General features: G+C 42.9%; 3 protein-coding genes across 3 annotated transcripts; all 3 read left to right on the top strand.

The window, feature by feature from the left end:
* The first annotated feature begins 31,867 nt into the window (after window positions 1-31,867).
* LOC311120551 (uncharacterized protein) lies at window positions 31,868-38,849 on the top strand. The gene is made up of 4 exons (XM_084195137.1): window positions 31,868-32,541; window positions 32,995-33,092; window positions 33,228-33,405; window positions 37,096-38,849. The coding sequence occupies exons 1-4, from the start codon at window positions 32,133-32,135 to the stop codon at window positions 37,917-37,919; spliced, it is 1,509 nt and encodes a 502-aa protein (XP_084051263.1). The 5' UTR covers window positions 31,868-32,132; the 3' UTR covers window positions 37,920-38,849.
* Window positions 38,850-67,068: 28,219 nt separating this feature from the next.
* Window positions 67,069-127,329, top strand: LOC311120525 (uncharacterized protein; the record flags this gene model as incomplete). Its single annotated transcript, XM_084195109.1, has 7 exons — window positions 67,069-67,474; window positions 67,881-68,011; window positions 68,142-68,319; window positions 94,937-95,034; window positions 95,170-95,347; window positions 105,331-105,564; window positions 127,055-127,329. The coding sequence occupies 7 exons, from the start codon at window positions 67,069-67,071 to the stop codon at window positions 127,327-127,329; spliced, it is 1,500 nt and encodes a 499-aa protein (XP_084051235.1).
* Window positions 127,330-129,743: 2,414 nt separating this feature from the next.
* Window positions 129,744-139,842, top strand: LOC311120523 (uncharacterized protein; the record flags this gene model as incomplete). The annotated part of the gene is made up of 7 exons (XM_084195108.1): window positions 129,744-129,753; window positions 130,528-130,764; window positions 131,168-131,265; window positions 131,396-131,573; window positions 139,146-139,378; window positions 139,547-139,650; window positions 139,824-139,842. The coding sequence occupies 7 exons, from the start codon at window positions 129,744-129,746 to the stop codon at window positions 139,840-139,842; spliced, it is 879 nt and encodes a 292-aa protein (XP_084051234.1).
* Window positions 139,843-144,179: the final 4,337 nt, after the last annotated feature.

Raw genomic sequence — 144,179 nt, 5'->3', positions numbered from 1 at the left:
CTGTGTCCCCTCTATATGGTTACCAGGACAACACTAGCCCTTCCTCCCTCCCAGAGTCCCCGTGTCGTACCTCTCCCAGTAGCACCTTACTGCTGGGTCTGAAGAGGTTGTCTGTGCGGCTGGTGGACTGCAGGAAAACAACGGGGCTGAGTGGAACTGTGAGAGGAGGAGAAGAGAAGAAAGGAGCAGATTTGACTCATCAAAGTAAGTGCTGTAGTTTAGTTTGAACAAATAAAATAGATCTGCCCACTGGTATCTGTTACCAGGACAACCAGCAGAGTTCTGTTAGTTGACATGAAGATAGACTGGTATATTTCCACCACAGTAGACAGTTCTGTTAGTTGACATGAAGATAGACTGGTATATTTCCACCACAGTATGGTGCATGTTTTACAAAAACCTTTTCTAAAAACATTATGGACATGTAGGTAGATGTAAAGTGAATATGCATGGATAATAAACAGAGAGTAGCAGCAGCGTAAAAATGGGGGTGGGGTGGGAACAATGCAAATAGTCCGGGTAGCTTTTTGATTAACTGTTCAGGCGTCTTATGGCTTGGGGGTAGAAGCTGTTAAGACACCTTTCTTACCTTGACTTGGTGCTCCGGTACCGCTTGCCATGTGGTAGGAGAGAGAACAGTGTATGACTAGGGTGGCTGGAGTGCTGTGCAATTTTTGGGCCTTCCTCTGACACCGCCTGGTATAGAGGTCCTGGATGGCAGGAAGCTTGGCCCCAGTGATGTACTGGGCCGTACGCACTACTCTCTGTAGTGCCTTGTGGTCGGAGGCCGAGCAGTTGCCATACCAGGCGGTGATGCAACCAGTCAAGATGCTCTCTATGGTGCAGCTGTATAGCTTTTTGAGGATCTGAGGACCCATGCCAAATCTTTTCAGTCTCCTGAGGGGGAGTAGGAGTTGTCATGCCCTCTTCACGACTGTCTTGGTGTGTTTGGACCACGATAGTTTGTTGCTGCTCCACTACAGCCCTGTCGACGAGAAGGGGGGCGTGCTCGGTCCTCCTTTTTCTGTAGTCCACAATCATCTCCTTTGTCTTGGTCACGTTGAGGGAGAGGTTGTTATCCTGGCACCACTCTGGCAGGTCTCTGACCTCCTCCCTATAGGCTGTCTCATCGTTGTCAGTGATCAGGCCTACCACTGTTGTGTCGTCAGCAAACTTAATGATTGTGTTGAAGTCGTGCTTGGCCATGCAGTCATGGATGAAAAGGGAGTACAGGAGGGGAATGAGCACGCACCCCTGAGGGGCCCCCGTGTTGAGGATCAGTGTGGCAGATGTGTTGTTACCTACCCTTACCACCTGGGGGCGGCCCATCAGGAAGTCTAGGATCCAGTTGCAGAGGGAGGTGTTTAGTCCCAGGTTCCTTAGCTTAGTGATGAGCTTTGAGGGCACTATGGTGTTGAACGCTGAGCTGTAGTCAATGAATAGCATTCTCACGTAGGGTGTTCCTTTTGTCCAGGTGGGAAAGGACAGTGTGGAGTGCAATAGAGATTGCACCATCTGTGGATCTTTTGGGGCGGTATGCAAATTGGAGTGGGTCTAGGGTTTCTGGGATAATGGTGTTGTGAGCCATGATAAGCCTTTCAAAACACTTTATTTCTACAGACGTGAGTGCTACGGGTCGGTAGTCATTTAGGCAGGTTACCTTGGCGTTCTTGGGCACAGGGACTATGGTGATCTGCTTGAAACATGTTGGTATTATGGACTCGGTAAGGGACAGGTTGAAAATGTCAGCGAAGACACTTGCCAGTTGGTCAGCGCATGCTCAGAGTATACGTCCTGGTAATCCATCTGGCCCTGCGGTCTTGTGAATGTTGACCTGTTTAAAGGTCTTACTCACATCGGCTGCGGGGAGCGTGATCACACAATCATCCGGAACAGCTGATGCTCTCATGCATGCTTCATTTTTGCTTGCCTCGAAGCAAGCTTATAAGTCATTTAGCTCGTCTGGTAGGCTCGTGTCACTGGGCAGCTCGCGGCTGTGCTTCCCTTTGTAGTCCGTAATAGTTTGCAAGCCCTGCCACATCCGACGAGCATCGGAGCCGGTGTAGTATGATTCAATCTTAGTCCTGTATTGACACTTTGCCTGTTTGATGGTTCGTCAGAGGGCATCGCGGGATTTCTTATAAACGTCCAGGTTAGAGTCCTGCTCCTTGAAAACGGCAGCTCTACCCTTTAGCTCAGTGCGGATGTTGCCTGTAATCCATTGCTTCTGGTTGGGGTGCGTATGGTCTCTGTGGGGACGACGTCATCGATGCACTTATTGATGAAGCCAGTGACTGATGTGGTGTACTCCTCAATGCTATCGGAAGAATCCCCAAACATATTCCAGCCTGTGCTAGCAAAACAGTCCTGTAGCTTAGCATCTGTGTCCTCTGACCACTTCCTTATTGAGCGAGTCACTGGTACTTCCTGCTTTAGTTTTTGCTTGTAAGCAGGAATCAGGAGGATGGAGTTATGGTGAGATTTGCCAAATGGAGGGCGAGCGAGAGCTTTGTACGCGTCTCTGTGTGTGGAGTAAAGGTGGTCTAGAGTTTTATTTCCCTCTGGTTGCACATGTGACATGCTTGTAGAAATGACATAAAACGTATGTAAGTTTCCCTGCATAAAAACTATACAGGTGGTTCAGTGCCGTCTTAGTGCCAGCATCGGTTTGTGGTGGTAAACAGACATCTACGAAAAATATAGATGAAAACACTCTTGATAAATAGTGTGGTCTACAGGCGAACAAAACTCAAGACAGTTCAATTTTGAGTCTTAAATGAGGACTGTAGCGTCTAATGATGAAACATTATGGAGTCTTAAAGGAGGACTGTAGCATCTAATGATGAAACATTATGGAGTCTTAAAGGAGGACTGTAGCGTCTAATGATGAAACATTATGGAGTCTTAAAGGAGGACTGTAGCGTCTAATGATGAAACATTATGGAGTCTTAAAGGAGGACTGTAGCGTCTAATGATGAAACATTATGGAGTCTTAGAGGAGGACTGTAGCATCTACATTTACATTAACGTCATTTAGCAGACGCTCTTATCCAGAGCGACTTACAGTTAGTACATACATTATTATTTTTATACTGGCCCCCCGTGGGAATCGAACCCACAACCTTGGCGTTGCTAAATGACTAAAATAAAAATAAAAATATCTAGTCAGTCACAGCTGAATACATTCACCCTAAATGTGTCTTCCTCATTGAACCCAACCCCTCTGAATCAGAGAGGTGCGGGGGCTGCCTTAATCGACGTTCCACGTCATCAGCGTCCGGGGAGCAGTTGTTGTTGGGGGATAACTGCTTTGCTCAAGTGCAGAACGGCCGACCTTTCCACCTTGGGGACGTGGGGATTTGAACCAGCGACCTTTCGGTTACTGGCCCAACACTCTTAACTGCTAGTCTACAAATGTTCCAACTTCAATTAATTATTTCTCAATGATGCTTTAAAGGAGAAGTTTACCCAAAATCCAGAAACTCTGAAGTGATTCCATACTATGAAACCAGTCCAGTGGAGTTTGCCCTCTCTCCCTGTAGTGCTGTACTGAAACAGCTTCAAACACGTGTCACGTGACGTTGCTGAATGCGGGCCAAGCTCAGCTACTTTGCCAGTTAATTTGTTATTTTATTAAAGCTATGGCCTTTGGCATTCACCTGGAATTGTTTATTTATGTCTGTGAAAAAAACTTTTTTCAATCAATAAAACATATACAAATATGATGATATCATAGTTAATTCATGACATCTGAATGAACAAATCTTTTCATACTTCAGACCCCTTGACCTTTTCCATATTTTGTTATGTTACAGCCTGATTCTAAAATGAATTAAAAAATAAAATTTCCCTCATCAGTCTACACACAATACTCCTTAATGACAAAAACAAAACAGGTTTTTATAAATTTTTGTAAATGTATTAAAAATAAAAAACAGATACCTTATTTAAATAAGTATTCAGAAACTTTTCAATGAGACTCAAATTGAGCTGGGATGCATCATGTTTCCATTGATCCTTGAGATGTTTCTAGAACTTACCTGTGGTAAATTCAATTGATTTGACATGATTTGGAAAGGCACACACCTGTCTATAAAAGGTCCCACAGTTGACAGACGCATGTCAGAGCAAAAACCAAACCATGAGTTTGAAGGAATGATCCTTACAGCTCCAAGACAGGATTGTGTCACTGCAAAACATTTCTGCAGCAGTGAAGGTCCCCAAGAACACAGTGGCCAACATCCTTCTTAAAAGGAAGACCTTTGGAACCACCAAGACTCTTCGTAGTGCTGGCCGCCCGGTCAAACTGAGCAATCGGGGGAGAAGGGCCTTGGTCAGGGAGGTGAACAAGAACCCGATGGTCACTCTGACAGAACTCCAGAGTTCCTCTGTGGAGATGAGAGAACCTTCCAGAAGGACAACCATCTCTGTAGCACTCCGTCAATCAGGCCTTTATGGTAGAGTGGCCAGACGGAATCCACTCCTCAGTAAAGCACATGATAGCCCACTTGGAGTTTGCCAAAAGGCACCTAAAGGATTCTCAGACCATGAGAAACAAGATTCTCTGGTCTGATGAAACCAAGATTGAACTCTTTGCCTGAATGCCAAGTGTCACGTCTGGAGGAAACCTGTCATCATCTCTACGGTGAAGCATGGGGGTGGCAGCATCAAGCTGTGGGGATGTATTTCAGCGGCAGGGACTTGGAGACTAGTCAGGATCGAGGGAAAGATGAACAGAGAAAAGTACAGAGAGATCCTTGATCCAGAGAACTCAACACCTCACTGGGGCAAAGGTTCCCCTTCCAACAGGACAACGAACAAAAGCACATAGCCAAGATAATGCAGGAGTGGCTTCTGGACATTACATTCAGAGCCCGGACTTGAACCCGATCGATCATCTCTGGAGAGACCTGAAAATAGCTGTGAAACAACACTCCCCATCCAACCTGACAGAGCTTGAGAGGACAAGTGTGCCCAGCTTGTAGCGTCATACCCAAGAAAACTCTAGGGTGTAATCGCTGCTAAAGGTGCTTCAACAAAGTACTGAGTAAAGGTCTCAATATTTACATGAATGTGACATTTTAAGGTTTTCTTTTTGAAAAAAATTTAACAAATTCATACAAACCTGTTTTTGCTTTGACATTATGGGGTATTGTGTATAGATTGATGAGGGGGAAATAAAAAATAAAACAATTTTAGAATAAGGCCGTAACGTAACAAAATGTGTAAAAAGTCAAGGGGTCTGAATACTTTCCGAATGCACTGTATGTACAGTACTACTCAAACGTTTGGACACACCACCTCATTCAAGGTTTTTTCTTTATTTTTTACTGTTTTCTACATTGTAGAATAATAGTGAAGACATCAAAACTATGAAATAACACATGGAATCATGTAGTATCCTACAAAGTGTTAAACAAGTCAAATATATTTTATATGGGTTTCTTCAAAGTAGTCACCCTTTGCCTTGATGACAACTTTGCACACTCTTGGCATTCTCTCAACCAGCTTCATGAGGTAGTCACCTGGAATGCTTTTCCAACAGTCTTGAAGGAGTTCCCACAAATGCTGAGCACTTGTTGACTGCTTTTCCTTCACTCTGCGGTCCAACTCCATCCCAAACCATCTCAATTTGGTTGAGGTCGGGGGATTGTGGAGGCCAGGTCATCTGATGCAGCACTCCATCACTCTCCTTCTTGGTAAAATAGCCCTTACACAGCCTGGAGGTGTGTTGGGTCATTGTCCTGTTGAAAAACAAATGATAGTCCCATTAAGCCCAAACCAGATGGGATGGCGAATTGCTGCAGAATGCTATGGTAGCCATGCTGGTTAAGTGTGCCTTGAATTCTAAATAAATCACAGACAGTGTCACCAGCAAAGCACCCCCGCACCATAACACATCCTCCATGCTTTACGGTGGGAAATACACATGCGGAGATCATCCGTTCACCCACACCGCGTCTCACAAAGACACGGCGGTTGGAACCAGGAATCTCCAATTTGGACTCCAGACCAAAGGACACATTTCCACAGGTCTAATGTCCATTGCTCGTGTTTCTTTGCCCAAGCAAGTCTCTTCTTCTTATTGGTGTCCTTTAGTAGTGGTTTCTTTGCAGCAATTCGACCATGACGGTGTGACTCAAACAGTCTCCTCTGAACAGTTGCTGTTGAGATGTGTCTGTTACTTGAACTCTGTGAAGCATTTTATTTGGGCTGCAATTTTTGAGGCTGGTAACTCTAATGAACTTATCCTCTGCAGCAGAGGTAACACTGGGTCTTCCATTCCTGTGGCGGGTCTCATGAGAGCCAGTTTCATCATAGCACTTGATGGTTTTTGTGACTGCACTTGAAGAAACTTTCAAAGTTATTGAAATGTTCCATATAGACTGACCTTCATGTCTTAAAGTAATGATGGACTGTTGTTTCTCTTTGCTTATTTGAGCTGTTCTTGCCGTAATATGGACTTGGTCTTTTACAAAATAGGGCTGTCTTCTGTATACCCCCCCTACCTTGTCACAACACAACTGATTTGCTCAAACGTATTAAGAAGGAAATAAATTGCACAAATTAACTTTTAAGAAGGCATACCTGTTAATTTAAATGCATTTCAGGTGACTACCTCATGAAGCTGGTTGAGAGAATGCCAATAGTGTGCAAAGCTGTCATCAAGGCAAAGGGTGGCTATTTGAAGAATCTCAAATACAGTGGGGAGAACAAGTATTTGATACACTGCTGATTTTGCAGGTTTTCTTACTTACAAAGCATGTAGAGGTATGTCATTGTTATCATAGGTACACTTCAACTGTGGGAGATGGAATCTAAAACAAATATCCAGAAAATCACATTGTATGATTTTTAAGTAATTAATTTGCATTTTATTGCATGACATAAGTATTTGATCACCTACCAACCAGTAAGAATTCCGGCTCTCACAGACCTGTTAGTTTTTCTTTAAGAAGCCCTCCTGTTCTCCACTCATTACCTGTTAACTGCACCTGTTTGAACTCGTTACCTGTATAAAAGACACCTGTCCACACACTCAATCAAACAGACTCCAACCTCTCCACAATGGCCAAGACCAGAGAGCTGTGTAAGGACATCAGGGATAAAATTGTAGACCTGCACAAGGCTGTGATGGGCTACAGGACAATAGGCAAGCAGCTTGGTGAGAAGGCAACAACTGTTGGCGCAATTATTAGAAAATGGAAGAAGTTCAAGATGACGGTCAATCACCCTCGGTCTGGGGCTCCATGCAAGATCTCACCTTGTGGGGCATCAATGATCATGAGGAAGGTGAGAGATCAGCCTAGAACTACACGGCAGGACCTGGTCAATGACCTGAAGAGAGCTGGGACCACAGTCTCAAAGAAAACCATTAGTAACACACTACGCCGTCATGGATTAAAATCCTGCAGCGCACGCAAGGTCCCCCTGCTCAAGCCAGCGCATGTCCAAGCCATCTGAAGTTTGCCAATGACCATCTGGATGATCCAGAGGAGGAATGGGAGAAGGTCATGTGGTCTGATGAGACAGAAATAGAGCTTTTTGGTCTAAACTCCACTCGCCGTGTTTGGAGGAAGAAGAAGGATGAGTACAACCCCAAGAACCCCATCCCAACCGTGAAGCATGGAGGTGGAAACATCATTCTTTGGGGATGCTTTTCTGCAAAGGGGACAGGACGACTGCACCGTATTGAGGGGAGGATGGATGGGGCCATGTATCGCGAGCTCTTGGCCAACAACAACCTTCCCTCAGTAAGAGCATTGAAGATGGGTCGTGGCTGGGTCTTCCAGCATGACAACGACCCGAAACACACAGCCAGGGCAACTAAGGAGTGGCTCCGTAAGAAGCATCTCAAGGTCCTGGAGTGGCCTAGCCAGTCTCCAGACCTGAACCCAATAGTACATCTTTGGAGGGAGCTGAAAGTCTGTATTGCCCAGCGACAGCCCCGAAACCTGAAGGATCTGGAGAAGGTCTGTATGGAGGAGTGGGCCAAAATCCCTGCTGCAGTGTGTGCAAACCTGGTCAAGACCTACAGGAAACGTATGATCTCTGTAATTGCAAACAAAGGTTTCTGTACCAAATATTAAGTTCTGCTTTTCTGATGTATTAAATACTTATGTCATGCAATAATATGCAAATTAATTACTTAAAAATCATACAATGTGATTTTCTGGATTTTTGTTTTAGATTCCGTCTCTCACAGTTGAAGTGTACCTATGATAGAAATTACAGACCTCTACATGCTTTGTAAGTAGGAAAACCTGCAAAATCGGCAGTGTATCAAATACTTGTTCTCCCCACTGTATATAATATATTTGTTTAACACTTTTTTGGTTACTACATGATTCCATATGTATTATTTCATAGTTTTGATGTCTTCACTATTATTCTACAATGTAGGAAATAGTCAAAATAAAGAAAGACCCTTGAATGAGTAGGTGTTCTAAAACCTAAACAAAAATATAAATGCAACAATTTCAACGATTTACAGTTCATATAAGCCAGGGCTGCCCAACCCTCTTCCTGTAGGTTTTCAGTCCAACTCTAATTTAGCATATCTGATTCAGCTTGTTAAGGTCTTGTTGAGCAGCTAATAAGTAGAATCAGGTGTGTTAAATTAGAGCTGGACTGATAACCCACAGGACGGTACATCTCCAGGAAGAGGGGGGTTGGGCAGCCTTGATATAAGCAAATCAGTCAATGTAAATAAATTAATTAGGCACTAATCTATGGACTTAACATGACTGGGGAGGAGCGCAGCCATTGGTGGGCCTGGGAGGGCATAAGCCCACCCACTTGGGAGCCAGGCCCAGCCAATCAGAATTTATTTTTCCCTACAAAAGAGCTTTATTACAGAGAGAAATTATCCTCAGTTTCATCAGCTGTCGGGATGGCTGGTCTCAGACGATATGGAGGTCCTGGGCTGGCGTTGTTATACGTGGTCTGCGGTTGTGAGGCCGGTTGGATGCACTGCCAAATTCTCTAAAAAGACGGAGTAACATCTCCAGTGGATATTCCTGCAGTCAGCATGCCAATTGCACACTCCCTCAAAACTTGAGACATCTGTGGCATTGTGTGACACAACTGCATATTTTAATGGACTTTTATTGTCCCCAGCACAAGATGCACCCTTGTAATGATCATGCTGTTTAATCAGCTTCTTGATATGCCACACCTGTCAGGTGGATGGATTATCTTGGCAAAGGAGAAATGTTCACTAACAAGGATGTAAACAAATGTGTGCACAAGATTTGAGAGAAATAAGCTTTAGTGCTCTTGGATTTCTGGGATCTTTTATTTCAGCTCATGAAACATGGGACCAACACTTTACATGTTGCGTTTATGTTTTTAGGAACAAAATATTTCACATTCTTTTTGACTTTATCCAAAATATCATGACATTAGTGATAGTCTAAATCAGAAGAATTTCCATTTAAACAGCAGTGTCGGACTCTTTCCACAATGGGGAGATGTTACTGATGTGCTTTGTGTCTGTCTCCAATGTAAAAAAAAAATTACAGTTTGGGACTTCCACACAAAATTACTTATTTTAGGTTTAAGGAAATGTGTAGGTCGCATTCTGTATCATACAGCTCTTAAGGTTATACATTTACAACCACCTGCACAATATGAATCCAGAGATGTCTGTTTCTTGAGTGTCCTAGAACTGTCTCGTTTTTTGTGTTCTGACTTATAAAACAGAATGAATAAAAATGTATCAGTAATTACCAGGAAGCTCTACAACCTCATTTGTTTTGAAATCACACCAAGATTGTTTTAATTGGTGAAATGTTTCAAAACTGTCCTAAGGTTATTGAGGGATCTGATTTGGATTAAATGTCATAGCAAGGTGGTTTTATCAAGTGGAGGTTTCATTCAGGTCTCTCTTTAAATAAACACTGTCTTTGGCAGGAGAAAAACCAAAGTCGGAGGAATCAGAGACGTCCAAACCAGCAAGACGACACCTCTGCTCCCAGTGTGGAACTAGGTTTGTCAAGTTAGGAAGCCTGAAAAGACATGAGAAGGCACACACAGGAGTGAAGCCACACCATTGCGCCCAGTGTGGAAAGAGTTTTAACAACTTAGGAAACATGAAAGCTCATGAGAAAATACACAAAGGAGAGAAGCCATACCATTGCGCTCAGTGTGGAAAGAGTTTTAAACGGTTAGACTACCTGAAATCTCATGAGCAAATACACACAGGGGAGAAGCCTTACCACTGCTCCCATTGTGGAAAGGGTTTTATCCGTTTACAGACCCTGAAAATACATGAGAAGGCACACACAGGAGCGAAGCCACACCATTGCGCCCAGTGTGGAAAGCGTTTTAACCACTTAGGAAACATGAAAGCTCATGAGCAAATACACAAAGAGGAGAAGCCTTTCCATTGCTCCCAGTGTGGAAAGTGTTTTAAACGGTTAGACTACCTGAAATCTCATCAGAAAGGACACACAGCGGAGAAGCCTTACCACTGCTCCCAGTGTGGAAAGAGTTTTAGCTGGTTGGACACCCTGAAAAGACATGAGAGGATACACACAATGGAGAAGCCTTACCACTGCTCCCATTGTGGAAAGAGTTTTAACCAGTTAGGAAACATGAAAGCTCATGAGCGGACACACACAGGAGAGAATAATTACTTATCCTAGTGTGTAAGTTGATTTTTCACATCACATTGACTTAAAGTTCATCAGAGGACATACACATTGCTCCCATTGTCTTTATATTGTTGACTGAGATTGTGTTTACTTGTTTGTGGGGAGCTCAGTTGTGGGGATGGAGGGATGGAGCTCAGTTGATAGAGCATGGCGTTTGCAATGCCAGGGTTGTGGGTTTGATTCCCACGGGGGGCCAGTATAAAAAAAAATAATATTCACTAACTAAGTCGCTCTGGATAAGAGCGTCTGCTAAATGACTAAAATGTAAATGTATACAAAGTATACTTAAACATTTATTTGTACGTTTTTATTAGAAAACATGAATTGAACATAGAGCTTGTCAGTTTGAATATAAAGTAGATCAGATTCCATGTGTTTAAATGGTCCTTTTTTAAACTCTGACTATGTGTGTGTTTATCTGGGTGTGTCATTCCTCCAGCTCTACAGATAATCAAATTATATTTGGATATGATGCATTTGCTTCATTGTTTACATTGTTGGCCCACTGATGATTTAATGAAATACAGTGGGGGGAAAAAAGTATTTAGTCAGCCACCAATTGTGCAACTTCTCCCACTTAAAAAGAGAGGCCTGTAATTTTCATCATAGGTACACGTACACTATGCCAGACAAATTGAGAGAGAAAAAATCCAGAAAATCACATTGTAGGATTTTTAATGAATTTATTTGCAAATTATGGTGGAAAATAAGTATTTAGTCACCTACAAACAAGCAAGATTTCTGGCTCTCACAGACCTGTAACTTCTTCTTTAAGAGGCTCTTCTGTCCTCCACTCGTTACCTGTATTAATGGCACCTGTTTGAACTTGTTATCAGTATAAAAGACACCTGTCCACAACCTCAAACAGACACACTCCAAACTCCAATATGGCCAAGACCAAAGAGCTGTCAAAGGACACCAGAAACAAAATTTTAGACCTGCACAAGGCTGGGAAGACTGATTCTGCAATAGGTAAGCAGCTTGGTTTGAAGAAATCAACTGTGGGAGCAATTATTAGGAAATGGAAGACATACAAGACCACTGATAATCTCCCTCGATCTGGGGCTCCACGCAAGATCTCACCCCGTGGGGTCAAAATGATCACAAGAACGGTGAGCAAAAATCCCAGAACCACACGGGGGGACCTAGTGAATGACCTGCAGAGAGCTGGAACCAAAGTAACAAAGCCTACCATCAGTAACACACTACGCCGCCAGGGACTCAAATCCTGCAGTGCCAGACGTGTACCCCTGCTTAAGCCAGTACATGTCCAGGCCCGTCTGAAGTTTGCTAGAGTGCATTTGGATGATCCAGAAGAGGATTGGGAGAATGTCATATGGTCAGATGAAACCAAAATATAACCTTTTGGTAAAAATTCAAGCATGGGGGTGGAAACCTCATGCTTTGGGGCTGTTTTTCTGCAAAGGGACCAGGACGACTGATCTGTGTAAAGGTAAGAATGAATGGGGCCATGTATCGTGAGATTTTGAGAGAAAACCTCCTTCCATCAGCAAGGGCATTGAAGATGAAACGTGGCTGGGTCTTTCAGCATGACAATGATCCCAAACACACCGCCCGGGCAACGAAGGAGTGGCTTCGTAAGAAGCATTTCAAGGTCCTGGAGTGGCCTAGCCAGTCTCCAGATCTCAACCCCATAGAAAATCTTTGGAGGGAGTTGAAAGTCCGTGTTGCCCAGCGACAGCCCCAAAACATCACTGCTCTAGAGAAGATCTGCATCGAGGAATGGGCCAAAATACCAGCAACAGTGTGTGAAAACCTTGTGAAGACTTACAGAAAACGTTTGACCTGTGTCATTGCCAACAAAGGGTATATAACAAAGTATTGAGAAACTTTTGTTATTGACCAAATACTTATTTTCCACCATAATCTGCAAATAAATTCATAAAAAATCCTACAATGTGATTTTTCTCATTTTGTCTGTCATAGTTCACGAGTACCTATGATGAAAATTACAGGCCTCTCATCTTTTTAAGTGGGAGAACTTGCACAATTGGTGGCTGACTAAATACTTTTTTTCCCCACTGTAAATGTTATCTGACTCTGTAATGGAACAATTTAATTGTATGTGTCCACATAACTGAGAATGTGACTAACCTTGAGAAAACTGTACTATTATAATCTCCTGTTCTTGGGAGTATCATCCTGTGTTGCGAACCAGCTTGCACCTGCGTCCTTGTATAAATAAAGTCTGGCCCAGGAACAGGAAACTATAAAGATATGTGCTCATCACCCAATGCTTTGGAATTCATACTGTCTACACTGCACTGTGTAACTCTGTTATTCTCTCTGAGCTCAGAAATAAAGAATCTTGGTTTGACTTAGACTCCAGCAGATCCTTATTTTATAATATCCACCACAACTCGTCCACAGATTGCTGTTTCATCATTGTCTCAATGAAGAGTTCCTCGTTCGACTTTCCTGGGGGCATTTACAAGCCTCCCACTGGTTGAATAAACGTTGTTTCCACGTCATTTCAACAAAAAAAATCCATGTGATGATGTTAGATCAATGTGGAAAACTGATTGGATTTGCAAAAAGCCATCAACATATTTATTTTTTACTGACCTGGCAATCTAAATCCAATGACGGGTGACATTTGCATTTTAATGAGGGAAATAAGTATTTGACCCCTCTGCAAAACATGACTTAGTACTTGGTGGCAAAACCCTTATTGGCAATCACAGAGGTCAGACGTTTCTTGTAGTTGGCCACCATGTTTGCACACATCTCAGGAGGGATTTTGTTCCACTCCTCTTTGCAGATCTTCTCCAAGTCATTAAGGTTTCGAGGCTGACGTTTGGCAACTCAAACCTTCAGCTCCCTCCACAGATTTTCTATGGGATTAAGGTCTGGAGACTGGCTAGGCCACTCCAGGACCTTCATGTGCTTCTTCTTGAGCCACTCCTTTGTTGCCTTGGCCGTGTGTTTTGGGTCATTGTCATGCTGGAATGCCCATCCACGACCCATTTTCAATGCTCTGGCTGAGGGAAGGTTGTTCTCATCCAAGATTTGATGGTACATGGCCCCGTCCATCGTCCCTTTGATGCGGTGAAGTTGTCCTATACCCTTAGCAGAAAAACACCCCCTAAGCATAATGTTTCCACCTCCATGTTTGACGTGGGGATGGTGTTCTTGGGGTCATAGGCAGCATTCCTCCTCCTCCAAACACGGCGAGTTGAGTTGATGCCAAAGAGCTCGATTTTGGTCTCATCTGACCACAACACTTTCACCCAGTTCTCCTCTGAATCATTCAGATGTTCATTGGCAAACTTCAGACGGCCCTGTATATGTGCTTTCTTGAGCAGGGGGACCTTGCGGGCGCTGCAGGATTTCAGTCCTTCACGGCGTATTGTGTTACCAATTGTTTTCTTGGTGACTATGGTCCCAGCTGCCTTGAGATCATTGACAAGATCCTCCCATGTAGTTCTGGCCTGATTCCTCACCGTTCTCATGATCATTGCAACTTCACGAGGTGAGATCTTGCATGGAGCCCCAGGCAGAGGGAGATTGACAGTTATTTTGTGTTTCTTCCATTTGCGAATAATCGCACCAACTGTTGTCACCTTCTCACCAAGCTGCTTGGCGATGGTCTTGTAGCCCATTCCAGCCTTGTGTAGGTCTACAATCTTGTCCCTGACATCCTTGGAGAGCTCTTTGGTCTTGGCCATGGTGGAGAGTTTGGAATCTGATTGATTGACTGCTTCTGTGGACAGGTGTCTTTTATACAGGTAACAAGCTGAGATTAGGAGGTTTGAGTTGCCAAACGTCAGCCTCAACTTTAATGGCTTGGAGAAGATCTGCAAAGAGGAGTGGGACAAAATCCCTCCTGAGATGTGTGCAAACCTGATGGCCAACTACAAGAAACGTCTGACCTCAGTGATTGCCAACAAGGGTTTTGCCACCAAGTACTAAGTCATGTTTTGCAGAGGGGTCAAATACTTATTTCCCTCATTAAAATGCAAATCAATGCGTAACATTTTTTACATGCATTTTTCTGGATTTTTTTGTTGTTATTCTGTCTCTCACTGTTCAAATAAACCTACCATTAAAATTATAGACTGATCGTGTCTTTGTCAGTGGGCAAACGTACAAAATCAGGCAGGGGATCAAATACTTTTTTCCCTCACTGTATATATACACACACACTACCAGTGAAAAGTTTGGACACCTACTCATTCAAGGGTTTTTCTTCATTTTTACTATTTTTTACATTTTTGAATAATAGTGAAGACATCAAAAATATGAAATAACACATATGGAATCATGTAGTGACCCAAAATCTTTTAAACAAATCTAAATATATTTTATATTTGAGATTCTTCAAATAGCCACCCTTTGCATTGATGACAGCTTTGCACACTCTTGGCATTCTCTCAACCAGCTTCGTAAGGAGTGATTGAATGCAGTTCATTTAACAGGTGTGCCTTGTTAAAAGTTAATTTGTGGAATTTGTTTCCTTCTTAATGCTTTTGAGCCAATCAGTTGTGTTGTGACAAGGTAGGGGTGGTATACAGAAGATAGCCCTATTTGGTAAAAGACCAAGTCCATATTATGGCAAGAACAGCTCAAATAAGCAAAGAGAAACGACAGTTCATCATTACTTTAAAGACATGAAGGTCAGTCAATCACAAAAAACATCAAGAGCTATGATGAAGCTGGCTCTAATGAGGCCCACCACAGGAAATAAATAGGTACCTCTGCTGCAGAGGATCATTTCATTAGAGTTACCAGCCTCAGAAACTGCAGCCCAAATAAATGCTTTAGAGAGTTCAAGTAACACACACATTTCAACATCAACTGTTCAGAGGAGGCTGTGTGAATCAGGCCTTCATGGTCGAATTGCTGCAAAGAAACCACTACTAAAGGACACCAATAAGAAGAAGAGATTTGCTTGGGCCAAGAAACACGAGCAATGGACATTAGACCGGTGGAAATCTGTCCTTTGGTCTGATGAGTCCAAATGTGAGATTTTTATTTCCAACCGCTGTGTCTCTGTGAAACAGAGTAGGAGAACGGATGATCTCTGCATGGGTGGTTCCCACCTTGAAGCATGGAGGAGGTGGTGTGAATGTGCTTTGCTGGTGAAACTGTCTGTGATTTATTTAGAATTCAAGGCACACTTAACCAGCATGGCTACCATCGCATTCTGCAGCGATACGCCATCCCATTTGGTTTGGGCTTAGTGGGACTATAATTAGTTTTTCAACAGCACAATGACCCAACACACCTCCAGTCTGTGTGGGCTATTTGACCAAGAAGGAAAGTGATGGAGTGCTGCATCAGTCACTCCATCACTTTCCACAATCACTCCACCTCAACCCAATTGAGATGGTTTGGGATGATTTGACCACAGAGTGAAGGAAAAGCAGCCAACAAGTGCTCAGCATATGTGGGAACTCCTTCAAGACTGTTGGAAAAGCATTCCAGGTGAAGCTGGTTGAGAGAATGCCAAGAGTGTGCAAAGCTGTTATCAAGGAAAAGGGTGGCTAAAATATATTTTGATTTTGTTTAACACTTTTTTGGTTATTACATGATTCCATATGTGTTATTTCATAGTTTTGATGTCTTCACTATTATTATACAATGTAGAAAATAGTAACAATAAAGAAAAACCCTTGAATGAGTTGGTGTGTCCAAACTTTTGACTGGTACTGCAAAAGTGGGGAGAACAAGTATTTGATACACTGCCGATTTTGCAGGTTTTCCTACTTACAAAGCATGTAGAGTTCTGACATTTCTAAACTAGCAACAATAACTATTGTCTATTGTTATTCTCAATGACCTTCCTGGCCATATGAAAGCTAAATACAATGTTGGCGCCAGTTTTCATGTCTTTGGTTATTAGCTTATATTTCTCATTAAGAATAATGTTGTTTTAATTCTATATGAGTCACGACTTGCTTTGGTCATGTGTTCTCTTATGGGTCAATTATTTTAATTAGATTATAGCAATTATGCTCTCTCCTCAATCACTAACAGTGCCTTCTGAAAGTATTCAGACCCCTTGACTTTTTCCACATTTTGTTACCTTACAGCCTTATTCTAAAATAGATTAAATAGAACAATTTCCTCAGCAATCTACACACAATCTACACACAATACCCCATAATGACAAAGCTAAAACAGGCTTTTAGAAATTTTTGCAAATTCATTAAAAATAAAAACCAGAAATACCTTATTTACATAAGTATTCAGACCCTTTGCTATGAGACTCGAAATTGAGCTCAGGTGCATCCTGCTTCCATTGATCATCCTTGAGATGTTTCTACAACTTGATTGGAGTCCACCTGTGGTAAGTTCAATTGATTGGACATCATTTGGAAAGGCACACATCTGTCTATATAAGGTCCCACAGTTGACAGTTCATGTCAGAGCAGAAACCAAGCCCTGAGGTCAAAATAATTGTCCTTAAAGCTCCAAGACAGGATTGTGTCGAGGCACAGATCTGGGGAAGGGTACCAAAACATTTCTGCAGCATTGAAGGTCCCCAAGAACACAGTGGCCATCAGTGCCTTCAGAAAGTATTCAGAACCCTTTACTATTTCCACATTTTTGGTTACATCCTTATTCTATTATAAAAGTTTTTTTTTTTTAGTTTTTTTTTATCCTCATCAATCCCCATTATGACAAAGCAAAAACTGGTTTTTAGAAATTGTAGCTAATTTATTAAAAATAAAAAACCTAATTATCATATTTACATAAGTATTCAGACCCTTTACTCAGTACTTTGTTGAAGCACAACTGGCAGCGATTACAGCCTCAAGTCTTCTTGGGTATGATACTACAAGCTTGTCACACCTGTATTTGGGGAGTTTCTCCCATTCTTCTCTGCAGATCCTCTCAGGTTGGATGGGAAGCTTTGCTGCAGAGCTATTTTCAGGTCTCTCCAGAGATGTTAGATCGGGTTCAAGTCCGGGCTCTGGCTGGTCCACTCAAGGACATTCAGAGACTTGTCCTGAAGCCACTACTGCGTTTTCTTTGCTGTGTGCTTAGGGTTGTTGTCCTGTTGGAAGGGGAACCTTCGCCCCAGTCTGAAGTCCTGAGTGCTGTTGAGCAGGTTTTCATCAAGGATCACTCTGTACTTTGCTCCGTTCATCTTTGCCTCAATCCTGACTAGTCTCCAAGTCCCTGCCGCTGAAAAACATCCCCACAGCATGATGCTGCCACCACCATGCTTCACCGTAGGGATGGTGCCAGGTTTACTCCTGACGTGACGCTTGGAATTCAGGCCAAAGAGTTCAATCTTGGTTTCATCAGACCTGAGAATCTTGTTTCTCATGGTCTGAGAGTCTTTAGGTGCCTTTTGGCAAACTCCAAGTTGGCTGTCATGTGCCTTTTACTGAGGAGTGGCTTCAGTCTGGCCACTCCACCATAAAGGCCTGATTGGTGGAGTGCTGCAGAGATGGTTGTCCTTCTGGAAGTTTCTCCCCTAGAGGAAGTCTATATCTCTTTCAGAATGACCATCGGGTTCTTGGTCACCTCCCTGACCAAGGCCCTTCTCCCCCGATTGCTCAGTTTGGCCACGCAGCCAGCTCTAGGAAGAGCCTTGGTTGTTCCAAACTTCTTCCATTTAAGGATGACGTTCTTGGGGACCTTCAATGCTGCAGAAATGTTTTGGTACCCTTCCCCAGATCTGTAACTCGACACAATCCTGTCTCAGCGCTCTATGGACAATTCCTTCAACCTCATGGCTTGGGTTTTGCTCTGACATGCACTGTTAACTGTGGGACCTTATATAGACAGGTGTGTGCCTTTCCAAATCATGTCCAATCAATTGAACTTACCACAGGTGGACTCCAATCAAGTTGTAGAAACATCTCAAGGATGATCAATGGAAGCAGGATGCACCTGAGCTCAATCTCGAGTACTTACACTACCGTTCAAAAGTTTGGGGTCACTTACAAATATCCTTGTTTTTTAAAGAAAAGCAAAATGTTTGTCCATTAAAATAACGTCAAATTGATCAGAAATACAGTGTAGACATTGTTAATATTGTAAATGGCTATTGTAGCTGGAAACGGCTGATTTTTAATGTTTGCTAATACAAGTTCATCATTTAAAAGGCTAATTGATCATTAGAAAACCCTTTTGCAATTATGTTAGCACAGCTGAAAACTGTTGTGCTGACTTGAGACCAGTTGAGTATCTGGAGCATCAGCAATTGTGGGTTCGATTACAGGCTCAAAATGGCCAGAAACAATTAACTTTCTTCTGAAACTCGTCAGTTTATTCTTGTTCTGAGAAATGAAGGCTATTCCATGCGAGTAAATGCCAAGAAACTGAAGATCTCGTACAACGCTGTGTACTACTCCCTTCACAGAACAGCGGAAACAGTCAAAATAGAATATTGTATGAAATACTATAGCTTACCATGACTATATCCAACCCTACTCCATGTGTTGCCACTATCATGTATCCTACCATGACTATATCCAACCCTACTCCATGTGTTGCCACTATCATGTATCCTACCATGACTATATCCAACCCAACTCCATGTGTTGCCACTATCATGTATCCTACCATGACTATATCCAACCCAACTCCATGTGTTGCCACTATCATGTATCCTACCATGACTATATCCAACCCAGCTCCATGTGTTGCCACTATCATGTATCCTACCATGACTATATCCAACCCTACTCCATTTGTTGCCACTATCATGTATCCTACCTGGCTGAAGCTTTGATCCAGTGGAAGAAGTATTGAGGGGCAGGGAGGTTAAAGGTCACTGCAGGGATACAGCTGTTACTCTACACTATCCCTAGATAATCCAGTAATGAGAGAAAATGTATAGAATATTTATGGCCGTATCAAATCTGTAAAATGTTTTAACTAATTACATTTGTTTTTTTTTGACGTTTTCTTCGTGTAGTTTTTCCAGGTTTCTGATTTGTCCCTGTTTTTCTGTTTTTCGCACTCAAAATCACACTGTTAATAGAAAAACAACAAAATTCTGAGTCCACAACAATACTTAAACCACATCAGGAGACCACTTTTGACATTTTCATTTTTGGGTGTAGATACCATTTAATTCAAGAGGCACCAGCAAGAGCCTTGCTTGGTTAGTGGTGTCTCTGTAGCACACGTGATTGCAGAGTTTGCTGAACAAATCACAACTGGATTGATGCAAATAATCATGATATCATTCTGCCAGCACAGACTACTTTGTAGTAAACAAGGTTTTTGGGAAACCCTTTCCATCAATCAGAGGATGGTTGTCATTAGCATCATCGCTAACGGCTACACATAGCGGTAGATAAACGCTCACACTCAGACAGGGGTATTTCAGCGCTGTTTCCTCTTCAGGAAGTTGAAGGGAAATACAAATCCATTAGGCAGATTTAACGTCGACTTGATGTAGATTGTACCACCCAAAAGGGCACTTTAGAGACTGGAAGGGCAAAGGGGCATGCGGTCTACACAGGTAGAGCCCTGTCTGTCCACGTTGCCTTTGGCAAAGGGGGCACTGCTTCATGTGGCGGCTCAGTTAAAAGGGTGAGAAACGTTTTATTGTTTTTGGGCAGGATTATGTGAGGTGTTATACAAAAAAATGTGCAATGCATCTTGGTCGATTTAGCTCGGAATATGCCACCATCTGCAATCTGTCACCTAATCCTGCCTAATGGGCAGGTCAGCCCTGGAGGAAAGTGTTGTCTGTAAGAAGAGAGAACATACATTTTACATTTTAGTCATTTAGCAGACGTTCTTATCCAGAGCGACTTACAGTTAGTGATTGCATACATTTTCATACTGGCCCCCCGTGGGAAACGAACCCACAACCCTAGCGTTGCAAGCACCATGCTCTACCAACTGAGCTACAGGGGTGTACCTTTCAGAGGATATTCCTCCTATTCGTCTCTCAGCCTATGCATAGCATCTGAATGTTTTTAAATGACTTCTTATGACATTATTTGCCAGAATAAACGATTTAATAGAGATTTTTCCAATCTGTGTTACCTACTCCAGTCAGCAGATGGCGATGTGAGTCTTTCAGGTGATGCTTCTTACGTGACGTATAATCTAGTGGACGGGAGTCTTCTTCAACAGCGACAAAATACTACTGATTTAACCACATCGGTAGCTTGCTAGCGAACATAAAACCTTTAGACCAATGTTGTGTATATTAATGTCAGTGATTTTAAACATAATTCTGTTTACGTATTTACTAGTTAACAAAACTTAATTTGCTTGTTAATTGAAGTTGGCTAATTTGTTAAATTGATAACGTTACTGCACTAGGCTAATCGCTAATGCTAACTAACTAGCTAGCTAACATCCACGACCATGAGCTCACTAAGCTATACGGAGAAAGAAGTTATGGGGCTGAACATCATCGTAAAAGAAGAAGAAGAAGAGGAGGATATTACATTTAAAGGAGAGGAAGAATATTTTGGAGTAAAAGAGGAAGAGGAGGCTATTACAATAAAAGAGAAGGAGGAAGACGTTCTGGGAGTGAAAGAGGAAGGAATGGAGGAGGAGAATGAAGGTCCTGTTAACACCAGTGATTATTGTCTGAAAAGCATTTGCACAAACTATGCAGTTGTTGAGCTAGGCTAATGTGTGGTTTTAAAGGGGCATTCTACTTTAGTTCTACACTTTAATATGTTCTTCAGTACTGTATAAGTTGTTTAAGGGGCAATCCACCATTGGTTCATGCATTTTTGGGACTTTTAAATGTATGGATTTAATGAATTCTCCATGTGGTCTATATTAAAGTGCACCTCATCTAATATAACAGGCTTTTAAAATTCAATATTGGTGCATAATTTCTACTTAAAATATCAAAGGGACGCAAAAGGCACCCATTTAGTGGAACGACCCTTTTACATTTGCATCACAAACAATATTTTATAAAATCATGATGAACGTGGCCATTTTAGGCCCTGCTTAGATATATTAATGCCTCTTTTAAGACCCTGTGATTGTAATAGACGGTCATAAGTTTACCATCTGTTTGATGTTCTCGTTCACACAGGAGAGAGACATGACTATCATGGATCCTCTGGGGAGCCTCAACAACATCCTGATACTGACGAGGCAGAGAAGAGTCTCTCCAGATCAGAACACCAGATGGTACAGCTTGGTCTGGTCTAGCATACAGCTTGCTCTATCGGGGTCTGCGTTTCTGTAAAGCACTTTATGACAACAGTGACATCAGCATCCATAATGATATGTGTCTGTGTCCCCTCTATATGGTTACCAGGACAATGCTAGCCCTTCCGCCCTCCCAGAGTCCCCGTGTCGTACCTCTCCCAGTAGCACCTTACTGCTGGGTCTGAAGAGGTTGTCTGTGCGGCTGGTGGACTGCAGGAAAACAACGGGGCTGAGTGGAACTGTGAGAGGAGGAGAAGAGAAGAAAGGAGCAGATTTGATTCATCAAAGTAAGTGCTGTAGTTTAGTTTGAACAAATAAAATAGATATGCCCGCTGGTATCTGTTACCAGGACAACCAGCAGAGTTCTGTTAGTTGACATGAAGATAGACTGGTATCTGTTACCAGGACAACCAGCAGAGTTCTGTTAGTTGACATGAAGATAGACTGGTATCTGTTACCAGGACAACCAGCAGAGTTCTGTTAGTTGACATGAAGATAGACTGGTATATTTCCACCACAGTAGACAGTTCTGTTAGTTGACATGAAGATAGACTGGTATATTTCCACTACAGTAAACAGTTCTGTTAGTTGACAGGAAGATAGACTGGTGGATATGGATGTTATGAATATCATAACACTGAAAAAAGATTCTGCCAATGAAAAGAGAGAAACCAATAGACTATATAAAACCTTGATGAAAGTTAGCTTTAGAGAGAAAATTTCAAGATGATCCAATATAAGGTGCATGTTTTACAAAAACATTTCCTAAAAATATTTTGAATGTTACATTGCCTGTCCCAGTCACCCCCCACTAACTTTACAATACTGTAGAACAGGCAAAACCAAACTCAAGACACTTCAATATGGTCTGTATTGCTTCATTAACATCTGATCCACAGAATTGGTTAAAAATTGTAAATATATATATTTTTTAAACAAGCTCCGTAAGCCTTTTCTAAAAGCCATGAAATATGATTGAATGAAAAGCATTTTCTGTGACACTTGGTCTCTGTAATGGACAAAATTCATGCAATTTCCTACTTTAACAGGTCAAATAAAACCTGAACTCCAACATATAGACCTTAAAGAACGTGGTTTAGTTTGGAAATGCCTAACTTTATTTGTTCATGTGTGACTGATGTCAGTGTGGTGCTAACAGTTTAGTTTCCTCCTCTGTCCCTGTCCCCATACCGGGCTCAAACCAGTGATCCTCTGCTTCTCAACACACGTGACCGCTCTCCTTGACAATGAACCAATTGAGCTATACAAAAGGTACCTGTTGGATAGCTCCATGTGTGACGTTTCAAGCTAAAGGTACCAGTTGGATAGCTCCATGTGTGACGTTTCAAGCTAAAGGTACCAGTTGGATAGCTCCATGTGTGACGTTTCAAGCTAGCTGTGGAGCGAGTTTACGGCACGTTCTTTTCACCGTTACACATGTTCAGGTTGACCTTTCCTGTGTCCCCCACCATCACACAATTACTGTTGTTGTTTATTACAAACCTAGGTCTGGATCAAGTGGGCATCATTTGGAAAGCTTATTCTATTGCCAACATGACTAGCTAATGTCTAAAATGAGATGTGTTGTGGCCAGTGAGAGGATGAATATTAATGTGATCTACTGCTGAAAGTTGTGCTACTAGTCAGAGTGCTAGAGCCAGACACTCACTATACCACAATAAGTGGTGTGTATTTAACAGATGGTGATCAGAAACAAATCAGTCCCATTGTTTGCTCTGTTTGACCTACTCTGCTTTCTGACATGGAAAAGCCTTTTCAACTATAAAGGTGTATTTGGCTGCCATTTAGGCTGTTATTTGATGAAGGACATGCGTCACCTACGCCCAGTACACTCATAGACATGCGTCACCTACGCCCAGTACTCTCATAGACATGCGTCACCTACGCCCAGTACTTGAGGCCATTTCCACTGTTGGATCCGCTGGAAAGTGTAGAAATTAGATTTCTCTAGTTTAAAACTGCTTTACTTTTAGCCATTACATTCGTATACTGAGTTACATCCCCCCCCCCCATAATGTCATGAGGTTCTATAGTAGCAAGGGTCTGACACCTCCGGAGGGCTTGATGGCTCAATCCACCAGAGGTGTGGCTACATCCTAGGCATTTTTCAAAGGCATCTCTGTTCAAGAGATCTGTAATGGAGCATGTTGTGGTGATGTACCTTCATGAGGTTCTACTGACTGGACATCACTGCACATACGGTGAGTTAGTGTCGGGATCTCTGAGGGATGATCCTGTCTAGACTTGGCATCGGAGAGTATATGAGTGCTATATCCCCAAAGTGAGAGACCGAAAGAGTCATTGGAATAGAACTTAAGGTTACCTAACATAACCCTGATTCTATGATGTTCACCACATCACCTTTCACACATGGAAGACAAACATGTACTTAGAAGGGAAGACAGGAGCGACTATTGGCCCCTTAAATGGGAAGTGGAGTGTACACAGGAAGCGGTGCAGGTCCTGGTCCAGGCACTTGTCATCTCCCGTCTGGACTACTGCAACTCGCTGTTGGCTGGCCTCCCTGCCTGTGCCATTAAACCCCTACAACTCATCCAGAATGCCGCAGCCCGTCTGGTGTTCAACCTTCCCAAGTTCTCTCACGTCACCCCCCTCCTCCGCACACTCCACTGGCTTCCAGTTGAAGCTCGCATCCGCTACAAGACCATGGTGCTTGCCTATGGAGCAGTGAGGGGAACGGCACCTCTGTACCTTCAGGCTCTGATCAGTCCCTACACCCAAACGAGGGCATTGCGTTCATCCACCTCTGGCCTGCTGGCTCCCCTTCCTCTGCGGAAGCATAGCTCCCGCTCAGCCCAGTCAAAACTGTTCGCTGCTCTGGCACCCCAATGGTGGAACAAGCTCCCTCACGACGCCAGGACAGCGGAGTCACTCACCACCTTCCGGAGACATTTGAAACCCCACCTCTTTAAGGAATACCTGGGATAGGATAAAGTATTCCTTCTAACCCCCCCCCCCCCCCCCCAAATTGTAAAGTGGTTATCCCACTGGCTATAGGGTGAACGCACCAATTTGTGAGTCGCTCTGGCTAAGAGCGTCTGCTAAATGACGTTAATGTGCCCTTGAGCAAGGCACTTAACCCTAATTGCTCCTGTAAGTCGCTCTGGATAAGAGCGTCTGCTAAATGACTAAAATGTAATGTAAATGTAATGTAAATGTTCTGCTTTATATCCTGGAGTATCTAATGATGAAACATTATGGAGTCTTAAAGGAGGACTGGAGCATCTAATGATGAAACATTATGGAGTCTTAAAGGAGGACTGGAGCATCTAATGATGAAACATTATGGAGTCTTAAAGGAGGACTGGAGCATCTAATGATGAAACATTATGGAGTCTTAAAGGAGGACTGGAGCATCTAATGATGAAACATTATGGAGTCTTAAAGGAGGACTGGAGCATCTAATGATGAAACATTATGGAGTCTTAAAGGAGGACTGGAGCATCTAATGATGAAACATTATGGAGTCTTAAAGGAGGACTGGAGCATCTAATGATGAAACATTATGGAATCTTAAAGGAGGACTGGAGCATCTAATGATGAAACATTATGGAGTCTTAAAGGAGCACTGTAGCATCTAATGATGAAACATTATGGAGTCTTAAAGGAGGACTGTAGCATCTAATGACGAAACATTATGGAGTCTTAAAGGAGGCTTCACCTACAGATGACACATTATGGAGTCTTAAAGGAGCACTGTAGCATCTAATGATGAAACATTATGGAGTATTAAAGGAGGACTGTAGCATCTAATGATGAAACATCATGGAGTCTTAAAGGAGGCCTGTATTATCTAAAGATGAAACATTATGGAGTCTTAAAGGAGGACTGTAGCATCTAATGATGAAACATTATGGAGTCTTAAAGGAGGACTGTAGCATCTAATGATGAAACATTATGGAGTCTTAAAGGAGGACGGGGATATCTAGTCAGTCACAGCTGAATGCATTCACCCTAAATGTGTCTTCCTCATTGAACCCAACCCCTCTGAATCAGAGAGGTGTGGGGGCTGCCTTAATCAATGTTCCACGTCATCAGCACCGGGGAGCAGTTGTTGTTGGGGGATAACTGCTTTGCTCAAGTGCAGAACGGCAGACCTTTCCACCTTGCGGGCGTGGGGATTCGAACCAGTGACCTTTCGGTTACTGGCCCAACACTCTTAACCGCTAGTCTACAAATGTTCCAATTTCAATTAATTATTTCTCAATGATGCTTTAAAGGAGAAGTTTACCCAAAATCCAGAAACTCTGAAGTGATTCCATACTGTGAAACCAGTCCAGTGGAGTTTGCCCTCTCTCCCTGTAGTGCTGTACTGAAACAGCTTCAAACACGTATCACGTGACGTTGCTGAATGCAGGCCAAGCTCTGCTGCTTTGCCAGTTAATTTGTTATTTTATTAAAGCTATGGCCTTTGGCTTACACCTGGAATTGTTTATTTATGTCTGAGAAAAAAACGTTTTTCAATCAATAAAACAAATACAAATATGATGATATCATAGTGAATTCATGACATCTGAATGAACAAGTATTCAGACCCCTTGACCTTTTCCATATTTTGTTATGTTACAGCCTGATTCTAAAATAATTAATTTTAAAAAATTATTTCATCAGTCTACTACACACAATACTCCTTAATGACAAAAAACAAAACAGGTTTAAATTTTTTTTTGCAAATGTATTAAAAATAAAAAACAGATACCTTATTTAAATAAGTATTCAGACGCTTTGCTATGAGACTCAAATTGAGCTGAGATGCATCATGTGTCCATTGATCCTTGAGATGTTTCTAGAACTTACCTGTGGTAAATTCAATTGATTGGACATGATTTGGAAAGGCACACACCTGTCTATAATAGAGCTGGACTGCAATTGGTGGGCCTGGGAGGGCATAAGCCCACCCACTTGGGAGCCAGGCCCAGCCAATCAGAATTAATTTTTCCCTACAAAAGAGCTTTATTACAGAGAGAAATACTCCTCAGTTTCATCAGCTGTCGGGATGTCTGGTCTCAGACTATGTGGAAGTACTGGGCTGGCGTTGTTATACGTGATCTGCGGTTGTGAGGCCGGTTGGATGCACTGCCAAATTCTCAAAAAATACGAAGTTGGCTTATGGTAGAGAAATTAACATTAAATTCTATGGTAACATCTCCAGTGGATATTCCTGCAGTCAGCATGCCAATTGCACACTCCCTCAAAACTTGAGACATCTGTGGCATTGTGTTGTGTGACAAAACTGCATATTTTATTGGCCTTTTATTGTCCCCAGCACAAGGTGCACCCTTGTAATGATCATGCTGTTTAATCAGCTTCTTGATATGCCACACCTGTCAGGTGGATGGATTATCTTGGCAAAGGTGAAATGTTCACTAACAAGGATGTAAAAAAAATTGTGCCAGGAACGCTCTACAACATCATTTGTTTTGAAATCACACCAAGATTGTTGTAATTGATGAAATGTTGCAAAACTGTCCTCAGGTTATTGAGGGATCTGCTTTGGATTAAATGTCATAGCAAGGTGGTTTTATCAAGTGGAGGTTTCATTCAGGTCTCTATTTAAATAAACACTGTCTTTGGCAGGAGAAAATCCAAAGTCGGAGGAACCAGAGACGTCCAAACCAGCAAGACGACACCTCTGCTCCCAGTGTGGAACTAGGTTTGCCAAGTTAGGAAGCCTGAAAAGACATGAGAAGACACACACAGTAGAGAAGCCATACCATTTCTCCCAGTGTGGAAAGACTTTAAACCGGTTAGACAACCTGAAATTACATCAGCAAATACACACAGTGGAGAAGCCGTACCACTGCTCCCATTGTGGAAAGAGTTTTAACAGGTTAGACACCCTGAAAAGACATGAGAGGGCACACACGGGAGTGAAGCCACACCATTGCGCCCAGTGTGGAAAGAGTTTTAACCGGTTAGACTACCTGAAAGCTCATGAGCGAATACATACAGGGGAGAAGCTTTTCCATTGCTCCCAGTGTGGAAAGAGTTTTAACCGGTTAAACTACCTGAAAGCTCATAAGCGAATACACACAGGGGAGAAGCCTTTCCATTGCTCCCATTGTGGAGAGAGTTTTAACTGGTTAGCATCCCTGAAAATACATGAGAGGGCACACACAGGAGCGAAGCCACACCATTGCGCCCAGTGTGGAAAGAGTTTTAACCGCTTAGGAAACATGAAAGCTCATGAGCGAATACACACAGGGGAGAAACCTTTCCATTGCTCCCATTGTGGAAAGAGTTTTAATCAGTTAGACAACTTGAAAAGACATGAGAGGACACACACAGGAGCGAATCCATACCATTGCGCCCAGTGTGGAAAGAGTTTTAACCGCTTAGGAAACATGAAAGCTCATCTGAGAATCCACACAGGAGAGAATAATTACTTATCCTAGTGTATAAATTGATATTTCACATCACTTTTACTTAAAGTTCATCAGAGGACATACACAGTGCTCCTATTGTCTTTATATTGTTGACTGAGATTGTGTTTACTTGTTTATACCATATGAAATGTGTTTATACAAAGTATACTTAAACATTTATTTGTATGTTTTTATTAGAAAACATGAATTGAACATGGAGTTTATCAGTTTGAATATAGAGTAGATCAGATTCCATGTGTTTAAATGGTCCTTTTTTAAACTCTGACTATGTGTGTGTTTATCTGGGTGTGTCATTCCTCCAGCTCTACAGATAATCAAATTATATTTGGATGTGATGGATTTGCTACATTGTTTACATTTGCATTGTTGGCCCACTGATGATTAATTAAATAAATGTTCTCTGATTCTGTAATGGAACATTTTAATTGTATGTGTCCACATAACTGGGTATGTGACTAACCTTGTGAAACTGTCCTATTATAATCTCCTGTTCTTGGGAGTATCATTCTGTGTTGCAAACCAGCTTCAACCTGCGTCCTTGTATAAATAAAGTCCCGCCCAGGAACAGGAAACTATAAAGATATGTGCTCATCACCCAATGCTTTGGAATTCATACTGTCTACACTGCACTGTGTAACTCTGTTATTCTCTCTGAGCTCAGAAATAAAGAATCTTGGTTCGACTTAGACTCCAGCAGATCCTTATTTTATAATATCCACCACAGCTCATCAACGGATTGCTGTTTCATCATTGTCTCAATGAAGAGTTCTTCGTTCGACTTTCCTGGGGGCATTTACAAGCCTGCCACTGGTTGAATAAACTTTGTTTCCATGTCATTTCAACAAAACAAATCCATGTGATGATGTTAGATCAATGTGGAAAACTGATTGGATTTGCAAAAAGCCATCAATATATTAATTTTTTACTAATCTGGCAATCTAAATCCAATGACAGGTGACATTTTGGATCAATATCCACCTTAGTAGCTAAGTTTCCATGCAATTTGTGACATATTTTCATGTGAATATTCTCAAATCTGCATGAAACAATATACACATTTTCCCACCAGAACCTTTTCCATCTAACAGACTGTTGCGGATCAAAGGCTTTGCGTGACGACGTAGTGCACAAAAAATACTCATGTTTGCAACAGTTGGGCTAATGATTACAGACTATATCAGCTAGATACAGGCAACAGTGGGGAAGGTGGTATTGAATGTGTCACTGTCTGTCACCTCAAATGTTTCTCTCCACCTGTGTGCACCTACATTCTAAACTTTCATTCATAGGCTAGGTTGTAGCAACCTCATGATGGGTATAGGGAAAAGTATCATGTAGTAGCATAAACCTATTGCTGTTGCATTTGTCACGAACCGTCTCAAGTTCGTAACAAAAGGGAGACACGTGGAGACAAGGAATACCCAAAATATATATTTATTAGCTAAAGTAAACTAAATCAAATAACAATGGTGTGTGTAATCAGTAATCAGTAGTGTAAGTGAGTGTTTGCATGCATCAATGTAATAATGCAAGGTGTTGAAAGGTGCCAAAGCAAACAACCAAAAAGCCACAACAATACCACAACCAAAATCAGTCAAAGTATCTGCCTGGAGAGAGTCTCCTCAATGAATGTGGAAGAGGTCCATTTATGCTGGGACACACCCGACCCAGGTGTTTCCCATGTAGCTGACGACCCTCCCAACTCCGCCCACCGGCATCCTAATAAGGAAACAAGAGCAAAGAGAGAGAATACGGCAGACAGAGTGGGAGGGGCGTCACACATTGAACAGGGTGAATGGAATATGAATGACATCAATAAGGGATCATAGCTTTCAACTGGATTCACCTAGTCAGTCTATGTCATGGAAGGAGAAGGTATTCTTAATGTTTTGTATACTCAGTGTATATCACTAAAGATAATCAAGTGCCATTTGCATGTGATGCATTTGCTCTATTGTTTACAGGATGATTTGTATCTTATAGAGTGTGGCTTTAAGGGAATAGTATGGTCAATTTTAGCACACACCACCACTTCCCCCACTGCTTCACACTCCTTTGTCTCATGTCCTTCTGAACACTTACATTTTAGTCATTTAGCAGACGCTCTTATCCAGAGCGACTTACAGTTAGTGCATATATTATTATTTATTTTTTTCATACCCCCCGTGGGAATCGAACCCACTACCCTGGCGTTGCAAACGCCATGCTCTACCAACTGAGCTACATCCCTGCCGGCCATTCCCTCCCCTACCCCGGACGACACTGGGCCAATTGTGCGCCGCCCCATGGATCTCCCAGTCGCGGCCGGCTACGACTGGATTCGAACCAGGATCACTAGTGGCACAGCTAGCACTGCAATGCAGTGCCTTAGACCACTGTGACACACCTTGGAACCTCCCTCCTACACACTGCTGCCACATGCCCATAAGTTTGACACCTGTAACATCTTAAGGTATTCGGCACATATGCTCTCACTGGATAACTTATATATCCTAACCTCACTTTCTCAGGCAAAGACTCAACTTTAAAACTCAAAAGAACAGACAATGACTCTTCTGTTTCCCCACTCTCGCCACCCTGTTTACGTTGCACCAAACGACGAGCATCACACACACCGGGAATCATCTCCTTCAATTGGTCAACTTTTACATTCACTACTACTCCAGTAATCACTCCTCTCAATGGCACACTTTTCTTAAGAGCGAAACAATTCACAATTCTTTCCCCCATTTTTTAAAACTCTGAGCGCCTTCTCCCTCTGCCCAACAGAAACTCAAACAATTATCACTAGACCACTTCTGGTTACCCTCACCGATTCTACTATACCCAACGCTCTTTTCACCCATCTTGAAACCACAATTGGATCAGCCAAAAGGCAAGGATCCATTTTCCCCACAAACTTCATTCCTACTGTCACAGACACATCTTTATGCTGACCCGCTGTGTAATCCTCGGGCTCCGAGTACTTCATCACACCTTCCACCTCCGATACATCACCCTCATTCACTTCCATTTCTCCTCCTGTCTTCAGCTCACTTTGCTTACATTTCCTACCACTCTTCTTTAACAAACCTTCTCCCTTTTTCCCGCCATTTTCAACTGACTCAAACTCAGTCTTCCTCCATCTCTCTCTTAGACCTCCTCTGCCTCTCTTTTTCCCTCCATTCCTCCTCATTCATCCAAGTATACGTCTCCTTATGATAATAATGCATTTCTCCAAACCTATATCTGTTTCTTGCCTTCTCTAAGGACTCCATTTTCCCCCTCCTCTCCCTTCCGGCGTCTATTCTATTCTATCCTCGGCCTTGACCTCTTCATTGCTCTCCTCTTCTGATCCGCTGTCCTCCTCTCCTGAATTACCATCGTCTTCCGATCCCTCATCGGAGCTGTTATCCTCACTATCATCGGGACTTACTCCCTTTCCAACTGCTTGTCTTTTCGCTGAAGACGCTCCCCAACTCAAACTGGCTAGCTACCAAACCAGAGATACACCAGGCTGTCTGAACAATCGTTGCTAGGCCCATCCACCTCGACATTCTTTGCCAATACCAAGAATGTAGTTAATATTGTTTCCAAACTGCGTTACCCACTCCAGTCAGCAGATGGCGATGTGCGTCTTTCAGGTGATGATTCTTGCGTGACGTGTAATGGACTGGACGGGACTCTTCTTCAACAACAACCACACGGCTACTCTTTCAACCACCTCGGTAGCTTGCTAGCCAACATAAAACCGAAAGATTGAGGCTTTAGACCATGTTTATGTACATTAGCTAATCTCAGTGTTTTAAACACATGTCTGTTGACGTAACATTATCTACTGGGTAACTTTAACCTAATTTGCAAACTTGTTAAAGTTGATACTGAGCCTAGCACTAGGCTAGTCGCTAATGCTAACTAACTAGCTAACTAGCTAACATCCCCGACCATGAGCTCACTAAACTACTCCTCCCCTGCTAAAGAAGAGGAGGTCTGCTGGATGGAGAAAGAAGCTCCGGGGCTGAAAGAAGAAGTCGTGAAAGAAGAAGATGAGAATATTACAGTTAAAGGAGAGGAAGAAGCTTTCAAAACGATAAAGGAGGAAGAGGAATATATTACATTGAAAGAAGAGGAGGAGGATGTTACAGTGAAAGAAGAGAAAGATCCGTTTGGAGTGAAAGAGGAAGAGGGGATAGAGGCTGTCACAGTGGAAGAGGAGGAGGTAGAAGCTTTCAGAATGAAAAAGGAGGAAGAGGATATCACATTGAAAGAAGAAGAGGATGCTATCTCAATGAAGGTGAAGGAGGAAGACGTTTTAGGGGTGAAAGAAGAGGAGACAGAATATCAGATTAACACCAGTGAGTATTGTCTTAAAAACAGGGGCACAAACTATGCAGTTCTTGAACTAATGTGGGGTTTTAAAGGGGCATTCTACTGAAGTTATATACTTGAATATGTTGTTCAGTACTGTATAAGTCGTCTGCCATTGGTACAGATACTTTTTCGACTTTTAAATTAGATTTTTTGAATTATTTAATGTTCTACATTAAAGTGCACTTAATCTAATATAACAGGCTTTTGAAATTCAATATTGGTGCTTAATTTCTGCTTAAAATATCAAAGGGACGCAAAAGGCACCCAATTCGTGGAACTACCTTTTGACATTTGCATCACAAACAATATTTTATAAAGTCATGATGAACGTGGCCATTTTAGGAACTGCTTAGATATATTAATGCCTCTTGTAAGACCCTATGATCGTAATAGACGGTCATAAGTTTACCATCTGTTTGATGTTCTCGTTCACACAGGAGAGAGACATGACTATCATGGATCCTCTGGGGAGCCTCAACAACATCCTGATGCTGACGAGGCAGAGAAGAGTCTCTCCAGATCAGAACACCAGATGGTACAGCTTGGTCTGGTCTAGCATACAGCTTGCTCTATCGGGGTCTGGGCTGGGTTTCTGTAAAGTACTTTATGACAACAGTGACATCAGCATCCATAATGATATGTGTCTGTGTCCCCTCTATATGGTTACCAGGACAACGCTAGCCCTTCCTCCCTCCCAGAGTCCCTGTGTCGTACCTCTCCCAGTAGCACCTTACTGCTGGGTCTGAAGAGGTTGTCTGTGCGGCTGGTGGACTGCAGGAAAACAACGGGGCTGAGTGGAACTGTGAGAGGAGGAGAAGAGAAGAAAGGAGCAGATTTGACTCATCAAAGTAAGCGCTGTAGTTTAGTTTTAACAAATAAAATAGATCTGCCCACTGGTAACTGTTACCAGGACAACCAGCAGAGTTATGTTAGTTGACATGAAGATAGACTGGTATCTGTTACCAGGACAACCAGCAGAGTTATGTTAGTTGACATGAAGATACACTGGTATCTGTTACCAGGACAACCAGCAGAGTTCTGTTAGTTGACATGAAGATAGACTGGTATATTTCCACCACAGTAGACAGTTCTGTTAGTTGACAGGAAGATAGACTGGTATATTTCCACCACAGTAGAGAGTTCTGTTAGTTGACATGAAGATAGACTGGTGGATATGGATGTTATGAATATTATAACACTGAAAAAGGATTCTGCCAATGAAAAGAGAGAAACCAATAGACTATATAAAACCTTGATGAAAGTTAGATTTAGTATGATCTGATGTATGGTGCATGTTTTACAAAAACTTTTCCTAAAAACATTATGGATGTTACATTGCCTGTCCCAGTCAACCCCCTATCTTTACAATACTCTAGAACAAATCAAAATGTATTTGTCACGTGCGCCGAATACAACAGGTGTAGACCTTACAGTGAAATGCTTACTTACAAGCCCTTAACCAACAATTCAGTGTTAAGAAAGAAAAAAGAAATATAGCAAATAATGAAGGAGCAACAATTCAATAACAGTAGCGAGGCAGTATACAGGAGGTTCCTGTACAGAGTCAATGTGCGGGGGCACCGGTTAGTCGAGGTAATGGAGGTAATATGTAGAGGTAAAGTGACTATGCATGGATAATAAACAGAGTAGCAGCAGCGTAAAAATGGGGGAGCCATTTGATTAACTGTTCAAGAGTCTTATGGCTTGGGGGTAGAAGCTGTTAAGAAGCCTTTTTGACCTAGACTTGGCGCTCCGGTACCGCTTGCCGTGCGGTAGCAGAGAGAACAGTCTGACTAGGGTTGCTGGAGTCCCTGGCATTGTTTTGGGCCTTCCTCTGACACCTCCTGGTATAGAAGTCCTGGATGGCAGGAAGCTTGGCCTCTGTCAGACCTTTGCTGTTAGAGGACACAAGTACATCCTGGTTGTTGTAGATTACGCTACCAAGTTCCTGAAGGCCGTACCCCTTCGCAACGTGTCGTCAAAGGGAATCGCCAAGGAATTGTTCATGCTGTTTTCCCGGGTGGGCCTTCCGAAGACGATACTGATCGACCATAATACCATTTCGAGGGATCCTCGACTTAGCCAAGGAGACCTGGGAGGCCCAATACTTCCCGTTCCGGTCGACGACAGAACATGTCACCCTGATGCGGGACCGACTGTCGGCAATCTGGCCCATAGTAAAGGAGCATATGGAGAAGACGCAACAGACTCAAGTCCGAGCGTACGATGACACCCAGGGAGTTCGCCATCGGAGAGAAAGGGATGGTACTCGTGCCCACAGCCGAACACCGCTTGCTGGCGTAGTGGAGGGGGGGCCCTACGAGGGAACGGAGAGGGTCTTACCGGTCAATTACCGCATCAAGCAACCCGACAGGAGGAAGAAGGACCAACTCTATCATGTCAACCTGCTGAAGAAGTACCATGAAAGAGAGTAGAGTGTGGCTTTGATGGCAGTGGAGCAGTCGAGACAGCTAGACAAGCTGATTATGCAAGTCGGCAGGTTATTCTCCTCCTCCCCTGGACAAATAGAGGTCCTGTTTCAGCATATCCACACTGAGCCAGGCAAAAAGGTGCATATCCGGCCATACCGGATACCCGAGGTCCGCCGAGCCATCGCTAAGAACGAGGTAAGTGAGATGCTGAGGGTGATCGAGCCGTCTACGAGCGAGTGGTCTAGTCCCACAGTCCTGGTCCCCAAACCCGACGGTAGTGTGAGGCTCTGCACCGACTTTAGGGGCTTAAACGCCATCTCTAGGTTCGTCGCGTATCCGCGTGGATGAACTCTTGGAGCGCTTGGGAAAGGCCAAGTTCATCACCACCCTGGATCTGACGAAGGGATATTGGCAAGTGCCGGTGGTTCCAGACGAAGAGGGATGTCCGCGCCTTCTTGGGAATAACGGGATATTATCGTAGTTTCATCCCTAGATATGCCACCATTGCCAACCCCCTCACAAATCTCATCAAGAAAAACCTGCCAAACCGTGTAGCGTGGAAGGAGGAGACGGAAAACGCCTTCCAGTTGCTAAAAGATAGCCTGTGCTCTGATCCCGTCCTGCAGAGAGCCTGTGCTCTGATCCCGTCCTGCAGGCTCCCATCTTCTCTCAAGAGTTCATTGTACAGGTAGACGCCTCGGATACGGGGCTCAGGGCCGTCCTGGCTCAGGGTGAAGGCGAAGCAGAGAGGCCTATTATCTTCAGTAGGAATAGGCCTCTCTGTAGCAAGCAGGAAGCTCAGTGACCGGGATCAGAGATATGCTACCGTAGAGAAAGAGGCCCTAGCCATTAAGTGGGCCCTCGATTATCTCCGGTACTACCTACTCGGGCGTAGGTTGGCCCTCGTTACCACGCTCCCTTCACTTGGATGGCCAGTAAGAGAAACAATAACAACAGAATAGCCAGGTGGTTTCTTGCATTACCACCATTCTCTTTCCGTGTCATCCACAGGGCCGGATCGAGGAACGGGAATGCGGACGTGCTGTCCCGACGCGACCAAGACAGTGCGTCTGGCGCCCGGCCCTCCAGTCCGGTCCTGAGGTGGGAGGTATGTGCCCACTGCTAGTAGTAGCCTATTCGTGGGTCTGTTAACATGACTGTGCAGGGGCACAGCCATTGGTGGGCCTGGGAGGGCATAAACCCACCCACTTGGGAGCCAGGCCCATCCACTGGAAAGCCCATCCAATCAGAATTAGTTTTTCCCCACAAAAGGGCTTTATTACAGAGAGAAATACTCCTCAGTTTCATCAGCAGTCCGGATGGCTGGTCTCAGACGATGTGGAGATCCTGGGCTGGTGTTGTTATACGTGGTCTGCGGTTGTGAGACCGGTTGGATGTACTGCCAAATTTTCTAAAATGATGTTGGAGGCGGCTTATGGTAGAGAAGTTAACATTAAATTCTCTGGTAACGGCTCCAGTGGATATTCCTGCAGTCAGTATGCCAATTGCACCCTCCCTCAAAACTTGAGACTTCCATGTTGCGTTTTTTAAAATTTTTAGGAAAAAAATATTTCACATTCTTTTTTACTTTACCCAAAAATATCATGACATTAGTGATAGTCAAAATGTTTAAAATGTGTGAATGTCTAAATCAGAAAAATTGCCATTTAATCAGCAGTGTTGGACCCTTTTGACAACGGTGAGATGTTACTGATGTACTTTGTGTCTGTCTCCAATGTAAAGAAAAAAGTTTGGGACTTCCACACAAAATTACTTCTTTACTTATTTTAGGTTGAAGGAAATGTGTAGGTCTCATTCTGTATCATACAGCTATTAAGGTTATACATTTACAACCACCTGCACGATAGGAATCCAGAGATGTCTGTGTCTTGAGTGTCCTAGAACTGTCTAGTTTTTTGTGTTCTGACTTATAAAACAGAATGTTTTAAAACTGTCCTCAGGTCATTGAGGCTTATAAAACAGAATGAAATGTTTGAAAACTGTCCTCAGGTCATTGAGGGATCTGATAAAATGTCATAGCAAGGCGGTTTTATCAAGTGGAGGTTTCATTCAGGTCTCTCTTTGAATCAACACTTTCTTTGGCAGGAGAAAAACCAAAGTCGGAGGAACCAGAGACGTCCAAACCAGCAAGACGACACCTCTGCTCCCAGATTGGAAAGAGTTTTACCAAGTTAGGAAGACTGAAAAGACATGAGAGGGGACACACGGGAGAGAAGCCATACCATTGCTCCCAGTGTGGAAAGAGTTTTAACCGGTTAGGAAACATGAAATCTCATGTGCGAGTACACACAGGGGAGAAGCCTTACCACTGCTCATTGTGTGGAACTAGGTTTGCCAAGTTAGGAGCCCTGAAATCTCATCAGCAAATACACACAGGGGAGAAGCATTACCACTGCTCCCATTGTGGAAAGCGTCTTAACAGGTTAGACACCCTGAAAAGACATGAGAAGGCACACACAGGAGCGAAGCCACACCATTGCGCCCAGTGTGGAAAGAGTTTTAACCGGTTAGGAAACATGAAATCTCATGTGCGAGTACACACAGGGGAGAAGCCTTACCACTGCTCATTGTGTGGAACTAGGTTTGCCAAGTTAGGAGCCCTGAAATCTCATGAGCGAATACACACAGGGGAGAAGCCTTTCCATTGCTCCCACTGTGGAAAGAATTTTAAACGGTTAGACACCCTGAAAAGTCATGAGATAATCCACACAGGGGAGAAGCCTTACCACTGCTCCCAGTGTGGAAAGAGTTTTAGCCATTTAGGAAACCTGACAGCTCATGTGCGAATCCACACGGGGGAGAAGCCTTACCACTGCTCCCAGTGTGGAAAGCATTTTAGCCAGTTAAGAAAGCTGAAACAACACATGAGACTGCACACAGGGGAGAAGCCTCACAAACTCTCAGTCTGAGGGAAGACATATTACTCATCACAGTCACTTAAAAGTAATGCGAGAATCCACATAGGAGAGAATAATTACTTCTAGTGTGTAAATTGATATTTCACATCACAAAGTTCATGAGAACATACACAGTGCTCCCATTGTGTTATATTGTTGACATGAGAATGTATTTACTTGTTTATTCCATATGACATTTAATTATACTAAGTATACTTAAAAATATATTTGTATGATTTTATTAGAAAACATGAATTGAATATGGAGTGTGTCAGTTTGAATACACAGTAGATCAGATTCCATGTGTTTAAATTGTCCTTTTTTAAACTCTGACTGTGTGTTTATCTGGGTGTGTCATTCCTCCAGCATTACAGATAATCAAGTGATATTTGGATGTGATGCATTTGCTCCATGGCATTGTTGGCCCACTGATGATTTAATGAAATAAATGTTCCCTGACTCTGTAATGGAACATTTTCATTGTATGTGTCCACATATCTGAGTTACATATGGAGTATATCTTGCTACATTTGCACAAACTGTATATATATTTTCTGTTGTATTTTTGACTTTATGTTTTGTTTTACCCCATATGTAACTCTGTGTTGTTGTTTTTATCGCACTGCTTTGCTTTATCTTGGCCAGGTCGCAGTTGTAAATGAGAACTTGTTCTCAACTGGCTTACCTGGTTAAATAAAGGTAAAATAAAAATGTTTGACTAACCTTGTGAAACTGTCCTATTATAATATCCTGTTCTTGGGAGTATCATCCTGTGTTGCAAACCAGCATGCCCCCAAGTCCTTGTATAAATAAAGTCCGGCCCAGGAACAGGAAACTTTAAAGAAATGTGCTCATCACCCAATGCTTTGGAATTCATACTGTCTACACTGCACTGTGTAACTCAGTTATTCTCTCTGAGCTCAGAAATAAAGAATCTTGGTTTGACTTAGACTCCAGCAGATCCTTATTTTATAATATCCACCACAACTCACCCACGGATTGCTGTTTCATAATTGTCTCAATGAAGAGTTCCTCGTTGGACTTTGCCACTGGTTGAATAATTATTGTTTCCATGTCATTTCAACAAAACAAATCCATGTGATGATGTTAGATCAATGTGGAAAATGGATTGGATTTGTAAAAAGCCATCAACATAAGGTATTTTTATTTATTTTTCACTGACCTAAATCCAATGACAGTTGACATTTTGTGTTGATTTCATGTTGAATTCACTTTAGTTGACTCAATTAAATGTAAATAGAAACTAGATGTTGAACTGACGTCTGTGCCCAGTGGGCTGGTTTGAATAAGCGGCAGGTGTTGGATCAATATCCACGCAATTTGCCACAGATTTTCATGTGAATATTCTAAAATCTACATAAAACAACAAACACATTTTCCCAACAGAAATGTTTCCATCAAACAGACTTATTGCGGATAAAAGGCTTTGCGTGACGTAATGCACAAAAAAATTACTTTTGCTGTTAAATTGTCATGTACCGTGGTGTATGGGTGGTCCTCTGTAGCTCAGCTGGTAGAGCACGGCGCTTGTAACGCCAAGGTAGTGGGTTCGATCCCCGGGACCACCCATACACAAAAATGTATGCACGCATGACTGTAAGTCGCTTTGGATAAAAGCGTCTGCTAAATGGCATATTATTATTATTATTATTACCGAATGAAAAATACAAGTTAAATGGGTTAAATAAGTCCAATAAGGACCACACAACATATCATCGCGTGACTCCAAGTTAACTTCGATTTGATGGTTATTATATCAATATTGGCGAATAAAGGAGTTTCCACCGCCATTTCTCGCTTATACATTTTTACAGACACATAAAGACCCCACCATGTAAAACGACCGAACAAATTGTCTGTCGGCATTTATACAATTGTACCCGCATATCCTGTTTCCATCAGCCCGGTCATTACTTTTGAAATGGTTGGATCAACATCCACCTTCATGATATGGATGAAGCCTGATTTGGAATGTCTCAGTAGTTCTATCTGGCTTCGTAGTATACCCCTCTGATAATCAAGTGATATTTACATGTGATGCATTTGCTCCATTGTTTACATTTAAGTTGGTGGACCCACTCTGATGATTTATATCTTACAGAGCGGGGCTTTAAAGGAACAGTATGGTGACATCTTAGTGTGGCTTGAAATAAATAGGATTATTAATCAAAAACTCCTATACCAACAATACACTGAGGCTTTGACGTCAAGAAGAGAACTGGCTGATGGGTGGTGGTGCTACTCTATAGGTAAGGCTGTCCAGTCCAATATGAATGTTCAATACACACAATAGGTTGATCGGTAGCCAGTTAACTAGCTGTACAGGCCAATATGAATGTTCAATACACACAATAGGTTGACTGTGGAGGTGATTTCCCACAGTCAAATTCCTGCAATGAGAGCTAAGACTAATATTTGTGTAAACTATACATCTGTGGTTGTCACTGAGTTGGTTGATATCCCATTTCATGGGGTCACACTCTATAGTTAAGGCTGTCCCTATAGAAAGTCTACACCCCTTTGAACTTTTTTTTCACATTTCGCTGCCTTACAATTAAATCTAAAAGGGATTAAATTAGATTTTATAGAACAATTATAATTGGATAAGTCCGTCCCCCACCCGAGTTAATACTAGGTGGACGCCATTACAGTTGTGAATAATTTTCATTAAGATTCTACCAACTTTGCGCAAAATACTTCCAGTTGATGTCAAAATTGCTCATTGGATGGACAGCGATATTTAAACCTGAGTTTCTCTGATCTTTTCAGCAGATTTAAGTCAGGACTGAGAACAGACCACTTAGGAACACTCAACAAGTCTTTGAAAGCCATTCTGGTGTGTCTTTTGCATAAACATTTGTGTAATTGCAAGAAAAATAAAACCCTATCCCAGGGTTTTCAGAAGACTGAGGTGGGTTTTCTTCTGCCGGTGACAAGCATACCCATAACATGATGCTTCCACCACAATACTTATTGTGTGGTTAATGTGTGGTCTATCTCAGGTCATCAGACTGTTGAATAGTCACCACTAGCCGTCCTCTGCCCTGAACTTTAGTCACTGTTACTAGCTGTCTACCACCCAGTACTCAACCCTGTATTCTAGTCAAGGCTCATCCTATATAAAAACTGCTGTACACACCTTTTTCTATTCATATACGGTCCATAATGTCTATGCACACCATCATATACATTGTAAACAAACTGTATATATTTAAATACCAGACTCTGACATTGCTCATTCTATTATTTCTATATTTCTTCATCCTTAAAATAAATTGTGGGGATTTGCGTGTATTGTTAGATATTCCTGCACTGTTTCAGTACACCTGAACATCTGAAATATGCGTATGGCTGTGGGAATGAAGATCAGACAGTGAAGAGACTCCAGGGATGGTGATGAAGGCTGTAGGAATGAAGATCAGACAATGAAGATACTCCAGGGACGGAGATAAAGGCTGTGGGAATGAAAATCAGACAGTGAAGAGACTCCAGGGACGGAGATCAGACAGCAGTGCTGGTCATGTGGGGGAGTGGTCGAGCCATCCAATGATTGGGAGGAAGCATGTGAGGAACAGGCTCCTTTCTACTGCCAATCTGGTGTCTGGATACATGCCAACAAAGACTACAACTGCTTCACACAATGGGAGTGGCTACCATTGACCGCTACACTTCCTTTCATCACCAGGAAGCCCATGTTGAGCCAGCAGTGTTCTCACTATGGAAGAGGGAGCAGGCAGCCGTCATCCAGTCTCTCAGAAGCCCATGTCGAGCCAGCAGTGTTCTCACTATGGAAGAGGGAGTAGGCAGCCGTCATCCAGTCTCTCAGAAGCCCATGTCGAGCCAGCAGTGTTCTCACTATGGAAGAGGGAGCAGGCAGCCGTCATCCAGTCTCTCAGAAGCCCATGTCGAGCCAGCAGTGTTCTCACTATGGAAGAGGGAGCAGGCAGCCGTCATCCAGTCTCTCAGAAGCCCATGTCGAGCCAGCAGTGTTCTCACTATGGAAGAGGGAGTAGGCAGCCGTCATCCAGTCTCTCAGAAGCCCATGTCGAGCCAGCAGTGTTCTCACTATGGAAGAGGGAGCAGGCAGTCGTCATCCAGTCTCTCAAGGACAAAGGTGGAGCGCTGGTGTTGGAACCTAACGGCAGGAGTGACAGCGCTAGACACACAGCAAAGTTTGACACAGTCAAATGTTGAGCAGGGAATCAACCAGATTATCCATGTCCAAGTTATTCAGGTGCATAATACATTTTATTTGTTTAATTCTGTTTTATTCAAATAGAAAATGTACTCTAAATGAGAACAAGCACATCTGTGAACATATGCATTATAACATCGATTGACTAAACGATGATGCTGACAGCTTTGTAGAAAAACCAGGGTTGAGTTCCAGTCAATTCAGAAAGTAAACCAAATTCCAATTCCGCATTTTCCTCATTGAAAACCATAAAGATAATTGGAAATTCAGTTTACTTCCTGAATTTACTGGATTTTTAATGGAATTGACCCCAACCCTGACTAAAACTGAATATTAGTTCTGCCTGTCTCCAATAACTAAACGGTTTGTATTCGACCATATTCCCAGTCACCTTGCCATGGTTAAATGCAGTGGTTCGCACTTTCAGTTTTGTGGCGAATGCTATCCACGGTTTCTGGTTTAGGTAGGTTTTAATAGTCACCGTGGGCACAACATCCCCTATACACTTCCTGATGAACTCAATCACCGTGTCCGTGTGTATGTCTATGTTATTCTCAGAGGCTACCCGGAACATATCCCAGTCCGCGTGATCAAAACAATCTTGAAGCATGAGGCCGATTAGTCAGACCAGTGTTTAATAGACCTCAGCACGGGTACTTCCTGTTCGAGTTTCTGCCTATAGGAAGGGAGGAGAAAAATGGAGTCGTGATCTGATTTGCCGAAGGGAGGGCGGGGGAAGGGCTTGTAGGCATTCCGGAAGGGGGAGTAGCCATGATCGAGTGTTTTAGCAGCGCGAGAACTACAGTAATAATAATAATAATAATAATATGCCATTTAGCAGATGCTTTTATCCAAAGCGACTTACAGTCATGCGTGCATACATTTTTGTGTATGGGTGGTCCCGGGGATCGAACCCACTACCCTGGCGTTATAAGCGCTGTGCTCTACCAGCTGAGCTACAGAGGACTACAGTCAATGTGTTGATAGAACTTCGGTTGCATTTTCCTCAAATTTGCTTTGTTAAAATCCCCAGCTACAATAAATGCAGCCTCAGTTCCTGTACGTTATCACAATCACACCATGAGTAGTTAATTATGAAACATACACCACCGCCTTTCTTCTTCCCAGAAAGTTCTTTATTCCTGTCTGCGCGATGTACTGAGAACCTGATAAAGAAATGTGTGAGTAAGATATGACTAAAATGTCACACCCTCAGTTAAACTAATAAGATATGACTATTAGAAGACTAGAGCTTAGAGAGTTAATCATATGTGCTTATATAAGATGCATATTTGCCCAGCAACAGAGTATTTGTGTCTTGTGAAACCAGTAAAGGAAGTCTGTGTATGTGTGACCTGATAATCAAGAAAACAGAAGATAACCACATGAGCTAAACCCAGGTGTGAAACAGCTACAAGAGGAAACAAAAGGCTGTTGTGTGAGCTTGCAAGAAGAATATGATAAAGACTGATATGTGTACAGTGGAAAAATACAGCCCGCCTAAAGCGGGGTGGGATTTTTCATCTGATGTGTGAGTATAAAAAGACTGTGCGCCCATTTTGGGGCAGAGCGCTCTCTGAATAAAGATCAGATAATTGTACGCTGGGAGACTCTGTCTGTTTATTAGAGATGTACAACCTCTGGGAAACAGATTGAGCAATATAAGTGTTCCGTTTGAAACATTGAGATAGAAATTCTCGTGACAGAATCCAGCTGGCTGTATGGACAGGGACAGTATATCCGGAGAAAGCCAAGATTCTGTGAAACAGAGTATGTTACAGTCCCTGATGTCACCCTGAGCTCGTCTACTTTATTGTCCAGAGACAGAACATTAGCGAGTAATATACTCAGAAGCGGTGGATGGTGTGCATGTCTTCTGAGTCGGACTAGAAGTCCACTCAGAATACCTCTTCTCTGTCGGCGGCATCTTGGAGCAGCCTCTGGGATATGTTCAATTGCCCTAGGGGGTACGAACAAAGGATCCATTTCGGGAAAGTGGTATTCCTAGTCATAATGCTGGTATCCAAAAGTTATTTCCGGCTGTATGTAATAACACAAAAAACGTTCAGGGCTAATAATGTAAGAAATAACAAACACAACAAAAAAAAACACTGCAAAGTTGCTTAGGAGCTAGAAGCAGAATTTAGAATATGTCTCTTGGGAGTATTGAAAGTGCATTCGTAAAGTATTCAGACCCCTTGACTTTTTCCACATTTTGTTAACTTACAGCCTTATTCTAAAATGGATTAAATTGTTTTCCCCCCTCATCAATCTACACAAAATACCCCATAATGACAAAGCGAAAACAGGTTAGCAGAAATTTTTGCAAATTTAGAAAAAAATTAATGAACTGAAATACCTTATTTACATAAGTATTCAGACCCTTTGCTATGAGACTCGAAATTTCAGCGGCATTGACATGATTGGTTGACGGTAGGTGGGGGCAGTACATCCTGTATAAACACAAACCCACATCCTCCACAACAGCTCCGGATGCCCTGACTTCTGCAGAGGCCGTTTCACCGTAAATGATGCATGGTAAATGCAGACGTCGGATTGTCCATGCAGCGTCCAGATGGATACACAACGCCCTTCTCTCTCCAGAATGCACTCTCTCCCGCCAATTTGTGCACATTCATTGTTTCATAACTTAATTGTGTGAATTGTTTGCGTTTGATTGCTAGTGTCTATCAATTCCCCAAAGTATGAATGGATGCCTTCTGCAGAGGCCGTATCATCGGATGCCCTGACTATTTTTACATAGTTGGCAATGGAAGTTACTTTTTAGGTTTGTATCATTTTCCATTAGATTTGGATAGAATTTTGATCAACCACATGACAACGATTTAGAGATATGAACACGTTATTATAAATGAAATGAAAATGTTCCACGAAAATGTGCATATGAAAACCATAACTGGCACGCAGATCTGTAGAAATGGTAAGATAAATATGCATTCCACATGAGAAAGGTTGCAGACTCCTCGTTTAGCCTATTACCGGGCAACTTCAGGAGAGCAACGGCATAATCTGTGAAAGCCAGCAGGACAGGGAGGAGAATGGTTGGGTCAGGTTAAAACATCTTCTGGGTAGGACCCTTCATCTCAATTTCCGCCTAAAATGACCCAAATCTAACTGCCTGTAACTCAGGACCTAAAGCAAGGATATGCATATTCTTGATACTATTTTAAAGGAAACACTTTTAAAGTTTGTGGAGATGTGAAATTCATGTAGGAGAATATAACACATCTGGTAAAAGAAAAAAAACAAAAAAAAAACATGCATTTTCTATTTTTATTGCGTAATCTTTCAAATGCAAAAGAAAGGCCATACATTGAGACAGGAAGCTGGGGGTCATTTAGATGTTGTCCACAACAGGGCAACTGTGTGTGCAAAGATTCAGACAGATTCATTCATGAATGAGAGAGCTACATGATATTTAGCATGGAGAGCTACATGATATTTAGCATGGAGAGGTACATGATATTTAGCATGGAGAGCTACATGATATTTAGCATGGAGAGCTACATGATATTTAGCATGGACAGCTACATGATATTTAGCAAATGTACCCAAGTGGCCGAATTGGTCAATTTTCAAGTACATAACTATAGAGAACATAACAAAAATGCTATGGTAATAAAACATTTAAAAAGTTCACACACTCCCAGGAATGTCATACATGATGCATCATTAGCTTCCCTACGTAAAAGGAACTAACAGGAGACGAGAACCCCTGATCCAAAGCCTCCCAACACAGAAGGGAACTATTTAAGATAAGGGCCAAGTTAGCAGCACAACACTGAACACAACACAAACCACACACACAGTGGAGAGAAAGAAAAAAAAACTATTTACACACTATTTACAATTTAGAGTACGAAGAACTACCCACAGTCCTCTACACAAGACTGAGCTCCTGATGCCAAGTCCCATAGCAGTCTCTTTCCGCTGTGAAGCAGAGGGTAACGGCACAAGTTGTGCAGGTGATGGGAGATTTCCTGTGGCACAGAATACAACGACGCCTCCCCGCTGTGCTCTTTTGGCCCTGAGGCACATTCAGGTCTGCACTTCTGTATTTCGGCAGGTGAACACCACCGGTGGCAGGAGCAGAGGGGACAGAAGGTGCCGCCGCGGTGGACTTTGTGCCGTAGTCAGCAAGCTCCTGGACGAGCAGCTCTCTGAAGGCCAGCTGTGTTATGGGGGTCTGTCCGCAGCTCTTAGCCATTTCCTTCTGGAGGATGAATGCATTCACCACAGCAATGTCGATGAAGTGATAGAACAATGTCTTGTACCATTTCATTTTCTTGTGTAGAACGTTGTTGTAGCCTATCAGCGTGTCTGACAGGTCCACACCTCCCATGCTCTTGTTGTAATCCTTTACAGCAGCTGGAACGGGGACATTTTTCTTGATCCATGCCCCATTAGCGTCCTTCACGCGCCTGCTGACGTGATCGCCACTGTACGATTTGTGGATACTGGAGCACATGACCACCTCTCTGGTATCCATCCACTTTACAAAGAGCAGGTCATCTTTACGAATCCATCGCATGGCACCCCTACCAGCCCTCTTAGGCATGTCGTTTACTTTTGTTTTGGGAAAACCCACTCTGTTGGGACCAATGGCGCCACAAGACCATACATTCAGTTTCCTCAGGTCTGTAAACAGGGTAGGGCTTGTGTAAAAGTTGTCCACAAACAGTTTGTAGCCTGTCCCCAGCAGTGGAAAATCCAATAATTCCATAACGGAATCATAACTAAGTCCCTTACCGGTGGCCGAGACGGATTTCCCCTCGTAAACAAAACAATTCCAAGTGTAGGCACACACAGAATCGGCCAAAACAAACAGTTTGTAAGCACATTTTGTTGGCTTGTTTCGCATATGTTGTTTGAGGTTAATTATATCCTTTGAGGCTACCATCCTCTCATCTATGGACAGGTTCTGGGCGGGGTGAAAATGGGTCTTGCAGGCCTCAACAATGCTGGAGTAAAGAGGTTTGATTTTGCAGAGCCTGTCAAAGCTCGCTGTGCCCCTCTTCTTCTCATTGTCGTCGTCAGCTTGTGGGTCACTGATATGAAGCGCCCGCCAGATAGTCAGAAACCTGGTACAAGACATGACAGAGGTGGGGAAAGGCAGTTGGTGGAGTCTTGAGCTTCTCCAGTAGTCCTTCACGTTTTTCAACTTCACAAGCCCCATGTAAATGACCAGTGAGATGTAACAGTAGAGGTCTTGGATGGAAATGGGCTTCCATGCCTCTTTCTTCCCTGCTTGCTTCTTAGCCCCATACGTGTTGGTGTTAGACACCAGCGAATCAAGAACGGACAAGGAGAAAAACATCTGGAAAAGATGAAGGGGGCTGTACTTCCCAGTCATGTCCAGCTGAGGTCCTGGCTGCCTTTTAGGTCGAAATGTTGGTGGAAGTGGCTCCACGTCATCCTCTAGCACAGTGTGCCAACGTTCCTCTCCCTCTGTGGTAGTTGCAGCTGGTGCACTGGCCCTCATCTGCTTCTGGGCTGGCCTTTTCACACCTGTAGATGGCCGGGCGGTGGTGGGTGTGGAGCCAGAGACAGCAGCAGGGGTCAGACTGGAGGATTCAGTTCCTACGTTTGAATGAGTGGGGGATGGAGGACTTGAAAGTGGTCTCTTTGGAGTTGGCTCCCAGAGGTCATCTGAGTCAGAGTCTCTCCAACTATTGAGGATTAAAAAAAAATTCAGTTAGATTTCAAGTTTACAATTACTTATTTTATTTAACCTTTATTTTAGTAGGGGGTGAGCTCTGTATTAATACTTTTACGGATGAGCCCTGCATCAATACATCAAATACACAACACATATCTATAAACATATATCATATAGAAGATGGGTAACACAATCAATTTAACAAAATATGTGGACCAATAGGCAATAAGACGCTCAAAAACCACAGAATGTCATAGCCAACAGAAGATACACATAGGCTATGCTAATACATTGTATGCCTCAGGTCTATATACACATATATATATACACACACACACACACACACACACATATATACACAGTTGAAGTCGGAAGTTTACATACACCTTAGCCAAATACATTTAAACTCAGTTTTTCACAATTCCTGACATTTAATCCTAGTAAAAATGCCCTGTCTTAGGTCAGTTAGGATCACCACTTATTTTAAGAATGTGAAATGTCCGAAAAGTAGTAGAGAGAATTATTTATTTCAGCTTTTATTTCTTTCATCACATTCCCAGTGGGTCAGAAGTTTACATACACTCAATTAGTATTTGGTAGCATTGCCTTTAAATTGTTTAACTTGGGTCAAACGTTTCAGGTAGCCTTCCACAAGCTTCCCACAATAAATTGGGTGAATTTTGGCCCATTCCTCCTGACAGAGCTGGAGTAACTGAGTCAGGTTTGTAGGCCTCCTTGCTCGCACACGCCTTTTCAGTTCTGCCCACATATTTTCTATAGGATTGAGGTCAGGGCTTTGTGATGGCCAATCCAATACCTTGACTTTGTTGTCCTTAAGCCATAACTTTGGAAGTATGCTTGGGGTCATTGTCCATTTGGAAGATCAATTTGCGACCAAGCTTTAACTTCCTGACTGATGTCTTGAGATGTTGCTTCAATATATCCACACAATTTTCCTTCCTCATGGTGCCATCTATTTTGTGAAGTGCACCAGTCCCTCCTGCAGCAAAGCACCCCCACAGCATGATGCTGCCACCCCCGTGCTTCACGGTTGGGATGGTGTTCTTCGGTTTGCAAGCTATCCCCTTTTTCCTCCAAACATAACAATGGTCATTATGGCCAAACAGTTCTATTTTTGTTTCATCAGACCAGAGGACATTTCTCCAAAAAGTACGACCTTTGTCCCCATGTGCAGTTGCAAACCGTAGTCTGGCATTTTTATGGCGGTTTTGGAGCAGTGGCTTCTTCCTTGCTGAGCGGCCTTTCAGGTTATGTCGATATAGGACTTGTTTTACTGTGGATATAGATACTTTTGTACTTGTTTCCTCCAGCATCTTCACAAGGTCCTTTGCTGTTGTTCTGGGATTGAGTTGCACTTTTCGCATCAATGTACGTTCGTCTCTAGGAGACAGAACGCGTCTCCTTCCTGAGCAGTATGACGGCTGCGTGATCCCATGGTGTTTATATTTGCGTACTATTGTTTGTGCAGATGAACGTGGTACCTTCAGGCATTTGGAAATTGCTCCCAAGGATGAACCAGACTTGTGGAGGTCTACCATTTTTTTTCTGATGTCTTGGCTGATTTCTTTTGATTTCCCATGATGTCAAGCAAAGAGGCACTGAGTTTGAAGGTAGGCCTTGAAATATATCCACAGGTACACCTCCAATTGGCTCAAATGATGTCAATTAGCCTATCAGAAGCTTCTAAAGCCATGACATCGTTTTCTGTAATTTTCCAAGCTGTTTAAAAGGCACAGTTAACTTAGTGTATGTAAACTTCTGACCCACTGGAATTGTGACACAGTGAATTATAAGTGAAATAATCTGTTTGTAAACAATTGTTGGAAAAATTACTTGTGTCAGGCACAAAGTAGATGTCCTAACCGACTTGCCAAAACTATAGTTTGTTAATAAGAAATTTGTGGAGTGGTTGAAAAATAATTTAATGACTCCAACCTAAGTGTATGTAAACTTCCGACTTCAACTGTGTGTGTGTGTGTGTGTAATATATATATATATATATATACACACACACATACACATACATAAATATATACACATAAATATATACATATATAAACATACATACGTATACACATACATACGTATCCGTATACATATGTATACACATACATACATACATATGTATACATACATACACACACATACATACATACATACATACACATACTTATACATATATCTAAATCTAATACATGATAGTTTGCAAGCCCTGCCACATCCGATGAGCATCAGAGCGTAGTAGGATTCGATCTTAGTACTGTATTAAATGTATGCACTCACTAAATGTAAGTCGCTCTGGATAAGAGCGTCTGCTAAATGACTAAAATCTAAATAAATATATATATATATATTTATATATATATATACACACATATACACACACATATACACACACACACACACATATATACACATACATATATACACACACACAATACCAGTCAAAAGTTTGGACACCTACTCATTCAAGGCTTTTTCTTCATTTTTACATTTTAGAATAATAGCGAAGACATCAAAACTATGAAATAACACATGGAATCATGTAGTGACCCAAAAACTTTTAAACAGATTCTTCAAATAGCCACCATTTGCATTGATGACAGCTTTGCACACTCTTGGCATTCTCTCAACCAGCTTCGTAAGGTAGTCACCTGGAATGCATTTCAATTAACAGGTGTGCCTTGTTAAAAGTTAATTTGTGGAATTTCTTTCCTTCTTAATGCGTTTGAGCCAATCAGTTGTGTGGTGACAAGGTAGGGGGGTATACAGAAGATAGCCCTATTTGGTAAAAGACCAAGTCCATATTATGGCAAGAACAGCTCAAATAAGCAAAGAGAAACGACAGTCCATTATTACTTTAAAGACATGAAGGTCAGTCAATCGCAAAAAACATCAAGAGCTATGATGAAGCTGGCTCTAATGAGGCCCACCACAGGAAATAAATAGTTACCTCTGCTGCAGAGGATAATTTCATTAGAGTCACCAGCCTCAGAAATTGCAGCCCAAATAAATGCTTCACAGAGTTCAAGTAACACACACATCTCAACATCAACTGTTCAGAGGAGGCTGTGTGAATCAGGCCTTCATGGTCGAATTGCTGCAAAGAAACCACTACTAAAGGACACCAATAAGCAGAAGAGACCCCCCCCCACCCCATCTTTTTACGCTGCTGCTACTCTGTTAATTATTTATGCAGTCACTTTAACTCTACCCACATGTACATATTACTTCAACTAGCCGGTGCCCCCGCACATTGACTCTGCACCGGTACCCCCCTGTATATATAGCCTCCCTACTGTTATTTTATTTTACTTCTGCTCTTTTTTTCTCAACACTTTTTTTGTTGTTGTTTTACTTTACTTTTTTTATTAAAAATAAATGCACTGTTGGTTAAGGGCTGTAAGTAAGCATTTCACTGTAATGTCTGCACCTGTTGTATTCGGCGCATGTGGCCAATAAAATTTGATTTGATTTGGACTTGCTTGGGCCAAGAAACACGAGCAATGGACATTAGACCGGTGGAAATCTGTCCTTTGGTCTGATGAGTCCAAATGTGAGATTTTTAGTTCCAACCGCTGTGTCTTTGTGAAACAGAGTAGGAGAACGGATGATCGCTGCATGGGTGGTTCCCACCTTGAAGCATGGAGGAGGTGGTGTGAATGTGCTTTGCTGGTGAAACTGTCTGTGATTTATTTAGAATTCAAGGCACACTTAACAAGCATGGCTACCATCGCATTCTGCAGCGATACGCCATCTCATTTGGTTTGGAATTAGTGGGACAAAAATTTGTTTTTCAACAGGACAATGACCCAACACACCTCCAGTCTGTGTGGGCTATTTGACCAATAAGGAAAGTGATGGAGTGCTGCATCAGTCACGCCATCACTTTCCACAATCACTCCACCTCAACCCAATTGAGATGGTTTGGGATAATTTGACCACAGAGTGAAGGAAAAGCAGCCAACAAGTGCTCAACATATGTGGGAACTCCTTCAAGACTGTTGGAAAAGCATTCCAGGTGAAGCTGGTTGAGAGAATGCCAAGAGTGTGCAAAGCTGTCATCAAGGCAAAGGGTGGCTAAAATATATTTTGATTTGTTTAACACTTTTTTGGTTATTACATGATTCCATGTGTTATTTCATAGTTTTGATGTCTTCACTATTATTATACAATGTAGAAAATAGTAAAAATAAAGAAAAACCCTTGAATGAGTTGGTGTGTCCAAATTTTTGACTGGTACTGCATATACAGTGAGGGAAAAAAGTATTTGATCCCCTGCTGATTTTGTATGTTTGCCCACTGACAAAGACATGATCAGTGTATAATTTTAATGGTAGGTTTATTTGAACAGTGAGAGACAGAATAACAACAACAAAAATCCAGAAAAACGCATGTCAAAAATGTTATAAATTTATTTGCATTTTAATGAGGGAAAAAAGTATTTGACCCCTCTGCAAAACATGACTTAGTACTTGGTGGCAAAACCCTTGTTGGCAATCGCAGAGGTCAGACGTTTCTTGTAGTTGGCCACCAGGTTTGCACACATCTCAGGAGGGATTTTGTCCCACTCCTCTTTGCAGATCTTCTCCAAGTCATTAAGGTTTCGAGGCTGACATTTGGCAACTCGAACCTTCAGCTCCCTCCACAGATTTTCTATGGGATTAAGGTCTGGAGACTGGCTAGGCCACTCCAGGACCTTAATGTGCTTCTTCTTGAGCCACTCCTTTGTTGCCTTGGCCGTGTGTTTTGGGTCATTGTCATGCTGGAATACCCATCCACGACCCATTTTAAATGCCCTGGCTGAGGGAAGGAAGTTCTCACCCAAGATTTGACGGTACATGGCCCTGTCCATTGTCCCTTTGATGCAGTGAAGTTGTCCTGTCCCCTTAGCAGAAAAACACCCCCAAAGCATAATGTTTCCACCTCCATGTTTGACGGTGGGGATGGTGTTCTTGGGGTCATAGGCAGCATTCCTCCTCCTCCAAACACGGCGAGTTGAGTTGATGCCAAAGAGCTCGATTTTGGTCTCATCTGACCACAACACTTTCACCCAGTTCTCTTCTGAATCATTCAGATGTTCATTGGCAAACTTCAGACGGGCCTGTATATGTGCTTTCTTGAGCAGGAGGACCTTGCGGGCGCTGCAGGATTTCAGTCCTTCACGGCGTAGTGTGTTAACAATTGTTTTCTTGGTGACTATGGTCCCAGCTGCCTTGAGATCATTGACAAGATCCTCCCGTGTAGTTCTGGGCTGATTCCTCACCGTTCTCATGATCATTGCAACTCCACGAGGTGAGATCTTGCATGGAGCCCCAGGCCGAGGGAGATTGACAGTTATTTTGTGTTTCTTCCATTTGCGAATAATCGCACCAACTTGTGTAGGTCTACAATCTCCCTTTAAGAGTGTGCTCCTAATCTCAGCTCGTTACCTGTATAAAAGACACCTGGGAGCCAGAAATCTATCTGATTGAGAGGGGGTCAAATACTTATTTCCCTTATTAAAATGCAAATCAATTTATAACATTTTTGACAAGCGCTTTTCTGTATTTTTTTGTTGTTATTCTGTCTCTCACTGTTCAAATAAACTTACCATTAAAATTATAGACTGATCATGTCTTGGTCAGTGGGCAAACGTACAAAATCAGCACGGGATCAAATACTTTTCCCCCCCCACTGTGTGTGTGTATATATATACAGGTAAAAGTCAGTAAATTAGAATATTTTGAAAAACTTGATTTATTTCAGTAATTGCATTCAAAAGGTGTAACTTGTACATTATATTTATTCATTGCACACAGACTGATGCATTCAAATGTTTATTTCATTTAATTTTGATGATTTGAAGTGGCAACAAATGAAAATCCAAAATTCCGTGTGTCACAAAATTAGAATATTGTGTAAGGGTTACATTTTGAAGACACCTGGTGCCACAAAATAATCAGCTGATTAACTCAAAACACCTGCAAAGGGCTTTAAATGGTCTCTCAGTCCAGTTCTGAAGCCTACACAAACATGGGGAAGACTTCAGATTTGACAGCTGTCCAAAAGGCGACCATCGACACATTGCACAAGGAGGGAAAGACACAAAAGGTTATTGCAGAAGAGGCTGGCTGTTCTCAGAGCTCTGTGTCCAAACACATTAATAGAGAGGCAAAGGGAAGGAAAAACTGTGGTCAGAAAAAGTGTACAAGCGATAGGGATCACCGCGCCCTAGTCAAGATTGTGAAAAAAAAACCATTCAAAAATGTGGGGGAGATTCACAAGGAGTGGACAGCTGCTGGAGTCAGGGCTTCAAGATCCACCACCAAGAGACGCTTGAAAGACATGGGTTTCAACTGCCGCATACCTCGTGTCAAGCCACTGTTGACCAAGAAACAGCGCGAAAAGCGTCTCACCTGGGCTAAGGAAAAAAAGAGCTGGACTGCTGCTGAGTGGTCTAAAGTCATGTTTTCTGACGAAAGCAAATTTTGCATTTCCTTTGGAAATCGAGGTCCCAGAGTCTGGAGGAAGACAGGAGAGGCACAGGATCCACGTTGCCTGAAGTCTAGTGTAAAGTTTCCACCATCAGTGATGGTTTGGGGTGCCATGTCATCTGCTGGTGTCGGTCCACTCTGTTTCCTGAGATCAAGGGTCAACGCAGCCGTCTACCAGCAAGTTTTAGAGCACTTCATGCTTCCTGCTGCTGACCTGCTCTATGGAGATGGAGATTTCAGGTTCCAACAGGACTTGGCGCCTGCACACAGCGCAAAATCTACCCGTGCCTGGTTTACGGACCATGGTATTTCTGTTCTAAATTGGCCAGCTAACTCCCCTGACCTTAGCCCCATAGAAAATCTGTGGGGTATTGTGAAAAGGAAGATGCAGAATGCCAGACCCAACAACGCAGAAGAGTTGAAGGCCACTATCAGAGCAACCTGGGCTCTCATAACACCTGAGCAGTGCCAGAAACTCATCGACTCCATGCCACGCCGCATTAATGCAGTAATTGAGGCAAAAGGAGCTCCAACCAAGTATTGAGTATTGTACATGCTCATATTTTTCATTTTCATACTTTTCAGTTGGCCAACATTTCTAAAAAATCCCTTTTTTGTATTAGCCTTAAGTAATATTCTAATTTTGTGACACACGGAATTTTGGATTTTCATTTGTTGCCACTTCAAATCATCAAAATTAAATGAAATAAACATTTGAATGCATCAGTCTGTGTGCAATGAATAAATATAATGTACAAGTTACACCTTTTGAATGCAATTACTGAAATAAATCAAGTTTTTCAAAATATTCTAATTTACTGACTTTTACCTGTATATATGTAAAAATCTAATAAAAATATCTCAAATGAATATGCAACCATTTAAACAACTGCATTAGCATGAGAAGCAAAAACGTATTTTACTTACTGATCTAAACGTGGATCTTTTCCTTCCAAAAACGTTTCTTCTGCGCTGGAATCAAAACTGTGCTCACTTACAGAGTCCTCATCTATTTGTTCTGTGTCACTCTCCCAGTCAAAACTGTGCTCACTCAACGAGTCCTCATCCATTCGTTCTGTGTCACTCTCCCGCTGGAATCTAAACTGTGCTCCCTCAGAGTCCTCATCCATTCGTTCTGTGTCACTCTCCCAGTCAATTTCTGCAAACAAAATTCGTCAACATTTGTATACTTGGACTTCGATTTAGCTTTTCCACTCTTAGTAGCCATGTTTTACTTTTTCAGTTTTGAGAAAAGTTTGAAGAATAGAACGAACCTCTGCGTAACGTAAACTACCGTGCTTCCTGTTTCCTTTCACCAGATAATGAACCGCTGCATAACGTAAACTAGTGCTTCCTGTTTCCTTTCACCAGAGAATGAACACTGCTGCGCACAGCTCTAGATTGATGGCTGTTTGTCGTGCAAAGGGTGTTCACATACTGCTGGAAAGCCCAGCTCATTGGCTATCTGGCTAGGTTTCAAAACGATAGGAGGTCATTGGACCAAGACACTGTCAATCAAGTGAACACTGCTCGTCTCATTGGTGAGTAATGATGGCTGACCTTCATGGGCTAATTGACATGTTGTGTAGCAAATACGTAATGTAGAATGCTGAAACATGTTTGGTTGCCTTCTAGAGTGTCTGAGGATTGCACAGAAACCGAACTTGACCGGGTTAAACAACGTTTTGCCAATTAGATTTAATAAAATTGTTTTGTTGCAAGTTGAAAGAGTTGGAATTCATGCAAAACGCTGTATACAACATGGATCGTATTAGGATATAAAATTGGATTTTATCAAACAAAACTATGCTACATTTTATCTCTGGGACCTCAGGATGACAAATCAGAGCAAGATTACTGAATGTCTGCAGCACTTACTTTGATTAGTAAAATCTGCTCCTTTCTTCTCTTCTACCATCAAAGGGCACCCATTTAGAGAACGACCCTTTTACATTTGCATCACAAACAATATTTTATAAAATCATGTTGAACGTGGCCATTTTAGGCCCTGCTTAGATATATTAATGCCTATTTTAAGACTCTATGATTGTAATAGATCATAAGTTTACAATCTGTTTGATGTTCTCGTTCACACAGGAGAGAGACATGACTATCATGGATCCTCTGGGGAGCCTCAACAACATCCTGATGCTGACGAGGCAGAGAAGAGTCTCTCCAGATCAGAACACCAGATGGTACAGCTTGGTCTGGTCTAGCATACAGCTTGGTCTGTCGGGGTCTGGGCTGGGTTTCTGTAAAGCACTTTATGACAACAGTGACATCAGCATCCATAATGATATGTGTCTGTGTCCCCTCTATATGGTTACCAGGACAACGCTAGCCCTTCCGCCCTCCCAGAGTCCCCGTGTCGTACCTCTCCCAGTAGCACCTTACTGCTGGGTCTGAAGAGGTTGTCTGTGCGGCTGGTGGACTGCAGGAAAACAACAGGGCTGAGTGGAACTGTGAGAGGAGGAGAAGAGATAGCATGAGATTTTAGAGGGAAAGTGGGGAAATGTCATTTCCACCACAGTCATTTCCACCACGGTGTTCATTGTGGTGGTAAAGACAGGTTGTGGTGGAAATGACATTGTTCGTGCTAAACAGCAAATTATTTGGGCTATAATACTGATACTAAATTCAAAAACAGTTTTAACAATATTACAATATTGTTGGTAAATAAGAGAACAATAGATAAGTAGGTTTGACATGATGTCTTGGCTCTTTCTTTAAGATGGCAAGCAATACCACAGCACAGAGGTCAAGATCATACAGAGAAAGAATAAAATCAGATCCACTTAAATATACAGAGTCCCTCAAGAAGGACAGAGAAAGATACCTGAAGAAAAAGCAACAAGGTGTTGTTAAATCTGTGACAGAAATGCCGAAAAGAGAACAACGAAAAATGAGAAGACAGTGGCGAATTTCTCAACGAAACAGACGTAGGAAATGGAAAATGGTCTCAGCAGTGAATAGTTTCATGGCACATACAACACCACCACCATCACCAGACAACATGAGTGTTAATGCAGAAGACATCCCTGAAACACCTCAGCTGTGTGAGCCTACACCAGAGAGAACTCCACAGAGGAAAAGAGGGAGAAAAAAGGTGTACAGAGATCTTAATGACATTAAACAAAAGCTTGAGGATGCCCTCAGAAAAGTTGAAAAATACAAAAAAAGAAGTAATCGACTGAAGAAGAACCTGGGGATCCTAGAGTCACCTAAAATGAAAACAAAGCAACAGATGCAGCAAGAAAGCAAGCAATTAAAGAAGACACTCCTATTCCATAACACCATTATGTCAGAAATAAGAAAAAAGTATCAGAATGTTGACAATCGTAAAGCTCGGCAACTGATCTCCAAACTTGTGGCTGGCAAGATCTTAAAAAAATACCGCCTGGTCACCATGGCCAAGAAGGAGTTTGGATTCTCTACAAAACTAATCAGGACAAACATGACAAGGGCCGACAAACTCAAATACACCCGCAAAACACAACGAAACAGAGTCAGCCAAGAAGTGAAGGAAAAGATAACAAAGTTTTTAGAACGCGACGATAACAGTAGGGCCACTACTGGAAAGAAAGAGACAATTACAAAGATGAAAAATAAAATGCAAAAGCGCTTCCTGGTGGATTCTATGCAGACACTGCACCTGAAGTTTAGACACGAGAATCCCGAAGTCAGACTCTCCTATGCAGAGTTTTGCAAAAAGCGACCCTTTTGGATTGTTAAACCAACGATCAAAGACAGAGACACATGTCTGTGTAAGCTACACTCAAACATACAGTTCATGGCAAACAAACTGTTCTTTCACAAAGTCATTAAAACGTCCAAAGTCACCGATCTCATGTATTCAGTTACATGCAAAAATGTGACAAAAGAATGCATGTACAGGGAGTGTCTGGATTGTAAAGACCATGAACTCCAAACCTCTGCCTTCGATGCTGGGGAGCAAACCTGGTGGTTTGAATGGAGAAGCTCTGTGGAGGACAGAGAAAAAAAGAAAAAAGACGGCTCCAAAGAAATGATTAAAGTTCACCACACAACGAAGGAAAAAGTATATGGGACTTTGAAGACACTTTTGGATGACTTTTCTGACCAACTGAAAAAAAAGATGGGAAAGCACATTCACAACATAAAACACCAATATCTGTCTTTGAGAGCACTAAAAGAAAAGATTGACGAAGACAGTATTGTTCTACAAATTGACTTCGCAGAAAATTACATGTGCAAATTTTCCAATGAAATCCAAGCGGTCCATTTTGGCGATTCCCACCAGCAGGTAAGCCTCCATACTGGTGTGGCTCACACGAAGAATGGTGTTGTGTCTGTTTGCACCATTAGTTCCTCAATGCGCCATGACCCATCTGCAATCTGGGCTCACCTCAAAAAAGTGCTTCCCTACCTCAAACAACAAAACACAGCTGCAACCACCCTGCATGTCATAAGTGATGGCCCAACCACTCAGTATAGGTCAAAAAAGAACTTTTTTTTCCTGAGCAAAGTACCATATGAGCTAGGATTCAAAAAGGTGACCTGGAATTTTCTGGAGTCCGGACATGGGAAGGGCCCAGCTGATGGAATTGGTGCGGCTGTTAAGCGCCAAGCAGACTCGCTTGTGGCCAAGGGCATTGACCTTCCAACTGGAAAAGTATTGTATGAACAACTGCTTAACCAGCCATCAACTGTCAAGTTAATGTACATCACTGAGGGGGAAATTGAAGAGATGGATAGTCTCCTTCCTGATGACCTGCTGACCATCAAAGGAACCATGCAGATACATCAGGTATGTCACTTTTAACATTTTTCAATTTATATCTCCACAGTATTCAAATGCACTTTGTTCTTTTAGATTGTCTCTACAAGACCGGAGGAGATTTCTTGGCGAGTTCTCAGCTGCTTTTGTGCAGATCCCCATCCTTGCCAGTGTTTTGGTCTCAAAAAAGTCAACATACTGGGAGCACAGAACATGGAGACTGCATTGGGATCACCAAGTTCAAGCACACTTACAGCACATCTCAACCCATCATAGACCTGCATGAGGGACTGATTGGAAGTTGGTGTGTGGTACGTACGGTATGATGGGGATCCTTACCCTGGCATTATACAGGATGTGGACCCTGAGGGTTGTGCTCTGGTGAGAACCATGAGTCATATTGGCAAAAACAAGTTATTCTGGCCTATGAGAGACGATGTTATTTGGTACCGGCCAGAAGATGTGATCAGGCTGGTCCCAGAGCCTCAACCAGTAACAAAGAGGCATGTGATGGTGGAGCCAACAGTTTGGAAAGAAATATGCTCTGTTCTTGACCATGAAACATAACTGAACCTCTGGCCCATATGCAAGTTTGACAGATACAGTATTTAGCAAATACAATGTCTATTTAGTCAGATTCAACTTGTTATTCCACATGATTACGTTTGACAGTACATGGATTTACGATATAACACACATGACAGTAATGTTTAAGTACAGAGTGTTTGCTCTGGTTCAGCATAGGCATATAAGTTTTCAATTTCAAAATATATTGCCTATTTTATCTGTTATTCAACTGGTTATATTAAGGTTATGTTAAGGTAATGATGACATAAAGGGTTTGCTCTAGTTTGTACTAGTTTGCTCTAGTTCAGCATGTAGAAAACAGTGAAGAAATGATTTGCTGATTTTTAACACAAATTCATGTTTTTTCATTTTTTGGATTGTTTTTAATTTAAAAATATTGGTGATATGTTTTTGTTCACAAATGCTGTTGCTTATTGATTTGCTCTGGTTCACCACATAGAGCAGTAGAAAAATTGTTTTTAATTGGAAGTTGCCTATCTGTCATTTCCGCCACACACTGTCTCTTCCGCCACGCCATGTCATTTCCACCACAACACATATTTTAAAGTAAAACATATAAAAAACATACAATCAAACCAACTATATTCAGTGGTGTTGATAATTGTGCAGTTAGGGCTAAGATTTGTGTATACACTTTGAGAAATATATGATTTTGAGCTATGATAAGAAAATGAAATGTTCCATTGACCTAGTTTTAGGTGTTTTTTAGTGTAAACATTGTAAAATCTTTACAGTTACATTTCTGAAAAAAATAATAAATTACAAATTTGAACAGATATGTGTGTGCTATTTAGTCAAATATATTTATAACAGAAGATATTTCATTATTTTCTCTTAAAAATACATGTTTTGTTATGTGATGGAAATGACCGTCTTCTTGGACTGTCAGATAAAAATGGCAAAATATATATTAGTAAATACAAATCATCACAGCCAACTTCAGGGAAGGTTTCCAGACAGATTGAGAAACCAACTGATACTAAAAAATTGTTTGTAGAAATGTTTTTATTTTCTGAAACTGTCTAGCTCAAAGAGTACCATAGTTGAAGAATTACCCACATACACAATCCACGTCTCATTTGTCTCAAGGCTTAAACATCCTTTTTGAACCGGTCTCCTCCCCTTCATCTACACTGATTGAAGTGGATTTAACAGTGACATCAATAAGGGATCATAGCTTTCAACTGGATTCACCTAGTCAGTCTATGTCATGGACGGAGCAGGTATTCTTAATGTTTTGTATACTCAGTGTATATCACTACAGATAATCAAGTGCTATTTGCATGTGATGCATTTGCTCTATTGTTTACAGGATGATTTGTATCTTATAGAGTGTGGCTTTAAGGGAATAGTATGGTCAATTTTAGCACACACCACCACTTCCCCCACTGCTTCACACTCCTTTGTCTCATGTCCTTCTGAACACTTACATTTTAGTCATTTAGCAGACACTCTTATCCAGAGCGACTTACAGTTAGTGCATATATTATTATTTATTTTTTCATACCCCCCGTGGGAATCGAACCCACTACCCTGGCGTTGCAAACGCCATGCTCTACCAACTGAGCTACATCCCTGCCGGCCATTCCCTCCCCTACCCCGGACGACGCTGGGCCAATTGTGCACCGCCCCATGGATCTCCCAGTCGCGGCCGGCTACGACAGAGCCTGGATTCGAACCAGGATCACTAGTGGCACAGCTAGCACTGCGATGCAGTGCCTTAGACCACTGTACCACACCTTGGAATCTCCCTCCTACACACACTGCTGCCACATGCCCATAAGTTTGACACCTGTAACATCTTAAGGTATTCGGCACATATGCTCTCACTGGATAACTTATATATCCTAACCTCACTTTCTCAGGCAAAGACTCAACTTCAAAACTCAAAAGAACAGAGAATGACTTTTCTGTTTCCCCACTCTCGCCACCCTGTTTACGTTGCACCAAACGACGAGCATCACACACACCGGGAATCATCTCCTTCAATTGGTCAACTTTTACATTCACTGCTACTCCAGTAATCACTCCTCTCAATGGCGCACTTTTCTTAAGAGCGAAACAATTCACAATTCTTTCCCCCATTTGTTTAACTCTGAGCGCTTTCTCCCTCTGCCCAACAGAAACTCAAACAATTATCACTAGACCACTTCTGGTTACCCTCATCGATTCTACTATACCCAACGCTCTTTTCACCCATCTTGAAACCACAATTGGATCAGCCAAAAGGCAAGGATCCATTTTTCCCACAAACTTCACTCCTACTGTCACAGACACATCTTTATTCTGACCCGCTGTGTAATCCTCGGGCTCCGAGTACTTCATCATACCTTCCACCTCCGATACATCACCCTCATTCTCTTCCATTTCTACTCCTGTCTTCAGCTCACTTTGCTTACATTTCCTACCACTCTTCTTTAACAAACCTTCTCCCTTTTTCCTGCCATTTTCAACTGACTCAAACTCAGTCTTCCTCCATCTCTCTCTTAGACCTCCTCTGCCTCTCTTTTTCCCTCCATTCCTCCTCATTCATCCAAGTATACGTCTCCTTATGATAATCAATCAATCAATCAATTTTATTTTATATAGCCCTTCTTACATCAGCTAATATCTCGAAGTGCTGTACAGAAACCCAGCCTAAAACCCCAAACAGCTAGTAATGCAGGTGTAGAAGCACGGTGGCTAGGAAAAACTCCCTAGAAAGGCGAAAACCTAGGAAGAAACCTAGAGAGGAACCAGGCTATGAGGGGTGGCCAGTCCTCTTCTGGCTGTGCCGGGTGGAGATTATAACAGAACCATGCCAAGATGTTCAAAAATGTTCATAAGTGACAAGCATGGTCAAATAATAATCAGGAATAAATCTCAGTTGGCTTTTCATAGCCGATCATTAAGAGTTGAAAACAGCAGGTCTGGGACAGGTAGGGGTTCCATAACCGCAGGCAGAACAGTTGAAACTGGAATAGCAGCAAGGCCAGGCGGACTGGGGACAGCAAGGAGTCACCACGGCCGGTAGTCCCGACGTATGGTCCTAGGGCTCAGGTCTCTCAGTTGGCTTTTCATAGCCGATCATTAAAGAGTTGAAAACAGCAGGTCTGGGACAGGTAGGGGTTTCGTAGCCGCAGGCAGAACAGTTGAAACTGGAATAGCAGCAAGGCCAGGCGGACTGGGGACAGCAAGGTGTCATCATGCCCGGTAGTCCTGACGTATGGTCCTAGGGCTCAGGTTTTCAGAGAGAAAGAGAGAACGAGAGAATTAGAGAGAGCATACTTAAATTCACACAGGACACTGGATAAGACAGGAGAAGTACTCCAAGTATAACCAACTAACCCCAGCCCCCCGACACATAAACTACTGCAGCATAAATACTGGAGGCTGAGACAGGAGCGGTCCGGAGACACTGTGGCCCCATCCGAAGAAACCCCCGGACAGGGCCAAACAGGAAGGATATAACCCCACCCACTCCGCCAAAGCACAGCCCCCGCACCACTAGAGGGATATCCCCAACCACCAACTTACAATCCTGAGACAAGGCCGAGTATAGCCCACAGAGGTCTCCACCACAGCACAAACCAAGGGGGGGGCGCCAACCCAGACAGGAAGATCACGTCAGTAACTCAACCCACTCAAGTGACGCACCCCTCCCAGGGACGGCATGAAAGAGCACCAGCAAGCCAGTGACTCAGCCCCTGCAACAGGGTTAGAGGCAGAGAACCCCAGTGGAGAGGGGAACCGGCCCGGCAGAGACAGCAAGGGCTGTTCGTTGCTCCAGCCTTTCCGTTCACCTTCACACTCCTGGGCCAGACTACACTCAATCATATGACCTACTGAAGAGATAGGTCTTCAGTAAAGACTTAAAGGTTGAGACCGAGTCTGCGTCTCTCACATGGGTAGGCAGACTGTTCCATAAAAATGGAGATCTATAGGAGAAAGCCCTGCCTCCCGCTGTTTGCTTAGAAATTCTAGGGACAATTAGGAGGCCTGCGTCTTGTGACCGTAGCGTACGTATTGGTATGTACGGCAGGACCAACTCGGAAAGATAGGTAGGAGCAAGCCCATGTAACGCTTTATAGGTTAACAGTAAAACCTTGAAATCAGCCCTTGCCTTAACAGGAAGCCAGTGTAGGGAAGCTAGCACTGGAGTAATATGATCAAATTTCTTGGTTCTAGTCAGGATTCTAGCAGCCGTATTTAGCACTAACTGAAGTTTATTTAGTGCTTTATCCGGGTAGCCGGAAAATAGAGCATTGCAGTAGTCTAACCTAGAAGTAACAAATGCATGGATTAATTTTTCTGCATCATTTTTGGACAGAAAATTTCTGATTTTTGCAATGTTACGTAGATGGAAAAAAGCTGTCCTTGAAACAGTCTTGATATGTTCGTCAAAAGAGAGATCAGGGTCAAGAGTAACGCCTAGGTCCTTCACAGTTTTATTTGAGACGACTTTACAACCATCAAGATGAATTGTCAGATTTAACAGAAGATCTCTTTGTTTCTTGGGACCTAGAACAAGCATCTGTGTTTTGTCCGAGTTTAAAAGTAAAACGTTTTCAGCCATCCACTTCCTTATGTCTGAAACACAGGCTTCTAGCGAGGGCAATTTTGGGGCTTCACCATGTTTCATTGAAATGTACAGCTGTGTGTCATCCGCATAGCAGTGAAAGTTAACATTATGTTTTCGAATAACATCCCCAAGAGGTAAAATATATAGTGAAAACAATAGTGGTCCTAAAACGGAACCTTGAGGAACACCGAAATGTACAGTTGATTTGTCGGAGGACAGACCATTCACAGAGACAAACTGATATCTTTCCGACAGGTAGGATCTAAACCAGGCCAGAACTTGTCCGTGTAGACCAATTTGGGTTTCCAGTCTCTCCAAAAGAATGTGGTGATCGATGGTGTCAAAGGCAGCACTAAGGTCTAGTAGCACGAGGACAGATGCAGAGCCTCGGTCTGACGCCATTAAAAGGTCATTTACCACCTTCACAAGTGCAGTCTCAGTGCTATGATGGGGTCTAAAACCAGACTGAAGCATTTCGTATACATTGTTTGTCTTCAGAAAGGCAGTGAGTTGCTGCGCAACAGCTTTTTCTAAAATTTTTGAGAGGAATGGAAGATTCGATATAGGCCGATAGTTTTTTATATTTTCCGGGTCAAGGTTTGGCTTTTTCAAGAGTGGCTTTATCCCTGCCACTTTTAGTGAGTTTGGTACACATCCGGTGGATAGAGAGCTGTTTATTATGTTCAACATAGGAGGGCCAAGCACAGGAAGCAGCTCCTTCAGCAGTTTAGTAGGAATAGGATCCAGTATGCAGCTTGAAGGTTTAGAGGCCATGATTATTTTCATCATTGTGTCAAGAGATATAGTACTAAAACACTTAAGTGTCTCTCCCGATCCCAGGCCCTCGCAGAGCTGTGCAGATCCAGGACAGCTAAGCCCTGGAGGAATACGCAGATTCAAAGAGGAGTCCGTAATTTGCTTTCTAATGGTCATGATCTTTTCCTCAAAGAAGTTCATGAATTTATCACTGCTGAAGTGAAAGCCATCCTCTCTTGGGGAATGCTGCTTTTTAGTTAGCTTTGCAACAGTATCAAAAAGAAATTTTGGATTGTTCTTATTTTCCTCAATTAAGTTGGAAAAGTAGGATGATCGAGCAGCAGTGAGGGCTCTTCGGTACTGCACGGTACTGTCTTTCCAAGCTAGTCGGAAGACTTCCAGTTTGGTGTGGCGCCATTTCCGTTCCAATTTCCTGGAAGCTTGCTTCAAAGCTCGGGTATTTTCTGTATACCAGGGAGCTAGTTTCTTATGACAAATGTTTTTCGTTTTTAGGGGTGCAACTGCATCTAGGGTATTGCGCAAGGTTAAATTGAGTTCCTCAGTTAAGTGGTTAACTGATTTTTGTCCTCTGACGTCCTTGGGTAGGCAGAAGGAGTCTGGAAGGGCATCAATGAATTTTTGTGTTGTTTGAGAATTTATAGCACGACTTTTGATGCTCCTTGGTTGGGGTCTGAGCAGATTATTTGTTGCGATTGCAAATGTAATAAAATGGTGGTCCGATAGTCCAGGATTTTGTGGAAAAACATTAAGATCTACAACATTTATTCCATGGGACAAAACTAGGTCCAGAGTATGACTGTGGCAGTGAGTAGGTCCAGAGACATGTTGGACAAAACCCACTGAGTCGATAATGGCTCCGAAAGACTTTTGGAGTGGGTCTGTGGACTTCTCCATGTGAATATTAAAATCACCAAAAAAATTATCACCAAAATGATAATAATGCATTTCTCCAAACCTATATCTGTTTCTTGCCTTCTCTAAGGACTCCATTTTCCCCCTCCTCTCCCTTCCGGCGTCTATTCTATTCTATCCTCGGCCTTGACCTCTTCATTGCTCTCCTCTTCTGATCCGCTGTCCTCCTCTCCTGAATTACCATCGTCTTCCGATCCCTCATCGGAGCTGTTATCCTCACTATCATCGGGACTTTTTTTGAAAACCTTTATTTAACCAGGTAAGCCAGTTGAGAACAAGTTCTCATTTACAACTGCGACCTGGCCAAGATAAAGCAAAGCAGTGCGATAAAAACAACACCAGAGTTACATATGGGGTAAAAAAAACATAAAGTAAAAAAATACAACAGAAAATATATATACAGTGTGTGCAAATGTAGCAAGTTATGGAGGTAAGGCAATAAATAGGCTATAGTGCAAAATAATTACAATTAGTATTAACACTGGAATGCTAGATGTGCAAGAGATTATGTGCAAATAGAGATACTGGGGTGCAAAAGAGCAAAATAAATAACAATATAGGGATGAGGTAGTTGGGTGGGCTAATTTCAGATGGGCTGTGTACAGGTGCAGTGATCGGTAAGGTGCTCTGACAACTGATGCTTACAGGTGCTCTGACAACTTACTCCCTTTCCAACTGCTTGTCTTTTCGCTGAAGACGCTCCCCAACTCAAACTGGCTAGCTACCAAACCAGAGATACACCAAGCTGTCTGAACAATCGTTGCTAGGCCCATCCACCTCGACATTCTTTGCCAATACCAAGAATGTAGTAAATATTGTTTCCAAACTGCGTTACCCACTCCAGTCAGCAGATGGCGATGTGCGTCTTTCAGGTGATGATTCTTGCGTGACGTGTAATGGACTGGACGGGACTCTTCTTCAACAACAACCACACGGCTACTCTTTCAACCACCTCGGTAGCTTGCTAGCCAACATAAAACCGAAAGATTGAGGCTTTAGACCATGTTTATGTACATTAGCTAATCTCAGTGTTTTAAACACATGTCTGTTGACGTAACATTATCTACTGGGTAACTTTAACCTAATTTGCAAACTTGTTAAAGTTGATACTGAGCCTAGCACTAGGCTAGTCGCTAATGCTAATTAGCTAGCTAACTAGCTAACATCCCCGACCATGAGCTCACTAAACTACTCCTCCCCTGCTAAAGAAGAGGAGGTCTGGTGTATGGAGAAAGAAGCTCTGGGGCTGAACATTGTCGTGAAAGAAGAAGATGAGAATATTACAGTTAAAGGAGAGGAAGAAGCTTTCAAAACGATAAAGGAGGAAGAGGAATATATTACATTGAAAGAAGAGGAGGAGGATGTTACAGTGAAAGAAGAGAAAGATCCGTTTGGAGTGAAAGAGGAAGAGGGGATAGAGGCTGTCACAGTGGAAGAGGAGGAGGTAGAAGCTTTCAGAATGAAAAAGGAGGAAGAGGATATCACATTGAAAGAAGAAGAGGATGCTATCTCAATGAAGGTGAAGGAGGAAGACGTTTTAGGGGTGAAAGAAGAGGAGACAGAATATCAGATTAACACCAGTGAGTATTGTCTTAAAAACAGGGGCACAAGCTATGCAGTTGTTTTTCTAATGTGTGGTTTTTAAAGGGGCATTCTGCTGAAGTTATATACTTGAATATGTTGTTCAGTACTGTAGGAATTGTCTGCCATTGGTACAGATCCTTTTTGGACTTTTAAATTAGATTTTTTGAATTCTCCATGTGTTCTACATTAAAGTGCACTTCATCTAATATAACAGGCTTTTGAAATTCAATATCGGTGCTTAATTTCTGCTTAAAATATCAAAGGGACGCAAAAGGCACCCAATTCACATTTGCTTCACAAACAATATTTTATAAAATCATGATGAACGTGGCCATTTTAGGCCCTGCTTAGATATATTAATGCCTCTTGCAAGACCCTATGATTGTAATAGACGGTCATAAGTTTACCATCTGTTTGATGTTCTCTTTCACACAGGAGAGAGACATGACTATCATGGATCCTCTGGAGAGCCTCAACAACATCCTGATGCTGATGAGGCAGAGAAGAGTCTCTCCAGATCAGAACACCAGATGGTACAGCTTGGTCTGGTCTAGCATACAGCTTGCTCTATCGGGGTCTGGGTTTCTGTAAAGCACTTTATGACAACAGTGACATCAGCATCCATAATGATATGTGTCTGTGTCCCCTCTATATGGTTACCAGGACAACGCTAGCCCTTCCTCCCTCCCAGAGTCCCTGTGTCGTACCTCTCCCAGTAGCACCTTACTGCTGGGTCTGAAGAGGTTGTCTGTGCGGCTGGTGGACTGCAGGAAAACAACGGGGCTGAGTGGAACTGTGAGAGGAGAAGAAGAGAAGAAAGGAGCAGATTTGACTCATCAAAGTAAGCGCTGTAGTTTAGTTTTAACAAATAAAATAGATCTGCCCACTGGTATCTGTTACCGGGACAACCAGCAGAGTTCTGTTAGTTGACATGAAGATAGACTGGTGTCTGTTACCAGGACAAGCAGCAGAGTTCTGTTAGTTGAAATGAAGATACACTGGTATCTGTTACCAGGACAACCAGCAGAGTTCTGTTAGTTGACATGAAGATAGACTGGTATATTTCCACCACAGTAGACAGTTCTGTTAGTTGACATGAAGATAGACTGGTGGATATGGATGTTATGAATATCATAACACTGAAAAAGGATTCTGCCAATGAAAAGAGAGAAACCAATAGACTATATAAAACCTTGATGAAAGTTAGATTTAGTATGATCTGATGTATGGTGCATGTTTTACAAAAACTTTTCCTAAAAACATTATGGATGTTACATTGCCTGTCCCAGTCAACCCCCTATCTTTACAATACTCTAGAACAAATCAAAATGTATTTGTCACGTGCGCCGAATACAACAGCTGTAGACCTTACAGTGAAATGCTTACTTACAAGCCCTTAACCAACAATTCAGTGTTAAGAAAGAAAAAAGAAATATAGCAAATAATTAAGGAGCAACAATAAAATAACAGTAGCGAGGCAATATACAGGGGGTTCCTGTACAGAGTCAATGTGCGGGGGCACCGGTTAGTCGAGGTAATTGAGGTAATATGTACATGTAGGTAGAGGTAAAGTGACTATGCATGGATAATAAACAGAGTAGCAGCAGCGTAAAAATGGGGGAGCCATTTGATTAACTGTTCAAGAGTCTTATGGCTTGGGGGTAGAAGCTGTTAAGAAGCCTTTTTGACCTAGACTTGGCACTCCGATACCGCTTGCCGTGCGGTAGCAGAGAGAACAGTCTGACTAGGGTTGCTGGAGTCCCTGGCAATGTTTTGGGCCTTCCTCTGACACCTCCTGGTATAGAAGTCCTGGATGGCAGGAAGCTTGGCCTCTGTCAGACCCTTGCTGTTAGAGGACACAAGTACATCCTGGTTGTTGTAGATTACGCTACCAAGTTCCTGAAGGCCGTACCCCTTCGCAACGTGTCGTCAAAGGGAATCGCCAAGGAATTGTTCATGCTGTTTTCCCGGGTGGGCCTTCCGAAGACGATACTGATCGACCATAATACCATTTCGAGGGATCCTCGACTTAGCCAAGGAGACCTGGGAGGCCCAATACTTCCCGTTCCGGTCGACGACAGAACATGTCACCCTGATGCGGGACCGACTGTCGGCAATCTGGCCCATAGTAAAGGAGCATATGGAGAAGACGCAACAGACTCAAGTCCGAGCCTACGATGACACCCAGGGAGTTCGCCATCGGAGAGAAAGGGATGGTACTCGTGCCCACAGCCGAACACCGCTTGCTGGCGCAGTGGAGGGGGCCCTACGAGGGAACGGAGAGGGTCTCACCGGTCAATTACCGCATCAAGCAACCCGACAGGAGGAAGAAGGACCAACTCTATCATGTCAACCTGCTGAAGAAGTACCATGAAAGAGAGGAGAGTGTGGCTTTGATGGCAGTGGAGGACGAGAGGAAAAAAGGAGGCCCCTGTACAGGTACGCCGTGGCCGAAATCTCCTGCCGGAGCAGTCGAGACAGCTAGACAAGCTGATTATGCAAGTCGGCAGGGTATTCTCCTCCTCCCCTGGACAAATAGAGGTCCTGTTTCAGCATATCCACACTGAGCCAGGCAAAAAGGTGCATATCCGGCCATACCGGATACCCGAGGTCCGCCGAGCCATCGCTAAGAACGAGGTAAGTGAGATGCTGAGGGTGATCGAGCCGTCTACGAGCGAGTGGTCTAGTCCCATAGTCCTGGTCCCCAAACCCGACGGTAGTGTGAGGCTCTGCACCGACTTTAGGGGCTTAAACGTCATCTCTAGGTTCGTCGCGTATCCGCGTGGATGAACTCTTGGAGCGCTTGGGAAAGGACAAGTTCATCACCACCCTGGATCTGACGAAGGGATATTGGCAAGTGCCGGTGGTTCCAGACGAAGAGGGATGTCCGCGCCTTCTTGGGAATAACGGGATATTATCGTAGTTTCATCCCTGGATATGCCACCATTGCCAACCCCCTCACAAATCTCATCAAGAAAAACCTGCCAAACCGTGTAGCGTGGAAGGAGGAGACGGAAAACGCCTTCCAGTTGCTAAAAGAGAGCCTGTGCTCTAATCCCGTCCTGCAGGCTCCCATCTTCTCCCGAGAGTTCATTGTATAGGTAGACACCTTGGATACGGGGCTCAGGGCCGTCCTGGCTTTGGGTGAAGGCGAAGCAGAGAGGCCTATTCTCTTCAGTAGGAATAGGCCTCTCTGTAGGAAGCTCAGTAGGAAGCAGGAAGCTCAGTGACCGGGATCAGAGATATGCTACCGTAGAGAAAGAGGCCCTAGCCATTAAGTGGGCCCTCGATTATCTCCGGTACTACCTACTCGGGCGTAGGTTCGCCCTCGTTACCACGCTCCCCTCTTGGATGGCCAGGAAGAGAAACAATAACAACTGAATAGCCAGATAGTTTCTTGCATTACCACCATTCTCTTTCCGTGTCATCCACAGGGCCGGATCGAGGAACGGGAATGCGGACGTGCTGTCCCGACGCGACCAAGACAGTGCGTCTGGCGCCCGGCCCTCCAGTCCGGTCCTGAGGTGGGAGGTATGTGCCCACTGCTAGTAGTAGCCTATTCGTGGGTCTGTTAACATGACTGTGCAGGGGCACAGCCATTGGTGGGCCTGGGAGGGCATAAACCCACCCACTTGTGAGCCAGGCCCATCCACTGGAAAGCCCATCCAATCAGAATTAGTTTTTCCCCACAAAAGGGCTTTATTACAGAGAGAAATACTCCTCAGTTTCATCAGCAGTCCGGATGGCTGGTCTCAGACGATGTGGAGATCCTGGGCTGGTGTTGTTATACGTGGTCTGCGGTTGTGAGACCGGTTGGATGTACTGCCAAATTTTCTAAAATGATGTTGGAGGCGGCTTATGGTAGAGAACTTAACATTAAATTCTCTGGTAACGGCTCCAGTGGATATTCCTGCAGTCAGCATGCCAATTGCACGCTCCCTCAAAACTTGAGACTTCCATGTTGCGTTTTTTTATATTTTTAGGAAAAAAATATTTCACATTCTTTTTTACTTTACCCAAAATATGATAGTCAAAATGTTAAAAATTTGTGAATGTCTAAATCAGAAAAATTGCCATTTAAACAGCAGTGTCGGACTCTTTTGACAACGGTGAGATGTTACTGATGTACTTTGTGTCTGTCTCCAATGTAAAGAAAAAAGTTTGGGACTTCCACACAAAATTACTTCTTTACTTATTTTAGGTTTAAGGAAATGTGTAGGTCTCATTCTGTATCATACAGCTATTAAGGTTATACATTTACAACCACCTGCACGATAGGAATCCAGAGATGTCTGTCTTGAGTGTCCTAGAACTGTCTAGTTTTTTGTGTTATGACTTATAAAACAGAATGTTTTAAAACTGTCCTCAGGTCATTGAGGGATCTGATAAAATTTCATAGCAAGGTGGTTTTATCAAGTGGAGGTTTCATTCAGGTCTCTCTTTAAATCAACACTTTCTTTGGCAGGAGAAAAACCAAAGTCGGAGGAACCAGAGACGTCCAAACCAGCAAGACGACACCTCTGCTCCCAGATTGGAAAGAGTTTTACCAAGTTAGGAAGACTGAAAAGACATGAGAGGGGACACACAGGAGAGAAGCCACACCATTGTGCCCAGTGTGGAAAGAGTTTTAAAGCATTAGGAAAGCTGAACGCTCACAAGATAATACATACAGGAGAGAAGCCATACCATTGCTCCCAGTGTGGAAAGAGTTTTAACAGGTTAGGAAACATGAAATCTCATGTGCGAGTACACACAGGGGAGAAGCCTTACCGCTGCTCACTGTGTGGAACTAGGTTTGCCAAGTTAGGAGCCCTGAAATCTCATCAGCAAATACACACAGGGGAGAAGCGTTACCACTGCTCCCATTGTGGAAAGAGTCTTAACAGGTTAGACACCCTGAAAAGACATGAGAAGGCACACACAGGAGCGAAGCCACACCATTGCCCCCAGTGTGGAAAGCGTTTTAACCACTTAGGAAACATGAAAGCTCATGAGCGAATACACACAGGGGAGAAGCCTTTCCATTGCTCCCACTGTGGAAATAATTTTAAACGGTTAGACACCCTGAAAAGTCATGAGAGAATCCACACAGGGGAGAAGCCTTACCACTGCTCCCAGTGTGGAAAGAGTTTTAGCCATTTAGGAAACCTGAAAGCTCATGCGCGAATCCACACGGGGGAGAAGCCTTACCACTGCTCCCAGTGTGGAAAGCATTTTAGCCAGTTAAGAAAGCTGAAACAACACATGAGACTGCACACAGGGAAGAAGCCTTAGAAACTCTCAGTCTGAGGGAAGACATATTACTCATCACAGTCACTTAAAAGTAATGCGAGAATCCACATAGGAGAGAATAATTACTTCTAGTGTGTAAATTGATATTTCACATCACAAAGTTCATGAGAACATACACAGTGCTCCCATTGTCTTATATTGTTGACATGAGAATGTATTTACTTGTTTATTCCATATGACATTTAATTATACTAAGTATACTTAAAAATATATTTGTATGATTTTATTAGAAAACATGAATTGAGTATGGAGTGTCAGTTTGAATATAGAGTAGATCAGATTCCATGTGTTTAAATTGTCATTTTTTAAACTCTATGTGTGTGTTTATCTGGGTGTGTCATTCCTCCAGCATTACAGATAATCAAGTGATATTTGGATGTGATGCATTTGCTCCATGGCATTGTTGGCCCACTGATGATTTAATGAAATAAATGTTCCCTGACTCTGTAATGGAACATTTTCATTGTATGTGTCCACATATCTGAGTTACATATGGAGTATATCTTGCTACATTTGCACACACTGTATATATATTTTCTGTTGTATTTTTGACTGTATGTTTTGTTTACCCCATATGTAACTCTGTGTTGTTGTTTTTATCGCACTGCTTTGCTTTATCTTGGCCAGGTCGCAGTTCTCAACTGGCTTACCTGGTTAAATAAAATTTTTTGACTAACCTTGTGAAACTGTCCTATTATAATCTCCTGTTCTTGGGAGTATCATCCTGTGTTGCAAACCAGCATGCCCCCAAGTCCTTGTATAAATAAAGTCCGGCCCAGGAACAGGAAACTATAAAGATATGTGCTCATCACCCAATGCTTTGGAATTCATACTGTCTACACTGCACTGTGTAACTCTGTTATTCTCTCTGAGCTCAGAAATAAAGAATCTTGGTTTGACTTAGACTCCAGCAGATCCTTATTTTATAATATCCACCACAACTCGTCCACGAATTGCTGTTTCATCATGGTCTTAATGAAGAGTTCCTCGTTGGACTTTGCCATTGGTTGAATAAATATTGTTTCCACGTCATTTCAACAAAACAAATCCATGTGATGATGTTAGATCAATGTGGAAAATGGATTGGATTTGTAAAAAGCCATCAACATAAGGTATTTTTATTTATTTTTCACTGACCTAAATCCAATGACAGTTGACATTTTGTGTTGATTTCATGTTGAATTCACTTTAGTTGACTCAATTAAATGTAAATAGAAACTAGATGTTGAACTGACGTCTGTGCCCAGTGGGCTGGTTTGAATAAGCGGCAGGTGTTGGATCAATATCCACGCAATTTACCACAGATTTTCATGTGAATATTCTCAAATCTGCATAAAACAACAAACACATTTTCCCAACAGAAATGTTTCCATCAAACAGACTTATTGCGGATAAAAGGCTTTGCGTGACGTAGTGCACAAAAAAATTACTTTTGCTGTTACATTGTCATGTACCGAATGAAAAATACAAGTTAAATGGGTTAATAAGTCCAATAAGGACCACACAACATATCATCGCGTGACTCCAAGTTAACTTCGATTTGATGGTTATTATATCAATATTTGTGAATAAAGGAGTTTCCACCGCCATTTCTCGCTTATACATTTTTACAGACACATAAAGTTCCCACCATGTAAAACGACCGAACAAATTGTCTGTCGGCATTTATACAATCCTGTTTCCATCAGCCCGGTCATTACTTTTGAAATGGTTGGATCAACATCCACCTTCATGATATGGATGAAGCCTGATTTGGAATGTCTCAGTAGTTCTATCTGGCTTCGTAGTATACCCCTCTGATAATCAAGTGATATTTACATGTGATGCATTTACTCCATTGTTTACATTTAAGTTGGTGACCCACTCTGATGATTTATATCTTACGGAGTTGGGCTTTAAAGGAATAGTATGGTGACATCTTAGTGTGGCTTGAAATAAATAGGATTATTAATCAAAAACTCCTATAGCAACAATACACTGTGGCTTTGACGTCAAGAAGAGAACTGGCTGATGGGTGGTGGTGCTACTCTATAGGTAAGGCTGTCCAGTCCAATATGAACGTTCAATACACATAATGGGTTGATCGGTAGCCAGTTAGCTAGCTGTCCAGTCCAATATGAATGTTCAATACACACAATAGGTTGATCTGTGGAGGTGATTTCCCACAGTCAAATTCCTGCAATGAGAGCTAAGACTAATATTTGTGTAAACTATACATCTGTGGTTGTCACTGAGTTGGTTGATATCCCATTTCATGGGGTCACACTCTATAGTTAAGGCTGTCCCTATAGAAAGTCTACACCCCCTTTAACCTTTTTTTTCACATTTCGCTGCCTTACAATTCAATCTAAAAGGGATTAAATTATATTTTATAGAACAATTATAATTGGATAAGTCCGTCCCCCACCCGAGTTAATACTAGGTGGAAGCCATTACGGTTGTGAATAATTTTCATTAAGATTCTAGTAACTTTGCGCAAAATACTTCCAGTTGATGTCAAAATTGCTCATTGGATGGACAGCGATATTGAAACCTGAGTTTCTCTGATCTTTTCAGCAGATTTAAGTCAGGACTGAGAACAGACCACTTAGGAACACTCAACAAGTCTTTGAAAGCCATTCTGGTTGTGTCTTTTGCATAAACATTTGTGTAATTGCAAGAAAAATAAAACCCTATCCCAGGGGTATTCAGAAGACTGAGGTGGGTTTTCTTCTGCCGGTGACAAGCATACCCATAACATGATGCTTCCACCACAATACTTAATGTGTGGTTAATGTGTGGTCTATCTCAGGTCATCAGACTGTTGAATAGTCACCACTAGCCGTCCTCCGCCCAGTACCCTGCCCTGAACTTTAGTCACTGTTACTAGCTGTCTACCACCCAGTACTCAACCCTGTATTCTAGTCAAGGCCCATCCTATATAAAAACTGCTGTACACACCTTTTTATATTCATATACGGTCCATAATGTCTATGCACACCATCATATACATTGTAAACAAACTGTATATATTTATATACCAGACTCTGACATTGCTCATTCAATGAGCATAGACATTATTTATCTTCATCCTTAAAATAAATTGTGGGGATTTGCGTGTATTGTTTTGTATTGTTAGATATTCCTGCACTGTTTCAGTACACCTGAACATCTGAAATATGCGTATGGCTGTGGGAATGAAGATCAGACAGTGAAGAGACTCCAGGGACGGTGATGAAGGCTGTGGGAATGAAGATCAGACAGTGAAGAGACTCCAGGGACGGTGATGAAGGCTGTGGGAATGAAGATCAGACAGTGAAGAGACTCCAGGGACGGGGATGAAGTCTGTGGGAATGAAGATCAGACAGTGAAGAGACTCCAGGGACGGAGATCAGACAGCAGTGCTGGTCATGTGGGGGAGTGGTCGAGCCATCCAATGATTGGGAGGAAGCATGTGAGGAACAGGCTCCTTTCTACTGCCAATCTGGTGTCTGGATACATGCCAACAAAGACTACAACTGCTTCACACAATGGGAGTGGCTACCATTGACCGCTACACTTCCTTTCATCACCAGGAAGCCCATGTTGAGCCAGCAGTGTTCTCACTATGGAAGAGGGAGCAGGCAGCCGTCATCCAGTCTCTCAGAAGCCCATGTCGAGCCAGCAGTGTTCTCACTATGGAAGAGGGAGCAGGCAGCCGTCATCCAGTCTCTCAGAAGCCCATGTCGAGCCAGCAGTGTTCTCACTATGGAAGAGGGAGCAGGCAGCCGTCATCCAGTCTCTCAGAAGCCCATGTCGAGCCAGCAGTGTTCTCACTATGGAAGAGGGAGTAGGCAGCCGTCATCCAGTCTCTCAGAAGCCCATGTCAAGCCAGCAGTGTTCTCACTATGGAAGAGGGAGCAGGCAGTCGTCATCCAGTCTCTCAGAAGCCCATGTCGAGCCAGCAGTGTTCTCACTATGGAAGAGGGAGCAGGCAGCCGTCATCCAGTCTCTCAGAAGCCCATGTCGAGCCAGCAGTGTTCTCACTATGGAAGAGGGAGCAGGCAGCCGTCATCCAGTCTCTCAGAAGCCCATGTCGAGCCAGCAGTGTTCTCACTATGGAAGAGGGAGTAGGCAGCCGTCATCCAGTCTCTCAGAAGCCCATGTCAAGCCAGCAGTGTTCTCACTATGGAAGAGGGAGCAGGCAGTCGTCATCCAGTCTCTCAGAAGCCCATGTCGAGCCAGCAGTGTTCTCACTATGGAAGAGGGAGCAGGCAGCCGTCATCCAGTCTCTCAGAAGCCCATGTTACATTTTACATTTTACATTTTAGTCATTTAGCAGACGCTCTTATCCAGAGCGACTTACAGTTAGTGAAATTTTTATTTATTTATTTTTATACTGGCCCCCCGTGGGAATTGAACCCACAACCCTGGCGTTGCAAACGCCATGCTCTATCAACTGAGCTACATCCCTGCCGGCCATTCCCTCCCCTACCCTGGACGACGCTGGGCCAATTGTGCGCCGCCCATGAGTCTCCCGGTCGCGGCCGGCTGCGACAGAGCCTGGATTCGAACCAGGATCTCTAGTGACACAGTTAGCACTGCGATGCAGTGCCTTAGACCACTGCGCCACTCAGGAGACTGAGTGGCGCAGTGGTGCGCCACTCATGAAACATACACCATGTTGAGCCAGCAGTGTTCTCACTATGGAAGAGGGAGCAGGCAGCCGTCATCCAGTCTCTCAGAAGCCCATGTTGAGCCAGCAGTGTTCTCACTATGGAAGAGGGAGCAGGCAGCCGTCATCCAGTCTCTCAAGGACAAAGGTGGAGCGCTGGTGTTGGAACCTAACGGCAGGAGTGACAGCGCTAGACACACAGCAAAGTTTGACACAGTCAAATGTTGAGCAGGGAATCAACCAGATTATCCATGTCCAAGTTATTCAGGTGCATAATACATTTTATTTGTTTAATTCAGTTTTATTCAATTAGAAAATGTACTCTAAATGAGAACAAGCACATCTGTGAGCATATGCATTATAACATCGATTGACTAAACGATGATGCTGACAGCTTTGTAGAAAAACCAGGGTTGAGTTCCAGTCAATTCAGAAAGTAAACCAAATTCCAATTCCCCATTTTCCTCATTGAAAACCATAAAGATAATTGGAAATTCAGTTTACTTCCTGAATTTACTGGATTTTTAATGGAATTGACCCCAACCCTGACTAAAACTGAATATTATTTCTAACTAAACGGTTTGTATTCGACCATATTCCCAGTCACCTTGCCATGGTTAAATGCAGTGGTTCGCACTTTCAGTTTTGTGGCGAATGCTATCCACGGTTTCTGGTTTGGGTAGGTTTTTAATAGTCACCGTGGGCACAACATCCCCTATACACTTCCTGATGAACTCAATCACCGTGTCCGTGTATATGTCTATGTTATTCTCAGAGGCTACCCGGAACATATCCCAGTCCGCGGGATCAAAACAATCTTGAAGCATGAGGCCGATTAGTCAGACCAGTGTTTAATAGACCTCAGCACGGGTACTTCCTGTTCGAGTTTCTGCCTATAGGAAGGGAGGAGAAAAATGGAGTTGTGATCTGATTTGCCCGAAGGGAGGGCGGGGGGAAGGGCTTGTAGGCATTCCGGAAGGGGGAGTAGCCATGATCGAGTGTTTTAGCAGCGCGAGAACTACAGTCAATGTGTTGATAGAACTTCGGTTGCATGTTCCTCAAATTTGCTTTGTTAAAATTCCCAGCTACAATAAATGCAGCCTCAGTTCCTGTACGTTATCACAATCACACCATGAGTAGTTAATTGAGTAGTTAATTATGAAACATACACCACCGCCTTTCTTCTTCCCAGAGAGTTCTTTATTCCTGTCTGCGCGATGTACTGAGAACCTGATAAAGAAATGTGTGAGTAAGATATGACTAAAATGTCACACCCTCAGTTAAACTAATAATGTATGACTATTAGAAGACTAGAGCTTAGAGAGTTAATCATATGTGCTTATATAAGATGCATATTTGCCCAGTGTCGTATATGAAGATTATGACGTTGTTAATGTTTTTAAGTGGAACCGGAGAGGACGTTTATTTTAGTATCAAGAGGGAATGTTTTAGTGTAACGCCACATACAACAGACAGGAAGTGTGTTGTAGACAGGGGATTGGACAGTAGAGGGAGCCACCCACATCTCGGGGAGATTATATATACTGGGGGAAAAAACGAAGAAGAGGTTAGAGCGACCATTGCAATCTGGGACGTCGCTCTCCGGGTGATCTTGACACCTGTAACTCATGCTGAAAGCTTGTGATATGAATAAAACTTATGATCAAAGGTTCAGTATGAGCGGACTCCTTTGTTTATCAGCAATAATTGCCAGCATTTACTCGATACGACACCAGCAACAGAGTATTTGTGTCTTGTGAAACCAGTAAAGGAAGTCTGTGTATGTGTGACCTGATAATCAAGAAAACAGAAGATAACCACATGAGCTAAACTCAGGTGTGAAACAGCTACAAGAGGAAACAAAAGGCTGTTGTGTGAGCTTGCAAGAAGAATATGATAAAGACTGATATGTGTACAGTGGAAAAATACAGCCCGCCTAAAGCGGGGTGGGATTTTTCATCTGATGTGTGAGTATAAAAAGACTGTGCGCCCATTTTGGGGCAGAGCGCTCTCTGAATAAAGATCAGATAATTGTACGCTGGGAGACTGTCTGTTTATGAGAGATTTACAACCTCTGGGAAACAGATTGAGCAATATAAGAGTTCAGTTTGAAACATTGAGATAGAAATTCTCGTGACAGAATCCAGCTGGCTGTATGGACAGGGACAGTATATCCGGAGAAAGCCATGATTCCGTGAAACAGAGTATGTTACAGTCCCTGATGTCACCCTGAGCTCGTCTACTTTATTGTCCAGAGACAGAACATTAGCGAGTAATATACTCAGAAGCGGTGGATGGTGTGCATGTCTTCTGAGTCGGACTAGAAGTCCACTCAGAATACCTCTTCTCTGCCGGCGGCATCTTGGAGCAGCCTCTGGGATATGTTCAATTGCCCTAGGGGGTACGAACAAAGGATCCATTTCGGGAAAGTGGTATTCCTAGTCATAATGCTGGTATCCAAAAGTTATTTCCGGCTGTATGTAATTACACAAAAAACGTTCAGGGCTAATAATGTAAGAAATAACAAACACAAAAAAAAACACTGCAAAGTTGCTTAGGAGCTAGAAGCAGAATTTAGAATATGTCTCTTGGGAATATTGAAAGTGCATTCGGAAAGTATTCAGACCCCTTGACTTTATCCACATTTTGTTAACTTACAGCCTTATTCTAAAATTGATTAAATTGTTTTCCCCCCTCATCAATCTACACACAATACCCCATAATGACAAAGCGAAAACAGGTTAGCAGAAATGTTTGCAAATTTATTAAAAAAATTATGAACTGAAATACCTTATTTACATAAGTATTCAGACCCTTTGCTATGAGACTCGAAATTTCAGCGGCATTGACATGATTGGTTGACGGTAGGTGGGGGCAGTACATCCTGTATAAACACAAACCCACATCCTCCACAACACCTCCGGATGCCCTGACTTCTGCAGAGGCCGTTTCACCGTAAATGATGCATGGTAAATGCAGACGTCGGATTGTCCATGCAGCGTCCAGATAGATACACAACGCCCTTCTCTCTCCAGAATGCACTCTCTCCCGCCAATTTGTGCACATTAATTGTTTCATAACTTCATTGTGTGAATTGTTTGCGTTTGATTGCTACTGTCTATCAATTCCCCAAAGTATTAATGGATGCCTTCTGCAGAGGCCGGATCATCGGATGCCCTGACTATTTTTACATAGTTGGCAATGGAAGTTACTTTTTAGGTTTGTATCATTTTCCTTTAGATTTGGATAGAATTTTGATTAACCACATGACAATGATTTAGAGATATGAACACGTTATTATAAATGAAATGAAAATGTTCCACGAAAATGTGCATATGAAAACCATAACTGGCACGCAGATCGGTAGAAATGGTAAGATAAATATGCATTCCACATGAGAAAGGTTGCAGACTCCTCGTTTAGCCTATTACCGGGAAACTTCAGGAGAGTAACGGCAGAATCTGTGAAAGCCAGCAGGAGCAGGGAGGAGAATGGTTGGGTCAGGTTAAGCAGCACAGGGAGGAGAATGGTTGGGTCAGGTTAAGCAGCACAGGGAGGAGAATGGTTGGGTCAGGTTAAGCAGGACAGGGAGGAGAATGGTTGGGTCAGGGTTAAAACATCTTCTGGGTAGGACCCTTCATCTCAATTTCCGCATAAAATGACCCAAATCTAACTGCCTGTAACTCAGGACCTAAAGCAAGGATATGCATATTCTTGATACTATTTTAAAGGAAACACTTTTAAAGTTTGTGGAGATGTGAAATTCATGTAGGAGAATATAACACATCTGGTAAAAGATATTTAAAAAACTAAACATGCATTTTCTATTTTTATTGCGTAATCTTTCAAATGCAAAAGAAAGGCCATACATTGAGACAGGAAGCTGGGGGTCATTTAGATGTTGTCCACAACAGGGCAACTGTGTGTGCAAAGATTCAGACAGATTAATTCATGAATGAGAGAGCTACATGCTATTTAGCATGGAGAGCTACATGCTATTTAGCATGGAGAGCTACATGATATTTAGCATGGAGAGCTACATGATATTTAGCATGGAGAGCTACATGATATTTAGCATGGAGAGCTACATGATATTTAGCATGGAGAGCTACATGATATTTAGCATGGAGAGCTACATGATATTTAGCATGGAGAGCTACATAATATTTAGCATGGAGAGCTACATAATATTTAGCATGGAGAGCTACATAATATTTAGCATGGGAGACTCCCAGGTGTCCCTCATGAGTTTGCCTAAATGTACCCAAGTGGCCGAATTGGTCAATTTTCAAGAACATAACTATAGAGAACATAACAAAAATGCTACGGTAATAAAACATTTAAAAAGTTCACACACTCCCAGGAATGTCATACATGATGCATCATTAGCTTCCCTACGTTAAAGGAACTAACAGGAGACGGGAACCCCTGATCCAAAGCCTCCCAACACAGAAGGGAACTATTTAAGATAAGGGCCAAGTTAGCAGCACAACACTGAACACACAACACAAACCACACACACAGTGGAGAGAAAAAAAAAAACTATTTACACACTATTTACAATTTAGAGTACGTAGAACTACCCACAGTCCTCTACACAAGACTGAGCTCCTGATGCCAAGTCCCATAGCAGTCTCTTTCTGCTGTGAAGCAGAGGGTAACGGCACAAGTTGTGCAGGTGATGGGAGATTTCTTGTGGCACAGAATACAACGACGCCTCCCCGCTGTGCTCTTTTGGCCCTGAGGCACGTTCAGGTCTGCACTTCTGTATTTCGGCAGGTGAACACCACCGGTGGCAGGAGCAGAGGGGACAGAAGGTGCCGCCGCGGTGGACTTTGTGCCGTAGTCAGCAAGCTCCTGGACGAGCAGCTCTCTGAAGGCCAGCTGTGTCATGGGGGTCTGTCCACAGCTCTTAGCCATTTCCTTCTGGAGGATGAATGCATTCACCACAGCAATGTCGATGAAGTGATAGAACAATGTCTTGTACCAATTCATTTTCTTGTGTAGAACGTTGTTGTAGCCTATCACCAAGTCTGACAGGTCCACACCTCCCATGCTCTTGTTGTAATCCTTTACAGCAGCTGGAACGGGGACATTTTTCTTGATCCATGCCCCATTAGCGTCCTTCACGCGCCTGCTGACGTGATCGCCACTGTACGATTTGTGGATACTGGAGCACATGATCACTTCTCTGGTATCCATCCACTTTACAAAGAGCAGGTCATCTTTACGAATCCATCGCATGGCACCCCTACCAGCCCTCTTAGGCATGTCGTTTACTTTTGTTTTGGGAAAACCCACTCTGTTGGGACCAATGGCGCCACAAGACCATACATTCAGTTTCCTCAGGTCTGTAAACAGGGTAGGGCTTGTGTAAAAGTTGTCCACAAACAGTTTGTAGCCTGTCCCCAGCAGTGGAAAATCCAATAATTCCATAACTGAATCATAACTAAGTCCCTTACCGGTGGCCGAGACGGATTTCCCCTCGTAAACAAAACAATTCCAAGTGTAGGCACACACAGAATCGGCCAAAACAAACAGTTTGTAAGCACATTTTGTTGGCTTGTTTCGCATATATTGTTTGAGGTTAATGATATCCTTTGAGGCTACCATCCTCTCATCTATGGACAGGTTCTGGGCGGGGTGAAAATGGGTCTTGCAGGCCTCAACAATGCTGGAGTACAGAGGTTTGATTTTGCAGAGCCTGTCAAAGCTCGCTGTGCCCCTCTTCTTCTCATTGTCGTCGTCAGCTTGTGGGTCACTGATATGAAGCGCCCGCCAGATAGTCAGAAACCTGGTACAAGACATGACAGAGGTGGGGAAAGGCAGTCGGTGGAGTCTTGAGCTTCTCCAGTAGTCCTTCACGTTTTTCAACTTCACAAGCCCCATGTAAATGACCAGTGAGATGTAACAGTATAGGTCTTGGATGGAAATGGGCTTCCATGCCTCTTTCTTCCCTGCTTGCTTCTTAGCCCCATACTTGTTGGTGTTAGACACCAGCGAATCAAGAACGGACAAGGAGAAAAACATCTGGAAAAGATGAAGGGGGCTGTACTTTCCAGTCATGTCCAGCTGAGGTCCTGGCTGCCTTTTAGGTCGAAATGTTGGTGGAAGTGGCTCCACGTCATCCTCTAGCACAGTGTGCCAACGTTCCTCTCCCTCTGTGGTAGTTGCAGCTGGTGCACTGGCCCTCATCCGCTTCTGGGCTGGCCTTTTCACACCTGTAGATGGCCGGGCGGTGGTAGGTGTGGAGCCAGAGACAGCAGCAGGGGTCAGACTGGAGGAACCAGTTCCTACGTTTGAATGAGTGGGGGATGGAGGACTTGAAAGTGGTTGGCTCCCAGAGGTTGGCTCCCAGAGGTCATCTGAGTCAGAGTCTCTCCAACTATTGAGGATTAAAAAAAAATTCAGTTAGATTTCAAGTTTACTATTACTTATTTTATCTAACCTATATTTTAGTAGGAGCTCTGAATTAATAATTTTACGGATGAGCCCTGCATCAATACATCAAATACACAACACATATCTATAAACATATATATCATATAGAAGATGGGGAACACAATCAATATAACAAAATATGTGGACCAATAGGCAATAAGACACTCAAAAACCACAGAATGTCATAGCCAACAGAAGATACACATAGGCTATGCTAATACATTGTATGCCTCAGGTCTATATATATATATATATATACATATACATATACACACACACACATACAGTGGGGAAAAAAGTATTTAGTCAGCCACCAATTGTGCAAGTTCTCCCACTTAAAAAGATGAGATAGGCCTGTAATTTTCATCATAGGTACACATCAACTATGACAGACAAATTGAGAAAAAAAAATCCAGAAAATCACATTGTAGGATTTTTAATGAATTTATTTGCAAATTATGCTGGAAAATAAGTATTTGGTCACCTACAAACAAGCAAGATTTCTGGCTCTCACAGACCTGTAACTTATTCTTTAAGAGGCTCCTCTGTCCTCCACTCGTTACCTGTATTAATGGCACCTGTTTGAACTTGTTATCAGTATAAAAGACACCTGTCCACAACCTCAAACAGTCACACTCTAAACTCCACTATGGCCAAGACCAAAGAGCTGTCAAAGGACACCAGAAACAAAATTGTAGACCTGCACCAGGCTGGGAAGACTGAATCTGCAATAGGTAAGCTAAGCCCACGTGGAGTTCCAGGTCGCAGGCAGCCTCTGGAACTGCCGTTCTGCTGCCAACAAAGCTGACTTCATCCCAGCCTATGCCAACCTCCAGTCCCTCGACTTCCTGGCGCTGACGGAAACATGGATCACCACTGAAAACACTGCTACTCCTACTGCTCTCTCCTCGTCTGACCATGTGTTCTCGCATACCCCGAGAGCATCTGGTCAGAGGGGTGGTGGTACAGGAATCCTCATTTCTCCCAAGTTGACATTCTCAATTTTTCCCCTAACCCATCTGTCTATCTCCTCATTTGAATTCCATGCTGTCACAGTCACTAGCCCATTTAAGCTTAATATCCTTGTCATCTATCGCCCTCCAGGTTCCCTTGGAGAGTTCATCAATGAGCTTGACGCCTTGATAAGTTCCTTCCCTGAGGATGGCTCACCCCTCACAGTTTTGGGGGATTTCAACCTCCCTATGTCCACATTTGACTCATTTCTCTCTGCCTCCTTCTTTCCACTCCTCTCCTCTTTTGACCTCACCCTCTCACCGTCCCCCCCTACTCACAAGGCAGGCAATACGCTTGACCTCATCTTCACTAGATGCTGCTCCTCTACTAATCTCACTGCAACTCCCCTCCAGGTCTCCGACCACTACTTTGTTTCCTTTTCTCTCTCGCTCTCCTCCCACACTACTCACTCTGCCCCTACACAGATGGTAATGCGCCGCCGCAACCTTCGCTCTCTCTCTCCCACTACTCTCTCCTCTTCCATCCTATCATCTCTTCCCTCTGCTCAATCCTTCTCCCTCCAATCTCCTGATTCTGCCTCCTCAACCCTCCTCTCCTCCCTTTCTGCATCCTTTGACTCTCTGTGTCCCCTATCCTCCCGGCCGGCTCGGTCCTCCCCTCCAGCTCCGTGGCTTGATGACTCATTGCGAGCTCACAGAACAGAGCTCCGGGCAGCGGAGCGGAAATGGAAGAAAACTAAACTCCCTGCCGACCTGGCATCTTTTCACTCCCTCCTCTCTACATTTTCTTCATCTGTTTCTGCTGCTAAAGCCACCTTCTACCACTCTAAATTCCAAGCATCTGCCTCTAACCCTAGGAAGCTCTTTGCCACATTTTCCTCCCTCCTGAATCCCCCCCCCCCCCTCCTCTCTCTCTGTGGATGACTTCGTCAACCACTTTGAAAAGAAGGTTGACGACATCCGATCCTCGTTTGTTAAGTCTAATGACACTGCTGGTCCTGCTCACACTGCCCTACCCTATGCTTTGACTTCTTTCTCCCCTCTCTCTCCAGATAAAATCCTGCGACTTGTGACTGCAGGCCGCCCAACAACCTGCCCGCTTGACCCCATCCCCTCCTCCCTTCTCCAGACCATCTCCGGTGACCTTCTCCCCTACCTCACCTCGCTGATCAACTCATCCCTGACCGCTGGCCATGTCCCTTCCGTCTTCAAGAGAGCGAGAGTTGCTCCCCTTCTCAAAAAACCAACACTCGACCCCACTGATGTCAACAACTACAGACCAGTATCCCTTCTTTCTTTTCTGTCCAAAACTATTGAGCGTGCCGTCTTTAGCCAACTCTCTTGCTATCTCTCTCAGAATGACCTTCTTGATCCAAACCAATCAGGTTTCAGGACTGGTCATTCAACTGAGACTGCTCTTCTCTGTGTCACGGAGACTCTCCGTACTGCTAAAGCTAACTCTCTCTCCTCTGCTCTTGTCCTTCTAGACCTGTCTGCTGCCTTTGATACTGTGAACCATCAGATCCTCCTCTCCACCCTCTCCGAGCTGGGCATTTCCGGCGCGGCTCACTCCTGGATTGCGTCCTACCTGACCGGTCGCTCCTACCAAGTGGCGTGGCGAGAAGTTGTCTCCGCACCACGTGCTCTCACCACTGGTGTCCCCCAGGGCTCAGTTCTAGGCCCTCTCCTTTTCTCCCTATACACCAAGTCACTTGGCTCTGTCATATCCTCACATGGCCTTTCATATCATTGCTACGCTGACGATACACAACTAATCTTCTCCTTTCCCCCTTCTGATAACCAGGTGGCGAATCGCATCTCTGCATGTCTGGCAGACATATCAGTATGGATGACGGATCACCACCTCAAGCTGAACCCTGGCAAGACGGAGCTGCTCTTCCTCCCGGGGAAGGACTGCCCGTTCCATGATCTCGCCATCACGGTTGACAACTCCGCTGTGTCCTCCTCCCAGAGTGCGAAGAGCCTAGGCGTGACCCTGGACAACACCCTGTCGTTCTCCGCCAACATCAAGGCGGTGACCCGATCCTGCAGGTTCATGCTCTACAACATTCGGAGAGTACGACCCTGCCTTACACAGGAAGCGGCACAGGTCCTAATCCAGGCACTTGTCATCTCCCGTCTGGACTATTGCAACTCGCTGTTGGCTGGCCTCCCTGCCTGTGCCATTAAACCCCTACAACTCATCCAGAATGCCGCAGCCCGTCTGGTGTTCAACCTTCCCAAGTTCTCTCACGTCACCCCCCTCCTCCGCACACTCCACTGGCTTCCAGTTGAAGCTCGCATCCGCTACAAGACCATGGTGCTTGCCTATGGAGCAGTGAGGGGAACGGCACCTCTGTACCTTCAGGCTCTGATCAGTCCCTACACCCAAACGAGGGCATTGCGTTCATCCACCTCTGGCCTGCTGGCTCCCCTTCCTCTGCGGAAGCATAGTTCCCGCTCAGCCCAGGCAAAACTGTTCGCTGCTCTGGCACCCCAATGGTGGAACAAGCTCCCTCACGACGCCAGGACAGCGGAGTCACTCACCACCTTCCGGAGACATTTGAAACCCCACCTCTTTAAGGAATACCTGGGATAGGATAAAGCAATCCTTCTACCCCCCCCCCCCCCCCCCCCCCCACACACACACACAGCGGAGTCGCTCACCCCCTTCCGGAGACATTTGAAACCCCACCTCTTTAAGGAATACCTGGGATAGGATAAAGTAATCCTTCTACCCCCCCCCCACCCCCCCCCCCCCCCCACACACACAGCGGAGTCGCTCACCATCTTCCGGAGACATCTGAAACCCCACCTCTTTAAGGAATACCTGGGATAGGATAAAGTAATCCTTCTACCCCCCCCCCCCCCACCCCACAGCGGAGTCACTCACCACCTTCCGGAGACATTTGAAACCCCACCTCTTTAAGGAATACCTGGGATAGGATAAAGTAATCCTTCTACCCCCTCCCCACCCCCCCCCCCCCCCCCCCACACACACACAGCGGAGTCGCTCACCACCTTCCGGAGACATTTGAAACCCCACCTCTTTAAGGAATACCTGGGATAGGATAAAGTAATCCTTCTACCCCCCCCCCCCCACCCCACAGCGGAGTCACTCACCACCTTCCGGAGTCATTTGAAACCCCACCTTTTTAAGGAATACCTGTGATAGGATAAAGTAATCCTTCTACCCCCCCCCCCCCCAAAATTGTAAAGTGGTTATCCCACTGGCTATAGGGTAAACGCACCAATTTGTGAGTCGCTCTGGCTAAGAGCGTCTGCTAAATGACGTTAATGTGCCCTTGAGCAAGGCACTTAACCCCAATTGCTCCTGTAAGTCGCTCTGGATAAGAGCGTCTGCTAAATGACTAAAATGTAAAATGTAAATGTAAGCAGCTTGGTTTGAAGAAATCAACTGTGGGAGCAATTATTAGGAAATGGAAGACATACAAGACCACTGATAATCTCCCTCGATCTGGGGCTCCACGCAAGATCTCACCCCGTGGGGTCAAAATGATCACAAAAACGGTGAGCAAAAATCCCAGAACCACACGGGGGGACCTAGTGAATGACCTGCAGAGAGCTGGGACCAAAGTAACAAAGCCTACCATCAGTAACACACTACGCCGCCAGGGACTCAAATCCTGCAGTGCCAGACGTGTCCCCCTGCTTAAGCCAGTACATGTCCAGGCCCGTCTGAAGTTTGCTAGAGTGCATTTGGATGATCCAGAAGAGGATTGGGAGAATGTCATATGGTCAGATGAAACCAAAATATAACTTTTTGGTAAAAACTCAACTCGTCGTGTTTGGAGGACAAAGAATGCTGATTTGCATCCAAAGAACACCATACCTACTGTGTAGCATGGGGGTGGAAACATCATGCTTTGGGGCTGTTTTTCTGCAAAGGGACCAGGACGACTGATCCGTGTAAAGGAAAGAATGAATGGGGCCATGTATCGTGAGATTTTGAGTGAAAACCTCCTTCCATCAGCAAGGGCATTGAAGATGAAACGTGGCTGGGTCTTTCAGCATGACAATGATCCCAAACACACCGCCCGGGCAACGAAGGAGTGGCTTCGTAAGAAGCATTTCAAGGTCCTGGAGTGGCCTAGCCAGTCTCCAGATCTCAACCCCATAGAAAATCTTTGGAGGGAGTTGAAAGTCTGTGTTGCCCAGCGACAGCCCCAAAACATCACTGCTCTAGAGGAGATCTGCATGGAGGAATGGGCCAAAATACCAGCAACAGTGTGTGAAAACCTTGTGAATACTTACAGAAAACGTTTGACCTGTGTCATTTCCAACAAAGGGTATATAACAAAGTATTGAGAAACTTTTGTTATTGACCAAATACTTATTTTCCACCATAATTTGCAAATAAATTCATTAAAAATCCTACAATGTGATTTTCTGGATTTTTTTTCCTCAATTTGTCTGTCATAGTTGACGTGTACCTATGATGAAAATTACAGGCCTCTCTCATCTTTTTAAGTGGGATAACTTGCACAATTGGTGGCTGACTAAATACTTTTCCCCCCACTGTATTTCCCTCATTAAAATGCAAATCAATTTATAACATTTTTGACATGCGTTTTTCTGGATTTTTTTGTTGTTATTCTGTCTCTCATTGTTCAAATAAACGTACCATTAAAATTCTAGACTGATCATGTCTTTGTCAGTGGGCAAACGTACAAAATCAGCAGGGGATCAAATACTTTTTTCCCCCCACTGTGTGTATATATATATATAAAAATCAAATAAAAATATCTCTAATGAATATGCAACCATTTAAACAACTGCATTAGCATGAGAAGCAAAAACGTATTTTACTTACTGACTTAAACGTGGATCTTTTCCTTCCAAAAATGTTTCTTCTGCGCTGGAATCAAAACTGTGCTCACTTACAGAGTCCTCATCTATTTGTTCTGTGTCACTCTCCCAGTCAAAACTGTGCTCACTCAACAAGTCCTCATCCATTCGTTCTGTGTCACTCTCCCGCTGGAATCTAAACTGTGCTCCCTCAGAGTCCTCATCCATTCGTTCTGTGTCACTCTCCCAGTCAATTTCTGCAAACAAAATTCGTCAACATTTGTATACTTGGACTTCGATTTAGCTTTTCCACTCTTAGTAGCCATGTTTTACTTTTTCAGTTTTGAGAAATATTTGAAGAATAGAATGAACCGCTGGGTAACGTAAACTACCGTGCTTCCTGTTTCCTTTCACCAGAGAATGAACACTGCTGCTCACAGCTCTAGAATGATGGCTGTTTGTCGTACAATGGGTGTTCACATACTGCTGGAAAGCCCAGCTCATTGGCTATCTAGCTAGGTTTCAAAACGATAGGAGGTCATTGGACCAAGACACTGTCAATCAAGTGAACACTGCTCGTCTCAATGGTGAGTAATGATGGCTGACCTTCATGGGCTAATTGACATGTTGTGTAGCAAATACGTAATGTAGAATGCTGAAACAAGTTTGGTTGCCTTCTAGAGTGTCTGAGGATTGCACAGAAACCGAACTTGACCGGGTTAAACAATGTTTTGCCAATTAGATTTAATAAAATTGTTTTGTTGCAAGTTGAAAGAGTTGGAATTCATGCAAAACGCTGTATACAACATGGATCATATTAGGATATAAAATTGGATTTTATCAAACAAAACTATGCTACATTTTATCTCTGGGACCTCAGGATGACAAATCAGAGCAAGATTACTGAATGTCTGCAGCACTTACTTTGATGAGTCAAATCTGCTCCTTTCTTCTCTTCTCCTCTCACAGTTCCACTCAGCCCCGTTGTTTTCCTGCAGTCCACCAGCCGCACAGACAACCTCTTCAGACCCAGCAGTAAGGTGCTACTGGGAGAGGTACGACACGGGGACTCTGGGAGGGCGGAAGGGCTAGCGTTGTCCTGGTAACCATATAGAGGGGACACAGACACATATCATTATGGATGCTGATGTCACTGTTGTCATATGGTACTTTACAGAAACCCAGCCCAGACCCCGACAGAGCAAGACGTATGCTAGACCAGACCAAGCTGTACCATCTGGTGTTCTGATCTGGAGAGACTCTTCTCTGCCTCGTCAGTATCAGGATGTTGTTGAGGCTCGCTAGAGGATCCATGATAGTCGTATCTCTCTCCTGTGTGAATGAGAACATCAAACAGATGGTAAACTTATGATCTATTACAATCATAGGGTCTTACAAGAGGCATTAATATATCTAAGCAGGGCCTAAAATGGTCACATTCAACATGATTTTATAAAATATTGTTTGTGATGCAAATGTAAAAGGGTCGTTCTCTAAATGGGTGCCCTTTGATATTTTAAGTAGAAATTAAGCACCAATATTGAATTTTAAAAGCCAGTTACATTAGATGAGGTGCACTTTAATGTAGACCACATGGAGAATTCAATTTAAAAGTCCCAAAAATAGATGTACCAATGGCAGATTGCCCCTTAAACAATTCCTACAGTACTGAACAACCTATTGAAGTGTAGAACTTCAGTAGAATGCTCCTTTAAAAACACACATTAGTTCAAGAACTGCATAGTTTGTGCCCGTTTTTAAGACAATACTCACTGGTGTTAATCTGATCTGCTGTCTCCTCCTCCTCTTCTTCTTCTTCTACTTTCACGACAATGTTCAGCGCCAGAGCTTCTTTCTCCATACAGCAGACCTCTTCTTCTTTAGCAGGGGAGGAGTAGTTTAGTGAGCTCATGGTTAGGGATGTTAGCATTAGCGACTAGCCTAGTGCTAGGATCAGTATCAATCTTTAACAAGTTTGCAAATTGAACAAGCAAAGTAAGTTAAAGTTAACCAGTAGATAGGTCAACAGAAAGGTGTTTAAAACACTGAGATTAGCTAATGTACATAAACATGGTCTAAATATATGCCGTCAATATTTCGTTTTTATGTTGGCTACCGAGGTGGTTGCTGAAGAAGAGTCCCGTCCAGTCCATTATACGTCACGCAAGAATCATCACCTGAAAGACGCACATCGCCATCTGCTGACTGGAGTGGGTAACGCAGTTTGGAAACAATATTTACTACATCGTTCGTATTGGCAAAGAATGTCGTAATAATTGAACAATAAGCTGATATATTTTCTCTTACGTCTTACAAATAATACTTTCCTGAACACAGACGTAGAAGCTTAATATGAATATGTAGATGATTAATAAATACTTATATGAATAGGCAGTGTTTTAATACACATTCTCTGTTCATTTTTCACATTCGTTTTTATCTAGATATGACCATACTATTCCCTTAAAGCCACGCTCTATAAAATACAAAAAATCCTGTAAACAATAGAGCAAATGCATCACATGCAAATAGCACTTGATTATCTGTAGCATTTTCCTTGATGGCCCAAAAGCTCAATTTTAGTCTCATCTGACCAGAGTACCTTCTTCCATATGTTTGGGGAGTCTCCCACATGCCTTTTGGCGAACACCAAATGTGTTTGCTTATTAATTTTTTTAAGCAATGGCTTTTTTCTGGCCACTCTTCCGTAAAGCCCAGCTCTGTGGAGTGTATGGCTTAAAGTGGTCCTATGGACAGATACTCCAAAAATCAATTTAAATTACAGGTTGTAATGCAACAAAATATAAAAAATGCCAAGGGGAAGAATACTTTTGCAAGGCACTGTATATCCAACTCTACTCCATTTGTTGCCACTATCATGTATTCTACCTGGCTGAAGCTTTGATCCAGTGGAAGAAGTATTGAGGGGCAGGGAGGTTAAAGGTCACTGCAGGGATACAGCTGTTACTCTACACTATCCTTAGATAATCCAGTAATGAGGGAAAATGTATAGAATATTTAGGGCCTTATCAAAACTGTAAAATGTTTTTTTAAAACGTTTTCTTCGTGTAGTTTTTTCAGGTTTCTGAGTTGTCCCTGTTTTTCTGTTTTTCGCTCTCAAAATCACACTGTTAATAGAAGAAGAAAAAAACTGAGTCCACAACAATACTTAAACCACATCTGGAGACCACTTTTGACATTTTAATTTTTGGGTGTAGATACCCTTTAATTCAAGAGGCACCAGCAAGAGCATTGCTTGGTTAGTGGTGTCTCTGTTGCACACGTGATTGCAGAGTTTGCTGAACAAATCACACCTGGATTGATGCAAATAATCATGACGTCATTCTGCCAGGTAAGCACAGACTACTGTAGTATCGCGTCGATGCTGGTAATTATTGCTGTCAAACAAAGAGTCCGCTTAGGCTGTACTTTGATTATAAGTTTTATTTATATCACAAGATGTCAGCATAAGTTTACAGACCCTGCCGGGCTGGAGAACAGTGTCCAAAGATAATCTGTCTGTTCTAACCCCCTCTGCCTCCAGCCTATACTTATAAAGAATGCAAAAATATGGGTTGCTCCCTCTGCTGTCCAATCACCTGTCTCCCCTGGGGCGTCACCCTACAAATGGTTATATTTGAACTAAGATAAACATCCCCCCCAGGTTCCACTAGAATAGTCATAATCTTAATACACTACACTACTTTGTAGTTAACAAGGTTTTTGGGAAACCCTTTCCATCAATCAGAGGATGGTTGTCATTAGCATCATCGCTAACGGCTACACATAGCGGTAGATAAACGCTCACACTCAGACAGGGGTAAATACAAATCCCTTAGGCAGATTTAACGTCGACTTGCAGTGGGTTGAGAACAAATCCGACCAAAAAATGATGTAAATTGTACCACCACCCAAAAGGGCACTTTAGAGACTGGAAGGGCAAAGGGGCATGCGGTCTACACAGGTAGAGCCCTGTCTGTCCACGTTGCCTTTGGCAAAGGGGGCACTGCTTCATGTGGCGGCTCAGTTAAAAGGGTGAGAAACGTTTTATTGTTTTTGGGCAGGATTATGTGAGGTGTTTTTTTTTTTTTTTTTTGTGATGCATCTTGGTCGATTTAGCTCGGAATATGCAACCATCTGCAATCTGTCGCCTAATCCTGCCTAATGGGCAGGTCAGCCCTGGAGGAAAGTGTTGTCTGTAAGAAGAGAGAACATACATTTTACATTTTAGTCATTTAGCAGACACTCTTATCCAGAGCGACTTACAGTTAGTGATTGCATACATTTTCATACTGGCCCCCCGTGGGAAACGAACCCGCAACCCTAGCGTTGCAAGCACCATGCTCTACTAATAACTGAGCTACAGGGGTGTACCTTTCAGAGGATATTCCTCCTATTCGTCTCTCAGCCTATGCATAGCATCTGATTGTTTTTAAATGACTTCTTATGACATTGTTTGCCAGAATAAACGATGTAATAGAGATTATACAATCTGTGTTACCTACTCCAGTCAGCAGATGGCGATGTGAGTCTTTCAGGTGATGCTTCTTACGTGACGTATAATCTAGTGGACGGGAGTCTTCTTCAACAGCGACAAAATACTACTGATTTAACCACATCGGTAGCTTGCTAGCGAACATAAAACCTTTAGACCAATCTTGTGTATATTAATGTCAGTGATTTTAATCATAATTCTGTTTACGTATTTACTAGTTAACAAAACGTAATTTGCTTGTTAATTGAAGTTGGCTAATTTGTTTAATTGATAACGTTACTGTACTAGGCTAATCGCTAATGGTAACTATCTAGCTAACTAACATCCCCGACCATGAGCTCACTAAGCTATACGGAGAAAGGAGCTCTTGGGCTGAACATCATCGTAAAAGAAGAAGAAGAAGAGGAGGATATTACATTTAAAGGAGAGGAAGGAATGGAGGAGGAGAATGAAGGTCCTGTTAACACCAGTGATTATTGTCTTAAAAGCATTTGCACAAACTATGAAGTTGTTGAACTAGGCTAATGTGTGGTTTTAAAGGGGCATTCTACTTTAGTTCTACACTTGGTCTATATTAAAGTGCACCTCATCTAATATAACAGGCTTTTAAAATTCAATATTGGTGCATAATTTCTACTTAAAATATCAAAGGGACGCAAAAGGCACCCATTTAGTGGAACGAAAATTTGATAAAATCATGATGAAAGTGGCCATTTTAGGCCCTGCTTAGATATATTAATGCCTCTTGTAAGACCATATGATCGTAATAGACGGTCATAAGTTTACAATCTGTTTGATGTTCTCGTTAACACAGGAGAGAGACATGACTATCATGGATCCTCTGGGGAGCCTCAACAACATCCTGATGCTGACGAGGCAGAGAAGAGTCTTTCCAGATCAGAACACCACATGGTACAGCTTGGTCTGGTCTAGCATACAGCTTGCTCTATCGGGGTCTGGGCTGGGTTTCTGTAAAGCACTTTATGACAACAGTGACATCAGCATCCATAATGATATGTGTCTATGTCCCCTATATATGGTTACCAGGACAACACTAGCCCTTCCGCCCTCCCAGAGTCCCCGTGTCGTACCTCTCCCAGTAGCACCTTACTGCTGGGTCTGAAGAGGTTGTCTGTGCAGCTGGTGGACTGCAGGAAAACAACGGGGCTGAGTGGAACTGTGAGAGGAGGAGAAGAGAAGAAAGGAGCAGATTTGACTCATCAAAGTAAGTGCTGTAGTTTAGTTTAAACAAATAAAATAGATCTGCCTACTGGTATCTGTTACCAGGACAACCAGCAGAGTTATGTTAGTTGACATGAAGATAGACTGGTATATTTCCACCACAGTAAACAGTTATGTTAGTTGACATGAAGATAGACTGGTGGATATGGATGTTATGAATATCATAACACTGAAAAATGATTCTGCCAATGAAAAGAGAGAACCCAATAGACTATATAAAACCCTGATGAAAGTTAGCTTTAGAGAGAAAGTTTCAAGATGATCCAATGTAAGGTGCATGTTTTACAAATACTTTTCCTAAAAACATTATGGATGTTACATTGCCTGTCCCAGTCAACCCCCCTAACTTTACAATACTCTAGAACAAATCAAAATGTAATTTGTCACATGTGCCGAACACAACAGGTGTAGACCTTACAGTGAAATGCTTACTTACAAGCCCTTAACCAACAATGCAGTTTTAAGAAAGAAGAAAGAAATATAGCAAATAATTAAGGAGCAACAATAAAATAACAGTAGCGAGGCAATATACAGGGGGTTCCTGTACAGAGTCAATGTGCGGGGGCACCGGTTAGTCGAGGTAATTGAGGTAATATGGACATGTAGGTAGAGGTAAAGTGACTATGCATGGATAATAAACAGAGTAGCAGCAGCGTAAAAATGGGGGTGGGGTGGGAACAATGCAAATAGTCCGGGAAGCCATTTGATTAACTGTTCAAGAGTCTTATGGCTTGGGGGTAGAAGCAGTTAAGAAGCCTTTTTGACCTAGACTTTGGGGGGGATAAACAGGAATTACTAATGGTGCCTAGACCATCTAGGGATACTGTCCTACAGCTAGCCCATTCCCACGTCCTAGGAGGACACCTGGAACGGGACAAAACGATCCACAGAATCATGCAGAGGTTCTTTTGGCCCCGTGTCACCCGAGATGTGGCCAGGTGTTGTAGGACGTGTGGTCAATGTCAGCGTACGGCCCCACGGCCACACCTGCGTAATGCTTTGATTCCTCTTCCCATTATAGAGACCCCCTTCGAACGCGTAGCTATGGACCTCGTGGGAACCCTCCTGAAAGCCGCCAGAGGGCACGAGTACATCCTGGTTGTTGTAGATTACGCTACCAAGTTCCCGGAGGCCATACCCCTTCGCAACATTTCGTCAAAGGGTATCGCCAAGGAATTGTTCATGCTGTTTTCCCGGATGGGCCTTCCGAAGACGATACTGACCGACCATGTTGAGAAGAGTTGTGTCCAAAGATGGGAAAAACTGGGACATGCTTCTGCCCCACTTAATGTTTGCCCTGCGAGAAGTACCACAGGCGTCCACAGGGTTTTCCCCATTCTAATTACTGTACGGCATACCATGTCGAGGCATCCTCGACTTAGCCAAGGAGACCTGGGAGGCCCAACCCTGCCTATTCCGGTCGACGATAGAACATGTTACCCTGATGCGGGACCGACTGTCGGCAATCTGGCCCATAGTAAAGGAGCATATGGAGAAGACGCAACAGACTCAAGTCCGAGCCTACGTTAAGTCGGCGACACCCAGGGAGTTCGCCATCGGAGAGAAAGGGATGGTACTCGTGCCCACAGCCGAACACCGCTTGCTGACGCAGTGGAGGGGGGCCCTACGAGGTAACGGAGAGGGTCTCACCGGTCAATTACCGCATCAAGCAACCCGACAGGAGGAAGAAGGACCAACTCTATCATGTCAACCTGCTGAAGAAGTACCATGAAAGAGAGGAGGGTGTGGCTTTGATGGCAGTGGAGGACGAGGGGAAAAAAGGAGGCCCCTGTACAGGTACGCCGTGGCCGAAATCTCCTGCCGGAGCAGTCGAGACAGCTAGCCCTCGACTGGCCATACCGGATTCCCGAGGTCCGCCGAGCCACCGTTAAGAACGATGTAAGTGAGATGTTGAGGATGATGGTGATGTCATCTGCGAGTGGTCCAGCCCCATAGTCCTTGTAACCCGACGGTAGTATGAGGCTCTGCAACGACTTTAGGGGACGTTGGCAAGTGCCGGTGGCTCCGGAGGACCGCCCAAAGACTGCCTTCGCCACACCGGAGGGTCTTTTTCAGTATGTGAGGATGCCCTTCAGACTGCATGGCGCCACGGTGACTTTCCAACGCCTCATGGATGCCATTCTACGGCCCCATCAAGAGTATGCAGCGGCGTACATAGACGATGTGGTCATCCACAGCGAGGACTGGGATAGCCACCTCCGGCGACTGCGAGCGGTGCTCGTGAGCATGGAGGCTACAGCGCTATCAGCCAATCCAAAAAAATGCTGCCTGGGTCTTTTCTGAATACCTGGGATACACTGTGGGGAACGGGAAAATACGTCCACGGGCAGAAAAGACCAGGGCTGTTCGGGACTGGCCTCGGCCCCAGACGAAGAGGGATGTCCGCGCCTTCTTGGGAATAACGGGATATTATCGTCATTTCATCCCTGGATATGCCACCATTGCCACCCCCCTCAAAAATCTCATCAAGAAAAACCTGCCAAACCATGTAGCGTGGAAGGAGGAGACGGAAAACGCCTTCCAGTTGCTAAAAGAGAGCCTGGGCTCTGATCCCGTCCTGCAGGCTCCCATCTTCTCCCGAGAGTTCATTGTACAGGTAGACGCCTTGGATACGGGGCTCGGGGCCGTCAGTGACCGAGATCAGAGATATGCTACCGTAGAGAAAGAGGCCCACTGATCGTAGCCCGGCAGAGTGGATCAGGGGATCAGAGGCAGTGACACCTGGTGACATCACATACTCTATTCCTCCTGCATAAGATACGGGAGAACCAGTAGTGGGGGGGGGGGGGGAGGACGTGTTGATTCTCCAAACGGATTACTTACCTGACAGACGACAGAAGAAATGAACGGACTACTAGAAGAAAAGATACCTCAATAGAGAACATTGTTCTATGTCAAAAAACAGACTTGTTTATTCCACCTTTCTGCTTTAGAGCAACCGACAGAATACTTGAAAAGGAGGTCTGTAGCATCTAATGATGAAACATTGTGGAGTCTTAAAGGAGGACTGTAGCATCTAAAGATGAAACATTATGGAGTCTTAAAGGAGGACTGTAGCATCTAATGATGAAACATTATGGAGTCTTAAAGGAGGACTGTAGCATCTAAAGATGAAACATTATGGATTCTTAAAGGAGGACTGTAGCATCTAATGATGAAACATTATGGAGTCTTAAAGGAGGACTGTAGCATCTAATGATGAAACATTATGGAGTCTGAAAGGAGGACTGTAGCATCTAAAGATGAAACATTATGGAGTCTTAAAACTGTAGCATCTAATGATGAAACATTATGGAGTCTTAAAGGAGGACTGTAGCATCTAAAGATGAAACATTATGGAGTCTTAAAGCAGGACTGTAGCATCTAATGATGAAACATTATGGAGTCTTAAAGGAGGACTGGGATGAAAAGGGAAAGGAAAGGGGATATCTAGTCAGTCACAGCTGAATGCATTCACCCAAAATGTGTCTTCCTCATTGAACCCAACCCCTCTGAAACATAGAGGTGCGGGGGCTGCCTTAATCGACGTTCCACGTCATCAGCTTCCGGGGAGTTGTTGTTGGGGGATAACTGCTTTGCTCAAGTGCAGAGCGGCAGATTCGAACCAGCAGCCTTTCGGGTTACTCTCAATGTACTGAAACGGCTGCAAAAAAATGTGTCACGTTCCTCGTGACGTTGCTGAATGCGGACCTCGCTCTGCTGCTTTGCCAGTTAATTTGTTATTTTATTAAAGCTATGGCCTTTGGCTTTCACCTGGAATTGTTTATTTATGTTTGAGAAAAAACTTTTTTCAATCAATAAAACATATACAAATATGATGATATCATAGTGAATTCATGACATCTGAATGAACAAACCTTTTCATTCTTTATAATATAGCTATATATAGTGCCTTCGGAAAGTATTCAGACCCCTTGACCTTTTACATATTTTGTTACATTACAGCCTGATTCTAAAATGAATTAAAAATAATTTGTCCCTCATCAATCTACACACAATACCCCTTAATGACAAAACGAAAACAGGTTTTTATAAATTTTTGCAAATGTATTAAAAATAAAAAAACATACCTAATTTAAATAAGTATTCAGACACTTTGCTATGAGACTCGATATTGAGCTGAGATGCATCATGTTTCTATTGATCATCCTTGAGATGTTTCTACAACATACAGTGCATGTCAGAGCAAAAACAAAGCCATGAGGTCGAATGAATGGTCCTTAGAGCCCTGAGACAGGTTTCTGTCACGGCACAGATCTGGGGAAATGTACCAAAACATTTCTGCAGCAGTGAAGGTCCCCAACAACACAGTGGCCAACATCCTTCTTAAAAGGAAGACCTTTGGAACCACCAAGACTCTTCCTAGAGCTGGCCGCCCGGCCAAACTGAACAATCGGGGGTGAAGCGCCTTGGTCAGGGAGGTCAACAAAAACCCGATGGTCACTCTGACAGAGAACCTTCCAGAAGGACAACCATCTCTGTAGCACTCCATCAATCAGGCCTTTACGGTAGAGTGGCCAGACGGAAGCCACTCCTCAGTAAAAAGCACATGACAGCCCGTTTGGAGTTTGCCAAAAGGCACCTAAAGACTCTCAGACCATGAGAAACAAGATTCTCTGGTCTGATGAAACCAAGATAGAACTCTTTGCCTGAATGCCAAGCGTCACGTCAAATCAAATTTAATTTGTCACATAGCTTAGTTTAGCAGATGTTATTGCGGGTGTAGTGAAATGCTTGTGCTTCTAGCTCCGACAGTGCAGTAATATCTAACAAGTAATATCTAACAATTTCACAACATATACCCAATACAAACAAAACTAGTAAGGAATGGAATTTAAAATTTATACATACAGTTGAAGTCGGAAGTTTACATACATCTTAGCCAAATACATTTAAACTCTGTTTTTCACAATTCCTGACATTTAATCCTAGTAAAAATTCCCTGTCTTAGGTCAGTTAGGATCACCACTTTATTTTAAGAATGTGAAATGTCAATAATAGAATTTTGCTTTTATTTCTTTCATCACATTTCCAGTCGGTCAGAAGTTTACATACACTCAATTAGTATTTGGTAGCATTGTTTAACTTGGGTCAAACGTTTTGGGTAGCCTTCCACAAGCTTCCCACAATAAGTTGGGTGTATTTTGGCCTCTTCCTCCTGACAGAGCTGGTGTAACTGAGTCAGGTTTGTAGGCCTCCTTGCTCGCACACGCTTTTTCAGTTCTGCCCACACATTTTCTATAGGATTGAGGTCAGGGCTTTGTGATGGCCACTCCAATACCTTGACTTTGTTGTCCTTAAGCCATTTTGCTACAACTTTGGAAGTATGCTTGGGGTCATTGTCGATATGGAAGACCCATTTGCGACCAAGATTTAACTTCCTGACTGATGTCTTGAGATGTTGCTTCAATATATCCACATCATTTTCCTTCCTCATGATGCCATCTATTTTGTGAAGTGCACCAGTCCCTCCTGCAGCAAAGCACCCCCACAGCATGATGCTGCCACCCCCGTGCTTTACGTTTGGGATGGTGTTCTTCGGCTTGCAAGCCACCCCTTTTTCCTCCAAACATAACGATGGTCATTATGGCCAAACAGTTCTATTTTTGTTTAATCAGACCAGAGGACATTTCTCCAAAAGGTACGACCTTTGTCCCCATGTGCAGTTGCAAACCATAGTCTGGCTTTTTTATGGCGGTTTTGGAGCAGTGGCTTCTTCCTTGCTGAGCGGCTTTTCAGGTTATGTCGATATAGGACTCGTTTTACTCTGGATATAGATACTTTTATACCTGTTGTTCTGGGATTGATTTGCACTTTTCGCACCAAAGTACGTTCATCTCTAGAAGACAGAACGCGTCTCCTTCCTGAGCGGTATGACGGCTGCGTGGTCCCATGGTGTTTATACTTGTGTACTATTGTTTGTACAGATTAACGTGGTACCTTCAGGCGTTAGGAAATTGCTCCCAAGGATGAACCAGACTTGTGGAGGTCTACAATTCTTTTTCTGAGGTCTTGGCTGATTTCTTTAGATTTTCCCATGATGCCAAGCAAAGAGGCATTGAAATACATCCACAGGTACACCTCCAATTGACTCAAATGATGTCAATTAGCCTATCAGAAGCTTCTAAAGCCATGACATCATTTTCTGGAATTTTCCAAGCTGTTTAAAGGCAGTCAATTTAGTGTATGTAAACGTCTGACCCACTGGAATTGTGAAACAGTGAATTCTAAGTGAAATAATCTGTCTGTAAGCAATTGTTGGAAAAATGACTTGTGTCATGCACAAAGTAGATGTCCTAACCGACTTGCCAAAACTATAGCTTGTTAACAAGAAATGTGTGGAGTGGTTTAAAAACGAGTTTTAATGACTCCAACCTAAGTGTATGTAAACTTCCGACTTCAACTGTATATGGACAAGCAATGACAGAGTGGCATGGACTAAGATACAGTAGAATATTATAGTATAGATAGATAGATAGATAGATAGATAGATAGATAGATAGATAGATAGATAGATAGATAGATAGATAGATAGATAGATAGATAGATAGATAGATATAGAATACAGTATATACATATGAGATGAGATGTGCACGATATGTTAACATTATTAAAGTGACTAGTGTTCTATTTCTTAAAATGCCTGGAGGAAACCTGTCATCATCCCTACAGTGGTGAAGCATGGTGGTGGCAGCATCAAGCTGTGGGGATGTATTTCAGCGGCAGGGACTTGGAAGGCTAGTCATGATCGAGGGAAAGATTAACAGAGAAAAGTACAGAGAGATCCTTGATGAAAACCTGCTAAAGAGCACTCGGCACATTTTACATTTACATTTTAGTCATTTAGCAGACACTCTTATCCAGAGCGACTTACACCTCACTGGGGCAAAGGTTCACCTTCCAACAGGACAACGACCAAAAGTACATAGCCAAGATAATGCAGGAGTGGCTTCAGGACAAGTCTCTGAATGTCCTTGAGTGGCCCAGCCAGAGCCCGGACTTTAACCCGATCGATCATCTCTGGTAGACTTGAAAATAGCTGTGCAGCGATGGTCCCCATTCAACCTGACAGAGCTTGAGAGGATCTCCAGAGAAGAATGGGAGAAACTCTCCAAATACAGGTGTGCCAAGCTTGTAGCGTCATACCCAAGAAGACTCTAGGCTGGGGGGAAATACATAAAAAAAACAAAAAAAAACGTAACACAATGTGTAAAAAGTCAAGGGGTCTGAATACTTTCCGAATGCACTGTATGTACAGTACCAGTCAAAAGTTTGGACACACCTACTCATTCAAGGGTTCTATTTTCTACATTGTAGAATAATAGTGAAGACATCAAAACTATGAAATAACACATGGAATCATGTAGTAACCTGCAAAGTGTTAAACAAGTCAAAATATATTTTATATGAGTTTCTTCAAAGTAGTCACCCTTTGCCTTGATGACAGCTTTGCACACTCTTGGCATTCTCTCAAACAGTTTCATGAGTTAGTCACCTGGAATGCTTTTCCAACAGTCTTGAAGGAGTTCCCACATATGCTGAGCACTTGTTGGCTGTTTTTCCTTCACTCTGCGGTCCAACTCATCCCAAACCATCTCAATTGGGTTGAGGTCGGGGGATTGTGGAGGCCAGGTCATCAGATGCAGCTCTACATCACTCTTCTTGGTAAAATAGCCCTTACACAGCCTGGAGGTGTGTTGGGTCATTGTCCTATTGAAAACAAATTGCAGTCCCATTAAGCCCAAACCAGATGGGATGGCGTATCGCTGCAGAATGCTGTGGTAGCCATGCTGGTTAAGTGTGCCTGTAATTCTAAATAAATCACAGACAGTGTCACCAGCAAAGCACCACCACACAATAACACCTCCTCCTTGGTTTACGGTGGGAAATACACATGATCATCCGTTCACCCACACCACAATAGAAGTAGAATAGAAGTAGAATAATAGTGAAGACATCAACACATATGGAATCATGTAGTAACCAAAAAAGTGTTAAACAAATCAAAATGTTATATTTTAGATTCTTCAAAGTCACCACCTCACAAAGACACAGCGGTTGGAACCAAACATCTCCAATTTGGACTCCAGACCAAAGGACACATTTCCACCGGTCTAATGTCCATTGCTCATGTTTCTTTGCCCAAGCAAGTCTCTTCTTCTTATTGGTGTCCTTTAGTAGTGGTTTCTTTGCAGCAATTCGACCATGAAGGCCTGATTCAAACAGTCTCCTCTGAACAGTTGATGTTGAGATGTGTCTGTTACTTGAACTCTGTGAAGCATTTATTTGGGCTGCAATTTCTGAGGCTGGTAACTCTATTGAACTTATCCTCTGCAGCAGAGGTAGCTCTGGGTCATGGTCTTCCATTCCTGTGGCGGTCCCAGAGGTAAATCTGGGTCTTCCATTCCTGTGGCGGTCCCAGAGGTAACTCTGGGTCATGGTCTTCCATTCCTGTGGCGGTCCCAGAGGTAACTCTGGGTCATGGTCTTCCATTCCTGTGGCGGTCCCAGAGGTAACTCTGGGTCTTCCATTCATGTGGCGGTCCCAGAGGTAGCTCTGGGTCATGGTCTTCCATTCCTGTGGCGGTCCCAGAGGTAACTCTGGGTCTTCCATTCATGTGGCGGTCCCAGAGGTAACTCTGGGTCATGGTCTTCCATTCCTGTGGCGGTCCTCATGAGAGCCAGTTTCATCATATCACTTTATGGTTTTTGTGACTGCACTTGAAGAAACTTTCGAAGTTCTTGAAATGTTCCGTATTGACAGACCTTCATGTCTTGAAGTAAATGATGGACTGTCATTTCTCTTTGCTTATTTGAGCCGTTCTTGCCATAATATGGACTTGGTCTTTTACCAAATAGGGTTATCTTCTGTATACCCCGCCTACCTTGTCACAACACAACGGATTGGCTCAAACGTATTAAGGAAATAAATTCCACAAATTAACTTTTAAGAAGACACACCTGTTAATTGAAATGCATTCCAGGTGAATACCTCATGAAGCTGGTCATGGGAGAATGCCAAGAGTGTGCAAATCTGTCATCAAGGTAAAGGGTGACTATTTGAAGAATCTCAAATATAAAATATACTTTGATTTGTTAAACACTTTTTTGGTTACTACATGATTCCATATGTGTTATTTCATAGTTTTGATGTCTTCACTATTATTCTACAATGTAGAAAATAGTAAAAAATAAAGAAAAACCCTTGAATGAGTAGGTGTTCTAAAACTTTTGACCGGTAGTGTAAGTATTCACTGTATATTTATTGAACAAATATATAAACGCTACAATTTCAACGATTTACAGTTATATAAGCCAGGGCTGCTCAACCCCCTTCCTGGAGACCTACTGTCCTGTAAGTACTGAGTAAAGGGACTCAATATTTACGTTGTGTGACAAAACTGCATATTTTAGAGTGGCCTTTTATTGTCCCCAGAACAAGGTGCACCTGTGTAATGATCATGCTGTTTAATCAGCTTCTTGATATGCCTTATCTTGGCAAAGGAGACATGTTCACTAACAGGGATGTAAACAAATTAGTGCACACAATTTGAGAGAAATAAGCTTTCGTGCGCTTGGAACATTTCTGGGATCTTTTATTTCAGCTCATGAAACATGGGTCCAACACTTTACATGTTGCGTTTATATTTTTAAGAACAAAATATTTCACATTCTTTTTTACTTTAACCAAAATATCATGACATTAGTGATAGTCAAAATGTTAAAAATGTGTGAATGTCTAAATTTAAAAAATTGCCATTTAAACAGCAGTGTCGGACTCTTTCGACAACGGGGAGATAATACGGATGTGCTTTGTGTTTTGAAATCACACCAATATTGTTTTAATTGATGAAACCTGTCCTCAGGTTATTGAGGGATCTGATTTGGATGAAATTTGTGGAGGTTTCATTCAGGTCTCTCTTTAAATAAACACTGTCTTTGGCAGGAGAAAAACCAAAGTCGGATCAACCAGAGACGTCCAAACCAGCAAGACGACACCTCTGCTCCCAGATTGGAAAGAGTTTTACCAAGTTAGGAAGCCTGAAAAGACATAAGAGGACACACACAGTAGAGAAGCCACACCATTGTGCCCATTGTGGAAAGAGTTTTAACCACTTAGGAAACATGAAAGCTCATGAGCGAATACACACAGGGGAGAAGCCTTTCCATTGCTCCCACTGTGGAAAGAGTTTTAAACGGTTAGGACACCTGAAAGCTCATGAGCGAATCCACACAGGGGAGAAGCCTTACCACTGCCCCCTGTGCGGAAAGAGTTTTATCCATTTAGGAAACATGAAAGCTCATCTGAGAATCCACACAGGAGAGAATAATTAATTACTTCTCCTAGTGTTTAAATTGATATTTCACATCTCATTGACTTAAAGTTAATCAGAGGACATACACAGTGCTCCCATTGTCTTATATTGTTGACTGAGATTGTGTTTACTTGTTTATACCATATTAAATGTAATTAACAAAGTATACTCAAAAATGTATTTTTATGTTTTTATTAGAAAACATGAATTGAACATGGAGTTTGTCAGTTTGAATATAGAGTAGATCAGATTCCATTTGTTTAAATTGTCATTTTTTAAACTATGTGTGTGTTTATCTGGGTGTGTCATTCCTCCAGCTCTACAGATAATCAAATTATATTTGGATGTTATGCATTTGCTACATTGTTTACATTTGCATTGTTGGCCCACTGATGATTTAATGAAATGAAAATGTTAACGGACTCTGTAATGGAACATTTTAATTGTATGTGTCCACATAACTGAGCATGTGACTAACCTTGTGAAACTATCCTATTATAATGTCCTATTCTTGGGAGTATCATCCTGTGTAGCAAACCAGCTTGCCCCCGAGTCCTTGTATAAATAAAGTCCTGTCCAGGAACAGGAAACTTTAAAGATACGCCCACGGATTGCTGTTTCATCATTGTCTCAATGAAGAGTTCCTCGTTTGACTTTCCTGGGGGCATTTACAAGTCTGCCACTGGTTGAATAAACGTTGTTTCCACGTCATTTCAACAACAAAAATCCATGTGATGATGTTAGAGCAATGTGGAAAACGGATTGGATTTGTTTAAAGCCGAAAACAGAAGGTATTTTTATTTATTTTTCACTGACCTGGCAACCTAAATCCAATGACGGGTGACATTTTGGATCAATATCCACCTTAGTAGCTAAGTTTCCATGCAATGTGTGACAGATTTTCATGTGAATATTCTAAAATCTGCATGAAACATACACATTTTCCCAACAGAAATGTTTCCATCAAACAGACTTATTGCGGATATAAGGCTTTGCGTGATGACGTAGTGCACCAGAAAATAACTTTGCTGATAAATTCCCATGAAAAATAAAAGTTAAATGGGTTTCCATCGCATTTTCAACTCTACTGATGGTTTTAAACAACTGTTGCGTTACGTAGAAAACGTGCACTGTAGCCAACAGCTCACAGATACAGTGCGGGTAGGCTACCTACATGATGAGATTATTATGGATAAGAGCAATATTATTTTATTTATCAAATGGCAACCAAGCATCGACCATCATGTCACCAGAATAAGACCATGAAAATGTATTGGAACGGAGCATCAAGCTCATCACGTGCACTTTCACCACCCTGTGAAGTTAATAATGTATTTAATCTGTAGCGTAATAAACTGCATGGGTTCCCAAGTCGTAGTGGGAGGTCCACACAACATATCATCGCGTGACTCCAAGCTAACTTCGATATGATGGTTATTATATAAGTATTTGCGCATAAAGGAGTTTCCACCGCCATTTCTCGCTTATACATTTTTACAGACACATAAAGACCCCACAATGTAAAACGACCGAACAAATTGTCTGTCGGCATTTATACAATTGTACCCGCATATCCTGTTTCCATCAGCCCCGTCATTACTTTTGAAATGGTTGGATCAACATCCACCTTCATGATATGGATGAAGCCTGATTTGGAATGTCTCAGTAGTTCTATCTGGCTCCCTCTGATAATCAAGTGATATTTACATGTGATGCATTTGCTCCATTGTTTACATTTAAGTTGGTGGGCCGCTCTGATGATTTATATCTTACAGAGCGGGGCTTTAAAGGAACAGTATGGTGACATCTTAGTGTGGCTTGAAATAAATAGGATTATTAATCAAAAACTTCTATACCAACAATACACTGAGGCTTTGATGTCAAGAAGAGAACTGGCTGATGGGTGGTGGTGCTACTCTATATGTAAGGCTGTCCAGTCCAATATGAAAGTTCAATACACACAATAGGTTGATCGGTAGCCAGTTAGCTAGCTCTCCAGTCCAATATGAATGTTCAATACACACAATAGGTTGATCGGTAGCCAGTTAGCTAGCTGTCCAGTCCAACATTTTTATTTGTATATATTAAGGATCCCCATTAGCTGCTGCCAAGGCAGCAGCTACTCTTCCTGGGGTCCAGCAAAATTAAGGCAGTTATACATTTAAAAAACATTACAATACAACAGATTTCACAACATATTAAGTGTGTGCCCTCAGGCATCTACTCTACTACCACATATCTATAACACAAAATCTGTGTGTATAGTGCGTATGTTATCGTGTGTTTGTATGCATGTGTCTGTGTTGCTTCACAGTCCCCGCTGTTCCAAAAGGTGTATTTTTACCTGTTTTTAAAAAATCTGATTCTACTGCTTGCATCAGTTACCTGATGTGGAATAGAGTTCCATGTAGTCATGGCTCTATGTAGTACTGTGCGCCTCCCATAGTTTGTTCTGGACTTGGGGACTGTGAAGAGACCTCTGGTGGCATGTCTTGTGGGGTATGTATGGGTGTCGAGCTGTGTGCCAGTATTCCAAACCGACAGCTCGGTACATTCAGCTTGTCGACACCTCTTACAATAACAAGCAGTGATGAAGTCAATCTCTCTTCCACTCTGAGCCAGGAGAGACTGACATGCATGTCATTAATGTTTGCTCTCCGTGTACTTTTAAGTGCCAGCCATGCTGCCCTGTTCTGAGCCAACTGCAATTTTCCCAAGTCCCTCTTTGTGGCACCTGACCACACTACTGAACAGTAGTCTAGGTGCGACAAAACTAGGGCCTGTAGGACCTGCCTTGTTGATAGTGTTGATAAGAAGGCAGAGCAGCGCTGAATTATGGACATACTTCTCCTCATTTTAGTGACTGTTGTATCAATATGCTTTGACCATGACAGTCTACAATCCAGGGTTACTCCAAGCACTTTAGTCACCTCAACTTGCTCAATTCATTACGAGATGTAGTTGAGGTTGAGGTTTAGTGAATGATTTGACCCAAATACAATGCTTTTAGTTTAGGAAATATTCAGGACTAACTTATTCCTTGCCACCCATTCTGAAACTAACTGCAGCTCTTTGTTAAGTGTTGCAGTTATTTCAGTTGCTGTAGTAGCTGACGTGTATAGTGTTGAGTCATCTGCATACATAGACACACTGGCTTTACTCAAAGCCAGTGGCATGTCGTTAGTAAAGATGGGAAAAAGCAAGAGTTCTAGACAGCTGCCCTGGGGAATTCCTGATTCTACCTGGATTATCTTGGAGAGGCTTCCTTTTGTCACGCCCTGGCTCTAGGGACTCTTTTAAGTTGAGCCAGGGTGTGTAGAGTTTATGTTTTGTGCTCGTTGTGTCTAGTCTAGTTTTTGTATATCTATGTTGGTCAGAGTGGTTCTCAATCAGAGGCAACGAGTATCAGCTGTTGCTGGTTGTCTCTGATTGGGAACCATATTTAGTCAGGTGGTTTTCCCACAGTGTTTGTGGGATCTTGTTCCGTGTTGGTTTGTGTTTTGCACCTGTGGACGTCACGTATCGATTTGTTGTTTTGTTCGTGTATCATTTAATAAATAAGTATGTTCACCTTCCACGCTGCGCCTTGGTCCTCTATATCCGACGATCGTGACAGAAGATCCCACCAATACAGGACCAAGCAGCGTGCCCAGGCAGGAGAGGAGAAGCGGCGCCAACCGGGCAGTCGTCGGACAGGCGAGGGGCACCCCCAATACATTTTTAGGGGGGGGCACATGGCAGGGACGACGGGGCCACTGGAGGCAGATAAGGGGCGAGTTGGTGGACGAGGAGAGAAGGCCACCGGGTTACGGGAGCCATTGGTGTATAGAGGGAAGGAAAATGTAGAGGCACGGCGAGAGGTACTGAAGTGTGTTGCCAGTCCGGTCCGGCCCGTTCCTGATCCTCGTGTAAGGCCAGTGGTGTGTGTTCCCAGTACGGTCCGGCCTGTTCCTGTCCATCGCGCCAAGCCTATGGTGCGCGTCGCCAGCCCGGCCCGGCCCGGCCTGTTCCTGCTCCCCGCACCAAGCCAATGGTGCGCGTCGCCAGCCCGGCCCGGCCCATTCCTGCTCTCCGCACCAAACCTGTGGTGCGCATCGCCAGCCCGGTCCGGCCTGTTCCTGCTCCCCGCACCAAGCCAATGGTGCGCGTCGCCAGCCTGGTCCGGCCTGTTCCTGCTCCCCGCACCAAACCTGTGGTGCGCATCGCCAGCCCGTGCCCGTTTCACCGGTGCCTGGTCAGGTACCGGTCAGCTGCTCCACACCGGAGCCTGAGCAATCCGCTCCACTGAAGTCCAGTCCAGCTCCAGCCAGTGGTGCTAGACCAGACCAGGGGCACTACGGGGGGGTTAGTAGAGGGTGGTGGTCAAGCCCGGAGCCGGAACCGCCTCCGAGGAGGAATGCCCACCCAGCCCTCCCCTGTTCGGTGATGTTTAGGCGCGGTCGCAGTCCGCGCCTTTAGGGGGGGGTACTGTCACGCCCTGGCTCTAGGGACTCTTTTAAGTTGAGCCAGGGTGTGTAGAGTTTATGTTTTGTGCTCGTTGTGTCTAGTCTAGTTTTTGTATATCTATGTTGGCCAGAGTGGTTCTCAATCAGGGGCAACGAGTATCAGCTGTTGCTGGTTGTCTCTGATTGGGAACCATATTTAGTCAGGTGGTTTTCCCACAGTGTTTGTGGGATCTTGTTCCGTGTTGGTTTGTGTTTTGCACCTGTGGACATCACGTATCGATTTGTTGTTTTGTTCGTGTATCATTTAATAAATAAGTATGTTCACCTTCCACGCTGCGCCTTGGTCCTCTATATCCGACGATCGTGACACCTTTAAAGAACACCCTGTGTTCTGTTAGACAAGTAACTCTTTATCCACATTATAGCAGGGGGTGTAAAGCCATAACACATACGTTTATCCAGCAGCAGACTATGATCGATAATATCACTGAAGTCTTACAAAACAGCCCCCACAATCTTTTTATCATCATGAATGTTCAATACACACAATAGGTTGATCGGTTGACCAGTTAGCTAGCTGTCCAGTCCAATATGAATGTTCATAATGAGGGAAAAATAAAGGTGGGCTCACCTGTCAACATGAGGCTCCTGCTACAGGTAGCCTAGCGGTTAAGAGTGTTGGGCCACTAACCGAAAGGTCCCTGGTTTGAATCCCCGAGACGACTAGGTGAAAAATCTGTCAATGTGCCTTTTGAGGGCAGCAGCAGGAGCCTCATGTTGACAGGAGAGCCCACCTGCTCTCAGCTGGTCAGCTGTCTTAATAGGAACAGGATGTGCCTGCAGACTCCAGGGACGGTGATGAAGTCTGTGGAAATGAAGATCAGACAGTGAAGAGACTCCAGGGACGGTGATGAAGTCTGTGGAAATGAAGATCAGACAGTGAAGAGACTCCAGGGACGGTGATGAAGTCTGTGGAAATGAAGATCAGACAGTGAAGAGACTCCAGGGACGGTGATGAAGTCTGTGGAAATGAAGATCAGACAGTGAAGAGACTCCAGGGACGGTGATGAAGTCTGTGGAAATGAAGATCAGACAGTGAAGAGACTCCAGGGACGGTGATGAAGTCTGTGGAAATGAAGATCAGACATTGAAGAGACTCCAGGGACGGTGATGAAGGCTGTGGGAATGAAGATCAGACAGTGAAGACACTCCAGGGACGGTGATGAAGGCTGTGGGAATGAATATCAGACAGTGAAGAGACTCCAGGGACGGTGATGAAGGCTGTGGGAATGAAGATCTGACAGCGGTGCTGGTCCTGTGGTCATGTGGGGGAGTGGTCAAGCCAGTCAATGATTGGGAGGAAGCATGCGAGGAACAGGCTCCTTTCTACTGCCAATCTGGTGTCTGGATACTTTTTTTATTTTTATTTTATTTTTTTTATTTCACCTTTATTTAACCAGGTAAGCCAGTTGAGAACAGGTTCTCATTTACAACTGCAACCTGGCCAAGATAAAGCATAGTAGTGCAATAACAAAAAAACAACAACAACACAGAGTTACATATGGGGTAAAAAAACATAAAGTCAGAAATACAACAGAAAATATATATACAGTGTGTGCAAATGTAGCAAGTTATTGAGGTAAGGCAGTAAATAGGCTATAGTGCAGAATAATTACAATAGTATTAACACTGGAATCAGTGGCGGCTCCTGAAAAAATTCTCAGGAGGGGCAATTTTTCTGATGATTTAGGTGACCTACACACATTTAAAAAAAGATATGTCCAGCAACAACATGAAGACAGGGGCAGCATATAAATCAATACCAGAAGCATTTATTGACTGATCTGGGGAGATGGATTCCAGTTTCTGTGACAGATTATAAATAATCTCTGATGCCTTTGTTATATTAGCTTTTGGTTGAATGTACTGTCGTAGTAAATATATAATGTTATAGCTTGGTCTGACTAAAATCTTGTGCATGACCCATTTTGTGTTGGGCGTTTGTTTTCAATAAATGCTGTTCCTATCCTATAACAATGGACAAAAGAGTCCTATCTTGTCAGCCTTGTCAGCAGGTGGCCAAGGACAACACCCACGCCATAGGTCTCTCAGTTCTTCCAACTCACGAGTTCTTGCTCTGAGGACACACACACACACACACACACACACACACACACACACACACACACACACATCATCACTGATAACACACACACACACACACACATCATCATCACTGTTAAACACACACACACACACACACACAAATCCCCTCTCTTTAGGCTGAACATTTGAAGACAGAGAACCCGACTCAGAGCCAATGCAACAGTGGAGGGGACCTCGCCCAACTCATCAGGACCAATCAGAAGATCAGAACTACTAGATTCAACCTACATCATTTTTGTATAAAATGTCTGCACACAATGTTTTCGGGGCTCTCTTCTCCCTAAGAGTTTGACGAACGAGTCCGTGCACGCGATTCCAGATATCTTTACCTCTGAATAAACTGCCTTTATTATACCATATCCACCCTGTCCAAAGTCTCTACTTGGTCTCAGTTCTCCAGTAAACTTGTGATTATCAACAGTACACAACGGTAACAAACAATTGGGGGAACTCACGGGGCAGATAGTAAGGTCGCAATGACACAGAAAGCAGTTCAATGTCGGGGTACAGAGTCGCTCTCTTACCAGGATCGCGGTCCGCTCTGACCAGGGTGAAGCCGGCCGGCTCCACTTCTCTGTCCGGGACTCTGTCATCCAGCCAAGTCTCCCAGCTTGTATTGGATTCCGCTGCCAGCAGCGTTTTCATTATTTAGTCCGTTCGTAGCGGGTATGTACACGATCAACAAGATCAGTCCAAAATCCACCACTGGAAATCCATGGTTGGCAGAATGTTTGTAAACTAAGTCTACAAATTAAAAACATAAAATAACGCCACACTGCAGGTCGCAACAGAGACGCTGCTAGCCGCTATTGTCTTAGTTACGTTCATGGTTACGTCACGTATGACGAAAGCGCGTAAGTGCAAGCCCACAGACACCCATAGAGAATGTATTGAAAGCTTTGAAATTTGAAAAAAATAGATTTTACATGACAGGCTATGAGAGACTTCTGGGCGATTTTCAACCTGACTGAAATCGCCCCAAAAACGGGCGGGGCCATTTGAAGCACGACTTTAGCCTGATTTGACATTTAGTGGCTGGCAGATCAGACGTGAACACTGATAACTACTGTTGCCGTGATATAATTGATTAGAAAAAAAATCCCTTCCTTTTCCCGTTTGGCAGTGCGTCGCCCATATCGCCCTATTGAACAGGCCGTCCCTGACTGGAATGCTAGATGTGCAAGAGATGATGTGCAAATAGAGATACTGGGGTGCAAAAGAGCAAAATAAATAACAATATAGGGATGAGGTAGTTGGGTGGGCTAATTTCAGATGGGCTGTGTACAGGTGCAGTGATCGGTAAGGTGCTCTGACAACTGATGCTTAAAGTTATTGAGGGAGATAAGAGTCTCCAGCTTCAGAGATTTTTGCAATTCGTTCCAGTCATTGGCAGCAGAGAACTGGAAGGAATGGCGGCCAAAGGAGGTGTTGGCTTTGGGAATGACCAGTGAGATATACCTGCTGGAGCGCAGACTACGGGTGGGTGCTGCTATGGTGACCAATGAGCTAAGATAAGGCGGGGATTTGCCTAGCAGTGATTTATAGATGGCCTGGAGCCAGTGGGTTTGACGACGAACATGTAGTGAGGACCAGCCAACAAGAGCGTACAGGTCACAGTGGTGGGTAGTGTATGGGGCTTTGGAGACTAAACGGATGGCACTGTGATAGACTACATCCAATTTGCTGAGTAGAGTGTTGGAGGCTATTTTGTAAATGACATCGCCGAAGTCAAGGATCGGTAGGATAGTCAGTTTTACGAGGGCATGTTTGGCAGCATGAGTGAAGGAGGCTTTGTTGCGAAATAGGAAGCCGATTCTAGATTTAACTTTGGATTGGAGATTCTTTATGTGAGTCTGGAAGTTGAGTTTACAGTCTAACCAGACACCTAGGTATTTGTAGTTGTCCACATACTCTAGGTCAGACCCGTCGAGAGTGGTGATTCTAGTCGGGTGGGCGGGTGCCAGCAGCGTTCGATTGAAAAGCATGCATTTAGTTTTACTAGTGTTTAAGAGCAGTTGGAGGCTACTGAAGGATACATGCCAAGAAAGACTACAACTGCTTCACACAATGGGAGGGGCTACTATTGAAAAATAGAATAACGTTGTTTTAATTCTATATAGGTCACACCTTGCTTTGGTCATGTGTTCTCTTATAGGTCAATAATTGTAATTAGAATATAGCAATTATGCTCTCTCCTCAATCACTAACAGTGCCTTCTGAAAGTATTCAGACCCCTTGACTTTTTCCACATTTTGTTACCTTACAGCCTTATTCTAAAATAGATTAAATAAAACAATTTCCTCAGCAATCTACACACAATACCCCATAATGACAAAGCAAAAACAGGCTTTTAGAAATGTTAGAAAATGTATTAAAAACAAACAACAGAAATACCTTATTTACATAAGTATTCAGACCCTTTTCTATGAGTCTTGAAATTGAGCTCAGGTGCATCCTGTTTCCATTGATCATTCTTGAGATGTTTCTACAACTTGATTGGAGTCCACCTGTGGTAAAATCAATTGATTGGACATGATTTGGAAAGGCACACACCTGTCTATATATTGTTTGTGGTCTATATTCTGTCAATCATTTATTCCTTCGTAAACAGAAACATATGTTTCAAAGACACTTGGTGTCCAAGTTGTTAATCATGTTGTGTACCTAAACACAACATGTGTGCAAGGGCCCCCCTAGGTTCACAACGTCTTGACCATTAAATCTGGATTGCTTTTTAAAAGGGTACAAATTATCTGTTTAGGTCGTTAGTAAAACATATGTTTCAAAGAGACTTGGGGGTCCGAGTTGTTAATCATTTTGTTTACATACAGTTCCCCTGTGTGCAAGGACCCCCCTAGATTCACAACTTCTTGACCCTTAACATTCCCACCCAAGGGGAGAGATATAGTGATAGTGAGAGAGACAGAGAGAGAGAGAGAGACAGAGGGAGAGAGACAGAGAGAGGGAGAGACAGAGGGAGAGAGAGATGTAATTCATTGAAGGTAAATAAAATTTTATTTCAAACCTTTTATTATCTTCAAAAACTTTAGTACAGACATTTAAACATACATATTACAATGATTAAAGTTTACTATGTAATATTAAATATTAAACTATGTCACTAATGTTTTATTACTAAAGATCTTTATATAGATCATACATGTTATTACTACACAATACTACACAATACTACACAATACTACACAATACTACACAATACTACACAATACTACACAATACATGTTTTCTTTTTTTTGGAAAGTGTTTTTATTTCCTTTCTTAGAAAAAATGTATAATGAGCATGGTCCTTGTCTGCTTGTAACCCCCACGAGTTGTCTGTGGTTTCTCTCTCTGGAGGTTTCGTCTCTCTCGTAGTGTTCACAAGACAAGCCTAAGACTTACTTATACTCAGGCAGACCTACCTACTAATGGTTTTCTTTGAGACTGTGGTCCCAGCTCTCTTCAGGTCATTGACCAGGTCCTGCCATGTAGTTCTGGGCTGATCCCTCACCTTCCTCATGATCATTGATGCCCCACGAGGTGAGATCTTGCATGGAGCCCCAGACTGAGGGTGATTGACCGTCATCTTGAACTTCTTCCATATTCTAATAATTGCGCCAACAGTTGTTGCCTTCTCACCAAGCTGCTTGCCTATTGTCCTGTAGCCCATCCCAGCCTTGTGTAGGTCTACAATTTTATCCCTGATGTCCTTACACAGCTCTCTGGTCTTGGCCATTGTGGAGTTGTTGGAGTCTGTTTGATTGAGCGTGTGGGCAGGTGTCTTTTATCTTTTGTACAGGTAACGAGTTCAAACAGGAGCAGTTAATATAGGTAATGAGTGGAGAACAGGAGGGCTTCTTAAAGAAAAACTAACAGGTCTGTGAGAGCCGGAATTCTTACTGGTTGGTAGGTGATCAAATACTTATGTCATGCAATAAAATGCAAATTAATTACTTAAAAATCATACAATGTGATTGTCTGGATTTTTGTTTTAGATTCCGTCTCTCACAGTTGAAGTGTACCTATGATAAAAATTACAGACCTCTACATGCTTTGTAAGTAGGAAAACCTGCAAAATCGGCAGTGTATCAAATACTTGTTCTCCCCACTGTAAATATTTGTGAGCCTCTTGCCCAGGGCTGTGCACAGACTCTAACCCCCCGCCCAATTACGTTGTTTGTTTGTTTGAAAGTTTTTCTCCGTTTAGTTTTTCCAGGTTTCTGATTTGTCCCTGTTTTTCTGTTTTTCGCACTCAAAAATCCCACCGTTAATAGAAAAACTTTAATTTAAATTTAATTTCCATCAAACAGAATAATAATAATAATAATATGCCATTTAGCAGACGCTTTTATCCAAAGCGACTTACAGTCATGCGTGCATACATTTTTGAAAATGCCTAATGGGCAGGTCAGCCCTGGAGGAAAGTATTGGCTGTAAGAAGTAAGTGAAAACATAACATCTGGTTGTTTTTAAATTACTTCTCATGACATTGATTTATTTTCCCAATCTTTGTTACCCACTCCAGTCAGCAGATGGCGCTGTGAGACTTTCAGAAGATGCTTCTTGTGTGACGTATATTGTAGTGGACGAAAAAACAGCGAAAAAAGGCTACTGATTCAACCATCGTTAGATGCTAGCAAACATAAAACCGAAACATTGAAGCTCTTTAGACCAATCTTGTGTATTTAATCTTAGTGTTTACAACATAATTATGTGTACCTATCTACTAGTTCATTTAAACGTAATTTGGTTGTTGAATTAGCAAATGTGTTAAATTGATACTGCACTAGGTTAATCGCTCGGAGCTTGAGCTCACTAAACTAGACGGAGAAAGAAGCTCTGGTGAAAGGAGAGGAAGAAGCTTTCAGAATGAAAAAGGAGGAAGAGGAGGCTATCACATTGAAAGAAGAACAGTATGATATTACAGTGAAAGAGGAAGATGGGAAAGAGGTTGTCAGAGTGGAAGAGGAGAAGGTAAAAACTATCAGAATCAAAAAGGAGGAAGATGCCATAACATTGAAAGAAGAGAATGTAGTGAAAGAAGAGGAAGAACCTTTTGGAGTAAAAGAGGAAGAGGAGGCTATCTCAATAAAAGAGGAGGAAGACGTTTTGGGAGTGAAAAAGGAGGAGGAGGAGACTGAAGATCCGATTAACACCAGTGAGTATTGTCTTTAAAACAGGGGCACAAACTATGCAGTTCTTGAACTAATGTGGGGTTTTAAAGGGGCATTCTACTGAAGTTCTGCACTTGAATATGTTGTTCAGTACTGTAGGAATTGTCTGCCATTGGTACATATATTTTTTGGACTTTTAAATTAGATTTATTGAATTCTCCATGTGGTCTACATTAAAGTGCACTTCATCGAATATAACAGGCTTTTAAAATTCAATATTGGTGCTTAATTTCTATTTAAAATATCAAAGGGCACCCATTTTGTGGAAAGACCCTTTTACATTTGCATCAAACATGATTTTATAAAAGCACAATGAAAGTGGCAATTTAAGGCCCTGTTTAGACACATTCATGCCTCTTGTAAGACCCTGTGATTATAACAGATCATAAGTTTACCATCTGTTTGATATAATAATAATAATATCATTTATTCAGTTTGATGTTCTCGTTCACACAGGAGAGAGTCATGACTATCATGGATCCTCTGGGGAGCCTCAACAACATCCTGATACTGACGAGGCAGAGAAGAGTCTCTCCAGATCAGAACACCAGATGGTACAGCTTGGTCTGGTCTAGCATACAGCTTGCTCTATCGGGGTCTGGGTTTCTGTAAAGCACTTTATGACAACAGTGACATCAGCATCCATAATTACATGTGTCTGTGTCCCCTCTATATGGTTACCAGGACAACGCTAGCCCTTCCGCCCTCCCAGAGTCCCCGTGTCGTACCTCTCCCAGTAGCACCTTACTGCTGGGTCTGAAGAGGTTGTCTGTGCGGCTGGTGGACTGCAGGAAAACAACGGGGCTGAGTGGAACTGTGAGAGGAGGAGAAGAGAAGAAAGGAGCAGATTTGACTCATCAAAGTAAGTGCTGTAGTTTAGTTTGAACAAATAAAATAGTATATTTCCACCACAGTAGACAGTTATGTTAGTTGACATGAAGATAGACTGGTATATTTCCACCACAGTAGACAGTTCTGTTAGTTGACATTAAGATAGACTGGTATATATCCACCACAGTAGACAGTTATGTTAGTTGACATTAAGATAGACTGGTATATATCCACCACAGTAGACAGTTATGTTAGTTGACATTAAGATAGACTGGTATATATCCACCACAGTAGACAGTTATGTTAGTTGACATTAAGATAGACTGGTATATTTCCACCACAGTAGACAGTTATGTTAGTTGACATGAAGATAGACTGGTGGATATGGATGTTATGAATATCATAACACTGAAAAAGGATTCTGCCAATGAAAAGAGAGAAACCAATAGACTATTTAAAACCTTGATGAAAGTTAGATTTAGAGAGAAAGTTTCAAGATGATCTTATGTAAGGTGCATGTTTTACAAAAACTTTTCCTAAAAACATTATGGATGTTACATTGCCTGTCCCAGTCAACCCCCTATCTTTACAATACTCTAGAACAAATCAAATGTTAATTTTCACATGCGCCGAATACAACAGGTGTAGACTTTACAGTGAAATACTTACTTACTTAAGCCCTTAACCAACAAGGCAGTTTTAAGAAAGAAAAAAGAAATATAGCAAATAATTAAGGAGCAACAATAAAAAACAGTAGCGAGGCAATATACAGGGGGTTCCTGTACAGAGTCAATGTGCGGGGGCACCGGTTAGTCGAGGTAATTGAGGTAATATGGACATGTAGGTAGATGTAAAGTGACTATGCATGGATAATAAACAGAGAGTAGCAGCAGCGTAAAAATGGGGGTGGGGTGGGAACAATGCAAATAGTCCAGGTAGCAATTTGATTAACTGTTCAAGAGTCTTATGGCTTGGGGGTAGAATCTGTTAAGACACCTTTTTTACCTAGACTTGGCGCTCTGGTACCGCTTGCCGTGCGGTAGCAGAGAGAACAGTGTATGACTAGGGTGGCTGGAGTCTTTGCCATTTTTTGGGCCTTCCTCTGACACCGCCTGGTATAGCGGTCCTGGATGGCAGGAAGCTTGGCCTCAGTGATGTACTGGGCCGTACGCACTACCCTCTGTAGCGCCTTGCAGTCGGAGGCCGAGCAGTTGCCGTACCAGGCGGTGATGCAACCAATCAGGATGCTCTCAATGGTGCAGCTGGATAACTTTTTGAGGATCTGAGGACCCGTGCCAAATCTTTTCAGTCTCTTGAGGGGGAGTAGGCGTTGTCGTGCCCTCTTCACGACTGTCTTGGTGTGTTTGGACCATTATAGTTTTTTGGTGATGTGGACACCAAGGAACTTGAAGCTCTCAACCTGCTCCACTATAGCCCCGTTGATGAGAATGGGGGTGTGCTCAGTCCTCCTTTTTCTGTAGTCCACAATCATGGTCACGTTGAGGGAGAGGTTGTTATCCTGGCACCACACTGGCAGGTCTCTGACCTCCTCCCTATAGGCTGTCTCATTGTTGTCAGTGATCAGGCCTACCACTGTTGTGTTGTCGGCAAACTTAATGATGGTGTTGAAGTCGTGCTTGGCCATATAATCATGGGTGAACAGGGAGTACAGGAGGGGACTGAGCACGCACCCCTGAGGGGCCCTTGTGTTGAGAATCAGCATGGCAGATGTGTTGTTACCTACCCTTACCACCTGGGGGCAGCCCATCAGAAAGTCCTGGATCCAGTTGCAGAGGGAGGTGTTTAGTCCCAGGTTCCTTAGCTTAGTGATGAGCTTTGAGGGCACTATGGTGTTGAACGGTAAGCTGTAGTCAATGAATAGCATTCTCACGTAGGTGTTCCTTTTGTCCAGGTGGGAAAGGACAGTGTGGAGTGCAATAGAGATTGCACCATCTGTGGATGTCAGTGAAGACACTTGCCAGTTGGTCAGCGCATGCTCGGAGTATACGTCCTGGTAATCCATCTGGCCCTGCGGTCTTGTGAATGTTGACCTGTTTAAATGTCTTACTCACATCGGCTGTGGAGAGCGTGATCACACAATCGTCCGGAACAGCTGATGCTCTCATGCATGCTTCAGTGTTGCTTGCCTCGAAGTGAGCTTATAAGTCATTTAGCTCGTCTGATAGGCTCGTGTCACTGGGCAGCTCGCGGCTGTGCTTCCTTTTGTAGTCCGTAATAGTTTGCAAGCCCTGCCACATCCGACGAGCATCGAAGCCGGGGTTCGAGTCCTGCTCCTTGAAAGCGGCAGCTCTAGCCTTTAGCTCATCTCAGAACTTTACAGCCTGATTCTAAAATTGATAAAAATAAAATGTTCCCTCATCAATCTACACACAATACCCCTTAAGTGACAAAACGAAAACAGTAATAAAAAAAAAAAAAATGTTTTGCAAATGTATTACAAATTTAAAACAGATACCTTATTTACATAAGTATTCAGACCCTTTGCAGTGTTTCCATTGATCATCCTTGAGATGTTTCTACAACTTACCTGTGGTAAATTCAATTGATTGGACATGATTTGGAAAGGCACACACCTGTCTATATAAGGTCCCACAGTTGACAGTGCATGTCAGAGCAAATACCAAGCCATGAGATCAAAGGAATGGTCCTTAGAGCTTTGAGACAGGATTGTGTCACGGCACAGATCTGGGGAAGTGTACCAAAACACTTCTGCAGCAGTGAAGGTCTCCAAGAACACAGTGGCCAACATCCTTCTTAAAAGGAAGACCTTTGGAACCACCAAGACTCTTCCTAGTGCTGGCCGCCCGGCCAAACTGAACAATCCGTTGAGAAGGGCCTTGGTCAGGGAGGTGAACAAGAACCCGATGGTCACTCTGACAGAGCTCCAGAGTTCCTCTGTGGAAATGAGAGAACTTTCCAGAAGGACAACCATCTCTGTAGCACTCAGTCAATCAGGCCTTTATGGTAGAGTGGCCAGACGGAATCCACTCCTCAGTAAAAAGCACATGACAGCCCGCTTGGAGTTTGCCAAAAGGCACCTAAATGATTCTCAGACCATGAGAAACAAGATTCTCTGGTCTGATGAAACCAAGATTGAACTCTTTGCCTGAATGCCAAGTGTCACGTCTAGAGGAACCTGTTATCATCCCTACGGTGAAACATGGGGGTGGCAGCATCAAGCTGTGGGGATGTACAGTGGGGAAAAAAAGTATTTAGTCAGCCACCAACTGTGCAAGTTCTCCCACTTAAAAAGATGAGAGAGGCCGGTAATTTCCATCATAGGTACACGTCAACCATGACAGACAAATTGAGAAAAATATATCCAGAAAATCACATTGTAGGATTTTTAATGAATTTATTTGCAAATTATGGTGGAAAATAAGTATTTGGTCACCTACAAACAAGCAAGATTTCTGGCTCTCACAGACCTGTAACTTCTTCTTTAAGAGGCTCCTCTGTCCTCCACTCGTTACCTGTATTAATGGCACCTGTTTGAACTTGTTATCAGTATAAAAGACACCTGTCCACAACCTCAAACAGTCACACTCCAAACTCCACTATGGCCAAGACCAAAGAGCTGTCAAAGGACACCAGAAACAAAATTGTAGACCTGCACCAGGCTGGGAAGACTGAGTCTGCAATAGGTAAGCAGCTTGGTTTGAAGAAATCAACTGTGGGAGCAATTATTAGGAAATGGAAGACATACAAGACCACCGATAATCTCCCTCGATCTGGGGCTCCCCGTGGGGTCAAAATGATCACAAGAACGGTGAGCAAAAATCCCAGAACCACATGGGGGGACCTAGTGAATGACCTGCAGAGAGCTGGGACCAAGGTCTACCATCAGTTACACACTACTCCGCCAGGGACTCAAATCCTGCAGTGCCAGACGTGTCCCCCTGCTTAAGCCAGTACATGTCCAGGTCCGTCTTAAGTTTGCTAGAGTGCATTTGGATGATCCAGAAGAGGATTGGGAGAATGTCATATGGTCAGATGAAACCAAAATATAACTTTTTGGTAAAAACTCAACTCATTGTGTTTGGAGGACAAAGAATGCTGAGTTTTATCCAAAGAACACCATACCTACTGTGAAGCATGGGGGTGGAAACATCATGCTTTGGGGCTGTTTTTCTGCAAAGGGACCAGGACGACTGATCCGTGTAAAGGAAAGAATGAATGGGGCCATGTATCGTGAGATTTTGAGTGAAAACCTCCTTCCATCAGCAAGGGCATTGAAGATGAAACGTGGCTGGGTCTTTCAGCATGACAATGATCCCAAACACAGCGCCCGGGCAACGAAGGAGTGGCTTCGTAAGAAGCATTTCAAGGTTCTGGAGTGGCCTAGCCAGTCTCCAGATCTCAACCCCATAGAAAATCTTTGGAGGGAGTTGAAAGTCCGTGTTGCCCAGCGACAGCCCCAAAACATCACTGCTCTAGAGGAGATCTGCATGGAGGAATTGGCCAAAATACCAGCAACAGTGTGTGAAAACCTTGTTAAGACTTACAGAAAATGTTTGACCTGTGTCATTGCCAACAAAGGGTATATAACAAAGTATTGAGACACTTTTGTTATTGACCAAATACTTATTTTCCACCATAATTTGCAAATAAATTCATAAAAAATCCTACAATGTGATTTTCTGGATTTTTTTTCCTCATTTTGTCTGTCATAGTTGACGTGTACCTATGATGAAAATTACAGGCCTCTCTCATCTTTTTAAGTGGGAGAACTTGCACAATTGGTGGCTGACTAAATACTTTTTTTCCCCACTGTATTTCAGTGGCAGGGACTTGGAGACTAATCAGGATCGAGGGAAAGATGAACAGAGAAAATTACAGAGAGATCCTTGATGAAAACCTACTCCAGAGTGCTCGGCACCTCACTGGGGCAAAGGTTCACCTTCCAACAGGACAACGACCAAAAGCACATAGCCAAGATAATGCTTGAGTGGCTTCAGGACAAGTCTCTGAATGTCCTTGAGTGGCCCAGTCAGAAACCGGACTTGAACCCGATCGATCATCTCTGGAGAGGATGTTGGCCACTGTGAAGCAACGCTCCCCATCCAACCTGACAGAGCTTGAGAGGATCTGCAGAAAATAATGGTGGGAAACTCACCAAATACAGGTGTGCCAAGCTTGTAGCGTCATACCCAAGAAGACTAGGGTGTAATCACTGCTAAAGGTGCTTCAACAAAGTACTGAGTAAAGGGTCTCAATATTTACGTTATTTCAGGTTTTCTTTTTGAAAACATTTGCAAAAATTCATACAAACCTGTTTTTGCTTTGACATTATGGGGTGTTGTGTATAGATTGATGAGGGGGAAATGAAAAAATGTAAAATATCAATTTTAGAATAAGGCTGTAACAAAATGTGTAAAATGTCAAGGGGTCTGAATACTTTCCGAGTGTACTGTATGTACAGTACTACTCAAACGTTTGGACACACCTACTCATTCAAGGCTTTTTCTTATTTTTTTAAACTGTTTTCTACATTGTAGAATAATAGTGAAGACATCAAAACTATGAAATAACACATGGAATCATGTAGTATCCTACAAAGTGTTAAACAAGTCAAAATATATTTTATATGAGTTTCTTCAAAGTAGTCACCCTTTGCCTTGATGACAGCTTTGCACACTCTTGGCATTCTTTCAACCAGCTTCATGAGGTAGTCACCTGGAATGCTTTTCCAACTGTCTTGAAGGAGTTCCCACAAATGCTGAGCACTTGTTGACTGCTTTTCCTTCACTCTGCGGTCCAACTCATCCCAAACCATCTCAATTGGGTTGAGGGCGGGGGATTGTGGAGGCCAGGTCATCTGATGCAGCACTCCATCCCTCTCCTTCTTGGTCAAATAGCCCTTACACAGCCTGGAAGTGTGTTGGGTCATTGTCCTGTTGAAAACAAATGATAGTCCCATTAAGCCCAAACCAGATGGGATGGCGTATTGCTGCAGAATGCTATGGTAGCCATGCTGGTTAAGTGTGCCTTGAATTCTAAATAAATCAGACAGTGTCACCAGCAAAGCACCCCCACACCATAACCCGTCCTCCTCCATGCTTTACGGTGGGAAATACACATGCGATCATCCGTTCACCCACACCGCGTCTCACAAAGACACGGCGGTTGGAACCAAAAATCTCAAATTTTACTCCAGACCAAAGGACACATTTCCACCGGTCTAATGTCCATTGCTCGTGTTTCTTTGCCCTAGCAAGTCTCTTCTTATTGGTGTCCTTTAGTAGTGGTTTCTTTGCAGCAATTCGACCATGACGGCCTGATTGTCTGAACAGTTGATGTTGAGATGTGTCTGTTACTTGAACTCTGTGAAGCATTTATTTGGGCGGCAATTTCTGAGGCTGGTAACTCTAATGAACTTATCCTCTGCAGCAGAGGTAACTCTGGGTCTTCCATTCCTGTGGCCGTCCTCATGAGAGCCAGTTTCATCATAGCGCTTGATGGTTTTTGTGACTGCACTTGAAGAAACGTTCAAAGTTCTTGAAATGTTCCGTGTTCACTGACCTTCATGTCTTAAAGTAATGATGGACTGTTGTTTCTCTTTGCTTATTTGAGCTGTTCTTGCCGTAATATGGACTTGGTCTTTTACAAAATAGGGCTGTCTTCTGTATACCCCCCTTACCTTGTCACAACACAACTGATTGGCTCAAACGTATTAAGAAGGAAATCAATTGCACAAATTAACTTTTAAGAAGGCACGCCTGTTAATTGAAATGCATTTGAACCTGGTCATGAACCTGGTCATGAACCTGGTTGAGAGAATGCCAAGAGTGTGCAAAGCTGTCATCAAGGCAAAGGGTGGCTACTTTGAAGAATCGTATATAAAATATATTTTGATATGTTTAACACTTTCTTGGTTACTACATGATTCCATGTGTTATTTCATAGTTTTGATATATTCACTATCATTCTACAATGTAGAAAATAGTAAAAATAAAGAAAAACCCTTGAATGAGTCGGTTCTAAAACTTTTGACTGGTAGTGTATATTTATTAAACAAAAATATAAACGCAACTTGCAACAATTTCAACGATTTACAGTTCATATAAGCCAGGGCTGCCCAACCCTCTTCCTGTAGGTTTTCAGTCCAACTCTAATTTAGCATATCTGATTCAGCTTGTTAAGGTCTTGTTGAGCAGCTAATAAGTAGAATCAGGTGTGTTAAATTAGAGCTGGACTGATAACCCACAGGACGGTACATCTCCAGGAAGAGGGGGGTTGGGCAGCCTTGATATAAGCAAATCAGTCAATGTAAATAAATAAATTAGGCACTAATCTATGGACTTAACATGACTGGGCAGGGGCGCAGCCATTGGTGGGCCTGGGAGGGCATAAGCCCACCCACTTGGGAGCCAGGCCCAGCCAATCAGAATTTATTTTTCCCTACAAAAGAGCTTTATTACAGAGAGAAATACTCCTCAGTTTCATCAGCTGTCCGGATGGCTGGTCTCAGACTATGTGGAGGTCCTGGGCTGGCGTTGTTATACGTGGTCTGCGGTTGTGAGGCCGGTTGGATGCACTGCCGAATTCTCTAAAAAGACGTTGGAGTTGGCTTATGGTAGAGACATTAACATTCAATTCTCTGGTAACATCTCCAGTGGATATTCCTGCATGGGACCAACACTTTACATGTTGCGTTTATATTTTTAGGAACAAACTATTTCACATTCTTTTTGACTTTACCCAAAAAATCATGAAATTAGTGATTGTCAAAATGTTAAAAATGTGTGAATTTCTAATCAGAAAAATTGCCATTTAAACAGCAGTGTCGGACTCTTTCGACAATGGGGAGATGTTACTGATGTACTTTGTGTCTGTCTCCAATGCAAAAAAAAAAAAGTTTGAGACTTCCACACAAAATTACTTCTTTACTTATTTTAGGTTTAAGGAAATGTGTAGGTCGCATTCTGTATCATACAGCTATTAAGGTTATACATTTACAACCACCTGCACGATAGGAATCCAGAGAAGTCTGTTTCTTGAGTGTCCTAGAACTGTCTCGTTTTTTGTGTTCTGACTTATAAAACAGAATGAATACAAACATTATCAGTAATTACCAGGAAGCTCTACAACATCATTTGTTTCGAAATCACACTATGATTGTTTTAATTTATAAAATGTTTGAAAACCGTCCTCAGGTTATTGAGGGATCTGATTTGGATTAAATTTCATAGCAAGGCGGTTTTATTAAGTGGAGGTTTCATTCAGGTCCCTCTTTAAATAAACATTGTGTTTGGCAGGAGAAAAACCAAAGTCGGAGGAACCAGAGACGTCCAAACCAGCAAGACAACACCTCTGCTCCCAGTGTGGAAGTAGGTTTGCCAAGTTAGGAAGCCTGAAAAGACATGAGAGGACACACACAGGAGAGAATGCACACCATTGTGCCCAGTGTGGAAAGAGTTTTAAAGCGTTAGGAAAGCTGGAAGCTCATGAGCGAACACACAAAGGAGAGAAGCCATACCATTGCTCCCAGTGTGGAAAGACTTTTAACCGGTTAGACAACCTGAAATCTCATCAGCAAATACACACAGTGGTGAAGCCTTACCACTGCTCCTATTGTGGAAAGAGTCTTAACCGGTTAGACACCCTGAAAAGACATGAGAGGGCACACACAGGAGCGAAGCCACACCATTGCGCCCAGTGTGGAAAGAGTTTTAACCACATAGGAAACATGAAAGCTCATGAGCAAATACACACAGGGGAGAAACCTTTCCATTGCTCCAACTGTGGAAAGAGTTTTAACCGGTTAGACACCCTGAAAAGTCATGCGAGAATCCACACAGGGGAGAGGCCTTACCACTGTTCCCAGTGTGGAAAGAGTTTTAGCCATTTAGGACACCTGAAAGCTCATGAGCGAATCCACACAGGGGAGAAGCCTTACCACTGCTCCCAGTGTGGAAAGAGTTTTATCCATTTAGGAAATCTGAAAGCTCATCTGAGAATCCACACAGGAGAGAATAATTACTTCTCCTAGTGTGTAAATTGATATTTCACATCACATTGACTTAAAGTTAATCAGAGGACATACACAGTGCTCCCATTGTCTTATATTGTTGACTGAGATTGTGTTTACTTGTTTATACCATACGAAATGTGTTTATACAAAGTATATTTAAACATATATATTTGTATTAGAAAACATTCATTGAACAGAGTTTGTCAGTTTGAATATAAATAAAAATAAATATATAGACTATATAGACTAGATCAGATTCCATGTGTTTAAATTGTCCTTTTTTAAACTTAATAATCAAATTATATTTGGATGTGATGCATTTGCTCCATTGTTTACATTTGCATTGTTGGCCCACTGATTATTTAATGAAATAAATGTTATCTGACTCTGTAATGGAACATTTTAATTGTATGTGTCCACATAACTGAGTATGTGACTAACCTTGTGAAACTGTCCTAATATGATCTCCTGTTCTTGGGAGTATCATCCTGTGTAGCAAACCAGCATGCCCTCAAGTCCTTGTATAAATAAAGTCCTGTCCAGGAACAGGAAACTATAAAGATATGTGCTCATCACCCAATGCTTTGGAATTCATACTGTCTACACTGCACTGTGTAACGCTGTTATTCTCTCTGAGCTCAGAAATAAAGAATCTTGGTTTGATTTAGACTCCAGCAGATCCTTATTTTATCATATCCACCACAGCTCATCAACGGATTGCTGTTTCATCATTGTCTCAATGAAGAGTTTCCTCATTCGACTTTCTTGGGGGCATTTACAAGCCTGCCAATGGTTGAATAAACGTTGTTTCCACATCATTTCAACAAAACAAATCCATGTGATGATGTTAGATCAATGTGGAAAACGGATTGGATTTGTAAAAAGCCAAAAACATAAGGTATTTTTATTTATTTTTCACTGACCTTGTAACCTAAATCCAATGATGGGTGACAATATCCACCTTAGTAGCTAAGTTTCCATGCAATTTGTGACAGATTTTCATGTGAATATTCTAAAATCTGCATAAAACAATATACACATTTTCCCACCAGAAGTTTTTCCATCTAACAGACTTATTGCGGATCAAAGGCTTTGTGTTTGGGAAACCCTTTCCATTAATCAGAGAATGGTTGTCATTAGCATCATCGCTAACGGCTACACATAGTGGTAGATAAACGCTCACACTCAGACAGGGGTATTTCAGCGCTGTTTCCTCTTCAGGAAGTTGAAGGAAAATACAAATCACTTAGGCAGATTTAACAAACACTTGCAGTGGGTTCAGAACAACTAAGACAAAAAATGAATACAAATGATACCACCACTGAAAAGGGCACTATAGAGACTGGAGGGGCTAAGGGGCATGTGCTCTACACAGGGAGAGTCCCTCTCTCCCTCTGTTATGATGAGTTTCAAGTGATTACGAATGTAAGGATGTACTTAGACACTTTTGATGAGGAGTTCATATAAGATATTTAATATGGTACCGTGGTTAGTTATAACAGACATAGCCCTGCCTCTTCCCAACTTCCAACTTCCTAACTCCAGAACAAAGATCCACTCTCTCTATATATACACTCTGTTACAAGTCTCTCCACGAACATCTGGTAATCATCGTAGGCACTCCCTTTCTCTGTTGGTATTACCCTTTGACCCAAGCCAGTATACCATATCCATCCAGCATACTACCATAAACATCACTAATCTCTTTTGACATAAGGAATGCAGACTCCGTGGAACCAAGCCAATTATCTCGAAACTCTACCTCGGTCCTCACAATTCTATGCCCTAACATCATAACACCCTCCCATCCCGGAGGACCTGAGCCCTAGGACCATGCCTCAGGACTACCTGGCCTGATGACTCCTTGCCAGTCCATCTGGTCGTGCTGCTGCTCCAGTTTCCACTCTTCTGCCTGCGGCTATGGAACCCTGACCTGTTCACCGGACGTGCTACCTTGTCACAGACCTGCTGTTTTCAACTCTCTCTCTCTCTACCGCACCTGCTATTTCAACCTCTAAATGCCCGGCTATGAAAAGCTAATGACATTTACTCCTGATGTACTGACCTGTTGCAACCTCTACAACCACTGTGATTATTATTTGACCCTGCTGGTCATTTATGAACGTTTGAACATCTTGGAGAAAAATCTGCCCTTAATGGCCATGTACTGTTACACCCCTCAGAGCCTGGTTCCTCTCTAGGTTTCTTCCTAGGTTTCTGCCTTTCTAGGTAGTTTTTCCTAGCCACCGTGCTTCTACATCTGCATTGCTTGCTGTTTGGGGTTTGAGGCTGGGTTTCTGTATAGCACTTTGTGACATCTGCTGATGTAAAAAGGGCTTTATAAATCAAATGTGATTGATCTGTCCACGTTGCCTTTGGGTAAGTGGGCATTGCTTCATGTGGCAACATCAACACTCACCTAAATAGCCCATATGCCATTGGGTGAGATACGTTTTCATCGTTTTTGGGCAGAATTGTGTGAGGTGTTATGTGTTGTTAACGATGAGCCTTGGTCAATTTAGCTCGGAATATGCCACCCTAGTCAATCTGTCACCTAATCCTGCCTAATGGGCAGGTCAGCCCTGCAAGAAAGAATTGGCTGTAAGAAGTAAGAGAACATAACATCTGGTTGTTTTTAAATGATTTCTTATGACATTGTTTGCCAGAATAAACAATGTAATGGATATTTTTCCAATCTGCGTTACCCACTCCAGTCAACAGATGGCGATGTGCGTCTTTCAGGCGATGCTTCTTGCGTGACGTATAATCTAGTGGACGGGACGGGAGGCTTCTTCAACAGCGACAAAAGGCTACTGATTTAACCATCGTTAGATGCTAGCGAACATAAACCGAAATATTGACGCTCTTAAGACCAATCTTGTGTATATTAATTTTAGTGTTTTGAACAACCTCGGTAGCTTGCTAGCGAACATAAAACCGAAACATTGAAGCTCTTTAGACCAATCTTGTGTATTTAATCTTAGTGTTTATAACACAATTACGTTTACGTGTCTACTAGTTCATTTAAACGTAATTTGCTTGTTAAATTATCAAATGTGTTAAATTGATACTGCACTAGGTTAATCGCCCGGAGCTTGAGCTCACTAAACTAGACGGAGAAAGAAGCTCTGGTGAAAGGAGAGGAAGAAGCTTTCAGAATGAAAAAGGAGGAAGAGGAGGCTATCACATTGAAAGAAGAAGAGGATGATATTACAGTGAAAGAGGAAGATGGGGAAGAGGTTTTCAGAGTGGAAGAAGAGAAGGTAAAAGCTTTCAGAATCAAAAAGGAGGAAGGTGCCATAACATTGAAAGAAGAAGAGAATGTAGTGAAAGAAGAGGAAGAACATTTTGGAGTAAAGGAGGAAGAGGAGGCTATCTCAATAATAGAGAAGCAGGAAGACGTTTTGAGAGTGAAAAAGGAGGAGGAGGAGACTGAAGATCCGATTAACACCAGTGAGTATCATCTTAAAAACGGGCACAAACTATGCAGTTCTTGAACTAATGTGGGGTTTTAAAGGGACATTCTACTGAAGTTCTACACGTGAATATGTTGTTCAGTACTGTAGGAATTGTTTAAGGGGCAATCTGCAATTGGTACATACATTTTTTGGACTTTTAAATTAGATTTATTGAATTCTCCATGTGGTCTACATTAAAGTGCACTTAATCAAATATAACAGGCTTTTAAAATTACATATTGGTGCTTAACTTCTATTTAAAATATCAAAGGGCACCCATTTTGTGGAAAGACCCTTTTACATTTAAGGCCCTGTTTAGACATATTCATGTCTCTTGTAAGACTGTGATTGTAATAGATCATAAGTTTACTATCTGTTTGATGTTCTTGTTCACATAGGAGAGAGACATGACTATCATGGATCCTCTGGGGAGCCTCAACAACATCCTGATACTGACGAGGCAGAGAAGAGTCTCTCCAGATCAGAACACCAGATGGTACAGCTTGGTCTGGTCTAGCATACAGCTTGCTCTATCGGGGTCTGGGTTTCTGTAAAGCACTTTATGACAACAGTGACATCAGCATCCATAATGATATGTGTCTGTGTCCCCTCTGTATGGTTACCAGGACAACGCTAGCCCTTCCGCCCTCCCAGAGTCCCCGTGTCGTACCTCTCCCAGTAGCACCTTACTGCTGGGTCTGAAGAGGTTGTCTGTGCGGCTGGTGGACTGCAAGAAAACAACGGGGCTGAGTGGAACTGTGAGAGGAGGAGAAGAGAAGAAAGGAGCAGATTTGACTCATCAAAGTAAGTGCTGTAGTTTAGTTTGAACAAATAAAATAGATCTGCCCACTGGTATCTGTTACCAGGACAACCAGCAGAGTTCTATTAGTTGACATGAAGATAGACTGGTGGATATGGATGTTATGAATATCAGAACACTGAAAAAGGATTCTGCCAATGAAAATAGAGACACCGATAGACTATATAAAACCTTGATGAAAGTTAGATTTAGAAAGAAAGTTTCAAGATGATCTGATGTATGGTGCATGTTTTACAAAAACCTTTCCTAAAAACATTATGGTAGAGGTAAAGTTACTGCATAGATAATAAACAGAGAGTAGCAGCAGCGTAAAAATGGGGGTGGGATCAATGCTAATAGTCGGGGTAGCAATTTGATTAACTGTTCAAGAGTCTTATGGCTTGGGGGTAGAAGCTGTTAAGACGCCTTTTTTTACCTAGACTTGGCGCTCCGGTACCGCTTGCCGTGCAGTGGCAGAGAGAACAGTGTATGACTAGGGTGGCTGGAGTCCTTTGCAATGTTTTGGGCCTTCCCCTGACACCGCCTGGTATAGAGGTCCTGGATGGCAGGAAGCTTGGCCCCAGTGACGTGCTGGGCCGTACGCACTACCCTCTGTAGTGCCTTGTGGTCGGAGGCCGATCAGTTGCCGTACCAGGCGGTGATGCAACCAGTCAGGATGCTCTTGATGGTGCAGCTGTATAGCTTTTTGAGGATCTGAGGACCCATGTCAAATCTTTTCAGTCTCCTGAGGGGGAGTAGGCGTTGTCATGCCCTCTTCACGACTGTCTTGGTGTGTTTGGACCATGATAGTTTGTTGCTGCTCCACTACAGCCCCGGCAAACCTAATGATTGTGTTGAAGTCGTGCTTGGCCATGCAGTCATGGGTGAAAAGGGAGTACAGGAGGGGAATGAGCACGCACCCCTGAGTGGCCCCTGTGTTGAGGATCAGCATGGCAGATGTGTTGTTACCTACCCTTACCACCTGGGGGCGGCCCGTCAGGAAATCCAGGATCCAGTTGCAGAGGGAGGTGTTTAGTCCCAGGTTCCTTAGCTTAGGGATCAGCTTTGAGGGCACTATGGTGTTGAACGGTAAGCTGTAGTCAATGAATAGCATTTTCACTTAGGTGTTCTTTTGTCCAGGTGGGAAAGGACAGTGTGGAGTGCAATAGAGATTGCACCATCTGTGGATCTGTTGGGGCGGAATGCAAATTGGAGTGGGTCTAGGGTTTCTGGGATAATGGGATAATGGTGTTGATGTGAGCCATGACCAGCCTTTCAAAGCACTTTATTTCTACAGACGTGAGCGCTACGGGTCGGTAGTCATTTAGGCAGGTTACCTTGGCGTTTTTGGGCACAGGGACTATGGTGGTCTGCTTGAAACATGTTGGTATTACAGACTCGGTCAGGGACCGGTTGAAAATGTCAGTGAAGACACTTGCCAGTTGGTCAGCGCATGCTCGGAGTACACGTCCTGGTAATTTTCTGGCCCTGCGGTCTTGTGAATGTTGACCTGTTTAAAGGTCTTACTCACATCGGCTGCGGAGAGCGTGATCACACAATCGTCCGGAACAGCTGATGCTCTCATGCATGCTTCAGTGTTGCTTGCCTCGAAGCGAGCTTATAAGTAATTTAACTCGTCTTGTAGGTTCGAGTCACTGGGCAGCTCGCGGCTGTGCTTCCCTTTGTAGTCTGTAATAGTTTGCAAGCCCGGCCACATCCGACGAGCATCGGAGCCGGTGTAGTATGATTCAATCTTAGTCCTGTATTGACACTGCCTGTTTGATGGTTCGTCAGAGGGCATTGCAGGATTTCTTATGAACGTCCGGGTTAGAGTCCTGCTCCTTGAAAGCGGCAGCTCTACCCTTTAGCTCAGTGCGAATGTTGCCTGTAATTCATGGCTTCTGGTTGGGGTATGTACGGTCACTGTGGGGACGACGTCATCGATGCACTTATTGATGAAGCCAGTGACTGATGTGGTGTACTCCTCAATGCCATCGGAAAAACCCCAAACATATTTCAGTCTGTGGTAGCAAAACAGTCCTGTAGCTTAGCATCTGTGTCCTCTGACCACTTCCTTATTGAGCGAGTCACTGGTACTTCCTGGTTTAGTGAGTCACTGGTACTTCCTGGTTTAGTTTTTGCTTGCAAGCAGGAATCAGGAGGATGGAGTTATGGTCAGATTTGCCAAATGGAGGGAGAGCTTTGTATGCGTCTCTGTGTGTGGAGTAAAGGTGTTCTAGAGTTTTTTTCCCTCTGGTTGCACATGTGACATGCTTGTAGAAATGACACAAAACGTATGTAAGTTTCCCTGCATTAAAGTCCCCGGCCACTAGGAGCACAGCCTCTGGATTAGCATTTTCCTGTTTCCTTATGGCCCTATACAGGTTGTTGAGTGCCTTCTTAGTGCCAGCATCGGTTTGTGGTGGTAAACAGACATCTACGAAAAATATAGATGAAAACGGTCTTGATAAATAATGTGGCCTACAGGCAAACAAAAGTCAAGATTAGTTCAATTTTGAGTCTTAAATGAGGACTGGAGCATCTAATGATGAAACATTATGGAGTCTTAAAGGAGGACTGGGATGAAAATGGAATGGAAAGGGAATATCTAGTCAGTCACAGCTGAATGCATTCACCCTAAATGTATCTTCCTCATTGAAATCAACACCTCTGAATCAGAGAGGTGTGGGGGCTGCCTTAATCGACGTTCCACGTCATCAGCGTCTGGGGAGCAGTTGTTTTTGGGGGATAACTGCTTTGCTCAAGTGCAGAACGGCAGACCTTTCCACCTTGCGTGCGTGGGGATTCGAACCAGCGACCTTTAGGTTACTGGTCCAACACTCTTAACCGCTAGTCTACAAATGTTCCAACTTCAATTAATTATTTCTCAATGATGCTTTAAAGGAGAAGTTTACCCAAAATCCAGAAACTCTGAAGTGATTCCATACTATGAAACTAGTCCAGTGGAGTTTGCCCTCTCTCCCTGTAGTGCTGTACTGAAACAGCTGCAAACACGTGACTCGTGACGTTGCTGAATGCGGGCCTCGCTCTGCTACTTTGCCAGTTAATTCTTTATTTTATTAAAGCTATGGCCTTTGGCTTTCACCTGGAATTGTTTCTTTATGTCTGAGAAAAAAACGATTTTCAACCCATAAAACATATACAAATATGATGATATCATAGTGAATTCATGACATCTGAATGAACAAGCCTTTTCATACTTTATAATATTGCCTTTGGAAAGTATTCAGACCCCTTGACCTTTTCCATATTTTGTTACGTTTCAGCCTGATTCTAAAATGAATTAAAAATAACATTTCCCCTCATCAGTCTACACACAATAATCCTTAATGACAAAAACAAAACAGGTTTTTATACATTTTTGCAAATGTATAAAAAACCTAAACAGATACCTTATTTAAATAAGTATTCAGACGCTTTGCTATGAGACTCAAATTGAGCTGAGATGCATCATGTTTCCATTGATCATCCTTGAGATGTTTCTACAACTTACCTGTGGGTAATTCAATTGATTGGACATGATTTGGAAAGGCACACACCTGTCATGAGCTTGAAGGAATGATCCTTAGAGCTCCGAGACAGGATTGTGTCACGGCACAGATCTGGGGAAATGTACCAAAACACTTCTGCAGCAGTGAAGGTCCCCAAGAACACAGTGGCCAACATCCTTCTTAAAAGGAAGACCTTTGGAACCACCAAGACTCTTCCTAGTGCTGGCCGCCTGGCCAAACTGCAAAATCCGGGCCTTGGTCAGGGAGGTGAACAAGAACCCGATGGTCACTCTGACAGAGATCCAGAGTTCCTCTGTGGAGATGTGAGAACCTTCCAGAAGGACAACCATCTCTGTAGCACTCCGTCAATCAGGCCTTTATGGTAGAGTGGCCAGACGGAATCCACTCCTCAGTAAAAAGCACATGATAACCCGCTTGGAGTTTGCCAAAAGGCACCTAAAGGATTCTCAGACCATGAGAAACAAGATTCTCTGGTCTGATGAAACCAAGATTGAACTCTTTGCCTGAATGCCAAGCGTCACGTCTAGAGGAAACCTGTCATCACCCCTACGGTGAAGCATGGGGGATGGCAACATCAAGCTGTGGGGATGTATTTCAGCGGCAGGGACTTGGAGACTAATCAGGATCGAGGGAAAGATGAACAGAGAAAATTACAGAGAGATCCTTGATGAAAACCTACTCCAGAGTGCTCGGCACCTCACTGGGGCAAAGGTTCACCTTCCAACAGGACAACGACCAAAAGCACATAGCCAAGATAATGCAGGAGTGGCTTCAGGACAAGTCTCTGAATGTCCTTGAGTGGCCCAGTCAGAAACCGGACTTGAACCCGATCGATCATCTCTGGAGAGGATGTTGGCCACTGTGAAGCAACTCCCCATCCAACCTGACAGAGCTTGAGAGGATCTGCAGAAAATAATGGGGAAAACCTCACCAAATACAGGTGTGCCAAGCTTGTAGAAAAGAAGCGTCTTACCCAAGAAGACTCTAGGCTGTAATCGCTGCTAAAGGTGCTTCAACAAAGTACTGAGTAAATGGTCTCAATATTTACGTAAATGTGACATTTCAGGGTTTTTTTTTGAAAAAATTCATACAAACCTGTTTTTGCTTTGACATTATGGGGTGTTGTGTATAGATTGATGAGGGGGAAATGAAAAAATTTAAAGAATCAATTTTAGAATAAGGCGGTTGGAACAAGAAATTTTTTACTGTTTTCTACATTGTAGAATAATAGTGAAGACATCAAAACTATGAAATAACACATGGAATCATGTAGTATCCTACAAAGTGTTAAACAAGTCAAAATATATTTTATGAGTTTCTTCAAAGTAGTCACCCTTTGCCTTGATGACAGCTTTGCACACTCTTGGCATTCTCTCAACCAGCTTCATGAGGTAGTCACCTGGAATGCTTTTCCAACTGTCTTGAAGGAGTTCCCACAAATGCTGAGCACTTGTTGACTGCTTTTCCTTCACTCTGCGGTCCGACTCATCCCTAACCATCTCAGTTGGGTTGAGGTCGGGGGATTGTGGAGGCCAGGTCATCTGATGCAGCACTCCATCACTCTCCTTCTTGGTAAAATAGCCCTTACACAGCCTGGAGGTGTGTTGGGTCATTGTCCTGTTGAAAAACAAATGATAGTCCCATTAAGCCCAAACCAGATGGGATGGCGTATTGCTGCAGAATGCTATGGTAGCCATGCTGGTTAAGTGTGCCTTGAATTCTAAATAAATCACAGACAGTGTCACCAGCAAAGCACCCCCACACCATAACACCTCCTCCATGCTTTACGGTGGGAAATACACATGCAGAGATCATCCATTCACCCACACCGCGTCTCACAAAGACACGGCGGTTGGAACAAGAAATCTCCTATTTGGACTAATTTCCACCGGTCTAATGTCCATTGCTCGTGTTTCTTGGGCCAAGCAAGTCTCTTCTTTTTATTGGTGTCCTTTAGTGGTAGTTACTTTGCAGCAATTCAACCATGACGGCCTGACTCAAACAGTCTCCTCTGAACAGTTGATGTTGAGGTGTGTCTGTTACTTGAACTCTGTGAAGCATTTATTTGGGCTGCAATTTCTGAGGCTGGTAACTCTAATGAACTTATCCTCTGCAGCAGAGGTAACTCTGGGTCTTCCATTCCTTTGGCGGTCCTCATGAGAGCCAGTTTCATCATAGCACTTGATGGTTTTTGTGACTGCACTTGAAGAAACGTTCAAAGTTATTGAAATGTTCCGTATTGACCGACCTTCATGTCTTAAAGTAATGATGGACTGTTGTTTCTCTTTGTTTATTTGAGCTGTTCTTGCCGTAATATGGACTTGGTCTTTTACCAAATAGGGCTGTCTTCTGTATACCCCCCCCTACCTTGTCACAACACAACTGATTTGCTCAAACGTATTATGAATGAAATCAATTGCACAAATTAACTTTTAAGAAGGCACACCTGTTAATTGAAATGCATTTCAGGTGACTACCTCATGAAGCTGGTTGAGAGAATGCCAAGAGTGTGCAAAGCTGTCATCAAGGCAAAGGGTGACTACTTTGAAGTAACTCATATAAAATATATTTTGATTTGTTTAACACTTATTTGGTTACTACATGATTCCATATGTATTATTGCATAGTTTTGATGTCTTCACTATTATTCTTAAATGTAGAAAATAGTAAAAATGAAGAAAAACCCTTGAATGAGTAGGTGTTCTAAAACTTAAACGAAAATATAAACGCAACAATTTCAACGATTGTTTTCAGTCCAACTCTAATTTAGCATATCTGATTCAGCTTGTTAAGGTCTTGTTGAGCAGCTAATAAGTAGAATCAGGTGTGTTAAATTAGAGCTGGACTGATAACCCACAGGACGGTACATCTCCAGGAAGAGGGGGGTTGGGCAGCCTTGATATAAGCAAATCAGTCAATGTAAAAAAATAAATTAGGCACTAATCTATGGACTTAACATGACTGGGCAGGCGCGCAGCCATTGGTGGGCCAGCCAATCAGAATACATTTTTCCCCACAAAAGGGCTGTATTACAGAGAGAAATACTCCTCAGTTTCATCAGCTGTCGGGATGGCTGGTCTCAGACGATATGGAGGTCCTGGGCTGGCGTTGTTATACGTGGTCTGCGGTTGTGAGGCCGGTTGGATGCACTGCCAAATTCTCTAAAAAGACGGAGTTACATCTCCTGTGGATATTCCTGCAGTCAGCATGCCAATTGCACACTCCCTCAAAACTTGAGACATCTGTGGCATTGTGTGACACAACTGCATATTTTAATGGCCTTTTATTGTCCCCAGCACAAGATGCACCCTTGTAATGATCATGCTGTTTAATCAGCTTCTTGATATGCCACAACTGTCAGGTGGATGGATTATCTTGTCAAAGGAGAAATGTTCACTAACAAGGATTTAAAAAATATGTGCACAAGATTTGAGAGAATAAGGCTTTTGTGCGCTTGGAAAATCTGTGTGTTTATATTTTTAGGAACAAAATATTTCACATTATTTTAGACTTTACCCATTATATCATGACATTAGTGATAGTCAAAATGTAAAAAATGTGTGAATGTCTAAATCAGATGAATTGCCATTTAAACAGGACCCTTTCGACAATGGGGAGATGTTACTGATGTGCTTTGTGTCTGTCTCCAATGCAAAAAAAAAACTTCCACTCAAAATTACTTCTTTACTTATTTTAGGTTGAAGGAAATGTGTAGGTCTCATTCTGTATCATACAGCTATTAAGGTTATACATTTACAACCACCTGCACGATAGGAATCCAGAGATGTCTGTCTTGAGTGTCCTAGAACTGTCTAGTTCTGACTTATAAAACAGAATGAATGAAAACTTATCAGTAATTACCAGGAAGATCTAAAACATCATTTGTTTTGAAATCACAGCAAGATTGTTTTAATTGATGAAATGTTTGAAAACTGTCCTCAGGCTATTGAGGGATCTGATTTGGATTAAACCTCACAGCAAGGCAGTTTTATCATGTGGAGGTTTCATTCAGGTCTCTCTTTAAATAAACACTGTCTTTGGCAGGAGAAAAACCAAAGTCGGAGGAACCAGAGACGTCCAAACCAGCAAGACGACACCTCTGCTCCCAGTGTGGAAATAGTTTTACCAAGTTAGGAAGCCTGAAAAGACATGAGAGGACACACACAGGAGAGAATCCACACCATTGTGCCCAGTGTGGAAAGAGTTTTAAGGAGTTAGGAAAGCTGAAAGCTCACGAGCGAATACACACAGGAGAGAAGCCATACCATTGCTCTCAGTGTGGAAATACTTTTAACCGGTTAGACAACCTGAAATCACATCAGCAAATACACACAGTGGAGAAGCCTTACCACTGCTCCCACTGTGGAAAGAGTCTTAACCGGTTAGACACCCTGAAAAGACATGAGAGGGCACACACAGGAGCGAAGCCACACCATTGTGCCCAGTGTGGAAAGAGTTTTAACCACTTAGGAAACATGAAAACTCATGAGCGAATACACACAGGGGAGAAGCCTTTCCATTGCTCCCAGTGTGGAAAAAGTTTTAACCGGTTAGACAACCTGAAATCTCATCAGCAAATACACACAGTGGAGAAGCCTTACCACTGCTCCCATTGTGGAAAGAGTTTTAACCAGTTAAACACCCTGAAAAAACATGAGAGGGCACACACAGGAGCGAAGCCACACCATTGCACCCAGTGTGGAAAGAGTTTTTACCACTTAGGAAACATGAAAACTCATGAGCTAATACACACAGGGGAGAAGCCTTTCCATTGCTCCCAGTGTGGAAAGAGTTTTAACCGGTTAGACAACCTGAAAGCTCATCTGAGAATCCACACAGGAGAGAAGAATAACTTATCCTAGTGTGTAAATTGATATTTCATATCACATTGACTTAAAGTTCATCAGAGGACATACACAGTGCTCCCATTGTCTTATACAGTGAGGGAAAAAAGTATTTGATCCCCTGCTGATTTTGTACGTTTGCCCACTGACAAAGAAATGATCAGTCTATAATTTTAATGGTAGGTTTATTTGAACAGTGAGAGACAGAATAACAACATAAAAATCCAGAAAAATGCATGTCAAAAATGTTATAAATTGATTTGCATTTTAATGAGGGAAATAAGTATTTGACCCCCTCTCAATCAGAAAGATTTCTGGCTCCCAGGTGTCTTTTATACAGGTAACGAGCTGAGATTAGGAGCACATTCTTAAAGGGAGTGCTCCTAATCTCAGTTTGTTACCTGTATAAAAGACACCTGTCCACAGAAGCAATCAATCAATCAGATTCCAAATTCTCCACCATGGCCAAGACCAAAGAGCTCTCCAAGGATGTCAGGGACAAGATTGTAGACCTACACAAGGCTGGAATGGGCTACAAGACCATCGCCAAGCAGCTTGGTGAGAAGGTGACAACAGTTGGTGCGATTATTCGCAAATGGAAGAAACACAAAATAACTGTCAATCTCCCTCGGCCTGGGTCTCCATGCAAGATCTCACCTCATGGAGTTGCAATGATCATGAGAACGGTGAGAAAACAATTAGTAACACACTACGCCGTGAAGGACTGAAATCCTGCAGCGCCCGCAAGGTCCCTGCTCAAGAAAGCACATATACAGGCCCGTCTGAAGTTTGCCAATGAACATCTGAATGATTCAGAGGAGGACTGGGTGAAAGTGTTGTGGTCAGATGAGACCAAAATCGAGCTCTTTGGCATCAACTCAACTCGCCGTGTTTGGAGGAGGAGGAATGCTGCCTATGACCCTAAGAACACCATCCCCACCGTCAAACATGGAGGTGGAAACATTATGCTTTGGGGGTGTTTTTCTGCTAAGGGGACAGGACAACTTCACCGCATCAAAGGGACGATGGACGGGGCCATGTACCATCAAATCTTGGGTGAGAACCTCCTTCCCTTAGCCAGGTCATTGAAAATGGGTCGTGGATGGGTATTCCAGCATGACAATGACCCAAAACACACGGCCAAGGCAACAAAGGAGTGGCTCAAGAAGAAGCACATTAAGGTCAATGGAGTGGCCTAGCCAGTCTCCAGACCTTAATCCCATAGAAAATCTGTGGAGGGAGCTGAAGGTTCGAGTTGCCAAACGTCAGCCTCGAAACCTTAATGACTTGGAGAAGATCTGCAAAGAGGAGTGGGACAAAATCCCTCCTGAGATGTGTGCAAACCTGGTGGCCAACTACAAGAAATGTCTAACCTCTGTGATTGCCAACAAGGGTTTTGCCACCAAGTACTAAGTCATGTTTTGCAGAGGGGTCAAATACTTATTTCCCTCATTAAAATGCAAATCAATTTATAACATTTTTGACATGCGTTTTTTTCTGGATTTCTTTGTTGTTATTCTGTCTCTCACTGTTCAAATAAACCTACCATTACATTTATAGACTGATCATTTCTTTGTCAGTGGGCAAACGTACAAAATCAGCAGGGGATCAAATACTTTTTTCCCTCACTGTATCACTTCACATATTGGCTACTTAAAATTTATGAGAGAACACACATACTGCTCGTACACTTGTCTCATATATATTTACTAAAATAGAATTGTACTTTTGGTCATGCCCCATTAAATCAAACTGTATAAAGCTGTATGTTTTTCATTCAACTTCTGCTCCTAACCTGTACCTCAGCACATTGTATATAGCCTCATTATTGTTATTTTACTGTGTTACTTTTTATTTATATAGTTTATTTAGTAAATATTTTCTTAACTCTTCTTTTTCTTAAAACTGCATTGTTGGTTAAGGGCTTCTAAGTAAGCATTTCACGGTAAGGTCTACACCGGTTGTATTCAGCGCATGTGACAAATAACATTTGATTTGAACTGAATATGGAGCATGTCAGTTTCAATGTTACGGTCTTTGATTAAATTCTATTTTTCAAATTCAGGCTGTGTGTTTATCTGCGTCATTCCTTGTGGTCCTGTAGCTCAGTTGGTAGAGTATGGTGCTTGTAAAACCAGGGTAGGGGGTTTGATTCCCGGGACCAACCATATGTAACATGTATGCATGTACGAATGCAAATCGCTTTGGATAAAAGTGTCTGCTAAATGACATATACAGTGGTATTCACTCCCCCTTGGCATTTTTCCTATTTTGTTGCCAGACAACCTGTAATTTTTGGGGGGGTTTGTATCATTTCATTTACACAACATGCCTACCACTTTGAAGATGCAAAATATTTTTGGGGGTGAAACAAACAAGAAATAAGACAATAAAACGGAATACTTGAGCGTGCATAACTTTTCACCCCCCAAAGTCAATACTTTGTAGAGCCACCTTTTGCAGCAATTACAGCTGCAAGTCTCTTGGGGTATGTCTCTATAAGCTTGGCACATCTAGCCACTGGGATTTCTGCCCATTCTTCAAGGCAAAACTGCTCCAGCTCCTTCAAGTTGGATGGGTTCTGCTGGTGTAAAAAGCAGCATTCCCCAAGAGAGGATGGCTTTCACTTCAGCAGTGATAAATTCATGAACTTCTTTGAGGAAAAGATCATGACCATTAGAAAGCAAATTACGGACTCCTCTTTGAATCTGCGTATTCCTCCAGGGCTTAGCTGTCCTGGATCTGCACAGCTCTGCGAGGGCCTGGGATCGGGAGAGACACTTAAGTGTTTTAGTACTATATCTCTTGACACAATGATGAAAATAATCATGGCCTCTAAACCTTCAAGCTGCATACTGGATCCTATTCCTACTAAACTGCTGAAGGAGCTGCTTCCTGTGCTTGGCCCTCCTATGTTGAACATAATAAACAGCTCTCTATCCACCGGATGTGTACCAAACTCACTAAAAGTGGCAGTGATAAAGCCTCTCTTGAAAAAGCCAAACCTTGACCCGGAAAATATAAAAAACTATCGGCCTATATCGAATCTTCCATTCCTCTCAAAAATTTTAGAAAAAGCTGTTGCGCAGCAACTCACTGCCTTTCTGAAGACAAACAATGTATACGAAATGCTTCAGTCTGGTTTTAGACCCCATCATAGCACTGAGACTGCACTTGTGAAGGTGGTAAATGACCTTTTAATGGCGTCAGACCGAGGCTCTGCATCTGTCCTCGTGCTACTAGACCTTAGTGCTGCCTTTGACACCATCGATCACCACATTCTTTTGGAGAGACTGGAAACCCAAATTGGTCTACACGGACAAGTTCTGGCCTGGTTTAGATCCTACCTGTCGGAAAGATATCAGTTTGTCTCTGTGAATGGTCTGTCCTCCGACAAATCAACTGTACATTTCGGTGTTCCTCAAGGTTCCGTTTTAGGACCACTATTGTTTTCACTATATATTTTACCTCTTGGGGATGTTATTCGAAAACATAATGTTAACTTTCACTGCTATGCGGATGACACACAGCTGTACATTTCAATGAAACATGGTGAAGCCCCAAAATTGCCCTCGCTAGAAGCCTGTGTTTCAGACATAAGGAAGTGGATGGCTGAAAACTTTTTACTTTTAAACTCGGACAAAACAGAGATGCTTGTTCTAGGTCCCAAGAAACAAAGAGATCTTCTGTTAAATCTGACAATTCATCTTGATGGTTGTAAAGTCGTCTCAAATAAAACTGTGAAGGACCTCGGCGTTACTCTTGACCCTGATCTCTCTTTTGACGAACATATCAAGACTGTTTCAAGGACAGCTTTTTTCCATCTACGTAACATTGCAAAAATCAGAAATTTTCTGTCCAAAAATGATGCAGAAAAATTAATCCATGCATTTGTTACTTCTAGGTTAGACTACTGCAATGCTCTATTTTCCGGCTACCCGGATAAAGCACTAAATAAACTTCAGTTAGTGCTAAATACGGCTGCTAGAATCCTGACTAGAACCAAGAAATTTGATCATATTACTCCAGTGCTAGCTTCCCTACACTGGCTTCCTGTTAAGGCAAGGGCTGATTTCAAGGTTTTACTGTTAACCTATAAAGCGTTACATGGGCTTGCTCCTACCTATCTTTCCGAGTTGGTCCTGCCGTACATACCAATACGTACGCTACGGTCACAAGACGCAGGCCTCCTAATTGTCCCTAGAATTTCTAAGCAAACAGCGGGAGGCAGGGC

Source organism: Coregonus lavaretus (assembly GCF_964263955.1).
Source record: "Coregonus lavaretus genome assembly, contig: HAP1_SCAFFOLD_47, whole genome shotgun sequence".
Lineage (NCBI taxonomy): Eukaryota > Metazoa > Chordata > Actinopteri > Salmoniformes > Salmonidae > Coregonus > Coregonus lavaretus.
This window is presented reverse-complemented; position numbering and strand designations above follow the sequence as displayed.

Bases quoted from the DNA above. Each gene is read 5' to 3' on its own strand.
- LOC311120551 (XM_084195137.1), top strand. From the start codon at position 32,133: ATGAGCTCACTAAACTACTCCTCCCCTGCTAAAGAAGAGGAGGTCTGC. The intron at 32,542-32,994 runs GTGAGTATTGTC...TCGTTCACACAG, and splicing joins AGAATATCAGATTAACACCA to GAGAGAGACATGACTATCAT. The intron at 33,406-37,095 runs GTAAGCGCTGTA...TTTCTTTGGCAG, and splicing joins AGCAGATTTGACTCATCAAA to GAGAAAAACCAAAGTCGGAG.